General features: G+C 47.3%; 13 protein-coding genes across 19 annotated transcripts in view; 6 read left to right on the forward strand and 7 right to left on the reverse strand.

The window, feature by feature from the left end:
- Positions 1-11,268: 11,268 nt before the first annotated feature.
- eci2 (enoyl-CoA delta isomerase 2) lies at positions 11,269-15,847 on the reverse strand. Of its 2 annotated transcripts, none has more exons than XM_028432851.1 (11): positions 15,667-15,847; positions 14,648-14,724; positions 14,308-14,411; positions 14,122-14,220; positions 13,615-13,806; positions 13,483-13,552; positions 13,125-13,227; positions 12,851-12,971; positions 12,369-12,458; positions 12,137-12,280; positions 11,269-12,026 (listed from the first exon to the last, which is right to left on the reverse strand). In XM_028432851.1, exons 1-11 carry the CDS (start codon positions 15,720-15,722, stop codon positions 11,871-11,873), a joined length of 1,212 nt encoding a protein of 403 aa, XP_028288652.1. In that variant the 5' UTR covers positions 15,723-15,847; the 3' UTR covers positions 11,269-11,870. The 2 variants fall into 2 exon arrangements, with proteins under 2 accessions (XP_028288652.1, XP_028288653.1); XM_028432852.1 differs by having other exon boundaries at positions 14,648-14,721; positions 15,667-15,846.
- Positions 15,848-18,300: 2,453 nt separating this feature from the next.
- Positions 18,301-20,119, forward strand: crygn2 (crystallin, gamma N2). Its single transcript, XM_028432855.1, has 5 exons — positions 18,301-18,321; positions 18,634-18,725; positions 18,817-18,973; positions 19,203-19,348; positions 19,984-20,119. Exons 1-5 carry the CDS (start codon positions 18,301-18,303, stop codon positions 20,117-20,119), a joined length of 552 nt encoding a protein of 183 aa, XP_028288656.1.
- A 222-nt stretch (positions 20,120-20,341) lies between these two features.
- Positions 20,342-25,516, reverse strand: nub1 (negative regulator of ubiquitin-like proteins 1). Of its 3 annotated transcripts, none has more exons than XM_028432848.1 (15): positions 25,351-25,507; positions 24,686-24,806; positions 24,199-24,366; positions 24,010-24,074; positions 23,598-23,662; positions 23,124-23,291; positions 22,958-23,046; positions 22,779-22,885; positions 22,380-22,566; positions 22,177-22,284; positions 21,919-22,071; positions 21,688-21,834; positions 21,429-21,509; positions 20,818-21,022; positions 20,342-20,745 (listed from the first exon to the last, which is right to left on the reverse strand). In XM_028432848.1, the coding sequence occupies exons 2-15, from the start codon at positions 24,800-24,802 to the stop codon at positions 20,603-20,605; spliced, it is 1,803 nt and encodes a 600-aa protein (XP_028288649.1). In that variant the 5' UTR covers positions 24,803-24,806; positions 25,351-25,507; the 3' UTR covers positions 20,342-20,602. The 3 variants fall into 3 exon arrangements, with proteins under 3 accessions (XP_028288649.1, XP_028288650.1, XP_028288651.1); XM_028432849.1 differs by having other exon boundaries at positions 20,603-20,745; positions 25,366-25,516; XM_028432850.1 differs by having other exon boundaries at positions 20,603-20,745; positions 25,382-25,506.
- Positions 25,517-25,699: 183 nt separating this feature from the next.
- LOC114453149 (uncharacterized protein C9orf152-like) lies at positions 25,700-27,615 on the reverse strand. Its single transcript, XM_028432853.1, has 4 exons — positions 27,319-27,615; positions 26,812-26,970; positions 26,374-26,581; positions 25,700-26,292 (listed from the first exon to the last, which is right to left on the reverse strand). Exons 1-4 carry the CDS (start codon positions 27,377-27,379, stop codon positions 25,848-25,850), a joined length of 873 nt encoding a protein of 290 aa, XP_028288654.1. The 5' UTR covers positions 27,380-27,615; the 3' UTR covers positions 25,700-25,847.
- Positions 27,616-28,402: 787 nt separating this feature from the next.
- xylb (xylulokinase homolog (H. influenzae)) lies at positions 28,403-33,799 on the forward strand. Of its 2 annotated transcripts, none has more exons than XM_028432950.1 (19): positions 28,403-28,500; positions 29,192-29,274; positions 29,354-29,423; positions 29,554-29,634; positions 29,734-29,820; positions 29,886-30,014; positions 30,132-30,197; positions 30,267-30,339; positions 30,409-30,527; positions 30,826-30,907; positions 31,099-31,139; positions 31,215-31,330; positions 31,535-31,650; positions 31,863-31,936; positions 32,005-32,101; positions 32,169-32,227; positions 32,309-32,396; positions 33,164-33,258; positions 33,607-33,799. In XM_028432950.1, the coding sequence occupies exons 1-19, from the start codon at positions 28,444-28,446 to the stop codon at positions 33,673-33,675; spliced, it is 1,602 nt and encodes a 533-aa protein (XP_028288751.1). In that variant the 5' UTR covers positions 28,403-28,443; the 3' UTR covers positions 33,676-33,799. The 2 variants fall into 2 exon arrangements, with proteins under 2 accessions (XP_028288751.1, XP_028288752.1); XM_028432951.1 differs by having other exon boundaries at positions 32,026-32,101.
- An 8,320-nt stretch (positions 33,800-42,119) lies between these two features.
- On the forward strand, positions 42,120-56,622 carry acvr2ba (activin A receptor type 2Ba). Its single transcript, XM_028433386.1, has 12 exons — positions 42,120-42,151; positions 42,297-42,888; positions 49,465-49,672; positions 50,330-50,436; positions 50,593-50,741; positions 51,093-51,236; positions 51,306-51,449; positions 51,526-51,674; positions 52,043-52,157; positions 52,226-52,364; positions 52,472-52,602; positions 52,985-56,622. The coding sequence occupies exons 2-12, from the start codon at positions 42,837-42,839 to the stop codon at positions 53,204-53,206; spliced, it is 1,560 nt and encodes a 519-aa protein (XP_028289187.1). The 5' UTR covers positions 42,120-42,151; positions 42,297-42,836; the 3' UTR covers positions 53,207-56,622.
- Positions 56,623-57,938: 1,316 nt separating this feature from the next.
- Positions 57,939-60,763, reverse strand: LOC114453165 (guanine nucleotide-binding protein G(olf) subunit alpha-like). The gene is made up of 12 exons (XM_028432896.1): positions 60,628-60,763; positions 60,414-60,486; positions 60,251-60,305; positions 59,972-60,091; positions 59,246-59,343; positions 59,045-59,099; positions 58,896-58,969; positions 58,765-58,823; positions 58,573-58,693; positions 58,314-58,444; positions 58,174-58,241; positions 57,939-58,085 (listed from the first exon to the last, which is right to left on the reverse strand). The coding sequence occupies exons 1-12, from the start codon at positions 60,761-60,763 to the stop codon at positions 57,939-57,941; spliced, it is 1,137 nt and encodes a 378-aa protein (XP_028288697.1).
- Positions 60,764-61,824: 1,061 nt separating this feature from the next.
- Positions 61,825-68,673, reverse strand: sycp2l (synaptonemal complex protein 2-like). Its single transcript, XM_028433507.1, has 25 exons — positions 68,551-68,673; positions 67,180-67,299; positions 66,980-67,093; positions 66,748-66,852; positions 66,647-66,671; positions 66,483-66,562; positions 66,059-66,147; positions 65,887-65,921; positions 65,638-65,780; positions 65,412-65,464; positions 65,279-65,324; positions 65,101-65,193; positions 64,921-64,993; positions 64,511-64,644; positions 64,125-64,242; positions 63,952-64,001; positions 63,547-63,613; positions 63,375-63,454; positions 63,261-63,294; positions 63,052-63,144; positions 62,813-62,976; positions 62,646-62,740; positions 62,200-62,299; positions 62,069-62,127; positions 61,825-61,904 (listed from the first exon to the last, which is right to left on the reverse strand). The coding sequence occupies exons 1-25, from the start codon at positions 68,671-68,673 to the stop codon at positions 61,850-61,852; spliced, it is 2,148 nt and encodes a 715-aa protein (XP_028289308.1). The 3' UTR covers positions 61,825-61,849.
- gcm2 (glial cells missing transcription factor 2) lies at positions 68,387-74,910 on the forward strand. Its single transcript, XM_028433453.1, has 8 exons — positions 68,387-68,764; positions 70,658-70,721; positions 70,916-71,104; positions 71,176-71,288; positions 71,374-71,499; positions 71,747-72,003; positions 72,160-72,397; positions 74,107-74,910. Exons 1-8 carry the CDS (start codon positions 68,672-68,674, stop codon positions 74,419-74,421), a joined length of 1,395 nt encoding a protein of 464 aa, XP_028289254.1. The 5' UTR covers positions 68,387-68,671; the 3' UTR covers positions 74,422-74,910.
- A 9,201-nt stretch (positions 74,911-84,111) lies between these two features.
- galnt11 (UDP-N-acetyl-alpha-D-galactosamine:polypeptide N-acetylgalactosaminyltransferase 11 (GalNAc-T11)) lies at positions 84,112-88,905 on the forward strand. Its single transcript, XM_028433452.1, has 12 exons — positions 84,112-84,356; positions 85,206-85,459; positions 85,601-85,724; positions 85,794-85,960; positions 86,037-86,162; positions 86,528-86,777; positions 86,854-86,971; positions 87,270-87,422; positions 87,509-87,727; positions 87,811-87,915; positions 88,006-88,143; positions 88,224-88,905. The coding sequence occupies exons 2-12, from the start codon at positions 85,237-85,239 to the stop codon at positions 88,353-88,355; spliced, it is 1,755 nt and encodes a 584-aa protein (XP_028289253.1). The 5' UTR covers positions 84,112-84,356; positions 85,206-85,236; the 3' UTR covers positions 88,356-88,905.
- Positions 88,906-91,895: 2,990 nt separating this feature from the next.
- On the forward strand, positions 91,896-94,107 carry chodl (chondrolectin). The gene is made up of 7 exons (XM_028433485.1): positions 91,896-92,130; positions 92,831-93,006; positions 93,077-93,234; positions 93,468-93,625; positions 93,727-93,777; positions 93,858-93,941; positions 94,007-94,107. The coding sequence occupies exons 1-7, from the start codon at positions 92,061-92,063 to the stop codon at positions 94,105-94,107; spliced, it is 798 nt and encodes a 265-aa protein (XP_028289286.1). The 5' UTR covers positions 91,896-92,060.
- Positions 94,108-119,268: 25,161 nt separating this feature from the next.
- LOC114453533 (zinc finger protein 2-like) lies at positions 119,269-123,981 on the reverse strand. The gene is made up of 4 exons (XM_028433484.1): positions 123,840-123,981; positions 122,876-123,121; positions 121,678-121,986; positions 119,269-120,945 (listed from the first exon to the last, which is right to left on the reverse strand). Exons 2-4 carry the CDS (start codon positions 123,108-123,110, stop codon positions 119,516-119,518), a joined length of 1,974 nt encoding a protein of 657 aa, XP_028289285.1. The 5' UTR covers positions 123,111-123,121; positions 123,840-123,981; the 3' UTR covers positions 119,269-119,515.
- A 366-nt stretch (positions 123,982-124,347) lies between these two features.
- The window catches only part of LOC114452992 (receptor-type tyrosine-protein phosphatase mu-like), a 39,103-nt gene continuing 29,503 nt past the window's right edge, over positions 124,348-133,947 (reverse strand). For all 3 annotated transcript variants that reach the window (XM_028432583.1, XM_028432582.1, XM_028432581.1), the window contains 14 exons: positions 132,708-132,795; positions 132,013-132,089; positions 131,302-131,338; positions 130,642-130,739; positions 129,543-129,659; positions 129,225-129,379; positions 129,010-129,145; positions 128,223-128,372; positions 127,979-128,152; positions 127,285-127,416; positions 127,093-127,218; positions 126,227-126,390; positions 125,929-126,064; positions 124,348-125,838 (listed from right to left, as the gene is read on the reverse strand). In XM_028432583.1, the coding sequence (XP_028288384.1) occupies positions 125,785-125,838; positions 125,929-126,064; positions 126,227-126,390; positions 127,093-127,218; positions 127,285-127,416; positions 127,979-128,152; positions 128,223-128,372; positions 129,010-129,145; positions 129,225-129,379; positions 129,543-129,659; positions 130,642-130,739; positions 131,302-131,338; positions 132,013-132,089; positions 132,708-132,795 (1,644 nt within the window). In that variant the 3' untranslated portion in view covers positions 124,348-125,784. The remainder of the gene's footprint in view (positions 125,839-125,928; positions 126,065-126,226; positions 126,391-127,092; positions 127,219-127,284; positions 127,417-127,978; positions 128,153-128,222; positions 128,373-129,009; positions 129,146-129,224; positions 129,380-129,542; positions 129,660-130,641; positions 130,740-131,301; positions 131,339-132,012; positions 132,090-132,707; positions 132,796-133,947) is intronic.

Raw genomic sequence — 133,947 nt, forward strand, 5'->3', positions numbered from 1 at the left:
CTGTCTCCCTCTTCTTCTCCTCCTCTACCCGGCCGACTGTCAGCAGGAAGGTTCTCATTAAGAGCTGGGAGTTTTTCCTGACACTGTTGCTCTGAAGGGGGTTCAGGCTCTGGATCTCTGTGAGGAGCTTGGAGATAGTTTTGTTAAATTCTGAAATTTCAGCTGGATCAGATTTTCATTGTCACATGACCACAGATCAGTCTGAGAACCAGTCTGAGTGAATAATCAGGGCTGAGGATCAGGTCTATCCTCAGCCTGCAGCTGTAGTCTGAAGCACAAATCCAGAAGGTTCTAAACGGTTCTTGTGGTTCTGTGTGTTGACAGAGAAAACACAGCAGAGGCGCTAACAGCATCACTGATGACAATTTGATGAGCTGACAATCTGGCTTAATCCGGTTTGTTTGCGGTCCTCTAAACCACTAGGTGGCGCATTGTAATATACAGAGTCCATTCAGGCCGCGGTAGGACCGCGTGTGTGCATGCGCCGTGCGGTTTTTTGTCCCGTACCGCTCCCCGTGACCCGGAAGTACTACGTCGCACTAACCGGAAGTAGCATGTCGCTAGCTGGATTCGCTATCTGCATTTGCGTTCAGACCTGAGCCACATTTGAGCCAATCTGGCTAGATCCACCTCCATGAGGTGGATTGAAATCAAGCTGGATATAGCAGGATTCGCAGCGTTCACACTCAGAAAAAAAGGATATATCCAGATACGGCCCAAATCCCGCTCTAGCTGGATTGATTTCCCCAGTGTGAACAGGGTCTCAGAGCGTCAGTGAGTCCACCGGCCTGAAGGGGGAGCTGTTAGCTGTGGCTGCTAGCTGTAAAGACCCTCAGCAGGGGTGCTTGCTCTGTGGTCTGGCTGGTGAAGGTGAAGGTGCTTGGACAGACCATCACTCGGTGCGTCGTGGTTTCAGTGTGGATCCACCACCTTCTGCAGGCTGGAGGCAGCTGGTCTCCAGCAGCAGGCTGAACCGTGATGAACATCTTCATCAACTTTCAGTCTGCTGCCTCTGAAGGAACCTGCAGTCCTTCTCCAGCACCGCTCTTCCTGTGGGGCTGGGCCTGCACCTCCAGCTCCTTGTCCTGCTTTTCCAGCTTCTTCCCATCCCGCCTGAAAGCCCATCCTGGTGGTTTGGCAGGTCCGTCGCAGTGCTCCAGGCCCGCCGTGACTCAGCAGGATGGTGTGTACACAGCGTCGCTGCGCTCCATCATCATCGTCCTCTCACTTCTCAGAAACAGCGCTGAGGTTGAGAAAGCAGCTGACCGCAGCGCCGTTTAGGCCAAACCGCCGCATGCAATCTGTCCAAACATGGCAGGGAGGAGGGGAACTGTGTGAGACACAGGGTGGAGGAGGGAGAGACACACTGCAGTTAGGAAACCATGAGGAGAACGATGTGGTTTCACAGCTGGGCGCTCAGTGTGTGAAGACTGAAGCTGCTGCTTCCTCACAGGGAGGAGGTCTAGACCTGTTTAGACCTGTCAGCGGGCTTTAGTGCATCACTCACTGCATGGAGGCCTTAGACCCACATGGACCATGCTACACCCCCACAGAGAGGCAGCCTGACCGGTGCCACCAGGGTCTTAGGAGGACCTCCGACTGGTACAAAAACTGTCTCACGTCAAGACAGAATCCTGTTAGAGGCCCAGTCCTGGGACTCCGTGCAGCCCTGATACTGATGACATGAGCACAGCTGTCGCACACAGACGCACACAAACCCGCAGAGGACACAGCGGGGTGATCTGCCTGGAGGATCATGAGGGGCTTCGATGCCTCTGACGGCTCTTCATCCTCGGGCTTTTACTTTGAAAGGGCTTCCTCTGTCAGCTCATCAAACTTTCAGGAAGAAAGTTTTGTCTCCAGAGAACTGAAGGATGTAAAGCTGTGACGCACATCACCCCCCCCCCTCCTCCCCCTCGCCTCATCACACACAGAGCGGTGACTCACTGCAGGTACGCTCCACCTGTCTCTGTGATGTTGGCCGCCATCGATCGCCCATCTTCACCTGTCAGCTCTCTCACATCTGCTGCTCGCTCTGCTCATTTGTCCGTCCGCTGACCCCTCTCTGTCTTTGTTTCCGTCCTCTCTGTTTTCCCTTCCTGTCCCTTTGTTCCGCTTGTTCGTGTCTCCTTCTCTCTCCTCTCTTTCATTTAGCTGCTCCTCGCCTCTCTCTCTCTCCTCGTTACCTGTTTCATTCTCACGTCTGAACCAGAGCCAGCACCTCCTCAGATCTCTTTAAGTTTGAAGCCCTTCTGTCCTCTGTTTTCTTTTCTTTAACTCACTTTGTGCATCATCGCTCCCTGGGGGAAGGGGGGGGGCGTGTGTGTGTGTGAGCATGTTAAAGTTTGACTTGTCTCTGAAGAGTTCTGAATGCTTTATGTAACCTCAACACACACGGATGCACACAGCCAATGATCTGATAGCACCACACACACACACACACACACACCCGTCTCTCTGTCTGTGTGAGGACCATGATGTGACACACTGCTCTTCATTAAAGCTGTGAGGACCGGCCTCGGTGTGACACTGCAGGAAGGAAGAGACCACAAATCAATACATCACAGCCTCCAAACTGAAGCTGTGAAAAAAGTTCCAGCTAAACAACAGTTTATGAGAGAAAGTCGTCGTTAGAAACATGGAAACTGTACGTTAGAAACAAAAAACTACATTAGAAACATGAAAACTGTACGTTTGTTTTTCTGAATAACATGTAAAGAAAATACTGATACTTATTACTGCTGTTAATTCTTATTATAGAACAGCAGGCTAAGCAGTCGCACTCAGAGATGCAGGCGTTAGCTTAGCATCAACATGGAGCAGCACGTCTGAGCTTCATGGATGAACCAGTCTGTGTACACACACACACACAGCAGTGATGTCACACTATCACAAAAACTGATGACGTTACATAAAATATCATCAAAAATACATCCTGTTACACACACCTCACGTTACATCCGAAGACCAGCAGACGCACAACAAGCCGCTAAACACACAACAAGCTCCTAAACGCACAACAAGCTGCTAAACGCACAACAAGCTGCTAAACACACAACAACCTCCTAAACGCACAAGCTGCTAAACACACAACAACCTCCTAAACACACAACAAGCTGCTAAACACACAACAACCTCCTAAACACACAACAAGCTGCTAAACACACAACAAGCTGCTAAACACACAACAACCTCCTAAACACACAACAAGCTGCTAAACACACAACAACCTCCTAAACGCACAAGCTCCTAAACACACAACAACCTCCTAAACGCACAAGCTGCTAAACGCACAAAAAGCTGCTAAACGCACAAAAAGCTGCTAAACGCACAACAACCTCCTAAACACACAACAAGCTGCTAAACACACAACAACCTCCTAAACACACAACAAGCTGCTAAACACACAACAACCTCCTAAACGCACAAGCTCCTAAACACACAACAACCTCCTAAACGCACAAGCTCCTAAACACACAACAACCTCCTAAACGCACAAGCTCCTAAACACACAACAACCTCCTAAACGCACAAGCTCCTAAACACACAACAAGCTGCTAAACGCACAACAAGCCGTCAAACGCACAACAAGACAATCTGCAGAGACTCACACTGTCTGCACACACACACAAGATTACACACACAGGATCACACACACACAGCCCTGCTCCCTCTTTAAGAAGTGGAAGGTCGTCCGTCTGTTGGGTGACATCAGCCGTTTACACTGAAACACACTGACCACATCACACAGCCTCAGGCACACACACTCCATCCAGCTGTCAGCCAGCCGACACACACACACACACACACACACTGCAGCCACACCTCAAATCTTCCAGTCTAACCCTGACAACCAGCACAGGCCTTCATGTCTGATAAAGATCAATGGAAATCTTCATCACAGCGCCCCCTGGTGCCATGTCCTCAGTGAGGACAGACCCCCCCCCCATGAAAATGTCCTCCAGGTTTCCCAGCTAGCATCAGACCAAAGTATCCATATGATAAAGAATGTCCACCCTGTCCAAAATGTCCTCATGTTTCATCAGAAATGTCTTTGTCTTTGACTTTTCAGTGAACTGTCCATCCTTTTTTCTGAATGTCCACCCTGTCCATAAATGTCTTCAGTCACTAACATGTCCTCTTATTCCTTAAATGTCCTAACTCTTTCTTTGTCTTTTTGGAAAGTGTCCATACTTCATTAGGACGTCCACCCTGTCCACAAATGTCCTCACATTCTGGCAATGTCCAGAAACCTCATGTTGTAGTCTGACAGAGGACAGTGTCCATCTGAATGCAGACAGAACCACAGAGAGAGCACAGAGGGGACAGCGTGTCCCTGTGTGTGAGACTCGTGTTTATCTCCGAGTGAAGTGATTTAAGAAAGTATGCGAGTCCACCCAGAGGGCTGAGCTCAGACGATTAGGAGGATTACAGCCGAGCGCAGATGTTCGCACACACACCTGCAGTCAGCTCAGGTCAGATCGTGTCCTCACCTCGCCGCTCCGGTCCATCCATGAGTCAGGATCCAACCACCAAAGATCATTATCAGGAGGATGTCTGTCCACTTCCTGTGTGTCCCTTAGCTGGAGACAAAAGTTACATTTCGCCTCAAGAGTGTATGTTTGTGTGTGTGTGTGTGTGTGTGTGTGTGTGTGTGTGTGTGTGTCCTTACACACTTTCCTTCTTGTTTCTTTATGATTCACTCGTCTTCTTCGGCTCTCTGTGCCCAAGCTGAGTAAGAGCAACAGGTGAGGATGAAGGTAAACACACACTCACAGCTGTGTGTGCATGTGTGTGTGTGTGTGCGTGTGTGTGTCTCAGCCCTCCCTCTGACCACAACAAGGTCGGAGCTTTAATCTGGCTCTTTGATGACTTTGTAGAGATCAAACAGGACATGGTCACACTCAGAGGAAACACACTTTTACTGACACTGAGGCGTGTGTGTGTCTGTGTGTTGGTGGGGGGTTGTTTCAGGGCACACTGAAGGCAGTATGCGATATGTGGCCCATCATTTCAGACATTAAAAGAACAGCTTGTTGAATCTAATAATTGGACTGGAGAGTCTATGTGGAGGACTTCCTGTTTGTGCTGCTCCTGTCGCCTAGCAACCTGCAGCTGATGCTGACATGTTAAAGTTTGCTTGCATCCTTCAGAGGCTGCAGATGCTGAACTGAGACGCAGCTACCATAGATGCAGCACATGTTTAGCTTAGCACAAAGACTGGAAACAAAGGGAAACTGCTAGCCTCGCTCTTTCTTCACTCCTTCTAAACATCCTCTCTTAGTAAAGAGGTGAAATGACCACGGAGAGATGGAACACGACTAAACTGAGACTTAGAACAACCACAAAGAAGCAAAAGTCATGACAAAGAACATGACTGTGTGTCTCCTCACACAGAGACAACCCGTCCTCCTCAGAGCTGTGTGTTTAACAGTATTCAGGATCAGCACGTCAGCTGAACAATCGCCGTGACGACGGTCAACCAGATGCTGCTCGGATCACACACACTGTGGTTTAACACAGATGTTGACACCACACACATGAGGTCATGAGGTCACACACACCTGGATTTACATCAGTGTGCGACCACAACAAGGTGTCAGCTGCACTCACTTTCTGTACTGACTCAGCAGAGATCAAACGGTAACACACACACACAGACCTGATGTTGGCTTTGATGACTCAACACGTGTCCGACAACACACACCACAACTCAGAGGAATGACATCATGACATGACTGTCTGGCTTCTGTTGCAGCTCCTGTAATGAGAAAGAACAAAGACACACACACATCAACAGACCTGGACTGATCACATTCTGAGCACTTCCTGTCACATGATCAGTCAGTGTGCTCTGATTGGTCGGCTCCATCCTGTCCACCCTAACCCTAACCCTAACCCAGTCAGAGAGCAGTCAGAGTGTGTGTGTGTGTGTGTGCAGAATCACTCAGGTATTCAGACAGAAATCAGCTGCAGGTCAGACAGAGACTCTCTGAGTGTTGGTCATGTGACTGCTGCTCACAGTGACTCCATCATGGCTCCCTGCTGGGTGCTGAGGAGGACAGGACCTTTAGATGTTGACTCTTCATGTTTTGTGGTTCTGAGGAAGAAAGTTGGTGTTGGAGTCAGAGATGCAGACAAAGAGTCATTCTGACTGCAGGAGAGGAAGGCGTCATCGTTCAGGAGGACTTTTCCCTCTTAATGATGACCATAAAAGGAGCTCTGTCTCTGTGTGTGTGTGTGTTTTTTCCAACACCTGTAAAATCCTCTAGTAGTGGTTATTCAGCACAGAACACCCAGTGAGCTGTTATTCCTGGCAGAGTGTGTGTGTGTGTCAGCTGTGTGTGTGTGTGTGTGTGCAACATCTGTGAGACACACAAACTACACAAACTGTGACTTCCAGCTCCAACAGAGGACGAGCTGGGACACTGATTGAAAACCATCAACAGCTCAGCTTTAGTGTAGCTCCAAATCAGAGGAGAGTGTGTCATCATGTCAGCACAGTGTGTGTTTGTGTGTGTGTTGTAGTGAAGCAGCCTATCTCAGAAGTATCTGCTGAATTATCTCCTGTACAACTGCTGCACACACACACACAGCTGTGTATGCTGCCCCCCCAGGGTCCAGTCTTTAAGCCTGCAGAGGAGACTCACCTGGTTTCTAACTGAGGTCCACTCAGGGTCCCTGATGTCAGTCACATCAGGACAGCTGTCTGTGATCACTCTGGGCTCTTGGTCCTGGTCAGGTTCAGGTCCAGGTCCTCAGGGTCTGCTTGTGGACTAAAGGTGTTCCACAGGTAAGTCCGACATGGGCACTTCATCCCATGGCGTTAAAACCAGTAATCACTACAGGCAACGCAGCCGTGATGTCACCGGATTGTTTGTTTTGTTTGTTTTTAAGCTCCGGGACGCTCCGACCGCCACCAAAACTCCAAATACAGACAAAGATGGGGAGCGCGAGTGGAGCTGAGGCGGGCGATGGTGGAAGCAGGAAGCTCGCGCTGTGATATGACAACCGCCTGTCAATCAAAGCGGTAACACCCATAATTATGCTTACATTTCACAGGAATATCAGGGGACATTTGGCAGGAGGGGTAACGTGTTCATCATCTGGGCACCAGGAAAACGTCTGGACCTCTGTTACAGAAATATCAACAACAACACGTTACGTATTTAAATCTGGGGTTGAGCAAACACCTGAGGACTGACCTGAGTGTCAGCTGGATCCAGCAGCAGGTTCTCTTCAGGGACATGGGCCACAGAGTGGGTCTACATTCCACGCTCGCTTCCTGTGCTGTGTCCGTGTGTACACGGCTGCTGTGTCCTAAAATATGAAGTCACACAAACACACTGTTTCAAAGCAGTTTCATGAGGCAACAGAAGCTGTTAGCATCATGTTAGCCTGTGCTGCTATGAGGACAGGATGGAGGACAGCCTGTCTGAGGCAGACGGTCCAGCAGCTCCTCCACTAATGTATGATGTAAGTGAGGGACTGTTGGACCCACACAGCCTTCCTACGGCCTTAACCCCTGCAGCGCATTATGCAGATGAAGTGAATGTTTCTGCATGTGGATGTGACTTTTATGTGCTTTTACCTCCAGGCGGAGCGGGTCGACCTGCGGAGGGTTCCTGCAGCCGCCTGCTGGGAGTGAAAGCAGATCAATTAGCATGTCCTCCTCCACCCACTGTACTGCAGGCTGAACTCCACCTGAAGTCACACGGAGCCTGACGGAGGCAACGTGACAAAGTAACACTGTCCCACAACTTTAAGACTCATCTGTGTCCATTTGGAGACAGTAAAGACTCCTAAGTGTCCAGACAGAGACAGCTGACATTAGGTCCAGTAAAGACTCCCAGGTTTCGAGAAGGAGACAAACATCCATGTTGAGATGACTCCTAGGTGTCCAATGTCTCCCAAGGGACTAGGACTTGGGGTTCTGAGCCTTGAAAAGACAACAGTGAGCTCTCAGGTGTCCCCAGAGACACCTGCTGTCCAGATGGACTGCCTGTGGACCTTCCCTCCTGCTCTGCAGCTGCAGGATGGAGGCGATGTTGGACATTTTCTGGGGAATTCGGGTCAGCACGTCTTTGCAAAATTAAAAAGTATAATCCCAGAAAATCTGAGGAAATATTTATCCTACGTATCACATGTCTACCAAAGAGAGGACAGGCCAAGGTTCGCTTCAGTCCACGCTGTGAGCTGACATCCTTTGTGTCCTTGTCTCCTTTCCTCCTCGTTCCCTCTGCGGGCTGAATGTAGGTCAGATATCTGGTAATGTGAATGCGTCTCATGCGTAGCCGAGCGGGGACAGAATGACAAATGAAACACCTCCCGCCACAACACACACCCCGAGTGTGTCCCCGGGCCATCCTGCAGAGCCTGCAGCCACCTGCCGGGGCCATGTGACCTCGGGGATGCGGTTCACAGGATTTAATGAAGGAGCGTGGGGAGGCGGCCGGACGGGGAGGCGGGGTCTGTGCAGGTCAGTCAGGTGCGGCTGTCACAGACAGGAAGCAGCCTGCAGGGAGGCCACATCAACACAGCACACACCCAGAGGATGAAGCTCAGAGACCCCCCGACATCCCTGATCCTCAGAGGATCCGTGCTAACACGCTAACATGTTAACATGCATGTGATGCATTGAAGCATTGCGCACAGTAAGAGCTGCTGCGATGTTTAAACTGCAGAGAGGTGTGCGGCATGAACCTGCTCTCTCTCTCTCACACACACACACTCCTCTGGTGAATGTCATGTGAGGGCAGGTGTGAGATGCCCCCCCGGGCTCCCAGCTGACCTCTGAGCACATTTATGGCAGCAGCTTCCCCTGGATGTAAAATGTTGAAATGCATCGATGCGATTGGTTCAGTGGGCCAGCGACCTGATGTCTGCCTGTCCCTTGTGTGTCCCTGGGTACCCTCCGTCCTCTTGGGACAGCCTGTTCAGGTATCGGAGCGGGTCTCCTCACTTTGTCTCCTGTGTCTTTTTTGTTAGATGCAGCTCACATGTGAAGCCACCAGCTGAGTGTGTGCAGGTTGAGGTGTGTGTGAACAGAGACCTTCAGTCGGAGGCAGCGCTGTTCTGACGGGTCCTCCCGGCGGGCTTGAATGCAGCATCATGTGTGTCGGCTTTGAAATGTTCGCCCTGCAGCTTCCTGCCTCCGAGGTCTGTGGACGTCAGCACCCTCTCCCCTGTAAACTGTCCTACATATGATGAACTACACCTGAACTCCCTGCTCGTCTCCACCTGCAGCGGTCAGACAGTGGGGGGGCAGCGCTTCCTCCGCTGAGCTACACGTCACATGTCCTAACCATGTGTGGACAGAACCCCGTCTGCACCACGCAGGTTACCCAGCATCCTTCAGGACCACCACCCTCATTCATTTAGGGATCACTACACAACTATACAGTCACATTATAGATCCGCCTCCCAGTGGACAACATGGGTATTACACCGACATAAACCCACAAACGCAGCAGCGCACACTTCACAGGTTGTGTTGCATGACAGTAAGAACTGTGGGAACCAGGAGGTGAAACATCTGGGCTCGTTTTTAAAGCTGTGAGCCTCCGCTTTGAAGCAGGAAGCCATGTCTGTCTGAGTTGTGGCCCCTGCGGGCTCCCGTACTTAAATTCCATTGTTGTCAGATTTAACAATGCTGTGAGGAGGCGAGGGTCATCCTCCGCCTCTGCAGACGCCTCTTAGCTCCCGTTTATTTACGAGGACGTCACACAGCGTCTGAGCTGACTCCCTCAGCCAATAAATCTGGCAGCGAGCGTACCTGCTGCTACAACTGGGGACCAGCACAGAGCGGGTGGGGGGACAGGCTCAACAGACAGCTGTGTGTGTGGAGTCACATGAAATTGAATTTGCTGAATTTCCTGAGATAAACTTCTAATAACTCAGTGATGTGAGGCGACGTCGGCTGTAATAAAACGTGCTCACATTGATTAGGATCCTTTCAATGGATCAATGGAGCTTCATTCGTTTATCTCATTTTTAAACATTCCAAAAACACAAAGCAGGAGCAGTTATTATCTGACGGACATGATAACGTTTTTAAACGATAACGGTTTTAGCTCCGTCTTCAGGCTCCACCTCTTCCTGAAGGCCCCACCTCTTCCTGAGGGCTCAACCTCTTCCTGAGGGCTCCACCTCTTCCTGAGGGCTCCACCTCTTCCTGAAGGCTCCACCTCCTCCTGAAGGCTCCACCTCCTCGTCTGTCTTTTATTTTGAAAACAGCAGGAGGCTCAGAGGAGGCGCACAGAGCTGAGCGGTCAGCACAGGAACTGCCGGGCCGTTTAAAGTGGCCCGCTTCAGTACACATGTTCTTTATGACTTTACTGTGAGTGCAGCTGGAGTTCCTGCTGTGGAAAAACCCACGGCGGTTTCAACTGTTTGTCCTGATAGCAGCCTCCTCAGAAGTCACAAGACCCAGACGACGGCCGCTCCCTGAAGGGACCAATCATCAATCAGTCGCTATGACATCATGACTGATGAGCCGCCATCTGTCTGAGAGACACAGAGAAGTGAAGAGGTTCCTTCTTCCTCTGCTCCTTTTCACGTTTTCCTCCTGATGGTCTGACACACAGAGAGACACACTGAGGATGATGAGGGGTAGAAGAGAACTGTCCTCCATCTTCATCCACATTAGCTGCTGATGGACGGTCGTCAGGCGCGGCTGCAGCGTCCACAGGTCAAGGGTCACTGAGGTTTATAAACACTTCTGTTCTGTCTTCTCAGTGAGAGCAGTGATCCTTCATCCTCCAAAACACAAACTAAAATCAGTCTGTCCATTATTGATCCTCAGTCCTGTATGTGTGTGTCTGTTGTGTTACTGCACTCACATTCTGCAGACTCTCCATCAGGTCCCCGTGTGTCCTCCTGCCTGAGGCCCTGCTGCTCGGCCTTCAGTAAACACACCGACACTTCTCAGCTTCTGGTGGAATGTTTGTGCAGCTGCTGCGGCATACACTCTGCTCTGAGGTTTTTAATGTGTTAATCAGCTTTCTGTGAAACACTTACAGGTCAGTGCTGCCACCTGCTGGACTGACTCTGGAACTACAACCAGAGGAAACAAAAACTGTTACTGACATTTTATGTTATGTTATTTATCTTTATTATCACTCTATCCAATGACAGAACAAGAAAACAGAAACTAATCCTTTAACGTAATTTTAAGAGAACCTTAGTTAGAAAATTCAGCACCTGTTAGAATTAACAAAAATCCTTCCAGATGTTTGCTGTCACACAAACATTCACATGTGACACAACTGTGTTCTAATTTTATTCGACTGACAGAAGAGAAACACAGAGCTGAGCAGCAGAAAAGTGTTGAAGGCACAGAGGTCAGACAACTGAGTTGCTGCTGCTGATCCAATCAGATGGCTCGGACACCTCAGCAGTGACGGAGTCTAAAACCTCAGTCTGTGAGGACGTCTGTACGGATGTTAGCATGTTAGCCAGCAGTCTGAAGGCTGAGCAGTGCAACTGGGGCTGATGGGAATGTTTTGAGTCCACTGTCATAAACCAAAGCACATGAAGACATTAGCCTGAAGGTGGCGCTGCAGAGCGATCCACATCTGAAACAACCCGACGATGAAAGGAGCGGCTTGGACCAAATGTCCTCTGTGACGTTTCTCATCTCCAGCTGCATGAATGACTGAACGATAGTCCACCAGGGGGCGCTCACGCTGAGCAGAGGCACCAAAAACGTTTTGTTTTCTCTCCTGCAGTCTGATCCTGGTGAGTTTCCTGACACACGACTGATTTAAACATTAAACATCATGATTAACCCCTAACTGTTCATGTCAGAAACACACACTCCTCTCTCTCTCTCTCTCTCTCTCACACACACACACACACACACAACTCTCTCACAGCTTGGCCTTGGCCTGGAAGAAGCTCATGACAGCAGTGAAACACTCGTCTGACGTCCAACGCTCCATCAGACGCTCCACCTCAGCATCGTTCACCGTGTACAGACGCTCCTTCTCCAACGACCGGATCAGCTGTTTGGACAGAGCCAAGGACTGACGGAGACAGGCAGACAGGGAGAGAGAGAGACAGGCAGTTTAGATTTTTTTCTTAAAAGAGTAAATGTACTGTCTCTGTCTGTGTGTGTGTGTCTCTGTGTGTGTACATTGCGTGGCAGCTTGGCGTAGGCCTTCAGTCTGGTCCAGACCTCCACCTGGAAGCTGCTGTCAGGAAACACCTCGGTGACCAGCCCGAGTTCACAGGCCTGAGCCGCCGTCAGCTTCTTGTTGAACAGCAGCATCTCACTGGCCTGAAGCACAGACGGTAAATGAACAGACCAATGACGTGTCAGCAAACACATCACATGATTCCACGGAGTGCTTTAACTGTGTATTTACCTTAGCGGCGCCCATCATTTTGGGGAAGGTGTAGGAGGAGCAGCCCTCAGCACTCTGACCCAGCTGACTGAACGGAGTGTGGAAGGTGGCCTGACAGACACACACACACACAGAGACACACACACACACAGACACGCAGACACACAGAGAGACACAGACACACACACAGAAACAGACACACACACAGACACACACAGAGACACACACACACACACAGAGACACACACACAGACACACACACACAGACACGTAGACACACACAGAGACGCACACACAGACACGTAGACACACAGAGAGACACACACACACACACAGAGACAGACACACACAGAAGGATGTTTGTTTCAGATTTCAGTTCTTTTCTTAATTACATTCATTATTTTGTTATTGATTCCCAGACACCTGTGTGTCTGTGTGTGTGTCTGTCTCTGTGTGTGTCTGTCTCTGTGTGTGTGTCTTTGTGTGTGTCTGTCTGTGTGTACCCGCTCTGTAGCGTAGACCAGGTCAAACAGTCCCAGCACAGTGACTGAGACGCCCACAGCCGGCCCGTTCACCACAGCGACCAGCGGCTTGGGGAAGTCAATGTAGGCCTTCACATACTTCCTGAAAGTAGACAAAGAAACCACAGAAGAAGAGTCACTGCAGGCTGTTCCTGAGGTGTTCCTGACCTCCTGAGAGGGAACCTTCACTTCTAACAGATCAGAAAGCAGACACCCAGTGAGTGTTGGACTGATCGATCAATAACAGATCAATCACCTGAGCAAATCGCCCCCCTGTTTGGCCATCTCCTCCACTCCCCCTGCAGGGATATTGGTGAAGTTGGTGAGGTCGTTCCCGCTGCAGTAGAAATCTCCAGAACCTGCAACATTCAGAGCGTCACACACAGGAGCAGGTCCGGGGGGGGGGGGGTCCGTGTGTGTGTGTGTATGTGTCTGTGTGTCTGTCTGTCTGTCTTTGTGTGTGTGTGTGTGTGTGTGTCTCTGTGTGTATTTGTCAGTGTCTGTGTCTGTGTGTATTTGTCAGTGCCTGTGTGTGTGTGTGTCTGTGGGTGTGTGTGTCTGTCTGTCTGTGTGTGTGTGTCTGCGTGTGTGTGTGTCTGTGGGTGTGTGTGTACCAGTAAACACAGTGATGACGGACTCATCTGTGGCCGCCTGCTCCAGCGCCGTGATGATCTCGTTGTACATCTGGAACAGAGACCAATCAGAGGTGACCCTCCACAGGTGTGTGTGTACAGACGTGCACTGACCTCTGTGGTGATGGCGTTCTTCTTGGCGGGTCGGTTCAGTTTGATGGTGGTGACGCCGTCCTCCGTGGTGACCAGCAGCGTCTCGTACGTTGCCCCGCTCCCAGCAGGCTTTGCAGCCACCTGTGCAGAGCTCCCACCTTCTGCAGCCAGCAGGGAGTCGATCAGGCTGCAGTACTGCTGCCTGGCTTCATCCTGAGGGAGGAAGAGTGGCAGCGGTCAGCGGAGGTGCCCTGCAGACGCATCGCTGCGTCTCCGAGTGGACCTTTCAGCTAGGGTTTGTTTTTAAGTTCTAATTCACATGTACGTTCTGTTTGTCTGAACACAGAGCTTTAACCCTCCGCACAAAGACAAGGCGGACTTCAGTCTGACCTGCAGCTGATTTCTGCACACACACACACACACACACTGACTGCAGACAGGAGGTAGTGTGTGTGTGTGTGTGAGTGTCGAGGACCAATCAGAACACACTGAAACAGTCTGGAGCTGTGGCTCCTGTAGCAGTCGTACCTGTGAGATGGAGCCAAGAGACTTCCACGCATCCCATTTGGCCTTGTTGACAAAGTCCAGCATCCCTGGTCTGGGAGTGTTGCAGGGACCCTGAGTGGCCTGGAGGAGGAAGGTGAGGAGGAGGAGGAGGAGTTAAATTCAGGACAGTCAGATTAAGCGATAAAACGTGGCACTGGTTTCTCCGACCTGTTTGAACAGGGCGTAGATCTTCAGCTTGACGTCGTTGCCCGGGTCTTTCTTCAGAGTGGACAGTCGGCTCTTCGCCTGCTCAAAGTGCTCCACCGTCACACCTGCAACCACAACATGACATCACACACAGCAGGAGGCGGAGCACAGAGGTTATACAGGTCAGAGACACTGAGACACAGAGAGACACACTGAGACACACACTGAGGGACACAGAGACACACACTGAGAGACACAGTGAGACACGCTGAGACACGCTGAGAGACACGCTGAGACACAGACACACAGAGACACACTGTGATGTGGATGCAGCCCGTGCAGAGCTCCAGCAGACACTCACCCATCAGAGGAGCGGATGCGGTGTGGAAGGTCAGGCTGGGGACGGTCAGACTGGGGACGGTGGCTCTGAGCAGACTGCTGACACAGAAGGAAACACTCACGGTTACATCCACGCCATAATGATAATGAAACTGTGCACATCCCTGCACGTGTGAGACTGTGATGGGACAGTGTGGTTCTTCATCATGTCTGCAGGGCCTGCTGTGAACAGCTCTGGTTTTGAGGCAGTCAGTTGTATTTTTCATTAGTCATTTAAAGTTTTACAGAGCTCTGATCAGTTTGGTGTCCTAGGCGACTTTATGCCCCCCCCCCCCCCCCCCCCCCCCCCCCCCACGTGTTTATTCCCCTGCCCTGGTCCTGAAGTCTTAAAGCAGAAAGCTCTAAGTTACAACCTGAAAGTTGTTTTATGATACGTTTATGATACATATATCATTCTTATTTATTTATTACAGTATACAGTTCAGCAAAAGGCCTGAGTTATTAGATGGCATGTTTAAGAGTTAGGAGAATGAAGACAACAGAACAAAAAGCTTTTATTGACGTCACAGAGCTCTCCTCTGCTGGTCAGTGAGATTAAACCACAGCATTCAGTTCTAAAGAATACATTTAATACACCTTTAAAAAGAAAACAGCCTGACACAGGTCGTCGCCCCCAGTCCTGGTCCTCTGCTGGGAATGTGGAGCAAAGGTCGCAGCTAGCTAGAGCTTCTGCAGGTTAGCTAACATGGCTACACCCAGCTGGTTAAAAGTCCACAAGGTAGCTTCATTAGTTCAAAGACCTCCTCAGCGCTCTTTATTTTACCGTATGGCTAATGCTACTCGCTAGCTCCTGTGACGCCCTTTACTTAGCCGTAGCTGCTAACAAACACTCAGTCACAGGTTCTTCTCATTCTGTCAGAAAAGCTAACTTTAGCAGCCACACAGTCACAGACAGTTTCGACCCATCCTGACCTCCCGGGTCACTGAATGACCCGCTTTAGACAGCCTAACGTTAGCTGACACTGTCACCGTCAACGTCACCTTCTTAAGTTGACCAGCCGCCAGGGAGCGGACCACATCCGAGCGACGCCGGCCATCTAAACCCGGGTCTGGAGGTCCAAAGAGCAGGAGGACGGACAGAGGTAGTAAAGCGTTAACTAGCTTAGCCACACACGAGCTAACTACCAACTGTTTACACCGCTGGCCCCGCCCATTTTACTGTCTTCTGCCCTCCCATTGGTTAGAAGTGAAGCCTCTACACACTGATCTGTCCAATGGGCGAAGGCTGCTACAAAAGCTTTAAGCCAAACAAAATGCACCACACAGCAAAGGCCCGCCCCCCCCACCGTGAGATTGGCCAATCAGCGCTGAGTCGTCCGGGCCGCTCCGTGGAAGATGATCCAAATAAGAACATGCCGCAGCCGAAGTCCCGGAAGGTCAGTCCTGTCCCACCACCGCCCCCAAAGAACCGAGAAGCACTGCGGGCCGCCTGTCCTACCGGAACATCAGTGACACACACACGCAGCCTTCTACTTACAGACATAATGGGTTATATGCTGGGATTGGTTAGCTGACAGCCAATCAGGTGCAGCGGCATGTATGGTCCTGATGCTGCATCTGATCATCAGGTTGTGTGTGTGCTGTCAGGCTGTCTTTGCTTCATCCTGTGAACTGACTCTAATCAGGCACTGTTTGAAGGGATGGCAGCTTCTTATCTAACTCTAACTATTGTATATTTTATCATGTATTTTGTGTCTTATCTTATTTTTTGCTGTGCTGTTGCAATAATGCAATTCCACCATTGTGGGACAAATAAAGGTTTTCTTAATCTTAATCTTAATCTGCCACAGCTGGTTGTGAATTCTTTTCTTTAGGACAGTAAGTTACAGCTAGCCGGCATCCCCAGCTAATGTCATGATAGTCCGTGTGTGTGTGGACTCCTGTGACCCCACCATAGAGAACAGTAGGTCTGTCTGCTGTATTGTTCACTCTATATATCTGTCTGTTGTATTGATGCATTGATCTGTGTGTGTCATAGGACGAGTACTCCATCTTCCCTCACGGTTACACCATCGATTTTGACAGCTACATCCTCATCTATTCTGTGACATCTTACAAAAGGTAACATTTGCATCACTTCCTGTTAGCACCGGTGCTAAAATGGTTAGCATGGTGAATGCTTGTTAACCTCTGTGTTGTTGTTGTAGCTTCCAGGTTGTCAGAGTGCCTGTAACACCTGTTGTGTTGTTGTGTAGAGTGATCAGCTGTGAGAAGGGCGAAGCTCTGGCTGAGCCGTGGAGCGCCGCCTTTCTGGAGTCTTCAGCCAAAGAAAACCAGGTGAAGACGGCAGCTGCAGCCGTGACAGCGTGATGTCCACCGTCCTACTGACGCCTGTCCTCCTTAGACAGCGGTGGAGGTGTTGAGGAGGGTGATACTGAAGGTGGAGAAGATGGAGGCAGGTCAGCCTCAGGCTCGCCGCCGTGCTCCGTCATGTTGCTCAGCTGTCAGACTGTTTGGACCTGCAGCCTGTGGCGCTCAGACGCTCCTGTAGAAGGCGCAGACTCTGGAACAGTGTGTGAAGAAGCTGCTCACTGCGCGGCTGCTTCCAGCCTGTTTCTATATGTGGAGGTTCTCTCTGTGTTTATGACCGCTCTCATTAATGCTGCTGCTGCGTGTGTCTGCAGGAGGAAGAGGAGGAGGAGGATGAAGAGCCTCAGCAGTGAGGGGGCGGCGTCTGACACCTAAACCTGATTGAACCTGCTGATCCACATTTATCTATTATTGCCATAAAGAAAATCAATAGTCAATCAGCTGCTTCTGTCTGATCAGTTAGCTCTGCAGGTGTAATACCGACAGACACCAGCAGAGGGCAGCACTGCAAATTTGTTTTCACAGAATTAAGTTTAAAATGTTAATAATAATTCAAAATTTAAAAAGAAATGTTCATTTAGAAAAACATTCATGCAGCTGGAAACTAAAAGAAAACTAATACTGAAATAAAACTAATACTAAAATAAAACTAATGCTGAAATAGATCAAAAATGACAGACAGGATTGTTCACCTTTCATCATCCTGTGTGTTTCTGCATAGTTTTACTTGAAACTTGTGATTGTAAAGATATTAAGAGTCACAGCGACAGGACAACAGAGGAGAACTCTTCCATCACTGATCATTAAGTCCTCTGTGTGCTGCGTTCTGTCAGGTTTACATCATGACTGATGCCTCTGTGCTTCTCATGTGCTTAATGCTTCAGGTTTCATCATGTAATGTGTGTGTCCAGAGATCAGCTGATGACAGTAGAATATGAGCAGACTTCTTCCCTGATGGTTCCGGTCCTCCGTCATGTGACCGTCCTCCTCACAGCGGCCTTTCTGTTTGTCTCTGTAGAAACGTGGCATGTGCAATATCATTGACCTGTAAAGCTGCGGCCAAGCACTTTCTATTGAGGCCACACGCACACAGACAGACACACACAGACGCACACACACAGCAGAATCAGCAGACATGTCAGGATGAAGGGAAAGTGCGGAGGCAGCAAAACCTTCTTTTGTCCTCCAAGCCAGGACCTCGCCCCTCGCTCGCCCCCCTGCCGTATATATTGGGGGGTCCAACTTTTTCTCTTTTACACTGTGTGTGTGGTTGTGGGCCAGGTTGGACAACATCCAGTGGGCAAGATGTCACAGTACTCTGGAAAGGTGAGCATCATCTGTCAAAGCTTCGATCAGCAGCAGGTTTCTGTTTTAATGTGAAGATTATTCTCTCAAGTGTTTTAACCGATTAAAGTTCAGCTGCCAGATAAAGGACGGTATTCACATCGTGTATTTTAGAGGATATGTCTTCATTTTTAATGAATATGTAAACTGTAATGTATTTGAAACTCCTGCTTTGACTCGTTGAAGCTGCTGCTGCTTCTCGGCTGCTTTATTCAAGCAGTCACATGACCGTTAAAGAGTCGTCCACACAGCAGGGGGCGCTGTTGTCTTCATAGCATGTGCTTCTTCCTGCAGATTACCTTCTACGAGGGGAAGTGCTTCACCGGCAGGAAGCTGGAGGTCAGAGGTGACTGTGATAACTTCCAGGACCGCGGCTTCATGAACAGGTAACCCCCCCCCCGAGGCTCCTTTTCCTCCTCACACATCTGAACATCGGGTTTTGAGTTGGCGCCCAACAAACCGACTCTGGTCTTTCAGGGTGAACTCCATCCGTGTGGAGAGCGGCGCCTGGATCTGCTACGACCACCCCGACTTCAGAGGCCAGCAGTACATCCTGGAGCATGGAGAGTACCCAGAATTCCAGAGGTGGAACTCCCACAACGACCACATGGGATCCTGCAAGCCCATCCGCATGGTAACCTCAGCCTGCAGCGCCACCATCAGGGCACAAACATCTAATTCTTAACCCTCAGAGGATGAACCCTGAGCAACACAGTCACACGTTCTCTTCTGTCACTGATTAGAAACATTTTCTATGTAACTGTTAGTGAGCATGCTCCTCAGAGGAGGAACCCTCCACACTTTGCTTTGATTGCACAGCTAGCTGTCAAGCTAAAAGCTAACTTTAGCTTTCTGTCCGTCAGCACGGCGAGCACTACCGCATCGAGCTGTTCGAGGGCTGCAACTACTCCGGTCAGTGCGTGGACATCTGCGACGACTGTCCCTTCCTGCAGAGCCGCGGTTTCTCCAAGAGCTGCATCAACTCCGTCAGGGTGTACGGAGACGGAGCGTGAGTTCCACACAGCAGCACAACAACAACACAATGACAACATGCTGTAGCATCTGTCTTCACTCATTCCTCAGATCAGACAGTGTGATTCAAGCAGCATTGTTCAGGTTTTCCTGCTCCCCAGAGGAGGACCCTGCCTCTGGTGACCTTTTCTCTGGGGTCATTATCAGGACTAAATTCCTCTTAACACAAAAAATTACAAACTAAAAGTGAGACTATTGTTTTGTGAACCCTTCAGGTTAATTTAAATGTAAACATTCAGGCTCTCCTGAGGATGAACTTTGAACAATGTTAACTTAGCCCCTGTAGCTCCACCCAGAATCACCAAAGTTTGATGGTCCCCTGAGGATGACCTTTTTTGTAATACATTTAGGATCAAACCCAGAGGATGAACCCTTTTAACTTGTTCTTTAGCTCCTCCAGCAGGTTGTTTAGTGTTGAGGTAAATATTTCACTAAGTGTGGAGCAGACTGGGAGCAGATCTGTTCAGCATTCATGTTCCCGTCAGGATGAGCGGCGATCACGGTGGTGACTTTTATCTAGCGCCACCATCATTTTGTCCAGTGTTAGCTGTCTGTAGCTGGGGGACAGCCAGCAGAGACACATGTTGACCGGTCTTTGTGCTCTGTCTTCAGCTGGGTGATGTACGAGGAGCCTAACTTCCGCGGCCGCATGTACATCGTGGAGCGTGGAAACTACTGCAGCCCCAACGAGTGGCAGGCCCAGAACCCCAACATCCAGTCCATCCGCAGAATCGTCAACTACTTCTAAACCCTGACCTACGACCCGATCAGCAGCCCCACCTGTGACCCCCCCTTCGCTGTGATCATGTACAATAAATAAATCCTCTAATATAAGAAGGCAGTTTTTTAATCAAACACTTTGTGTGTGAGCGTGTTTGTTTTTTTTTTTCCATCATGAAGCAGCAGTGTGTAGAGATGCTGCCTCCTGCAGGGGGCGCTCTACTTAAACAGATCTGTTTGCACTACATCATCAGAGGAAACCTTCACTCTCTTTATTGGCTGCATGAGACACAGAACTGAACAGAAAAGCAGTTTGATCCAAAATAAGATGCGTTCTTTGGTTCAACCAAAAACCCCCATAGACAGCCCAAAACCAAAAACCATCACTCACTGATTCAAACCGATGAAACCATAAACAACTCATTATTACTGCCGTCTGTGTGGCACTCTATAAAGAAACACAACAGGACCAGGACCAGTCTCTCAGAGACAGGAAGTGCACCTGTGTGTGTCACACGGTGTGTGTGGGCTCTCTGTTCAGGTAGGACTTCATGGTGGCGATGAGCTCGCTCTCCTCCTCCAGCGTCAGGTCCAGATAGTCCTCCTCATGATGAGAGATGTCCTCCAACACCTCGTTCACCAGCTCGCTGTCCTCTGAGGACAAACAGGGACGTTAAAACAAGCACGGGGGACGCTCTACACACGCTGCGTGTCTGCATGGTGTACCTGAGTTGGAGGAGGTGCTGGGCAGCTCAGAGGATGGAGAGGAGGATGGCGATGAGGTGGAGGTGGAGGGTGGGGACACGGACAGGAGCTCTGGGGAGATGACGCCCTGGTTGTCCAGCAGCAGCTGCGTCGCTGACTGGACGTCTCCACCCGTCAGTCTGAGAGCCGCTTCAGCCGAGTCCTGCTCAAAACCTAAATACAGCAGCTGTAGACACACAAGGACAGCAGCTGGATGAGAACAGCTGGACCACAGAGAGAGGACAGCTGGACCAGAGAGAGAGGACAGTAGGACCAGAGAGAGAGAGGACAGCTGGACCAGAGAGAGAGGACAGCTGGACCAGAGAGAGAGAGGACAGCTGGACCACAGAGAGAGAGGACAGCTGGACCACAGAGAGAGGACAGCTGGACCAAAGAGAGAACAGCTGGACCAGAGAGAGAGAGGACAGCTGGACCAGAGAGAGAGAGAGAGAGAGAGGACAGCTGGACCAGAGAGAGAGAGAGAGAGAGAGGACAGCTGGACCAGAGAGAGAGAGAGAGAGAGAGAGAGCGGACATCTGGACCAGAGAGGGAACAGCTGGATCATAGAGACAGGGAACAGCTGGATGCCCCACCTGCTGGACCTTGGCCGGGCTGACTGCCCCCTCCATGTTGTTATTGGTCAGCTGAGCCGCCTGACTGGAGTCCAGGAGAATCTGAAGACACACAGGAAGATGTTCGACTGTTCAGTGTTCCGATATATGGACCCAGAAATCTGACCTGAGAGGTGAGGCCTTCAGGAGCTTTCTCTTTGGCGCCCCCTCAGGACAAACATCATATCGCTCTGTTTGTAACAATCAACTGAAACCAGGAAGCTGACAGGAAGTTACTGACAGCGTAAGCTCTGTCCACGTCCCCATTAGCATGATGCAGAGCTCTGGCGGCATCTCTGCGGGAGAATCCCAGCTCTGCCAGAGTGGAGATGGCCTCCATCCTGCTCCTCCTCTTCTGCCTCTCCCTCTGCTCCAGTTCTGCTCGCTCCTGATCCAAACACAGGGCACAGAGCTTGTCAGTGTTTCCTGCTGGGTCACAGGGAAACCCACTTCCAGCTGTTTGCTGCGTTACCTGTCTGCGGTTGCTGATATGGATGGCGGCCTCCTGCAGGTCGCCCTGGCAGGCTCGCAGGCCCAGACGAGCTTCTCTCTCGGTGAAACCCAGAATGACCAGCTGAGCCATTTTCTCTGAGTCCAGGCACAGACGGCCGTACAGAGACTCCACCTGAAAGTCACACCTGAGGCCTCAATGCAAAGGTACACACACACAAGCAGGAGAACACAAGGTTGTTTTGATGCTAGCTTAGCCGCTTAGCCACAGTGAACTCACTCTGGACAGCTGGAGTCGAGCCTGGGAGTCATTTCCTTCCAGGAAGGCCAGGAGACTCTGGAGGAGATACAGCCGCAGAAACAACACATCCTCTCTGCCTGTGTTACCCTGGCAACACACACACATCCATGTAAATGTGTGGCTTAATGACTGGATACACTGGTTTCTGCACAGATTTTGGCCTGTGTGTGTGTGTGTGTCACCTTGATCATGAGCAGTCTCTGCTGCTGCTCTCCGTAACACTGCAGGAAGAGGTCCTCGGCTTTCTGCAGGCGGCTCTTGCCGTCGTCCAGGCAGGACAGCGCCTCCAGAGCGCGGTAACACCACACAATGTCCAGCTGCAGGACGGCGTAGTTATCCACAGAGCCGAGCAGAGCCGAGCCGCACTTACTGCACACACACAGAATGATGTGGCATTTCACCGTCTTTAGACTCACTCAGTGACATGTGGCACCTATAAACTGACGGCGGGGCTCCCTGAACAGACGAGGCATCTTCCTCTGTTTTAGCAAACATTCGTGTGGCTGCTTGTTGAGCAGCAGCCGTACAGACGACTCACTGATCACTCTAAAATTCTAATGACGTTTATGAGACGTTTGTACCTGAACTGCTGGTCGGCCTGCAGCAGGTGACACAGAGCGTTGTCGTACTGCTTCCTCTTCATCAGAGAGCGACCTTTCTCATGGAAGCCCATCGCCAGGATCAGAGCCTGGACACACACACAGGGTTAAAAAGCTGCCTGGGCACAGACAGTAGCTAACAGAGAAGTCATGTTCTCTACCTTCTTCTCCTGGTGAGGGATCTTCAGCGGGTTTCCCTTCTGGTCGCCGATCTCCAGGAAAGGCGTGGTGTCTGGGTCCTCGCTGCCATCTGACCAACATCACAGAGAGATACTCAGAATGTACAGGAACCTCTGTGTGTGTGTCAGGGTGTGTGTGTGTGTGTACCTCTCTCTGACAGAATCTGAAATCCTTTCTGGGTCCTCTGGATGCTCTCGTTCTGGTTCTTCTTCTTCTCCTCCTCCTCAGTCAGCTGCTGCTTCAACTCAGCGTCACTCACCTTCAGCACCATCATCTTACTGTGGTTCTTCACGCCCTGTTCATCCAGCCGCTTGTCTGACAGGACACACACACAGCAATGACAACACACTCTAACACACAAACAGATATTTCAGAGGGTTAAAAATCCTCCAAACATAAAGAGTCCACTCCAACCAGACTCAGTAAAATCTAAAAGTCCTGTCCTCCTCAGCACCCAGCAGGAAGCCATGATGGAGTCACTGTGAGCAGCAGTCACATGACCAACACTCAGAGAGTCTCTGTCTGACCTGCAGCTTTCTGCAACTGATTTCTGTCTGTATAGTTATTCTGCACACACACACTCTGGCTGCTCTCTGACTGCAGACAGGATGGCTGACTCACCAACACTCAGAGTTTTCCCATTCAGGATCAGTTTGATGTGTTTGAGGCCGTACTCCTCCCCGATCCTGCAGCGCACACACACACACACACACACAGTCAGCATGTCGTCTGCATCAAGTGAACTATAACATCTGTGTGTGTGTGTGAGAGTGTGTGTGTGAGAGTGTATGTGTGTGAGTGCATGAGTGTGTGTGTGTGTGTGTGTGAGAGTGTGTCTGAGTGTGTGTGTCTGTGTGCGTGAGTGTGTTGTCTGTGTGTGAATGTGTCTGTGTGTGTGTGTCTGAGTGTCTGTGTCTGTGTGTGAGTGTGTCTGTGTGTGAATGTGTCTGTGTGTGTGTGTGAGAGTGTGTCTGAGTGAGTGTGTGTGTCTGTATCTGTGTGTGTGAGTGAGTGTGTGTGAGTGTGTGTGTACCTGTCCACCAACTGCTGCACCAGCATGTCCAGCCTCGTCTCCAGGCAGCTCTTCCTCTTTGGGTCCTTTAAACATTGATGGTGGTTACTCTACAGTGCAGGTCAGTGAGCAGCAGATTTTTTTCTGTCACATGACATGATGTCATTGAAAGGGTCAAAGGTCAACCCATTCTTTGTCCGTGTCTTGTACCTTCTTACTGTCTCTGGGCAGCAGCAGCTCCAGCGTGGCCACGTTGGTCTCTCTGAACATCTTGTTCCCTTTCCCTCTCTTCACCGCCTGAGCCCTGACCGACTCCAGAGCGCCCCCTACCTCCGACACTGACAGGCATACCAGAGGGGCGTAGCGCTCCGCCAGCTCCTAATGGGAAACAAGCAGACACAGTCTGTGAGCTCCAAAACGATCGCTGGTCTTAACATGGAAAAGTTTTCACCTCGTCATTTTTATTCATGTAAACACCAAATTATTTCTGAGCACTTATCTGTATGTTATACCTGTACCTGCTGCTGTATTATTGTTGTATTACATACAGTAATAAACATTGTTTCAGGTGTGTTTTCAGGCTGTGTGGTATCAACTCTTACACTCAGTGAAACTGAGGTTTTAGTGGTCAAAGGTCAGTCGAGCTGCCGTGTGTGATGTTCATTTCTTTTGTGGTGCTGTCAGGTTTCTGACCGACCTGGATGTGCTGCTGGCCCGGCTGGTTCTCTGCGTCGGTGTACGGAGGGTTCCACAGCTGGATCTTCTCCTGTTTCAGCAGGTTCTTCAGCTTGGCCTCTGTGTTCTGCTCAGCCATCGCCCTGAAAGCAGCAACACACCACAGTGAGAGGAGCAGGAGCAGGACGGGTCAGATGGGGCTTTGTTTGTTTGGACAGGAGACTGGGCCGTGGGTCTCAGACTGGACCCCTCAGCAGGTCCCAGGGTCTGTCTGAGGGTCTTTACTAACAGGACAGAGGGACACGCCTCCTGTCAGACAGCCTGGGTTTCATTCTCAGGGCTGTCAGCTCATCTTAGAGAAACCTCTATTTTGTGAGAGAAAGTCCACGTCACAGTTTCAGTTTCGGACTTGGACCTGTTTTGAACACTACTTTTGGACCAGGCTGACCCAGAGGCGTGGGGCTCTTCGAGCGTCTTATCTGACGGAAACACGCTGAAACAAACTGAGCGCTTCAACACAAACACCTGCTGTCACAGCTAGCTTGCTAACTAGCTCAGCTACATGGCTTTCGGATGGAACCTTCCCGTCAGGAAGCTCGCTGACACGGCTACGCGTCAGCCTCTCCAGTGACTCAGCGCTAAAAGCTGAACACGGAGCCCTGTCAGCGGGCTCCACGAGCGGGTCACCTGTCTGGGAGGTACCCGGCTGGTAGCGGACCCGATGAACAGCGCCTCCGCGGGGTGAAGGCTCGCTGAAGTCTCCGTGGACGCTCCGCTGCTTCGGCTCCGTGCTGTTGTTTATACCAGTCTGTCGCTCCTGTGAAGACGTGAGGACACGCAGCGAGCGCTCACTCTGAGCACGTTTCACGGTCCGCTCTACGTAACCTGCGTCCACTGACGACAGGCGACAGACCCGCGGCTGCGTCACTGCGCAGCCGGCAGGCTCATCGTCTTATTATAGACGATCTTTGACCACTACGGTGCCGTGCGAGGGTCAAACATCATACACAACAAAACAAAACAAACTCACACCGTTCTCAGACCTTTATTGATCCCATCGTGTGTTATTATTGTACTGTTTTCTTTGTTTTTACAGATTCATATACATCTTTTAAAGATAATCTCTCCACAACATATCATAGTGCGTGCCTGCTGGACCTGCTGTGTGTGATCTGGACTGTGGCTCAGAAGGAGGAGTACATGCCCAGCCTCCGGGCGGCCTCGGAGACCCTCGGCGTCTTCCTGCTGGGGAACGGGTAGTAGTCCTGGGAGGCCGGGCTGGTGCCGCCTACACTCAGCTGCCTGGTGAACCTGAGGCCCGGGGCGGTGCTGCGGTGCCCTGTGGTAGAGGAGCTGGGGGAGCAGGTGATGGAGGCAACAGGGGTGGAGCTACCGTCAGAGCTGCAGTCCCGAGGATCACCGGGGGAGCTGCAGACCGGACTCTCGGGAGGATCAGCACCTTGGCCCTGTACCTGATCCACTGCTGTAGACCTGAAGCGCTGTTCTTCTGTGGTGCTGGGCGAGCTGCAGGGTGACGTTCCTCTTAAGGCGCTGACGGAGTCCACAGACGGTGCTCTGCCTCTGGACTCCAGCTGGGTGCCGCCGGCTTCTGAGGAGGACCACGAATGCCTGTCAGGACAGAAACAGTCAAAGTGACTGTCAGGTGAGCTGCAGTGACATCACAGTGAGAGCCACAGGAAGCTGCTCCACCTGCTGCCTGTCCCTGCAGAGGAGGGCGGAGGAGGCTGGACGCTGCTGGAGCGTCGGTGGAGGTCCAGGTGAACGTGCCAGGGGTCGTAGGTGGCCAGGTCTCGCTCTGCGGTCGCGGGCAGTGGTGGGGTGCTGCTTGGTTCCAATGGCGACGGAAAAACCTGGGCGACAGGCACGATGCTGACGGCCTCTGACAGCTCCTCTGAGACTGGGACAGAGATTAAAGAGCAGAGAGCATGGCTCCATTCATCACACACACACACACACACACACACGCGGAACTGCCTCCGCCTGTCTGACATGCTTTTATTTTGAAACACGCGCACAGTGAAAGCGCTCCTGCACGGGCTGCTCCCGCCTCTCTGAGACGGGTCTGCATGGTTCCTCACTAAGCGGATATCTTCTCCTGGTTCTGCGCATGTGCGCAGGTAAACTCACCTGTCCTGAACAGCAGCACCTGCGTGTGTCTCCGCTGCGTCTCTCTGGAGTTCCTGTACTGTTCTCTGAGCACGGAGATGTCCATCTTCCTCTTGCACAGCTCCTCCTCCTCCTTCTCCTCCTCCTCCCATCCGACCAGCTGCTCCTTCTTCCGGATCTCTGCAGGAGGAGACACGCGGTGACCTTTGACCCGCAAACAGTGGCTGAAACTCAAGAACAGTTCTGCAGCTCATCATGATACGAATAAACCTGTGCTCTGCTTCATGGTTGTGTCTTCTGCTCTTCTTTATCACTTTAATATGCACCTTAGTGTTATATGTTTTATTTATACTTGCTTTATTATTTTGAATGTTTATCTTGATTATTTTCATCATAAATCTAGCTCATTAAATCTTGTTTTATTTCACTGTTCTCAGGTTTGTGATGGTGAACATACAGTCATGTGTTCATTGTGAAAGATGTGAACATGTCATTTCAAACATGGATGTAAGCGTCCTGTTGATTTACCGTCCGGCAGCTGCGGCCTCCCGCTGGCCCCCGGGCAGCAGCAGGACCAGGAGCAGGACATCCTGTTGGCAGCGGCAGTGACACGCCCGCTGCAGGTGCTGTACTCCAGCAGCTTTGTGGTGCGTTCGGAGCCCTTCTGGAAAATCCGACAAGCCAGACGCTGTTGTTGAAACCCTTCAGAGGTATCCAGGTAAACAACAAGAGAACCAGGGAGGCAGAGAGAGAACAGAGGTGGACATGTTTCACCTCGGCAGGCAGGACGCTGGACTGACACACACACACACAGCTGTGTTACTGTCGGACTGTGATTGGTGTGTAAACAGTGAAGGTGACCGTTTCTGTTTAAACGACTGAGAACAAACACACAGGAAGTCTTTATTCTTCACAGTGACACGCTCCGCTGATTCAGGCTGAGGGTCACATGGTCCTTTTTCCCCGCCCCTCTTCTGACAGTAACTCAGAACACTAACAGGTACATTTATTTCCTACCTGCTGAGGAGACTGTTGGAGTGAGAGGGTGGTGGCATCAGTCATCCTGCACCGTGTGGTCTGCTGGAACAGGAGGTCCAGCTCTCTGGACTCAGTGCAGGAGGTGGGGGACATGAGGGCCCTGACAAAACTGACATCCCTGCTGGACAATGAGTCCCACCCCCTGCAGGACACCCTGTTAGCCCTGCAGAGCAGCTTCAGGGACAGACTGCTCCACCCTGGGTGGAGGACAGATGCAGCAGGTCTGTCCTTCCTGCTGCTGTCAGACTGTATGATGAACACTCCTGATAGGTTCATACACTGTACAGTACAATGTTGATTTATTTAGATGCACTATGTACAGTTACCTGCACTGTTAATATGTGATCTTATTTTAACTCTTTCATACCGCTTATTGATAGTTTAGCTTGTGCTGTTTTCTTCATTGTGGGACACATCATTTCAGGATCATACTGTTAGCACAGCATGACCTGTTATTCACTCTGAGGACAGCTTCTATTGCTTCCTGTTACCATCACCATGGAGACGCAGGTCAGAGGGCAGAACATGTACGCTGTGTCCTGTGTCTTTAAATGTTTCACTCGCGCTCCGCCTCCTCTCAGTGTGTGTGTGTCGGTGTGTGTGTCTGTGTGTGTCATGGCCGCCGCTCCGGACTCCCCTCTGTACCTGGGCCTGGACTTCAGCACACAGCAGGTAACAGCTCACCTGCGCCTCTCCGTACCTGCGTCTGCTGACAACAGTGACGCGTTTTACGTCAAGGCTGCGCGCTCGTGGAGAGCGGAAATAAGACCTTACTGCGCATACGCGGAACAAGCAGACGCCGTGTCGTGTGTTAGTAGCAGAGTTAGCAGTTTGTTTGTCTGTTTGTTTGTTTGTTGATCTTTGTTTGTCTGTCTGAGTCGGTCTCAGTCGCGCGCAAGTTTTCAGCAGTCAGACGGACTTTGACCCGCGTGCAGTCAGAAAATGAGTGACGCTGATCGATCAGTTCATTTATCAGAAGCAGAAACAGGACGGAGCGGATGAAGAACTCATGTAATCCTTGTTGGAGGAGAGTAACTAAGTACAGATTAGAACCAGAGAAGAAGAACACCAGCTGATCAATAGGCTATTATCACACTGTGTCCAAGAACCCACAATCCTTTGCACTCATACAACAGTTCAAATACACACATGATCACATGACCTCTGAGCACAAAAGGCAGCTGAGAGGGTCTAATGATGAAGATGTCTCACAAAGTCACAAAGACCAGTGACTGACCTCACTCCTATCTGTCCTCCTCCTGGCTGTCCTAATGCTGGCTGTCCTCCTCCTGCCTGTCCTCCTCCTGCTTGTCCACCTCCTGCCTGTCCACCATTAACCTGTCTCTGCTGTATGCTCCTGCAGCTGAAGGCGGCGGCCATCGATGGAAACCTCCGCGTGGTTCACCAGGACAGCGTGCAGTTTGACTGCGAGCTGCCTGAGTTCAGGTAGCACACAGGGACAATGTGAGGACAACAACACATTTATTGTTGTTGTTGATGTGTTGTTGTCTTTGTTTGTGTGCAGGACTCAGGGAGGAGTTCACATTCAGGAGGACAAACTGACAGTCACCTCCCCTGTGCTGATGTGGGTCAAGGTGGGTCTCACACACACTCACACACACAGTGTGTGTTTTCCCTGTGTTCAGCACTTCTGTTAAAGTATAACCTGACCTTTGACCTGGGCTCTGCTGTGTGTGTCTGTGATTGGCTGTTGTCTGTCCTCAGGCTCTGGATCTTCTCTTGGACAAGATGAAGAGGGCGGGGTTTGACTTCTCCCGGGTCAGAGCGCTGTCAGGCAGTGGTCAGGTGAGGTCCTGGATCCTGACCAAAAGTATGTGGACACAGAAACCATGATGTCTTTGGCAGGACACTGTAAACTGTGTGTGTGTGTCTTTCCTCTTTTAGCAACATGGTGCTGTGTTCTGGAGGAGAGGAGCGTCTCAGACTCTGAACCAGCTCCACCCAGACCAGAGCCTGCACCAGCTGCTGCAGGTGTGTGTCTGCAGTGATTTGTTGTGTGAGTGTGTGTACCTGCTGACTCAGGTGTGTGTCCACAGGGCAGCTTCTCGGTGGCGGACAGTCCTGTGTGGATGGACTCCAGCAGCACTCAGCAGTGTCACGACTTGCAGGCAGCAGTAGGGGGCGCCCTGAAACTGGCAGAGATCACTGGGTCCAGAGCCTACGAGGTCCATCTGTCCCCCTGTCTCTCTGTCCTTCTGTCTCTCTGTTCCCCTGTCTTCATGTTACTCTGTCAGTATGTTGAAGGACATTTAAAGGATGAGTCTGTTTTTTTCTTTGTGCAGCGCTTCACAGGAAATCAGATCGCCAAGCTGTGTCAGAGCCGGACGGAGGTCTACCGGGACACCGAGGTCAGTTGTGTCTGTGTTGTGTCTGCACACAGCTGTTGCTGTGCTCATGTGTGTGTGTGTGTGTTTCAGAGGATCTCGTTGATCAGCAGCTTCGCCGCCTCTCTGTTCCTTGGTGGTTATGCTGCCATCGACTTCAGTGACGGTACAGTCTGTGTTTCATGATGTCAAACAAACACTGATCAGCTGATTGATTCATTGATCGGGTCTTCAGGTTCTGGGATGAATCTGTTGGACATCAGGACCAGAAGCTGGTCTAAAGTCTGCCTAGAAGCTACCGCTCCACATCTCGACTGCCTGCTGGGATCTCCACTCCCGTCCTCATCTGTACAGGTCTGTACTGAACTGTTCTGCTCTGTTCTGGTCTGTTGTGACCTGTTGTGACCTGTTCTAGTCTGTTGTGACCTGTTCTGGTCTGTTGTGACCTGTTGTGACCTTTTCTGACCTGTTCTTGTCTGTTGTGACCTGTTCTGGTCTGTTGTGACCTGTTCTGGTCTGTTCTGACCTGGCCTGGTCGGTTCTGGTCTGTTAGGACCTGTTCTGGTCTGTTCTGGTCTGTTCTGGTCTGTTGGGACCTGTTCTGGTCTGTTCTGACCTGGTCTGGTCTGTGCTGACTGCCCTCTGCTCACAGGGTCCTGTCTCCTCCTACTTTGTGCGTCGTCATGGTTTCTCTGAGAGCTGTGCGGTGCTGTCGTTCACTGGAGACAATCCAGGTAAGAAACATAAAACTGTTACTGAGTCCAAAAGTCTTTCCACATAAACTCTGAGACGAGGTGGGACAGTCCTGCTGTACAACACCAGGTGGTGCTGTTTCACTGAGCTGTGTGTGTGTGTCTGTGTGTGTGGCTCTGTGTGTCTGTGTGTCTGTGTGTCTCTGTGTGTGTGTGTCTTCTTTGTCTCTCAGCGTCCCTGGCAGGAATGAGGCTCCAGCAGGGAGACATCGCTGTAAGTGCAGACACAGACGTGTTATCATTGTGTTTTACTGTGTGTGTGTTTTACTGTGTGTGTGTGTGTTTGCAGGTGAGCCTGGGCACCAGTGACACGGTGTTCCTGTGGATCCAGCAGCCTCGTCCAGCTCTGGAGGGCCACATCTTCTGTAACCCTGTGGACAGGCAGGCCTACATGGCTCTACTGTGGTAAGACACGCACGCACGCACACACGGAGGTGAAGAGTTAAAGTCCCACAGAGGCTCACTGAGGATCCGCCGTGGTCACTCCCTCTGTGTCTTCCTCCAGTCATAATACCTACGTCCTCTGGAGGGCGCTGTGACTTGAACGTGATCGCTGAAGTGTGCAGTGTTTATTGGCTGATGATGTGTGGAACGACTTCTCGTCCGCAGCTTCAAGAACGGGTCTTTGACGAGGGAACGCATCAGGAACGAGTGTGCAGGAGGATCATGGGAAACCTTCTCTGCCGCTTTAAGAGACACGCCCCTTGGAAACAATGGAAACGTTGGTGAGGCTCTGCCAGGGATGTCCCGATCAGGTTTTTTTGCCCTCGAGTCCGAGTCTGAGTCATTTGATTTTGAGTATCTGCCGATACCGCAGTATCGGGCCCGATTTCCGATCACGTGATCGGATCGGGACATCCCTAGGCTCTGCCTCTTCGGCCTCTCACTCCATGTCATGCTTCCCTTCTTCCATCTGATTGGTCGTGTTGTGTTCCAGGCTTTTATTTTGACACCGTGGAGATCACCCCCTCTGCGGTCGGTGTTTATCGCTTTGACTCTGAGGACAGCGAGGTTGGTAAAGAGACACTCGCAGAGAGAGAGAATATTCAGTGACTGCAACATCAGTGTCTCACCTGCAGGTGTCCTCACTGAGTCCTCAGGTGGAGGTTCGGGCCCTGGTGGAGGGGCAGTTCCTGTCGAGGAGGCTCCATGCTGAAAGACTGGGGTACTCCATCAGTGAGTCATCCATTCATCCATATTCCAGGCCCAGGCAGACAGAGACGTTTCAGTTCTTGTCCTTTAGTTCCAGGAACCAGAGTGTTGGCGACCGGAGGAGCTTCGTCCAACAAAGAGATCCTGCAGGTCTGTTTAATCGCTTTATTTAGATTTAAAGAGACAAGGAGGAGGAGGAGGAACGTTCACCTTCATCTGTCTCATCCACAGGTTCTGTCTGATGTCTTCAATGCTCCTGTCTACACCATCGACCTGTCCAACTCCACCTGCCTGGGCTCAGCCTACAGAGCTCTGCATGGTAACTCGGAGGCTTTTATTTTGAAGTCTGTGTCTGTGTAGCCGGGTTTGAATGATGGTGAACAGAAAGGATCACATGTAGAGTGTGCGCTGCTCATCGTCAGCGTGGCCCTGCAGCAGATTATTGATCTTTCCTCGGTGACTTGTTGGAGTGTTTCAGCTGCTCTTAGCGCCGCTGTCAGCCGCTGTGAAAGCAGATGAAAGAGGCCGTGTGCAGCCGCAGAGCCGCTCGCCGCAGCCTCTGAAGTCACTGCGTGGGCTTGAAAGGACATAATGCAGATCTCCTGATGCTGATAATCAATGCTGACGGATGGATGCAGAGAAACCTCCTCATCTGTTCAGCTGGAGCATTAGAGCATTAGAGCTGCGGTCCTTTCATACACCACAGAAGAAGAGAGTCCACACAGGGACTGCAGCTTCCTCTGGTCAAAATAACAGCAGTGTCCCAGCCTGACGGGTGCAGCAGTGAGGCCTCGCGGGGGCGCTACTGAGCAGACAGACTCGGCGTCAATGAGCCTGTAACTGATCAACAAATAACAACAGTTATCCAACAACCTAATTTACAGTGGCTGCTTGCAGTACATGAAATGATTGATTGATTGATTGATTGATTGATTGATTGATTGACAGACAGGCAGACAGAAGCGGCCGGTTGGTAACTCTGTCACATGCTGATTGGAAAACATTTTCATTGGTTAATACTGGTTTCTGCTCAGTGACATGTTGAAGTGAACCTGATAACCAGACTCTCTGATTGGTTGTCGTCAGGCCTGGCAGCAGAATCCGGAGCGTCCTTTTTCGACGTGGTGAAGAACGCACCGGAACCACAGCTGGTCGCCACGCCACACCCTGCAGCTCAGCAGGTATGATGGTGATCCCCACACACACACAGATGTTATAAATGTTGAGTGTGTGTGTGTGACACATCCGTGTGAGGATGAACCTTTTCACACCTGCAGAGGGTTTGGATCAGCTGATAATGAGAGAGACAGAAATGATTTTCATTGTCAGACCTGTAGAACGCGGCGAGCAGTGAGGTGACGGAGGAGGCGAAGGAGCAGTGATGAGACTTTTGATCTGTCAATCACACCTCAGCATGGGGAGGCGTCATTTCAACCCGTTTCAAACTCATTTAGTGATGCTGATTGTAGCACATGATTATATTCCTTCACCAAGTATTGATGAGGTGTGTGTGACATCTTCATGTCCAGGTGTATGACCACATGCTGGAGCGCTACGCCCGACTGGAGGACTCAGTTCTGAGGAAGAGCTGCACCTGAGCCACAGCGCCCAATCAGCTGCAAGGAAAGTGACCACGTTAGATTAATTAATGAGTAATTCTGTTTGTGAGTCCTGTTTTTATAATGAACAATGTTCACACTGATTAAACAGAGGTCCTCTGCAGCTCGTGTGTCTTTGATCTGATTGGTTGAAGCTCCTGATAGACAGTGACTGATAAACTCTACAGCGCCCCCTGGACTGACGTTACAGACTGAAGCTTCAGGTGTGTGTGTGTGTTTGTGAGTCTGTGTGTGTGAGTCTGTGTGTGTGGTAGATCATGTGACTGATGCCTCAGTCCTGAGAGATGGAGTTCGATTGAGACAGGCTTTAGTGAGAAGAATGGGTTCAAATGAGGAGACAGGCTCTGCAGAGACTGGGCCATGTGTGTGTGAGTCTGTGTGTGTGTGTGTGTGTGTATGTGTGTTGAGCCACAGGGTGGGAGGGGCTCTAAGCTGTCCTCAGATGACAGGAGAGCTGCTGGTGTGTGTGAGCAGGTGGAACTGTCCTCATGTACCGTGACTATAGGACGAAGCTGTTCATGGTCCTCTGACCAAACTGTCTCTGTGTCTCTGAGGGACAGAGGACATGGCTGCTGTCCCTCATCATTTCCTCCACCTTAACACTGTCAGTCTGTCAACATCACCTCTGCTGAGCTTTTACAAAGAATTCAGGTTCTAATGAAACATCACGTGCGGCTCGGTGCTTCATGTTGACCTCAGCGTCTGTAAACACAGGAAGTCATGAAACGGCAAAAGCTACGGCTGCTTCGAGTCGCCCGGCAACCACCGCCGGCGTCTGAGAGCGTGACATCAGAGGAGGACGGCCGTGCAGGTGGAGGACGCCATCGCCTCCCTCTCAGATGTCTTTTGACTGACAGCAGTTGTTCAGACACAGGAATGTACACCGAGAGACAAACCATACAGTTACCATGGTAACCCAGACCCTAACCACGGTCCTTCCCCCAAACTAACCTCAGAGTGACTGAAAACGAGATCAGTGGAGGCTCCAGCTGCAGGCCTGAATCCACTTAAGGCCCGGTTAATCCAAATACGGACAAAGAGGCGGGTCACAGGGGGGTTAGCTTCCTGTCCCACCAGCGCCGCCTGTCATCAGCACCCATGATGCAACCTGTGATGCTGACGCTGATGATGTCACCACAGGATGAAGGTGGAGTCCTGTGGTACCCCACAGAGGACACTGCATCAGTCCTGGTCTGTCCTGTTTTATTGTCTGACATGTTTGTCCCCACACAGCGCGATTAGCTTGATTATTGAACAACACATAGATGTCCTGCATGTCCGCTGTCCTCACTGCGACAGTCTGTCTTTCAGTCGGCGGCGGTTTGTTCCTACAGAGTCCATTAGACCTCCGCTCAGGAAATTACAGCCTAAATGAGAGACACTGAACAAGAGAGGAGGGTTCTGGGTGCCTAGCAACAACCACTTGCTGCTTTCTCCCCCTGAGTCTGACACACACACAGGCACACGCACACAGACACACACACACACCAGTGCGGTCGCCTGCCTGCAGCTTTTAGAGTCAGATGGTAATTTGGTCAATTAGGACACTGTTAATTTTGTCAATTAAACTCTGTGTTCATTTGTCTAATTAGGCGTGCTGCTAATTGATCATGTGAGGGGGGGGGGTTCTAATTGGACGGATGTCATCTGCCAAACATTAACAGCCGGGTGTTTCCGAACAGGATCAGGTTAGGGGGGCTCGTTAAGGGTTTCCTGACAGTTGTGTTTCTGTGTGTGTCATTGTGTGTTTTATGTGTGTGTTGACTCTTTGTTCCCTGTTGACAGCCTGGTCATTGATCGCTCTGACCCTTGAAGGTGGAGCTGTCTTTCAGAGCTGTCCTCATCTTGACATCCTCATATTGGTGGTGAGTGTCGGGGACATGAGGCTCCTCCTCTGGACTCCACAGACCTCTGATGGGGAGCTGGTTCTGGTTCATGGTTTCTCCTTCCTTGGACTACTCCTGATGGTCCTGACCCCTGCAGACCACATGTGGACTGAGGACAGGACATCTGTCCCTGTTCGAGGAGATCGAATGTGTAGATGAACATCATAGAGGTGACACATCAGCTGATCCTGAACCAGCCGTCACACCTGTCTCACACTGGACCTCCTGCTGGCGGCCTTCTGCTGAGGTGTCTTCAGCTGGCAGAAGGATGAAGGGACACTTCAGGTGCTGTCCCTCAGTCAAAGACATCTCACTGTGTTTCTGGCTCCTCCTCCTCCGGCCCCACTGCCACAGAAACTTTAATTAACCATGATAACAGCCATTATTAAAAGACCATTCACTCTGCCCTTTAATCTGCCACTCACTGACACACACGCAGGCACACACAGACAGACACACACAGGCAGACACACACACACAGACACACCTCATCGCCATGTTACTGCGTGAACATCAGCTCCCAGCCGCCTCATTCAGCTCCACATCAAGTGCTGCTAAATATGAAGTGAATATTATAATGCAATCAGCCGAAGCACGGCTGCTCAGTGTGTGTGTGTGTGTCTGTGTCTGTGTCTGTGTGTGCGTGTGTCTGTCTGTGTGTCCTGACCTGCACACACACAGTGAGGATGCTTGTGTTCTGTGTGCAGCCTCTGGTCTTGGCTCCGTCTGGGATCTTCTGCTGGTCTTCAGCTGTGTTTGGTCTCCACCCGTCCCTCAGACAATGTCTGCACGTTCTGGCTGCTGGTGTCTGACTGTGGGCTCTGCAGTCCAACCACAGGGGGCGCCACCTGATGAGGAAACATGTGTGCGCGCGTACACATGTTTTAATGTTTGTATGAGATGACAGTTTGTCATGCTTTCATCAGAAATAGATGTGTCTATCTGATATGTTAAACTCGTACATACGTCACGCCTCTCTCAGCCGCCTCAGGGAGCAGTGACGGTGTGGGGCTGATGTTTATGATAATGTTCTGATTCTGGCCTTCATTGGTTCATTTGGTGCTGCAGGTGTCGGTCAGTGTTCGAGGCAGGTTGTGTTGCCTGTTGTGTTGCATCTGCTTCTTCCTCCCTCTGTCTCACGGCCAGCCGCTCGCCATATAGACGCTTACATAAAGCTCTTATATAAGCAGCGGACAGACTGGAGGGCAGCCCGGCTATAGTATGAATGAGGAGAGAGAGGGAGAGGGGGAGAGAGACAGAGAGGAGAGAGAGAGAGGAGAGAGAGAGGGACAGAAAAAGGAGAGAGGGGGGAGAGAGACTGAGAGGAGAGAGGGACAGAGATAGACGGAGAGAGAGAGAGAGAGCAGCATGATGATTGTTTGACACATCTCAAGTCTCTGTGTATTTAAATGAAGCCTTTCTCCATCTGACCTGTGGGTGGCAGTGTTCTCCAATAGTTGGTATCTGCTGCCTGCTGAGGCTGTGTGTTGTTCAGGGTGAGACATGTTGCCATGGTATCAACTCAGTGGTGGAGAAGCTTGTTGAGGTGAAACAACTTTGTGTCCTAAAGTGTGCTGAATGTTGTGGAGGAGGGCGGAGGCTGTGTGTGTCTGTGTCTGGGTGTGTCTATGTCTGTCTGTTTGTGTGTGTGTGTGTCTGTGTGTGTCTCTTTCAGTGTGTCTGTGTGTGTGTCTGGGTGTGTAGGTGGAGGAAGATGTACACTTTCTACATCCCAGGGCAAACTTAGTGAGAGAGACGGAAAAGAAACTGAATCTTACCTCCCCGGGCAAGTTAAATCTGACTCTGTGTGTGTGTATGTGTATCCGTGTGTGTGTGTATGTGTATCCGTGTGTGTGTGTATGTGTATCCGTGTGTGTGTGTGTATATATCCATGTTTGTGTGTGTGTGTATCTGTGTGTGTCTGTGGATAGCTGTGTGTGTGTATGTGTATCCGTGTGTGTGTGTGTGTGTGTGTGTGTGTATATCCATGTTTGTGTGTGTGTGTGTGTCTGTGTATATCTGTGTGTGTGTGTGTATCCATGTGTGTATCTGTGTGTGTATATCCATGTGTGTGTGTATCCGTGTGTGTGTGTGTGTGTGTGTATCCATGTGTGTGTGTGTGTATCCGTGTGTGTGTATCCATGTGTGTGTGTGTGTGTATCCGTGTGTGTGTGTGTGTGTGTGTGTGTGTGTGTGTATCCATGTGTGTGTGTGTGTGTATCCGTGTGTGTGTGTGCCTCCATCAGCAGTGCTTTGAGTAGAATTCATGCATTAGTTATCATCTCAGCAGTGATTCCCCTCTTTCTGCTCACAGCTCTGACTGATGTAACATTGCTAATGCAGCACACACTGCTCACTGAGCCTGTGTGTGTGTCAGAGAGAGAGAGTTGCCTGGATGGTTTAATATCTTGCATTGCTTAATTAATAATTTTAAAACTTTTCAAAATATGTGCAGCTTTTGTGTGACTTTGCAGCAGCTGGCTCTGCAGCTGCAGTTCCTCCAGTGTCCACTGGAGGCTGCACAGACCTCCATGTAAACAGTGCAGTGTGCAGAGAGTGAAGCTTCAGGTTCACCTCACTGTTCAGCTCAACAAACATTCACAAAGATCCTCAACATGACCAGAGCCTGATGGGAACCAGACAGAGTCGACACAGGACGACTGTCTGTCACACACACAGACACACACACTGACACACAGAGACACAGACACACACACTGACACACAGAGACACACACACTGACACAGACACACACGCTGACAGACAGAGACTCAAACAGACACACGCACTGACACAGAGACACACACAGACACACACACACTGACACACAGAGACACAAACAGACACACACTGACACACACACTGACACAGACACACACACTGACACAGACACACACACTGACACACACACACACACTGACACACAGAGACACAAACAGACACACACTGACACACACAGACACACACACAGACAGACAGAGACACACACACACACACACACACACACACACACACACGTGTGTGTGTGGTTGCTGTGAGTACCTGCAGGGTGCTGTGTCTGACAATGTGTCAGACTGAGTTCTAATTAGTTTCAGTAAAAGGTTGGTTTCAACTCAATGTTACGTTTTCAGAAAGACACACACAGACACACACACAGAGTATGTCTTCATGTGTTTACAGTCAACAGTGTGTGTGCAGCAGCAGGTGTCCTCCCTCCTCACAGAGCAGCTCAGACAAACACTGAGTAAATCGTCTGTAAGCCTGTTTGTTTGTCGATAAAGTTTGACAGCTAGCTCTTTGTTAGCCAGCACTGCTAATTATGGAGGAGGAGCGATGCTCCGGGTTGAGGAGTCTAAACTAGACTGTGACCTGTGTGGAGGAAGTGAAGCCTCCTCTTTGAATGACATCATCATCTGCTCATGTCTTCTAAAAAATGGACTGTCTGTCCTGATGTCCGACCAAGTGTCCGCACTAGGATGGACAGTTATTCCTATAGTAACATCGTCAGCTGACCTCCACCGGCGACTCTGCGCTGCTCTCTGAGCACGCTCAGTGCAGACAGACATGTGTGGGTGCTGATCAGTGATGCAACTGCAGAACTCTCCGAGGACATGAAGAGCATCCAGCAGTCCTGACACACATGCTGGGTCTGTGAGTGAGTGTGTGTGTGTCTGTCTGTGTGTCTGTGAGTGTGTGTCTGTCTGTGTGTGTGTGTCTGTGAGTGTGTGTCTGTCTGTGTGTGTGTGTCTGCGTGTCTGTCTGTCTGTCTGTCTGTGTCTGTGAGTGAGTGTGTGTGTGTGTGTGTGTGTGTCTGTGTCTGTGTGTCTATGCGTGTTTGTCTGTGTGTGTGTGTGTCTGTGTGTCTGTCTGTGTGTGTGTGTGTGTGTCTGTCTGTGTGAGTGTGTGTCTGTCTGTGTCTGTCTGTCTGTGTCTGTGAGTGAGTGTGTGTGTGTGTCTGTGTGTATCTGTCTGTGTGTGTGTCTGTGTGTGTCTCTCTGTGTGTCTGTGTGTCTGTTTGTGTGTCTGTGTGTGTGTCTGTGTCTCTCTGTGTGTCTGTGTGTCTATGTGTGTGTGTATGTCTGTGTCTCTGTGTGTCTGTGTGTGTGTCTCTGTGTGTGTATGTCTGTTTCTCTGTGTCTCTGTGTGTCTGTGTGTGTGTGTCTGTGTGTCTATGCATGTGTCTCTGTGTGTCTGTGTGTGTCTCTCTGTGTGTCTGTGTGTCTGTTTGTGTGTCTGTGTGTCTATGCATGTGTCTCTGTGTGTCTGTGTGTGTCTCTCTGTGTGTCTGTGTGTCTGTTTGTGTGTCTGTGTGTGTGTCTGTGTGTCTATGTGTGTGTGTATGTCTGTGTCTCTGTGTGTCTGTGTGTGTGTCTCTGTGTGTGTATGTCTGTTTCTCTGTTTCTCTGTGTCTCTGTGTGTCTGTGTGTGTGTCTGTTTCTCTGTGTGTCTGTGTGTCTGTGTGTGTGTCTCTGTGTGTGTATGTCTGTTTCTCTGTATCTCTGTGTCTCCGTGTGTCTGTTTCTCTGTGTGTCTCTGTGTCTCTCTGTGTCTCTGTGTGTCTCTGTGTGTCTCTGTGTGTACATGTCAGTGTGGCAGTGTGTTCCGGGTGTGTTTGAAGCAGACCCGGGAATAACACAGCTGTCTGCTTCATGTCTGTCTGGAGTCTGAACTTATGTAACAGGAACAGTCTGAGGCTCCTCAGCCATCACCTGACAGGTACACACCACATGAAGGAAGACAGGTGATTGGCTGACATCTTCTCAAATCAATAAGAACCCTGTTCTGATTGGACACATCAGCCAGCAGCAGCAGCAGAGCCCCTATAGAGATATATATGTGAGGACTCATGTAGGGAGGAGCTCCTGTCCCCATCAGTCCTAATCGGAACTGACCAATCAGCAGCCGTTAGCAGCATGCTAGTGTTTGATGGTTAATTTAGCTTCAGCTGTCAGAAAGACCAGAGGACATCAGTCTGTCTTTTAGCTCCATGCTCATGTGATCCAACCTTTCATGTCATGAACTGTGTCCTGTCCTCTTTTGTCTCTGTGTCTTTCTGCAGGTCTCCCAGCCTTCAGATCAGCATGCTGGGCTGCAGTCCGGCCCTCTGACCTCTGACCTCTGACCTCTGACCAGTGCTTACTGTCACCATCTGCTGATGTAGTTCATCTTTGTAGTGGTAACATAATTATCTTAACAATGTCAGCAATCAGCTGTACTTTAACAAAAAGCCTTATAACAACAGCCATGTTTGTTCCTCTGTCTCCTTCATCCTCTCTGTCCTGTCTCCCTCTTCTCCTCCTCCACCAGCAGGACTGTCCCTCTTATGAACCAGGTCCTGCTCCAGGTTCCTTCCTGTTAAAGGGACATTTCTGCCTTCATGTGCTTGCTCGGGGGTCAGGCTCTGGGTCTCTGTAAACCAGACAGAGGATTGTAGGATTGTATTCAGGCCTGTCTGCAGAGTGCCCTCTATAGGTTCTGCAGACAGCTTTGAAACAGGAAGTGGACAGAGTGTTCCCCAGACATCTGAAGGTTCGTCTTTTTTATTTAGAGTCTATGCCTGAAAACAACTCTTTGTTAAGCTAAGCTAAGCTAAGCTAAGCAGAAGCTGCTGTAACAGGAGTGTTTTTAAAATGTTGCACTTGTCCTTTAATGTCTTCTTTGACATTTCATCGCTATTGACACACACACACACACACAGGTTTTACATGTACTGACCCATTTTGATCAATGGTGTCCCGGCAGCTCATAATGTTTATTACCCATCATGCCTCTGTGCTGTTGACCATCACATGCATTCAGTGTTCCTCTGTCATTACATTCCTGCCTTTGTATTTAAACATCCGGGCTCTCCCCCTCTCTCTCTCTCCCCCCCTCTCTCTCTTCCTCTCCCCCTCTCTCTCCCCCCCCTCCCCCCCCCCCCCCCCCCCCCCTCTCCTTCTCCCTCTCCCCCCTCTCTCTCTTTAGGAGCCATTTTGGACTCGGTTCAGCTTGGCTTTTCTAAACACTGTTAAGGTTCTAAAAACTGAGACACCACGTCCGGTCATGTTTATCAAAATAAAAGCATGTAACGTCATCTCTGTGAAATAAAACCAGGATGTGTGCTGAAGCCCACAGAGCACCGTGTCCAGGTGTTAGATCCAGGAAGGAGCAGTCTGTCCCTGCCTCCGGGTCTGGTCCCTGCCTCTGGTCCCTGCCTCCGGGTCTGGTCCCTGCCTCTGGTCCCTGCCTCTGGTCCCTGCCTCTGGGTCTGGTCCCTGCCTCTGGTCCCTGCCTCTGGTCCCTGCCTCTGGTCCCTGCCTCTGGGTCTGGTCCCTGCCTCTGGTCCCTGCCTCTGGTCCCTGCCTCCGGGTCTGGCCCCTGCCTCTGGTCCCTGCCTCCGGGTCTGGTCCCTGCCTCTGGTCCCTGCCTCTGGTCCCTGCCTCTGGGTCTGGTCCCTGCCTCTGGTCCCTGCCTCCGGGTCTGGTCCCTGCCTCTGGTCCCTGCCTCCGGGTCTGGTCCCTGCCTCCGGCTCTGGTCCCTGCCTCCGGGTCTGCTGCAGGCCCTCCAGGCTGAACCAGGCTCCAGCAGAGGTCAGCTCAGGTTTATTTAACTTCTTCATTTATACAGTCACATGAAACAACTGAGCCCAGAACAGGAGGGTCCGTGTGACCCTGAACATGCTCGCCGGCTCTGTGTTCAGTGTGTGTGCTTGTTTGTCTCCATGTGTGTCGTCAGGTGCTATGATGACTGGCGGACCTGTCCGGCCGCTCTGCAGCTTCACGCAGTCTGACTGTGCTTTTATTTTGAAAGCGGATGTGGGTTGTGTGGGGGCGTTCGGTGCGACTTGACGGACCCTCTGCCTGCTTGTCCCCAGCAGCCCCGACCAGAGAGGGGGAGAGAGGACAAGGCGGCGGACAGAGAGCGAGGGACGGACAGAGGAGAGCTGGTCTGCGGGCTGTTTGCACCGCTGCCTTCTTCCGGGGACTTTCCGCGGGCCGGGACAGAGAGGGACCACCGCGCCGAGCCGCCGCTGCTCCGGGACCTTCCCCGTGGAGCTGCGCGGGTCTGAGGCAGTAGCAGGAGCGAGAAGGGGAGGAGGAGGCTGCTGGATTGTTACACACGCTGCACAGCACTCCGCACAGACAGGTCCGGCGGACCGGCCGCCCCTCGCGGTTCTACGCAGCGTCGTTCTGCGCCTCTGGGACTTTTAAATGTTGGAGGAGGACGCGGAGGACAGCGGGAGCAGAGCTGGCGGCGCCTCCGTCTGACGGGAATATGTGGCCGTGCTGGCTGAGCTGGGCGCTGCTGCTGGGAACTTTGTGTGCAGGTAAGGGGCCAGCGGGGCTGCCTGTGGCCCGGCAGGGACCGGGGGCTCCGCAGAGATGCTGTGTGTGTGTGCGCGCGCGCGCCCCGTGTCTCGGGTTCACATGGGTCTGATAGTCGTGCGGACGTCTCATGGCTGTGTGTCCTCAGTGTGTGTGTGTGTGTCTTTGTGTTGTCAGGAGTCACCTCAGTCCAGCCCGGTGTCGGTGTTTGGCTGCAGCCGTGCCTGCGTGCATGCGCGTGCACAGGATGCTGCTCCATTGTCTGCTCAGGCATGCGGGCGGATCGATAATCGATCAGCAGAGCGGCAGCACGGAGCGCGAGCCCCAAAACACGCGTGTTAAAACATGGATATTAACCCGTTTTCTTTCTCGCACGTCCCTCCGCGCGCGCGCCTCGGCGCCGTCCACGCGCGTTTTACTACGACACACGGCGGGTGGATGAATGGAGCAGCTCCGTCATGTGGCCTCGTAGTAGCGGAGAGGAGGCGCGTGCGCGCTGGAAAAATACTACACGGATACTCAGAGGAAGTGGGCAGCACGTGCGTGATGCTCACGAGCCCGCTGCGGAGGGCAGCGACCTGCGATGGTTGTGTGTGTGTAGTGTCATGTAGTGTGTGTGTGTGTTAATGTATTGTGTGTGTGTAGTGTCATGTAGTGTGTGTGTGTGTTAATGTATTGTGTGTGTGTGTGTGTGTGTGTGGTGTCATGTAGTGTGTGTGTGTAGTGTGTGTGTGTAGTGTCATGTAAGGTGTGTGTGTGTTAATGTATTGTGTGTGTGTGTGGTGTCATGTAGTGTGTGTGTGTGTGTGTGTAGTGTCATGTAAGGTGTGTGTGTGTTAATGTATTGTGTGTGTGTGTGTGGTGTCATGTAGTGTGTGTGTGTGTGTGTGTAGTGTCATGTAGTGTGTGTGTGTGTAGCGCCTTGTTGTGTGTGTGTGTGCAGTTTCATGTAGTGTGTATGTGTAATATGACGGAGCACAGACACAACATTTTAAGGTGACCTCGTAGGTCACATGACGTGGGGCTTCCCCCCTCTTGATGATGACGGCTGTTCTCTTCTTCTTCTTCTCCGCTGCAACGTTGATTAGCTCATTACGTTATCGAGTTAACTTTAATTCAGTGACATCGCCTGAGTGAATCTGAATTCCCTGTTACTCCAAATATGGGCAAAGAGGCGGAGCCTGACTGGATGAGGTGTGACAGCACCCGCCTGTCAGTCACAGCGGTCTAGCTATCAGTGAGATGGAGAGACTCCTCAACCCAAACTCCTGAGTCTGCTCAGGGAAGCATGATGGACATCTGTGGGGATGCACTCATGTGGACGCTGGAGGAACTGCAGGTGTCTCAGCCCTCAGGCTGCAGCTTACCTCCATGTCTCATCAGGTGCTTCTCTGCAGAGCATTATGACCTCACAGTGAAGGTGAACTTTGACCCCGTGGTCTGTGCCCTCTGCAGTGTAAACAGGCCTGAGTGTGTGGAGCTGCACACAGAGCAAACAGAGGGTACGCTCCTTTTGCTTCACAGAGTGGAGATGGCGAGCTGTGCGGGAGGAGATTAGCGTGCCCGCTGACACCTTCCACGGTGCCGTCCATTTGCCTGTGAACAGGTGGAGGCTGTCTGCAGTGTTACTGCTGCTGGTGGTGGTGTGGTTGTTGTTGTTGTTGTTTTTGTTGTTGGAGGGAGGCCCGAGTGTCCGTATCAGCGCCCTGCAGGGCCTTCAACACCAGCAGAGGGGATGAGGAGGGTGAGGAAGGGGTGCATGGTGGGGGATGGGCTGCTCTTAGCTATGGGCTGGATTTAAAGGACCAGCGCCTGTTTTTCTCCTCACTGCCCCCCCCTAAGATTAATGTGGTGGGGTCAAGAGGAGTAGAGGGGGATGAGGTGGAGGAGAAGGGAGGGGGCTGTTTGGGTGAGGAGGAGGGAGACCCACAGCTCTGAGCGGCAGTGCAGCTGGAGGAGTGCAGCCACACACTCGGCAGCAAGGTTTGACCTCTGAACCATCCTCAAACAGGAAGTGATGTCACACAAACGTGAGGAGGTGAAGTTAGCCACATTTAGCAGGGCACACATCACTGTCCTAGAGCCGTCCAATCAGGTAGTGATGTCACGTGGTCATGTGACTTTGTTTTGCTGTCTGAAATGTGTGTGGACACTCACACAGTCGTTCATGGTGCAGCGCTCTGAGCCGGAATCACCTGACACACAGGCGCCCCTGTGATTGGTCACTGCTGACATGTCCTTTAAGGACTGATCCTGGTCTCAGTCTGAGCTGACTGCAGAAACCTGAAGGCTGGTCACCTAGAGGAGAGCTAGCATGTAGCAGCCGGTGTCTGTTATTAAAGCAGGGAAGGCTTTATGAACTGTGGGAGTCTGTGATGCCCCCCAGGTCCAGCTGCCTCACAGGGTGGACCTCACCTTGAACTGGTGAGATGACGACTTGGAGGATTGTAAACATGAGCACTGTTGGAAAACTCTGTTCTCTGTTGGACTCTCAAAGCGGGCTGTGCTGTGTGTGTGTGTGAGCGTTTCACTACACTCAGCGCTCCGTGTGATGAATGGCTCCAGCTCCAGTGACCTGCTTTCTAAATGATCCACACACACACACACACACACTCACACAATCACACACACACACATGCACACTGAACATAAATGAGGTAAACACTGTCCCTGCTGCAGTCATGTGACCTGAGACTGCATGCTCATTGGCTCATGTTGAACACCTGAAGAGTCTCCATGTCTCTGAGGGTTCTTTCCACATGTTGTCCTGTCAGCCGCCGTGTCCCTCTGTAGTAGGGTTGGGCGGTATCCAAATTTTGATACCGTCAAACGGCCTCCTAAAGCGCAGCAGTGTTCTGGGACCAGGGACTCTCTCTCTCTCTCTCTCTCTCTCTCTCTCTCTCTCTGTCTCACGTCATGTTCATAAACTTTATTAAACGTCTCCAAAAGTAAAATACATTATACTACTGAAGTAAAACTGAAGATTCAACCACACAAGGCATCAAATAAAATATGTTTAATATTTGATCCTTATTTTTTAGTGGATTACATTTTTTTTTATTGACGGTATTAAAAATGATACCGTCGCTACCTGTGTGCCCCACCGGTATACCTTAATACCGCCCAACCCTACTCTCTAGACAAGTTTACGTTTAGTTACAGAGGAGTGTGTGTACAGAGTATAATCTAGCTTCTGCTGTTTGTGTCTAAGGCACACAGGCCAACAATGGAGTCCAGAAGACTTTATTTACACACACACACACATACACACAGCAGTGATGTGTCCTGGTCAATCTGTCCAATCAGAGGCCAGCACGCTGACGGTGCAGAGTGACAGCAGTAAATGGCAGAGTGTTGGTCTGCATTGTGTCTGGGTGGCTGTAAAGTTTGGAGCCCTGCTGTGACAGATGGGGGGGGGGGTCTCGTTCATTGATGGCCCCCAGGGGCCCAGGCTGACCCCCCCTCTCTCTTCAGTCATTTGTTCCTCTCTCTCCCTCAAGGACCAGAGGAATGAAGATCCTGTGTGTGTGTCTGCTCTCAGACATGATGGCAGATGTTGTCTGGATGACGACGACACACACACACACTCTCCTGTGTTCTGTTTGATTGGATTGCTTCAGAGGTCCGTCAGCTGACATGCAGCTCAGTCTCATGTCCACACGGTTTCATGATCTGCTGCAGGAGCTCCGTGTTGTGGCTCTTTACAGGATCAGGTGGTCTCCTGTGTGCAGTGTCGGCACCGCAGTCACCCACCGCTCACTTCAGCCATCAAGCCAGGTGCAGGCAGGTGAAGCTGAACACCATCCACCTGAACATGCAGGGCCTTCATGTGAAGGGGCTGGTGTGTCACATCAGATGTTTTCAGTGTTCGATGTTTCTGAGATGAGATGAACAGCTGATCCACCACGGTGCAGACCGCTCACAGCATCACTGAAGAAGAGCTGACAGCCGAGTGGCTTCTACAGGACGGAGCAGGTTGATTTTTATCACAGATTTTCTGCAGGTTATTTTCAAATCAGAAACACAGCTGTCGGGTGGTCGAGCAGAAAGGAAGAGGAGTGAGCTTCTTCCTTGTTCTCTGCAGCGATGAGGCCCCAAGTCTCAGAGGTCAGCTCTATTGTCTGCAGAGCTCTGAGCTGTCAGTGCCGACCAGGCGGTGATTGATGGCACTGGCACTGCTGTGTGTGTGTGAGAGAGAGTGTGTGTGTGAGAGAGAGTGAGAGAGAGAGTGTGTGTGTGTGTGAGAGAAAGAGAGAGAGAGAGCGTGTAAGACATTTGGTTAAGGACAAGCTCCTGCTCTCCTTCGCTTCCCCTCCTCATCCTCCTCTTATCGTTTTCACAGAGAGCGTTCAGGCTGACTTGTAAATGGCTATAAATAGAGGATGTGTGTGAGAGAGAGAGAGTGAGAGGGAGAGAGTTTGGGGGGCTGAGTGTGTGTGGAGAGCTGCATGTTTTCCCTTCATGGTTAACTTTAAGAAACGTGAACATAAAGAGAAAAGTCCACTCCAACCAGACTTGGTAAAAACATAAAGTCCGGTCCTCCTCAGCACCCAGCAGGAAGCCATGATGGAGCCACATGTGAGCAGCAGTCACATGACCAACACTCAGAGAGTCTCTGTCTGACCTGCAGCTGATGTCTGTCTGAATACCTGAGTGATTCTGCACACACACACACACACACTGACTGCACTCTGCCTGCAGACAGGATGGAGCTGACCAATCAGAGCACACTGACTGATCATGTGACAGAACCGCTCAGAGGGTTAAATCAGGTTTCATTTGGGAATTTCTGTCCGTCTGAGACGAGTAGAGTTAGAGCTGCAGCAGATTCACAGAAAAGCACAACCTGCACGTCCTGATCACTACTATCAGCCCTGTGTGTGTGAGTGTGTGTGTGTCAGTGTGTGTGTCAGTGTCGGTGTGTGTCGGTGTGTGAATGTCTGAATGGCTCCCATGGCTTTGCATCTTATATGTTGCGCTGTGATCTCACTAACATATGCACACTCACAAAATCAGCCTGCCAGATGCCTGTGTGGGTTCATGTGTGTGTGTGTGTGACCTGTGACCTTATGTCTGGAGTGCACAAAGGCTGTTAATAATTAGTATGTGGTCATTTTGCATTATAAAGTGGAGCACACACACACGTTGGGCCGTTTGCATTTCACACACGTCTGTGTGCGTGTCATCAGGAAGCAGCAGAGGTCAGAGGTCACACACTTTCACACATGAGCAGCATAGACATGTTAATGTGAGATGTGTGTGTGAGCTGCAGCTGCAGAGTCTTTCTCACAGCTCAGCTGTCAGTCTGAGCCCACCCCACCCCACCAGTGTCTGAGGCCCAGAGAGCACGCCACTGCAACACACCACACACACACCCCCATCGCTGACCCCACCATCTGACACACAACCAACACACACAAACAACACACGGCAACACACACATATACACACCACACACACCCATCACTGACCCCACCATCTGACACAACCAACACACAGACACACACATATACACACCACACACACACCCCCATCGATGACCCCACCATCTGACACACAAGCAACACACACACACACATATATATACACACACACAGACACACAACACAGGGCAACACAGACACAAACACATATACACCCACACACAAACAACACAGACACACACACGTCTCAGTTTAACTTCAGAGCTGCTGAGATGTTTCACCATGAAAACATCAAGCTAATGTGTGTGTGTGTCTGTGTTGTTTGTGTGTGTGTGAGTGTGTGAGCTGACATTTACTTATTTTTCATCAAGGCTTGAGCAGCAGTCACAGAAAGTTCATGAAGACAAACACACACACTCTCAGTGGCAGCAGCTCAGAGGTCTCCATGGTGACTGAGGTCGACCTCCCGAATACTGATGAGGCTCAGGCACAGTTTTACTGCTCCTCTGTGTTCATGCTGCCTCAGAGTCAACACTGCACAGGGAAGCTCATCTCCCATCATGCAACAGGCGGCGGGGCAGTTTACTGGTGGAGAGAGAGAGGGGGAAACGTGGAGAGCGCTTTAGTGGTTTTGTTGTTGTCTCACTGCTTCTTTCTGTTAAGTTGTTGCTTTGTTTTGACATTGTGTTGTTGTCTTTTGTTTGGTCCTGCTGCCTTCATGTTTGTATGGAGTCAGGAAGAGAACATCACTACCCGGCATGCACGGCAACGTAAACAGTGATGGTGAAGCTTCCACAGACATCTGACACTCTGCCGCATTCATCTGAACATGTCTGACCACTGTCATCATGGTGACACCACACCTCAAACACGTTCCTCCTCCACCGCTCTGCTGCTCCGCCAGCTGCTGACGGCACCGTCAGCTCCTCCACGATGTTCAAATATGAACGTATTAAATGTTCATCTGAGCACAGATCAGTGAGATAAAAACCATCAAAGTACTGAATGTGTTAAGTTAGTCCGTGTCCCATCCACTAACATGTAGGGGGCGGGGCTTATGAGCTATACTGCAGCCAGCAGGGGGCGCTCCAGTTGTGTGTGTTGTGTGCGCCCCTGGAGGAGGTTTGGTACTAACGGCTTCTCCTCTGTCTGCAGGCCTGAGCCATGGCGACGTAGACACCATGGAGTGTTTGTACTACAACGTCAACTATGAGATCGAGAAGACCAATCAGAGCGGAGTGGAGCGCTGCGAGGGCGAGAAGGACAAGCGCTCGCACTGCTACGCCTCCTGGAGGAACAGCTCCGGCTCCATTGAGCTGGTGAAGAAGGGGTGCTGGCTGGACGACTTCAACTGCTATGACAGGTACACACACACTCGAGAAGCCCCACCTGTGAGCCGGGGCTCAGTGCTGATTGGCTCTCTTCTGGGTGACCTCAGAGGTAAACAGCTGCTGGTCCTCTGTGGCTCTGACAGGACGGAGCTGTGTGCTGCTGTCCACTGATGGACACATTTCCCATCACTCTTAGCGTCTGCAGCCTCGATTGACAGGTGTGGCAGCGCCGGCTGATGATGCAGTGGGCGGAGACGACTGCAGCTCTCTGATCAAACTGTTCCAGATGTTTTTCTGTGAGGAACCTTTTCAGGTTCAGGTGGCCCTGCTCAGGTGGAGCTCACAGATATTCTTCCAGGCGTCTGAGAGAAGTATTTAGGTCAAGTCCCAGCGATGCTCAGCGTGTGAGTGACAGGTGTGCCGTTAGCCTCTCTGGCAAACTGAGCATCACTCACACGCATCACTCGCAGATCTGTGCAGACACACACAGAGCTTCATCACAGAGCCAGCAGCAGCTCCACCCTTGGTCTGCTTTGTGTTTTTAAACTTCATTCAGTTTTCAGTTTTACGAAGATCCTCGAGGATCAAAGACAGAAGGACCCTTTATCATGGCGGCTGTGTGGACACAGTTTCTGACCTTACACAAAGTCACAGTGAACACATACTGAGTGAGTCTGTGTGTGTCTCAGACAGGAGTGTGTGGCGACAGAGGACAGTCCTCAGGTCTTCTTCTGCTGCTGCGAAGGAAACTTCTGCAACGAGAGGTTCACACACCTGCCGGACGTCACCGGACCATGTGAGTCTGTGTGTGTACGTGTGTGAGTCTGTGTGTGTGTGTGTACATGTGTGTTTGCTCACAAAATCTGAAAAAAATAAATAAGAAGAATGAATTCAGTCATTCACTGCTGATTGTAGAAAGCATGACGACTGTTTGTGTTTGTGTGTGTGTCAGTGATCAAAGCCCCGCCCCACAGCGTTGGCGTGTTAAAGGTGCTGATTTACTGCCTGCTGCCCGTCACCATGCTGTCTGTGGCTCTGCTCACTGCCGTCTGGATGTACCGACACCGCAAACCTCCGTACGGACACGTGGACATCACCGAGGTGCGCACACACACACACAGTGGAAACATGGTGTCAGAGCGCCATCTGCAGCTCGTCCCTCAGACCTCAGCATGGAGAGTTCTCTCATGTTGTCAGCAGCAGCTCCCTCTGCTGGCATTGAGCAGAGTTACACAAACACTGCTGGTGTCCTGAACATGAGTGTGTGTTCTGCAGCTCCCCCTGCTGGCAGTGTGATGCTGTCTCTCTGCAGCGTCACACACTTTCCTCCTGCTGCTCCTCTGTCAGGACACGTGTAGTCTGCTGCTTTATTCTGTTAACTTTGTGACTTTATACGTCATCAGATCCTTCAGTGATTTTCACCACCTGCTCCTCTCTCTGCCTCTCCTCCAGGATCCTGTTCCTCCTCCTGCCTCCCCCCTGGTGGGACTCAAGCCCCTTCAGCTGCTGGAGGTGAAGGCTAGGGGGCGCTTCGGCTGCGTCTGGAAGGGCCAGATGATGAATGATTTTGTGGCTGTGAAGATCTTCCCCATCCAGGTACGCACCGTCAGCTGTTCCCCCACCGTGCGCCGGCCTCGCTGACCCCTGTTGTGTTCTCTGTCACAGAATAAGGAGTCATGGCAGAACGAGCGGGACGTGTTCTCCACGCCGGGCATGAGGCATGAAAATATCCTGAGGTACATCGGCGCTGAGAAACGAGGGAGCCACCTGGAGGCCGAGCTGTGGCTCATCACTGAGTTCCACGAGAGGGTGAGGGACAGGGGACACGTCTCAGAGGTCACTCCTGACGTGGGGACTGGCAAAAACCGCTGTGCTGTCTTTGCAGGGCTCCCTGACGGACTTCCTGAAGGGAAACGTGGTCAGCTGGTCTGAGCTGTGTCACATCGCCGAGACGACGGCCTGCGGCCTGGCTCACCTGCATGAAGACATCCCCCGCCTGAAAGGAGAGGGACACAAACCTGCCATCGCTCACAGGTCAGCTCGCACACACACAGACCCACAACCCTCAGCTGAGAGGGCACACCAAGCAGTAAGAGCGTTCTGCCACCTGGTGGAGCCAGTGAGTCAGATCCATCCTCAGTGAAGAACTGCTCTCAGTCTCACCAGGCCCACTGGGTCTCACTCTGGGTCTGGGTCTGGGTCTCACTCTGTGTCTTACTCTGGGTCTGGGTCTCTCCGCGTTTTACTCTGTGTCTGGGTCTCATTCTGGGTCTCACTCTGGGTCTCACTCTTTGTCTTACTCTGGGTCTGGCTCTCACTCTGGCTCTCACTCTGGGTCTCACTCTGGGTCTCACTGGGTCTTACTCTGGGTCTGGGTCTCACTCTGGGTGTTGTCCTCTCAGGGATATGAAGAGTAAAAACATCATGTTGCGTTCTGACCTCACGGCGGTGATCGGAGACTTCGGCCTCGCCGTATGCTTCGAGCCGGGACAACCGCCTGGAGAGACACATGGACAGGTGAGCTGCTTGGACTGCAGCTAGAGGAGGAGTTGGTTCCCTCTGAGTCTTTATGTGTGTGTGTGCAGGTGGGGACCAGGCGTTACATGGCTCCAGAGGTCTTAGAAGGAGCCATCAACTTCCAGAGAGACTCCTTCCTGCGGATCGACATGTACGCCATGGGCCTGGTGCTGTGGGAGCTGGTGTCCCGCTGCAAGGCTGCAGACGGTAACACACACACACACAGCTTCTGTACTTCACCTGTGTTCAGGCTGACAGTAGCAGAAAGGTGTGTGTGAGTGTGTGTTGAGGAGCCCTGTCTTTGCTGTCTGCAGGTCCGGTGGATGAGTACATGCTGCCATTTGAGGAGGAAGTGGGTCAGCACCCGTCACTGGAGGACCTGCAGGAGGTCGTCGTCCACAAGAAGCTGAGACCGGCCTTCAAGGAGCTTTGGCTCAAACACAGTGTGAGTGTTAGTCTGTCTGCACACAGACACACACGTACGCACGCACGCACACAGACACACAGACACATGCTCGCACACAGACACACACGCAGGGTGGTGGCATCCCAAACACCAGCTCCCAGAATGCACTGGGCTGACTGCTGGTCAGTGTCCTGACAGACACACACACACAGACACACACACCTGGAAATCTCATCAGACCACAAACATGTATGTAAGGGAAACATATTTCTATCCGTCTGACAAAAACCTGACACATTTATGAGAGAAACTCCATTTATGTAAATCAAGAGCAGAGGTAGTATTTGGAGGGTGGGGGCTGCATGGAGGGCGGGGCCTGCTGCTTCTGTCGTGCTAACATCGGCCGTCCTGCCGCCCGCAGGGTCTGGCTCAGATCTGTGAGACGGTGGAGGAGTGCTGGGACCACGACGCGGAGGCTCGCCTGTCAGCCGGCTGCGTAGAAGAGAGGATCTCCCAGGTCCGCCGGCTGACCGCCACCATCACACCGCCTACCTCCGACCACAACGCCCTGCTGGTCTCTACCATCACTCCCGTTTCCATGGTAACTAATGTGGACCCACAGTCCAAAGAGTCCAGTATATGAGGAGAAACACACAGCAGAACTCTTTCCTGATGTTTCTCCTGTTCAGTTCAACTTTCTCTAAACACACACACACACTCTCTCACACACACACACACACACACACACACACACACACACACACACACCATCTTTCTCAGTGGATTTATAGAGCCGGCGTGAGAGCAGCTGCTATTTTCTCTCTTTGCGTTTTTTGACTCTGGACAGAAACTACCAGCACACGTCCTCGTTTTTCCTACGTTTCCAGTAATTGTGTCTTTTTTTACTCCGAGTGTGTGTTATGTGAAAACAAAGTGAACACACACGGGAACCGCCCACACTGAAACGCATTCAGGTCCCGACTCAGTGAATGCTCTTCTATCTCCAGGTACCTCAGTGACTCCTTTTTTTACCCTTCTCCTTGTGCGTTTGTCTTCGGCTCATTGTCTTTGTGTACATTTTACCGCGTCACCTAGCAACCACCGACCATCGGGCAACCAATGGGACTTTTACTACGATGCTGCAAAACACCCAGACTGTTACGCAGGAAACAGAAACCGACGTGTTCATGCGACAAACCTTCGGATCCAACGGGTCTCATCCAAACAGGAAGTGAGGTCAGAGGAACAGCACGACTGGACGGAGTTTGATTTCAGCTCCTCTCACTCGAGGCTGAATACTGAAGGGGAGAGCTGTGGCAGGATTGGTTGTCAGGAACCAGGAAGTGAACGTCTTGCATGCAGAGATTTGATTGGCTGACTGCGCTCAACCACAGCATTTTGGTTGGCTCGGAAATCAAACTTCTCAGGTAACCAGGTGCACAGGGGTCGGGTGGGGTGAGGGGGCAGGATCAGGCTGACGGAAGCCTTTGGTGGGCGGGGCTTATCGGTGTGTGCTCTATGCCTGTTGGCTGTCCTGATCGTGTCAAGGTGCCCAAACAAGGGGAACAGGTGTTACCCTGAAAAAGGTGCAAGGCCTCCCAGTGCATAGAATGTTTATGCATTCAGGTCAGTGTGTGCGTGTGTGTGAGAGAGAGTGTGCGTGAGAGAGAGTGTATGTGTGAGAGTGTGTGTGAGGTCACATGATGTGATTTCTTCATGATGATTTTATACTGCTGATCCTTGCCTGTGTTACAGGGAGGTCGGAGAGAGGCCGTGACCTTTGACCTCCTCACTCCTGCTAACACTCGTCCTCCTGCTACAGGTGGCAGACAGGCAGCTCCATCACTTTTATCCAATAATCAGACCTCACTGACACTTCCTGTGTCCCTGAACGTCCCTCCGTCATGTCCTGACGCTGCTGCAGCTTCTTATGGACAGACACAGCTGTTTGACACTCAGACAGTAGTCCCTGAAGCAGCCTGTGCTGGCTTTCCTCCTGTGGTGTGATGAGCAGAGGTCAAAGGTCGGCAGCCACCTCCACTCCTCTCACTTTATTTTTCCTACAACTGGGACCAAAACTGAGGCGACCTCACTTCGTCCTTTGTGTGTTTGTTTCCTCTGTGATGCCATACATGTAACGTGAATGTGTACGATGCTGCTGACCGTGATGATGATGATGATGCTGATGCTTCAGACTCAAAGATGATATATTTCTGTAGATTCCTCGTTATCATTAGTTTTCCTTTGAACACATGCAACAGTCGGTGAAGCACAGATCACCTCAATACAGCAGAAATACCTCACAAGACTTTTCTATGTTTTCTGGTTCTAGATTGATTACTTGCTATGACGGCTTATTGTAGTTACTTAATATTTGATTGTGAATTTTTTATTGTGCTTTTATTTTGAAAAGTTTCAGTGCTGGAAATGATCCGATGTTTATGTTGAACAGCTGATATTAGAAGAACACCTGGACAGGGCGGGACTTCCTGTGTCCTCTTCCTCTTCTCTGTTATGCCTCCTTGTGTCCTTTCCTTCTCATCTTCCATCACCTCCTTCGTTCCATCTCGTGTTATGTCTCCTTAAGTGTCTTGTTTGACCTGATCTCTGTAGCGCCCCCAGCTGGTGCTCCTTTGATTGATACTTCCTCATGTGAACCTCCACCTGAGCATAATCATTGGACACTGTAATCCTCCCTGCATGACCCTCTTAGGCTGATGACACGCTCACTCAGATCCAGGTGTTTCCATGAATGTATTACCTCATAAAGCCTCACGCTGTGCTCGGCGGCGGCAGTCTGTGGTCGTGGGGAGATTCGGGCTTTAGGGAAGAAGGTTCAGTTTCACAAAAAAAGGACTCACTGAGCTGGAGCGTGCCACACTGTGTGCCGCACGCCCAGCTTTTACATACTGTTAGCATTGTTAGCATCCTACAGTGACACCACAAACCAAGAAATAGGGACCAATCTGTCAGATGCTAACAACGCTAAAGCAGCATTTACATATCACAGCGACCCCTCTGAAGAGGAGCAGATGCCACGGTGACCGCTGGCTACACGTGGTCTCCTGAGTCCCTGTCCTCACTGTGTCCAACAGACCCACCCAAGTCCAGACAGGAGTCCAGGATTGAAGTCATTGGTGAACTGGGTCATGAAATCTCAGCTTTAAAGAACAAAACACATTTTCTGATACTACAGTTTCTAAAGTATTGATCGAAGTTGTACTCTGGCAGCTCAGCGTTATCATGCAGTAAGCTAAAGGCCGGTGCTGCCGCAGGACTCGGATGCGTTTCCTGGTTGTGCAGGTGATTTTCCCCTTTTGGTGGCCAGTCAGGTGGCTGCAGGGAGAAACCAGGATGTGCAGAATTAACTGAAAACAGTGGTTTAAGTCCTCTGACCCCCGCCTCAGTGAAGCCTCCTCCTCCTCAGACACTTTCACTGGTCACAGCAGCTGGCAGGGATGAAATGAGTCACATGACTCCTCCCTCACGGTAAAGATGGCTGCCTCCTGTGTGATGGCTCGGCTGGACTGAAGTGAAACACGGAGCCTCAGCGAATGCAGGCGTCTGTTAGAGCGACTTCCTGTCTGTCGTTTGCTGCTGACCTGACACCAACAGACAGCTTCTTAGCTCAGATCAAACTGAGGTGGCCCTCGTTCCCAACCAGCTGATGATGATGATGATGAAGAGGCAGTGTGACCTCAGCTGTAGACAAACTACTGATGAAGAAAGAACCTGTGACTCATTACTGTAAAAACCTGCAGTTCATGTTTTATTATATGAGTGTATACTGTACGTGTTACACAGCAGGCAGGAAGGAGGAACACCTAACAAAATAAAAGCCCCTCCCCAGGCCCGTCATCCTGCTGTGAAGCCGCTTGAAGGTTCCAGTCTTTTATTTTGGTACTTTCTGAAAGCATTGATCACTGTAACATACTCTGATACTGTGGTGGTTTGTAGAGGAACACTCCAGACTGGAGCTAGATCTGTGTGAGTGTGTCTGTGTGTGTCTGTGAGTCTGTGAGTCTGTGTGTGTCTCTGTGTGGGTGTCTGTGTGTGTGTGTCTGTTTGCCTGTGCGTGTGTGCGTCTGTGCGAGTGTGTGTGTGTGTCTCTGTGCGAGTGTGTGTCTGTGCGGGTGTGTGTGTTTGTGTCTCTGTGCGTGTGTGGTCTCTCTCTATTTTCATAAGCCTGTTGTGTATCTGTCTTTCTCTCTTCCTCTCTCCACCCAGTGCCAGGATCATTATTGTATGAATGAATGTAGTCGTAGTTCTCAGTGCCACACACACACACATACACACACACACATACACATATACACACACAGGAGCTGTTAGTGACAAATGAAATTACTGTAGAAGGTTGTTTGATCTTTTTGTATATGGAAATAAATAATAAATGCTGTCAGATCCTTTTACTTCTGGTTTCAGTGTGTTGTTGCTCAGTCAGTGTGTCCAGGGTCACGAGGTCATGGTGACATCATCAGAGAGGCTGGAGGACTCACTCGTTCTAATATTCGGACTTAATCAGATGCATAATTATGGGCGTTACTGCTTTGAGTGACAGGCAGTTGTCGTATCAGCCTCAGCGCCGCTCGCACTCCCCCTTTGTCATATTTTGAAGTTTTGGTGGACGTTCCAAAGAACGGTCCAAACGCCGTGCTGTGTTGGTGTTCCTCAAGGTTCAGTCCTGGGCCCTGATGACATCCAGCTCTGTGTCCCTACCAACGGAGACGCCTGGTCCCTTTACTCGAAGACCAGGCGTCTCCGTTTGAAGGGAAAGTCAAACTGTCTGTCTCTCTGTCTCTCGCTCTCTCTCTCTGTGTCTGTCTTTCTCTCTCTCTCTGTCTCTGTCTCTGTCTCTGTCTGTCTCTCTGTCTTTTTCTCAATCATTGATTTTTACTCAACATCAGCGTAAAAAAAACATCAAAACTCACCTAAAAGTCTTTAATGTGTTTTCAGGAGAAAAGAAGCTTTCTATTTTTGGATCAGTTTAAATATCTTCTGACAGCTAACAGTGTAAATGAGTCTACAGTCTGACTCTAATCAAGCAGCCAATCAGGGGAGAGGTAAGAACTCCACAACATAACAAGTTCAGAAACATGTACAAAATATATTAACGTTCAACGGTCCCCTCCCTCTGGACAGGCGGTTGCCACAGCAACATCAGGAGACAATCTGTTCTCCCCCTAAACTACACTACCACCAACTGCCTGCAGGGGGTTGTGGGTAGTGTGAGTTGAGAAGCAGAAAAAACACAATTTATATATATATATATATATATATAAATTGTGTTTTTTGAAGTTCTATCAGCATTGATTAGTAGGCTGCAAGGTTAGATTCTTCAGGTCACGTGTCTCAGTCTTAAGGTGGAGGGCCAATCAGAGCAGCTCGTACTGCCGCAGGTGCATGCGCTGGATGATGTCACGACAGTCGTTGAAGACACGGCGGATGTTCTCCGTGTCGACGGCACAGGTGAAGTGGGGGTAACAGTGATGTTTGCTGTCGCCGCTCGCCATGCTGATGTTCTGAAACAGCAGAGTAATGCGTTAGATTCTAAACGCCACTTCCTGCACAATGAAGACAGACCGCCGTCCTCATCACCATTGAGCTTACCAGGAACTGGTCTCTGATGAAGAACTTGGCTCTGGCCACTTTAGGGTCTTCATCAGCATCCGGAGCAGCTGGAAACACAGACATGATGATCAGAGGTGTGTCGGCGTGTCACATGAGTGTCTGCACATGCTCATGTTTACCATCGGCTGGGACCTGGTAGTTGTTGTATTCTGGAAAATAATCCTCCAGCTTAGACTTTCCAGCAAGAATCTTGTCAGCCAGCACGTCCTGCTTGTTCAGGAACAGGATCACAGAGATGGTCTTCAGGAACCTGCAGCCAATCAGAAAGCAGAAAGGCTTACAGCAGCCAATCAGAGCGAAGAGAGGCTTACAGCAGCCAATCAGAGCGAAGAGAGGCTTACAGCAGCCAATCAGAAAACAGAGAGTTAAATATTGAACCTGTTTGTCCAGATGGATTTGAAGAGGTCCAGAGATTCTCGCAGCCGATTGGTGGAGTTGTCCTCTCTGATCACCATGTTGTAGCTGCTGCTGGCAGCCACAAAGATGATGGCCGTCACATCTGGACAGATGGACAGAGAGTCAACTTTTCTGTTCTCTGAGGGTCTGAGGGTAAATCAGTGTTTTCCTCACCGTTGAAGCACTGAATCCACTTCCTGCGCTCGTCCCTCTGTCCCCCTACATCAAACATACTAACACACACACACAGTCAGCACAGCTCCATCACTGGACTTCATGTCTCCCACAGAGTCCAAAACACTCACTGGAAGTTGACTTTGTCCACCTGAAACCTGGTTTCAAAGATCCCTGAAGTCAGAACTCGGCATCGTAGCAAATCCTGGAAGAGGGCAAGTGTCAGCCAATAAAAAAAGAGTGATCCTGGATGCTGCCGCCTGATTGGCTGGTTTGTTACCTGGTCAGTGGGTGTGTAGTCAGTCCTTCTGACGAACTCCAACCTCTCCAGGAAGCTGGAAGAAGGTAACATCTGGATCAGGTTTAAGGATTGTGTGTGTGTCTGTCTTTGTGTGTGTGTGTGTCTGTCTGTCTTTGTTTGTATCTGTGTACCTCTGTCTGTGTCTGTGTGTGTGTCTGTGTGTGCCTCTCTGTGTCTTACTACTGAGCACAGTCGATCAGCTGGTACTCGTTGGAGCGTTCGAAGCACGCCTTCACGCCGTCGTCCTCCCACAGCTTCTGCGTGTGCTCAAAGAACTCCTGAGACAAAGTGCAGAGCGGTTACTGTTGCTGCCCCTGCAGGCAGCAGCAATTATTACTGAGGAAACAAGACAGGTCCATGAACACAGCAGCTTTGGTTGCAGATCACACAGATCCTCCCTGATACGCTCTGCCATGTGACTTGTTGATTTGACAAAATTTTTGTGTGTTTTGACGCAGACATGCAGAATAAATCTGACCGATCATCGTGCAGCGCTGTGCAGGAAGAGTTTTGTGGCCGTGCAGGAAGACGGTTGTTTTGTGTCTCTGTTGTCCTCAGAGATGGCACTGTTTGGATAATGAGGCCTCAGGTGACACACAGTCAGGTATGTGTGCGCTCCGGTGTGGCCCCAGTCTCCGGTGAACTCGTTACATCATGTCATTAACATCATTAAAACAAACAAGCTCTAACCCGGGTCTCCAGGCGCCACTTTAAAGGAGCAGCCCGCCTCTTTAACAGGTAACACATCAGCACATCAGACATGTTACCTGTGTGTGTGTGTCTGTGTGTGTGTGCAGGCACCATGACACAGAGCTAACTGATGCTACTCAAAGACTGAAACAGAGACCTGTCTACACCTGAGTGAGTCAGAGTGTGTGTGTGTGTGTCTGTGTGCGAGTGTGTTACCTCTGTGTATTCAAAGTCAGACAGTGGTGCGATGCTCCGGATGTAGTCGGCTCGGAACTGGTTGCTGGGGTCAGCCAGCTGGATGGGTGGTGACAGCATGGTCATAGCCGACACGATGGTCTGAGACACACACACACACACACACAGATTGGCTGCGCCTGTTTGAACATGGCAGTTGTTGTGTGCAGCAGTTGTGTGCTGGGCCACAATGACTTGCGTGTGTGTGTGTGTGTGTGTGTTTGGATCAGATGTTCCTGTTCTGTTAGTCATGTGACCTACCACGATGGCGTCCTTCACGTTCTTCCTGATGTCCTGAGCCTTCTCCTGCTTCTCTCTGCAAAATAAAGCCAGCGTTACTGTGATGACAACATGTTCACACACACACACACAGCTCTGTGTGGGTGTGGATTCCAGGACTAAACTGTAAAGACATGAGACTCACTCATCGTTAAAGCCGTCAACATGAAGAATCCTCATCTGCTTCACTATGGTGCTTTTACCTGATTCTCCAGCACCTGCACAGACAGACAGGTAGACAGATAGACAGACAGGCAGGTAGATGGGTAAACAGACAGACAGACAGATTGGTAGACAGGTAAACAGACAGACAGACAGGTAAACAGACAGACGGGTAAACAGACAGACAGGCGTCTCACCCAGCAGCAGCAGTCTGTGTGTAGCTTTGTACGCCTGTCTCTCCTTCTGCAGCTGTTTCTCGATCTTTTTGTTCGCTTCTCTTTTTGCTTTTTCATCCAGTCGTTCTTCCTCCGTCTGCCCTCCCAGACAGCCCATCTCCACTGGAACCACATGAACCAGCAAGAACCCAGTAAACACACCAGAACCAGTAATGAACAGTGGCTCACCTGACAGCTTCTCCACTGCTGAATGTTAAAAGTGGTTTAGTCCTCATTCAGTTCACACATATATGAACAACACTGAGCGGGTTAATGGTGGACATCAGAAAGGATCATCTCATGATGTTGTGGATGAAAGCAAGAACAAGTAAAAGTGTCTGAGACAGAGTCCGTCTCTGTGTCTGAGACAGAGTCCGCCTCTGTGTCTGTAAAAACTTTACAGACACAACCCGCTGTGAGCTTTGTGTGTCACCGAGTGTCGTACACCAGTGCTCTCAGTGTGGTGTGGCAGCGCACCAACCTGCAGCTGTTGGTGATCACCGACTCGTCGAGGCTCAGCAGGTCCAGATCAGCTCGTCCCTCAGTCCATCCATCAAAATCCACGATGTTCCTCAGCCAATCAGCATCCCCCTCTGTGCTACAGGCGATCCAGTCAGGTCCAGTTCATTCAGTGCTAGAGAACCAGGACTGCTGCTGCCGTTCCCTCGCTGAGCAGTGACACACCTGAGCAGCTCTCTCTCTCTCTCTCTCCCCACCTGTCCTCCCCTCCTCCCCCCTCCTTAGTCTCTAATAGCGTCTCATTAGTCGTCTCCTGCTCTGTTTTCTTTGGGGATTTGCTGTTTTTCCTCTCGTGTCAGTTTGCTGCCTGACGACCGGCAGCCTGATTCACAAACACACACTGCTCGTCCTGGTTTCAGTCTGAATCCTGACGGGAGCCGAGTCTGGACCAGCGGCTCAGGGGTCGCCCAGTGTTACTTTTTACAGACTCTGTTTATTTCAACATATTTTCTCAGCTCATCTTTAATCTGTGCACTTTGTGGTAAACTGGCAAACATCACCATGGTAACCAGATGATGCTGCAGTCACCACCAACAAAACGACAAACAGAACCGAAGTCTGTCCCTGTGTTTATTTCAGAACATGTCTCATGCTGTAAAGAAAAGAAAAGAAAAAACAAACAGCACTTCTTCACGCAGACTCTCTGTCGCTCTTTCTGATTGGATATCTGTTCCCTTCTCCTCCTTCATTGGTTCGATGGATGCCCCGCCTCCAACTCTCCCTCTTCCAATGACTTCAACCTGACATGAAAAAGCTACATTGTGAAGGTCCAAACCAGAGTTTACACTTGAGCCAGAGTTTAAACTGGTTTAACACTGTGGCAGTCTGAACTGATCCAGATTCTGTGACTGGGTGGGTTCACACTTCATTTGTAAGCAGAGTCTAGGGTTTTAGAATGACTGACCTCTGCTGGTGTTCTTCACAGAAGGAGCTGAGCCGCTGCATCTCAGACTGAAAGAAATGCTGCACCAACATAGACACAGTCAGTCCTGATCACTGTAAACAGCCTGTAGACCTGATAAGACAATGATGTACCCGGATCTGAGTGTTGATGGAGTTCAGCTGGGCTGAGCTCTCTTCCAGCTGACTCAGTTGGTCAGTGATGCCGCTCTCAAACCTCTGCAGCAACACTAACCTGCACACACACAAGACACACACGGATAGATACACACACAGACACAGACTCACACACACACAGATAGATACACACACACAGACACACAGATAGATACACACACACAGACACACACACAGATACACACAGATAGAATCACACACAGAGACACACACACGCACAGACACACAGACACACACGCACAGACACACACACACGCACAGATAGATACACACAGGTGAGGTCTGTTTTTTCATATTTACTTCCTACACTAACAACAGTGCACAGGTGTGTGGCAGTGGGTGGGGCCTGTGTTGATTGACAGGTGTGTGCCAGTGGGTGGGGCCTATGTGGCAGTGGGCGGTACCTGTGTTGATGGATGGCTGTGAGCAGGGAGCAGACGTGTTGCTGACAGTCTTTCAGAGACAGGAGAATTTCAGCCTCAAATTTCTGCCAGTGGTCCTGGAAACAGGCAGGGAGTTATTGATCAGCCAATAATTAATCAAACTTGGTCCACAGGTGTCAGGTACTGACAGTGAAATGTTGATGCAGGTGGGCTTTGAAGGTTTTCATGGCAGACATGATGTCAGATTTCAGTGTGGATTCAGGCTCCGCCTCCAGATCAGACACAGCTTCCTCCCTCTCAACCGTTGACCACACCTCCTCGACAGATAGCCCCGCCCCCTCAGGTGAACACTCTGAGAAAAAGAACCGATAATGCAGCAGAGGCTGAAACTGATCGGATACAAACTTGAATGAGCGTACTGACGAACCTTTCAGTACCGAGTTTGACTCCTCCCCCTCTGAACGAGTCTCGACCCTCCTCCTCTGGACTGATGTGCCCTCAGCTGGGTCTGACAAGTAGCCTGAACACAGATTGAATGCAGACTGTCAGTGGTTGTTGGATGCAGCAGTGTGTGTCTACATCATGTTTGTTTGTAATGATGGATTAACAGGTCAGAATTTGATCCAGCTGGTGAACCTGACTCTGGAGCTTCTCTCTTCCTGAACGCTCCCTGAAAAACAAACGGAGAACATGACACAGGAGGAACACTTCGTCTGTTCAGTCAGACAGAAATCTAATGAGACATAAGACCTGTTTTGAAGGAGAGCTGCTTCCTCCAAACTCCTCTGTCTGCTCCTCAGAGAGCTGAAACCCTGCCCCCTCAGGAACACCTGACAGGTGAAAGGAGGTCAAATCCAGCTGAATACCTGCAGCAGTGCTGGCTGCCCTCTGGTGGAGCCTCGTTGTAACTGTGAGGACTCACGCTGCTGTTTGGGAGTGGACTGTATGACCTGATCGAACAGGATCTCCGCTTTGCTCCGGAGTGCAGGCTGAAAAACACAACAGGAGGTCAGCCTCCAAGAGGTCAGCCTCCAAGAGGTCAGCCTTCAGGAGGTCAGCCTCCAGGAGGTCAACCTTCAGAAGGTCAGCCTTCAGGAGGTCAGCCTCCAGGAGGTCAGCCTCCAGGAGGTCAACCTTCAGAAGGTCAGCCTTCAGGAGGTCAGCCTCCAGGAGGTCAACCTTCAGAAGGTCGGCCTTCAGGAGGTCAGCCTCCAGGAGGTCAACCCTCAGGAGGTCGGCCTTCAGGAGGTCAGCCTCCAGGAGGTCAGATTTCAGGAGGTCAGCCTTCACCAACAGCTGCTCTGTGGTTGTGGGGAGCTATGGTCACCTTGGATACAGAAGACTCCTCCTCACTGCTTGGAGACGACAGCGGTAGAACTACAGACAGACAGCATGTTCAGAATGAAGTTAGACTGAGGCCCATCAGCACGGGGCTCTGCAGTGATGCACTGAGTCCAGCAGGCGGCGCTGTCTCACAGCACTGCAGGGATGGTGACTCACTCTTCAGTTGACTCTTGTGTGGTTTCTTGCGGCTGTAGGATCGAGTGCTGTGTGTGTTTGCAGAGGGGGAAGCCTGGGTTGTACCACCCTCGTCTGCAAGACAGGGGGAACTCTGCTCCTTCTGTTTACAGACGGACAGGGACATATTACTGCAGGAGACACCCTGTCCAACACAAACATGTCCTTCAAGTTTCAAACATCACAATGTACTGTCCTCTAAACTGTCCTCTCTCTGTTAGCTGATGTTCCAAACTCAGCTTCTGATGACACCAAATAGTTTGGAAATGTAAGCTCAGGCCTTCCCTCAGTGCAGAGGAGGCAGGGCCAGAGGAGGCGGGGCTTATGACCTGTACTGCAACCAGGCCCTCAACTAAAACAAGTCAGACAGTTACCATGAAGACTCTCCTAGCAGCCTCCTCCAGCTGTCTGTGCAGGTCACGCTGGAAGATCAGCTCCACCATCTGACCTCTGCTGTTATGGTGCATGATGGGAGTGTTCAGCCAGACCTTTAGGACTGTCTCTACCCCGGAGCATCATGGGAAAACACACAGAAGCAGGCAGAAACACAAACCACCCTACACTGTTAAAAGCAAGATGTCTGCTCTGCAGCCAAGCTGCTGAATCATGTTACTATGACGACCAGACAGACAGACAGGCAGGCAGACTGACTGACTGACTGACTGACTGACTGACTGACTGACTGACAGGCAGACCCTGTTCAGTCAGGTCCATGCAGCAGACCTCTGCCTGCTGACAGACAGGCGAGTCAGGCACAGAGGGGTTAAATCTTTCTAACCATCATGTTTGACCCGAAGAGTGTAATGCTCCACCTCCTCCTTCAGCAGGTGGATGGACCCCCACAGGAAGCCCTGCAGCAGACAGAAATACAAACATTTGACACGTCAAACCGCCAGTCATTAACCCTCTGTGTTCAGCAGTGGACACAGACAGAAATCTGCACCATGAAGCCGTCTACCTGAGGCTCGTTGATAAAGAAGCTCACGCAGCCCGAGCCCATGTTGAAATCAATCCAGAACTCGTCCAGCTTGTCGTCTTTGGGTCGAAACAGCTGCCAGGAATAAAAAGACGAGTGTGTCCACAGTTTAAACTGAATGTTGTCCTCCGGTCGTTCTGCAGGTCCAGCACAGGCTCACCTGAGTGCAGTCCAGAAAGGCTCGCAGGCAGCGGAAGGTGTAGACTCTGTCAGACAGCACACAGGGACAATCAACCCATAGGAAGGCTCAGGCTTCTGTTCTGTTTCATTTCTGCTTAAATGAAGTTTATCACCTCTGCTGGTCTCCATGGTAACTGTTGACAAAGTTCAAGAAACACCTGCAGTCCTGCAGGGAGAGAGAGAGGTCAGAAGTCAGACAGACTGACTGACTGACTGACAGGCAGACAGACAGGCAGACAGATAGACAAACAGGCAGGCAGGCAGGCAGGCAGGCAGGCAGACAGACAGACAGACAGGCAGACAACCAGACAGACAACCAGACAGGCAGGGATCACTCACCACCTCAAAGTCTGCATCTCTGATGTCACAAAAGGTGCTGCTGAGGTCACGGCTCGAGAACCACTGATTGGCTCTCTGCTCCCTCAGTCTTCGTGGAGTCAGGCGACACAAAGCCTCCGACAGGCTGACCTGCAGCTCGTAGTCTGGAACAGCAGGAGTTAAACCATGGACGCCTGTCAGCTGGTCTACTCAAACCATTCAGAATGACCCCACAACCCCAAGTCAACAATCAGATAAGAAACGCCTGACCTCCAACTGTGAGGACGGAGGCTGCAACCTGGGATCTGTCAGACAGGTGAACAGACAGACAGGCAGACAGACAGGTGAATAGACAGGCAGACAGGCAGGTAAACAGACAGTCGATTTTTGATTTTTTAAATATATTCATAAAATGTTTGTTGTGTGTTTTGTCTCAGTTTACAGTATTTGGATCTGGTTCTGGTCGTTCTGGATCAGTCTCCTCTGCTCTCGGCTCAGACCCTCCAGGATGCTGTTGAAGGTCCTGATGGCCTTAAACAAGACAACCAAACAACTTTCAAACTGGATGCCCTTAACCGACCATGAGAGTCCAATACAGACCATTAGAGTCCAGTACAGACCATCAGAGTCCAGTACAGACCAGTACAGACCAGTACAGACCATCAGAGTCCAGTACAGACCATCAGAGTCCAGTACAGATCATCAGTGTCCAGTACAGATGAGTACAGACTATCAGAGTCCAATACAGACCAGTACAGACCATCAGAGTCCAGTACAGACCAATGAAAGTCTAATGGAAGTCCAATGAAAATACCAGTCAACCAAAACCTGATGTGAATTGTGCTTGTTGTCGTTTCCATGGTTACCTCTAGTCTCAGAGGGAAGTGGATTTGTGTTTCCAGAGTGAACTGAGCCAGCTGAAGTAGAACCACAGACAACTGACTGACTGCGTGGCAGACGGACAGACAGGCAGGTTAGTCTGGAGACATGCTGGACATGCTGAATAACCTCTGAGGGAAAACAAGCGGACCTGGAAGAGACGCCTGACCCAGCAGCTGTTAGAAAGAGAAACCTATGATCCACCTCACATCCAGTTATTGATCATCTGTTCAAACAAAAACAGCTGCTCACCAGGAAGTAGTCAAAGAACTCCTCTGTGAGGCTCGCCGAGGGGGTGGAGCTTCTTTGGAGCTCAGAGGCCAGAAGGTTACGAAGTGTTTCGAACCACAGCAAGACCTCAACAACAAAAAACACAATGCAGAGTGTAACAGATTACAGATCATAGACTACTAACAGATGGCAGATGAATCCACAGATTATTCTGTTAGGATACAGACTACAGATTACTCAGATGACAGATTACTTTAGCTGTCAGTCCTTGGCTAATGAGGGCCTGCAGGTCGTTCCTGTTCTGTGACAGAATCCCCAAAGACTTCAACACAACAAGAACTCTGCTGAAAGCAGATCCACACAAGTCCTGAAACAAACCAACAGATCCACACAGGACATGAAACAACAGCAGCCTATGGACCGTGCTGCCATGGCTGCACTCCGGCCTGTTACCTTGGTGACCAGCTGGTCCAGCCGGGTGAGGGTGCTGTTGGTCAGTCCTTCATCCTGGACCAGAGAAACCAGCCGAGGCGAGTCTCCATGAAGCAGACAGTCCTCCACCTTCAGCTCAAACTGACAGCCATGTTAGAAGAGGAAGGTCAGAGAGTGGACAAGACACAGAGACACACACACAGAGACAGAGACACAGAGAGAGAGAGAGACACAGACACACGGAGAGAGAGACACACACAGAGAGACAGACACAGAAAGACAGACACACAGAGAGACAGACAGAGAGAGAGAGAGACACAGAGACACACACACAGAGACACACAGACACACACACATATATACACACATATATACACATACACACAGAGACAGGCACACAAACACTCACACACACAGACACACAGAGACACACACACAGACACATGCCTGCCAGCAGCAGTAAAGTTTGATTCTTCTAGTCTGGATTTGGGACCAGCAGATTTTATTTTGGCCACTTCCTGCAGACAGACAGCAGGGGGCGCTGCGGGCTGACAGACAGGAGCAGAAACTCCGGCAGTTTAACACTTTAAATGACTCCGTTTGTTTTTGATGACAGAGCCAGCAGGCCGGCACCAGATTCAGAATGAATCGATAACAAACAGCAGACTCTTTACTCACCATCCTGTCTCTTCCTCTTGTAGCGTCTGACGGGAGCGCGCCCAGCTGCCGTCAATTAACTCATCAGGTCTCAAGGCCGCGCAGCAGCAGAGACAGAAACTAATTCCGACAGAGGCGGAGGGATATCAGCCGAAAATCAAACTGCTGCTACAACAACAACGACAACAACACATTTCTGGCCAATCGATCACGCGGATCTATGATTTATTGACCCTGTTTGGTCACAAAGAGTCAGATTAACTCTTTAAAGTCACAGAAGCAGCATGGCGGCCTCTGCCAGATTAACATCAGCACGTCACAGAGCAGGTGGAGCTCTGACAGCAGCTCTAATTGATGACTAATGAGTCTGTTTGTTTTGGGAGAAACATGAAGTATTTACACAACACACACACACACATGGTAACGGATCATTGCGTTTGAATGAATAAAACTTCTGCAGTTTTCGGAGGATTTTAGTCACGTGGTGTTCTCTCCTCTCCTTCTTTCCTTCCTTCTTTCCTTTGTTCACTCCCTCCTCCTCTTCCTCCTCCTTCTCCCCCTGCAGGCTCGTGACCGCCTCACCTGCTTTCTCACTTCTACCTGACTCGGCTGCACGCGGTGTGTGGAGGAGCCGCGCGAGCAGATGTTTCATGTTCTTTAATGAGACTTAAAGCGCGAAAAGTTTCAGAATCAAACTTTGGTTCCGTTTGAACCTGTTTCCCGTCTGAGCCGAACCTGGAGGTCAGACGGAGCGCGGCTGACCCGAGGAACCCGGATCAGAGCCATCAGCGGGACTGAGGAGGACCCGAAGCACTGAGGAGGAGCAGGAGGAGCAGGAGGAGCAGGAGTCAGGAGCATGTCCCGGGCGGAGGAGCGCGACGAGGCGGACTGTGTGTGCTCAGTGGGGATGAAGCTAACGTGGGACATCAACGACCCCAAACTGCCGCAGGTAACGTCAGACTGACCGATAACTGATCAATGACTGATCAATGATCAATGACCGGTCCACAGCAGAATGTTTCACTTCCCTCAGACAGTTGGAGCCGCTGATCGATCCTGATCATAATTCACACTTTTAAAGCGGGAAAAACAAAGCGAAAGGCTCCGAGAGGCCTGAGCGGAGGCTGAGCAGCTCCAGAGGATCGATACAGAGAGATGATCACACCACCAGCTTCATCATTTATCAGCTTCAACCAGACAAACGGAAAATATGAATCATAATGATAATAATTCAGCTCCAAGCAGACTCAGACCTGCGCGACATTCAGTGCAAATAAAACGAGCTTCAATGAGAAACACGGAAAAATCTGACGTTTGTTCTGAGGCGATGTCATAAAATATGAATAATATAAATTATTGATTATATAAATTATTATTTAAATTATTATAGGCCTATAAATCTGTGCGTCACTCAGTGCAGATCAAATAAAATAGGATCTTATGTTACAGTTTAATAACAGGAGGGCTTTGAATCACAGGCTGCTTTATTTCTATATTTATTATTTGTTTACATGTTTTTATAAATGTAAACTGAAACAGAGGAAGCAGCGCGCGTTGTGAACACTTCGGATGTTTTTATTTTAATAACAGAACGCGACCGAAAATTAAACTTCACCTTTAACACTTTGTTTCATCGATGCAAACATTTTATCCGCTGAAAGGAAGATGATTATAATTATTTATAATTATTATTAGCCTGTTATTATAATTATTTGTCATTATTATTAGCATGTTATTATAATAATTTATCATTATTATTAGCCTGTTGTTATAATTATTTGTCATTATTATTAGCATGTTATTATACTTATTTATAATTATTATAAGCCTGTTATAATTATTTCTTTTTACTTATTTTAAATATCAGTTTTAATTCCGTCAAAGCAGAAGCGCTCATCTTTGATTATCGATCTGCTATCAGTTCTGTTTTATATCTGAAATGATGAATGTTTTAAAATGTTTATATTGTGTGAATAAAATCAGTTTAATTTAACTCTTTAAATGCTGAAACCTCCTGAAGGTTTCATGTTGACAGCCGATGTTAAACATTCATTAATTTTATTATTTATAAACATGGTTTCAGAAACAGGTTTTATTTACACTGAAAACAATAACCACATAAATATATATATTGATAATATAAATATGAAGCGGCCGCTCTGGAGGTGACCTGTGTGACTTCATCATTAACCCACACACTGCGCGCTGCTCCTCGCGCGCTCAGCTCCTCTTTAACCCTTTATTTTTATTCATCGTATAATTATGCTGAACTTTCCCCACAGTCAGTAAACCTTTATGTGACGTGTTGATCAGATCTGGATTTTTTTTTATTAACCTATCAGACGTTCGGCCGTCCGGTGCGTGCAGGCAGCAGCGGGGTGTGTGAAGGTTGTGTGAAGGTTGTGTGAAGGTTGTGTGAGCTGCTGACTCGACTTCACTCTGTTGTTGCTCAAACAGAAAAAACAGGTTTTAATATTTTTGTTTTTACTGAAACCAAAACAGCAAACACGCCGCCTGTGCTGATCAGGATCTGCTCCCACACTGATCAATAACTGGATTTAGCTGTGTTTTAATTTAAACTCTGAGCAGAGCGTGAATCCTGAAGGTGAGCCGTGGGTTAAAACCCACAAACACTGTCTGAAGGAGCAGGACAGGCCTGACTCTGATCACAGCCTCCCCAATCAATCAGTGGTTATAACACAAGTTATTAATATTCATGTGTACACACATTACAAACAGAGAGTATGGAAGGGTTAAAAGCAGATGTCTGCTACTTCTCTGGGATCTCAGGTTGTGGGCTTCATATGAACAGCGTTTGATTTCTTTGTCCGTCTGTCTGCAGGACATGAAGCAGTTTGACCCGTTTCAGGAGTGGACAGACGGTTACGTCCGCTACATCTACAGCGGTGAGAAAGTTTCTAAACCCCTGAAAACATCATGTGACCAGCTTCTTGTGTCACAACATGTCTGTGACATCATCCTGTCGAAGCACAGAGGCGGTCACCATGGTGACGGTGCAGACATGCACGATCCCCTGCACGGTGCCCCTGTGTGCTTGATGCTGGTCCTTCCTGCTGACTGCTGGGTTTTTGTCTTGCAGCTGAAGATAAGAACGCTCAGAGACACCTGTCCGGCTGGGCCATGAGGAACACCAACAACCACAACTGTCAGATCCTGAAGAAGTCCTGTTTGGGCGTGGTGGTGTGTTCCCGAGGCTGCACGCTACCCGACGGCTCCAGACTGCAGCTCCGCCCCGCCATCTGTGACAAGGCCCGGCAGAAACAGCAGAGTGAGTGAAACCAGGACTGTTCAGGTCCCCCCACCAAAGACACAAAGCTGACAGCACTCTGTGTGTTTCAGAGAAGCTCTGTCCAAGCTGCAACGCTGCTCTGGATCTGCTGCCGTGCCGTGGTCACAGCGGTTACCCCGTCACCAACTTCTGGAGAGTCGATGGAAAGGCCATCTTCTTCCAGGTAGTCCCGAAGTTTAATCCATCTAGTCCAGGTGGTTTTCACTGGCCAAAAGTCTAATCCTGTTGTTGTTGTGGTGGTCCTCCAGGCTAAAGGGGTCCACGACCATCCCAGGCCAGAATCCAAATCTGAGACTGAGGCCAGAAGAAGTTCAGTGAAGAGACGAGTCAGCTCGCCTCCGTTCCCAGCAAAGAGACGCCTCATTGAAGCCCAGGTTGAAAACAACAAAAACCATACGACTTGTAGAGTCCTCCTGAAGGCGCTCCGTGGCTCCTCCAAGCAGCTTCATCAGTTCCAACAGATCGGTGGCGAAGCTGCTTGGAGGAGCCGAGAAACTTCCTCAAGAGAACTCTACAAGTCCAGATGACTGAGAGACTTCCTCAGCAAACACCAAAGCAGTCTTTTTGTCGGTGCCGTCCTGTTTCCTGCTGTTTATGGTGTTCCTGCTCTTTACTCTCCAGGCTCTAGGACCCCCCCTCCTCTCCTGTGTTGAACCAGCAGACAGAATCCCCTTCATCGAGCCAAATTTCCCCCAGCATTACCCAGCATTCCAGGGCCCGGACCCCTACTACAACCCCCACAATCCACTGGGAGAGGCTCCGCCCACACTTCAGAAACCAGCCAATCCCAGGCTTTACATGGGCCGGCCTAGCTACGACTTCCAAGGATATCTGACCTCGCCTTCATATCCTGTGACCTCTGACCTCTGTGACCCCAGGTCAGCCTCAAACACAGTCCAGATCAAAGGGGTGTAAATGGGTCTAATCTGGATCCTGATTGTATGAACAGACTTATGTGTGTGTAGGAGGTATGTGCACCTCGTTCAGACTGTACCGTCTGCACGGGTCTAAACTGGATCATGATTTGTGTGCAGGGTGGCCCCGGTCCTGGGTTCCTCTCCATCCTCCTCTTCATCATCAGCCCCTCTCTCCTCCTCCTCAACCTTTGACACGCAGACGAAGCCTCCTCCAGGCTGGAAGGAGCTGCTGAAGAGCTCCACCCCCTACAGCGACAACCACCACTACTACAGCACTGAGTACCCCTGCCGTTACCCTGGCAACACCCCTGGGTCCCCTGCAGCTCTGCAGACCATCATCACCACGACAACCAAGGTGAGCTATGACCAGTGATGGAGAGTAACAGATTGCATGTACCACAGTTATGTAATCAGAATACAAAATCTGAGTAATTGTATCCCGCTACAGTTACAGTCTAAAGAGGTGGTAATCAGATTACAGTTCCACTGTTGAAGTCAGAGGATTACATGGCGTACTCTAACGTGTCTGTTCTCTGCTGGAGGAAACATAAACATCACTTCTTCTACAGCAAAGATCTTGTTCACAGCAGATGTCTGACTCTGGCCGCTCGGCTCAGTGTGTGCTTATCCTTGACAGTAAAAACTATGGACAGAGCTTCCGTGACGTCACCCGTTTGTTTCTGAAGAGCCGTTTTGAGGCTCAGTGGGAGGTTCAAGGGACGTGATGACCGCCGGCATGTTGGCAGCGTCACGTCCACCAAAACTCCAAATATGGACAAAGAGGGAGAGCACGAGCGGGGTTTAGGGGGGCGGGCGATCGTGGAAGCAGGAAACTCACGTTGTGATACGTCAACTGTCTGTCACTCAAGCGGCAACGCCCATAATTATGCGTAATTTTAAGTCCGAATACAATTGAAATGAGTGAGTTGTAAAATAATTCAACCCCCGTACAATCGACACTAGAAGAGAACCTATCATCTGAGACCAGAGTGGTTTTTTGTACCAGGCTGTAAACATGTTCTTTTCTGCTGTGAAATCGGCCATTTTAACATGGGAGTCTATGGGAAATTACTCGCTTTTGGAGCCAACCCCCAGCTGTTGCGGCGTGAATTACAAGTTTTGACACTTCCGCATGGGCTTCCACTTTGAGTCCCGAAGGTTGCTGCTTGGTGCTTATGTTCATGTGTGTGACGGTGAATAGTGGATGGAGTAAGCGCTCTTACCGTCAATACAGCATCTTTGATCACAGCTAAAGCTTTTGGTTCATGTCAGCAAAGTGGACAGAAAGGAGACAGAGAAGACAGAGAGGACAGAGAGGAGACAGGGAGGAGACAGAGAGGGGGCAGAGAGGACAGAGAGGGGACAGAGAGGACAGAGAGGACAGAAAGGAGACAGAGAGGACAGAGCAGTCTGACTGATGGGGTCAGAAGATGAGGATGAGATGAGGATGAGGATGACGATGATTGATGCTCCTCAGCCATGATGCCGGTACACTGTTCGCCTCACTTGAATTAGTGAACTAGTTAGCTGTTGGCTGCTAGCTAACTCCGTCCAGAGCTGAGGCTAGTTTTATACACGGTAAGAAGAAGAAGCTCTGTTTATGTGTTCAGACATGGTCTCTGTGTGTAACATGACTTTTGGTTTAAACGTCCCTCTGACATCATCACGTCCTGCTCCTCTAACAGAACACTGATGTGACACAGTCAGCCGGAGCAGTCTGGACATGTTTCATGCTTCATGTCGCCCTCTGCAGTCAGCAGGGCTGATCACTGCATGCAGTAACTTCAAATGTAGTTCAATGTGTGAGTAATCCAAGTATTCAGAGTACTCAGACTGTGACTCAGTAATGTAACGGAGTACATTACAGATGTTTAGGACATGTAATCTGTAACTGAATACTTTTGAAAGTCTCCTTCCTGACCCTGGTGAGGTGTCAGGATGGACGGTCTCTTCGTCTTCAGCCATGTTAACAGTAAATCTGCTGCTGCTATCACTGTAAACTCAGCATGTGCCGCTCAGCATCAGGGGGGCGGGGCTTAACCTTAAACCTCATCTGCTCCTCAGGTCTCCTATCAGCCCTGTCCGAAGCCGCCACCGGCGCTCCCTCCCTACCAGTCGTGCCCCAAACCTCCAGCTGGCCTCCCGTCCTACCAGCCCTGCGCTCCCACCAAACCTCCGGGCCTCCCGGGCTGCTCCTCCCTGCTGGATGACGCCACCTCCTCCTCATACTCCACCGAGGTGAAGGTGACAGAGGAGTCAGGTGGAGTCATCAAGTCTCTGTCGTTTCAGCCGGAACCTCTGCAGACCAAAACAGAGCGGGCCGACGGCTACGACTACCGCTACGCCTACCCCAACACATACCGCTACGAGGACTACTGACACAGCTCCAGCTCCATGACTACCGCTCCCACTGCAGCACTGCTGCTGTCAGACAGGAACCTCCACCCTCAGCCTGCTTCCTTCTGAATGGTCCATGAGACCACAGGACGAACCTCAGCTCTCCTCATGCTGTGTCTCATCAGGGGACGAAGACGCTCCAGAAACTAGACACAAAACCAAGAATCACATGACGCCATGGAAACCTCCAAACTCTAAGTGAGGCAGCAACAAACTGAGCCCAGACATGTCATGTGACCCAAAATGGAGGCACAAATTCTAGTGATGTCCTGAGGACGGCGGTGAGACCAAATGAGACAGAACTTTGTCCCCTTCCGGATGAACTGTGTGTGCTGAACCTTGTTGTTTCATATCTGAACACGTTCATTCATTCTGATGAATATTTAATGTGTCACTGCTTCAGAAGTGGTTTGAGTTATTTATTGAGTGAGTCCGTGTGCAAATGTCCCACATTAAACCTGCTGATGTCCACGCTCGTGTATTCATTCTGAGTCTGCAACAGACTGAAGAAAGTCACGTCCTGTCCCTTTAACGAGGCCGCAGCGGGTTACAGAGGCACTGCTGAGGATCAAAGACACGCTGATTAAATGATATTTACACTGCTCATGTCAAACAGGAGAAAACTCAAATGTTATTAATGAATTTAAATGGTTAATAAAGAGGCGTAGCGGTGATGTAACAGACGCATTCAGATGTAACGATGCCGATGAATTTAAATATTAATTATCATCATAAAAAAGAATTCCGTGTTTTTTCAATTACACGCTGTGAAGTCTGAGGCCGTGAATCAGAGCGCGGCGTCCCAGGCGGGGCCGGGAGCCACAGGGTGAGAAGCCGAATCAGATCAAAGGGCTGCTGCTTGGATGTTGGCTGGTTTCAGTCTGTGAGTAATAAATGTTGTTTTGACAAGAGCGCGTCGGGACAGGAATCACTGTCCTCACTGTGAACCTTTAAACCCCCACCCCCTCTTTCACTACCTTCCATTTAAATCACTCATTCCTCTTCTGTCACCTCACTCAGTTTACACCAACATCCATCAGTACATAATTATGTTCAGACGAACCACCCAGTCTGATCCTCACAGGGACATGATGCCGCATCACATTCACAGGGATGAAGATGAAGCATGTTTCCTGCATTGATCAGTACCCTCATCATCCTCATCAGAGAGAAGATTGTTCATGTTTGTCTGTCTGTCTGAACCCAGGACCAGCTCAGAAACACACAGGGCTCCCAGAATGCACTGGGTTGGTCGCTGGTCAGAGGCGTTAAAGCGTCCTGACAGATGTGGAAATCTGTCCTGCTGCACGTCAGAACACAGACAGACTGAGCCCTGCATAAACTCCTGTCAAATGTCTGTGGACGCTGCGGACAGAGTCCAGCAGCTGTCCCAGCCCAGCAGCTCCGCCCGCACCTAGAGCGGTTTAATCGACACTACACAAATAAAGTGCAGTGACTCCTCGGACCTGCCGGCTGCTCCCAGCAGCCATGACGGCCTGCAGGAGGAGGTGTGTGTTCTTACACATTAAAATCATCAGCGGTCTGATCCTTCTGTCAGCGCCTGGTTCTTCTGTGTTGTCTTTGTGCTGATCAGGGACTCGTCTGTTTCACACAGCATGAGGACAGTGGCTGGGATGAATTCCTGCGGATGAGATGCTCTGCTCTGATTGGCTGAGGTTTGACTTGTGAGTAGAAGATGTTTTGAAGCTGCAGCCCGTCAGCCAACGCCTCACCTGTCTCTCACCTGTAACGCGGGCGAGCTGAGTGCAGATAATCCTGAGCTGGGTAATTCTATCCTTTCACCAACACTCACCTCATCCTGTCTGCTTATCTTCTTATCTCCCTCTTCTTCTTTCTCTCCTTCATCCCTGCTGATCTTCATCACTCCTCTTTCACACGCAAATCATTTCATCCCTCGCCTCCTCTTCTTCTCTGCTAAATAAATCATCCCTTCTGCTGACATGAGATACTTTTCCAAACACCGGCACATCTGCCCTCGACCCCTCCATCCATCCGTCCTCTGCGCTCTGATGTGGCTCTGCACTAATGGATGTTTTCCATTTGATGCTACATGGTTGTGATTTACAACAGAGAGGCGGGCAGATGGAGGCAGAGGCAGGAGGAAGCAGAGTTACAGAAGAGTCCCAGCAGCACAAGCTGTGGGATCAATCCGATCAATAACAGCTGATAGGCTACAGAGCTGATGCTCTTCACTCAGACATCAGGATGGTTCAAAGAGGCGGGAGGTGAAGCTGCTGTCAGGGTGTCGACTGACCCGGCTGCCCTCCGAATAAAACCAGGCCGAAAGCTTGAATGATACCAAAGCTGCTGACCGAGCGACTGTGAACACGCTCAAAGGACGTGAACTCAGCTCAAATGTTCCTGTTGAAACCAGGGCTATTCATATTTAAGTCATATTTAAGTCATATTAAATCATATTAAATTCATATTTAAGTCATATTTAAGTCATATTTAAGTCATATTAAATCATATTAAATGCATATTTAAGTCATATTAAATTCACATTTAATTCATATTATATTAATATTTAATTTGTATTTAAGTCATATTTAAGTTATGTTTAATTAATATTTAAGTCATATTAAATTCACATTTAAGTCATATTTAATATTTAAGTCATTAAATTCACATTTAAGTCATATTAAATTCATATTTAATTTGTATTTATGTCATATTTAATTCGTATTTAAGTCATATTTAATTCGTATTTAAGTCATGTTAAATTCATATTTAAGTCGTTGTTTTGAGTGTTTTCTGTTGGCTGGAGGAGCCGAGCTCTGCTCACAGTGACAGACCGAGACGTGGATCTGGATCCTGGGTCAGAGTGGGTCTGACCCAAGGCTGGAAGGCAGCAGGAGGAGGATGAAGGTGGCTGATGATGGATGATGGAGGGGGGCCCCTATAAACAAATAGCTGCAGCAGAAAGAAGTGAAAATCACATCAGCTTCAAAGCCAAAGAAGCAAAACTCTGGAAAGAGAGACGAAAGATTAAAGCGATCAAACCGAGCTAACACACGGCGGTATTAGGAGTCCAGCACCGAGCCATCTGCGTGCTCGCTGTGTGCCTGCAGTGCGTTTGTCCTGCTTGTTGTTGGTTCCGTGAGAAGTCTTATCAGAGCAGGGCGACTCATAGAAATGTACTGTCTTCTTAAAGAGGCATGACAGTGCCGGCCTGATCGCTATCTGCTCAGCTCTGATAGCATCTGTGAGCCGGATGATGTTTGTGGGAGAAGTTTGGCAGCTCACTGGAAAATCAGGATATTTTTGTGAGTCAGAGGCTGATAAGGACTCTGGGATGGTCCCTGATGTGATGTGTCTCCTCACAGCCAGATGAAACGCTGCTGAGCAGCAGATGATTAATCTCTGAAGGTTTTAGGAAGAGGCTGTGTTCCTGATGCAGGCTAGCCCCCTGCGCAGCAGTGAGACACCACCGCCGTTAATTTGAGTCACAAGGAAACATCAAAGTCCAGTGTGATCGCTGTATGATGTTCGTACGATGATGTTCAATCTGCATTTAATACAAAAATAATCCAGATTTACTAACTCCAACTCAGACCAAGTGATCAACGCACAGTCAGAAGCTAACATGCTGTTGGTCCTCTGCTCAGCCAATCAGCTGTCAGCTTCATGAGACCACATCTAATCGGCAGCATGGCTCTGGGGTGCCTTCGACCCGCTGCATTCTGGGAACCGTCACCTGACCTCTGGTTGTTTATTTGAAACCAGTCGTACCTGTTGCCTTTTAATCTCTGCGCGTCCTCTATCAGTTCTCTGCATCTGTCCATCCTCAGCGTCTGCCTTTATCTCTTCATCGCCTCGCTGTCAGGACTCGCAGAAACATCACGTACACATGAAGACCGTCATGGCCGCCCGCCAGCAGCAACAGCAGCAACAGCAACAGCAACATGCTGGTAGCTTTGAAGTCGCTTCAAAACAAACTGCTGCTGTGGAACAAATGGATGAGATGTGCTGCGACGCTGCAGACGCTAACATAAACTAGACAGAGACCAGAGGGCGGCGACGGGAGCAACAGAGCAACAGGAGCAGCAGTCCAGATTAAAACAGAGCAGCAACAAATACCTGCAACAGTGACAGCAACAAACAACACACGAGAAACAGCAGCGAAAATACAAAGCTCAGCAGCAACAACACAAAGAGCAACACAACAAAGTTCAACTGCAACAGAACAACTGCTACAGTCGAACTCAGCTCACATTAAAACACTGTCTGTTTGATAGAAGTAACCATGGTAACACAAGTAACCCAGGTAACCATGGTAACACAGGTAACTCAGGTAACCATGGTAACACAGGTAACCCAGTTGGCAGGGTTCAGTCAGAGGACAGACTGTGGACAGTAGGATGAGTCAGCTGTAACGACACAGGTCCAGGTGTTAGAGGTGCAGGATCAGCTCTGAGTCCACATCACATGGAGGTCTGACTGAACAACTGCAAGACTTTCTGAAAGTTCTGTACTTAGTCAAGGTCTGGGATGAGCTGAAAACCAGGACCAGGACCAGGACCAGCACTTGAGTCAGGACCAGGACCAGTACCAGTACCAGTACCAGGACCAGGACCAGGACCTGAGTCAGGACCAGGACCTGAGTCGGGACCAGGACCTGAGTCGGGACCAGGACCTGAGTCGGGACCAGGACCTGAGTCGGGACCAGGACCTGAGTGGAGTGTGCCCTGAGTGCAGGAAGCTGCAGCTGCTCCTGCTGCTGATGTTTTTACAGAACAGGAAGTGTTTCTGGTTGAGTGATGAAGAATGAAGTCGGTTTACGTTGAAGTTTATCTTTGAAGAGACAAAAACCAGACTGACAGAACGAGTCTGGACCTGAGGGAGACACTCACTGCACACTTTAAAGAGAGAGAGCCGATCAGATCATCTGGAAGTTACAGCCATGAACCAAAACTGTTCCTCGGTCCGTCACACACACAGCCGGGGTTATGAAAGGGTTAAACAGAGACTCACTTTAAATTGAACCATCTCATGAGGCCTGCCTGTGCTTCTTCTTCTTCTTCTTCTTCTGTGGTGTGTGGACATGAGGCAGTTTGGTCCTCCAGCAGCAGCCTTGGTTTCAGTAACAAACAGATTAACAGATTTAATCCAGATTGAGTAAACAGAGATGGAAACATTTGGGAGATTAGACGCAGCAGGACATGAGGGATGAGACAGACACACCTGATCAGATCTCACAGGCGAGCCTGTAAATTACAAACACCATCATTAGCTGGATTATTATGAGTCTGTTGAGGTTGACCTGCAGGCACTTAGCCTTTATGCTAAGCTAATGGCTGCTGCTTTGATTCTACCTAGCTGTGTAAACAGAAGGCTGGAGGAGGAAGTGGTCACATGACTGACAGCATGGCATTTTTGAGGGCGGGTTCGTTCACAGAAACATAAACTGTTCAGATCTCACCTGAGATCTCTGACTCACCTGTTTATAATGAGGAGCCTGATACAAGTCCAGATACGTCCCTGTCAGTCTGTGTCTCACCTGTCTCACCTGTCTCTCCCCTCTCTAATGGTTTTCTGTCTGGCATTAATGTTAAAATAACGAGCTGTGAAATCAAAGTGTCCCCGCAGGTGAGCCGGCCGGAGGAGCTGCTGGTCCGGGTGTCAGGTAGCTGCGAGCGGCTTCAGGTGTGCTACCTGCCGTCACATGATGGATGCTGTTTCTTTGTCCTCGCCACTGATCCGCAGCAGGAATGTCAGCTACGCTTGCTACGCTAGCAGCGCAGCGCCTCTGTGGCATGCTGTTAGCACACACGGCTGAGGTCACATGACCTGATTCTCATCAGTGTGTTCAAACTTGCAGGAAGTTCTGCTGAGATTTTATCAAGTCACCAAACCTGCGGGACAGAAGACAGGCTCTTATTTTGTAGTGTTGAGGATGCGAGCCTTTACTGTGGAGTCAGGTTTTGTTGCTTTCTAGTCCACATCAAAAGCAAGAAAGCCCCTTTTGAGACAAATGGTGGTCCACCAAAGGGGGCGTGGCTTGGGCTGTGTTCATGTAAACAGGTCAGGGGCACGCACTCGGGTTGCTGGTAGTGTCCTGACAGGGTCCAGCAGCCTGCTGGACTCCATCTGATCCAGCGTTTCAGTCAGCCTGATGGCTGCTGCTCTTCTTCTTCTTCTCTTCCTCACGTTCCTGTACAGAGCACCACCTGATGCTGTTATCTGGTGATGTCATCACTGATGCTGCAGCTTCTGTCAGGACGTTTGAAGACGTCCTTTTGAAGGTTTGATCAGATAATCAGCTCGCTGTTTGTAAACATGGAGGATGGATGGGGGCACGACGGTAACATGGGGGCAACCCTCTGCTGAAACCACAGAAGAAGACCAGGGACACGGAGCAGGCCTGTCCTCTGACGTCCCGTCCTCAGGCGGGTTGTCAGAGATCAGCTGTGCCTCTCTGGCCTGACCTGCAGCCTGCAGAGGTCGTACCTGGTGCGGTGTGTACAGGTGGAGCCATGGTTGAAGCAGCAGCATGTTGTCATTCGTTCGAATGAGACGTCTTTCTTTTGCCCTCGGGCCTCCTGTGTCCTGACCTCCGGTCCTCCGTCCACACGTCGGGTTTGGGACGCGCAGGCCGTGGTGTTGTTGGAGTTAATGGAGCGAGAAAAACAGACAACAAGCAGAGTGTGTGATCCAAACAGCACAGGTAACCTGAGAGCGGGGGACACACCTGGACGTCCACCTGTCCTCGTCTGTTGGCTGTAAACACAGAGCGTGTGAAGCTGTCACTTTCTCCTGCAGCCTGAGCCCGGATGACGTCACAGCAGCCCTGTGTTTGTCTGTGTTTCTGCAGCTTCAACATGGATCCTCAATCTGTCAGATTATGTCCAGATTATTTCAGGTTGCTGTGGACCTTTGAATGGTTCGTCTCTGTTTGTTGTGTCTCTGTTGTGTTTCTGTTCACAGGTTCTGTGTGCATCCATCACTCTGATGATGTCAGAGATTTCACACAATAATCTAAGCCACGCTGAGGATGCTGGATTATTGACCATCACACCACGAGAGAACACAACATGACAGTTTGTGACTGTGAGATTAAACTCAGCTAACGGTTTAAAGTCAGTCAGTGGAACGTGTGCTGCTGGATATGAAAGGAGGAGGAGGAGGAGGAGCAGATGAAAAGGTGAAGAGGAGGTGAGCAGGTGGCCTTTAAGCACTGAGACAAAACAAGAGGGCATTAGGAGGACGGGGAGAGAGCTGGAGGAGCTGAAAGATGAAAGCAGAGCGGGGAGGAAACACAAGAGGAGCACCTGATGGATCTGAGCTCTGCAGAGCGACCCGCAGGCCCGCGGGAGCCTGTTAGCATGCTAACAGGCTAGCATGCTAGCAGCCTGTGTTCTGCCTGTGAAAACAAGCTGTTGCTGTGAGGGCGAGTCCTTCAGTGTGTGATGAGCTGTTTTCATAATCAGGTTTATAATGTGTCATGTAGCTGTCCGCTACAAGGGGGCCTCCCCCTGCGGTGGGACAGGCAGGACCTGGCCTGGTCTGCAGAACCACCAAGTCCAGAGACCGAGTGCATCCTCCTCCGGTGCCTGTCCTCCTCCGGTACCTGTCCTCCTCCGGTGCCTGTCCTCCTCCGGTACCTGTCGTCCTCCAGTCTGTCTCACTGCTTTTAGGTTAGTAAAAGTTCAAACACACACACACAGATCCATGACGTGCTGTGAGGAGCTGCTGTGTGTGTAGCTGGTCATTGTTTTATGTGTTTGTGTTATGTTGACCTTTGAACTTAGAACACTGCCACACTGTGCCCAGTGACACCGACCCCACAGATCCCCTGTAGTCTTCATGCTGCCTGATGACCCGGCGTTTCCTGAGTCTTGTTGTGTCTGTGGTCTGCAGAGGTCTGCCGGATGGAGAGGCATCATTGTTTTCACTGCCTCACTTAGATGGGGGGTATTCATGGCAGCATGACAGGCAGAGTTCAGAGAGAGCCGACCCAGTCCGGACTGCAGACCAGCAGTGATGAAACATGAGGCCGTACTGGCTGATTCTCTGCGGACAGGTCCACAGAGATTGAACCATCCACGCTGTTTTGTATGAACTCTGGGCTGAGATGGCAGGACGTGGGTTAGTGGTCTTTGTTAGTAACGTCTGCTTCATGCCTCATCATTGCAGTTTATTCCTCATCGTTTGCTTTATAGAATATTTATATTGCACAAAGCCCCTGAGGATGGACCCCCACCCACCGCTGGGGTTAAGATGAAAGGAGCAGTGATGGAGGGGAGAGCAGCTGCTGCCCTGATAGGTCCAAGCACTCAGACCCTGAAACCTGCAGCACACACAGACACAGAGACACACACAGAGACACACACAGACATACAGAGACACACACACAGACACACAAAGACACACAGACATGTACAGACACACACAGACGCACACGTGTACATACACACACAGACGCACACGTGTACATACACCCACACATGTACACACACACACGGACACACACACACAGACACATACACACATGTACACACAGACACACACAGACACACACACACACACACATACATGTACACACACACACTCTGCAGCGATGTGCTGTCATTACGTCGATTGATTGCAGCAGCAAGAACACAATAGAATAGAATTACTCAAAGTAGACTAAGTAAGAGTTAACTCCTCCTGGCAGGTTTCAGCAATATATTAGAGAGTTAAAAAGATAACAGATGAAAATATACTATACAAGAAAACAACATGTGTACATTGGGGAGATCTGAGCAGGTATATCTACAGTATACTGTGCAGCCTGCAGCGCCCCCTGCTGTCTGTGTACAGGAAGATATTTAAACTCAACATTTCTGCTGTCACATGTTGGCATGCTCTCACATCCACTGTTAGCTGTCTCTCTCTCTCACACAAACACACACACACCTGTCAGGTGTTGGCCAGTAAGAGGGGCGGAGCTCGGCAGTGAAACAGGAAGTGTTCAGAGAGGTCAGACTCCATTTTGGAGCTGAGGGTGCAGCAGGAGGATAATGAAGGTAAGAGTCCATCAGACATGTCTGTGAGGACCATTCATTCAGGAGAGTGTGTTGTACTTCCTGTTTCTGCTTCTGCTCAGGCTGAAGATGAGTGTTTGTGTGGAGGAAGAGTCTGGATCCATCTGTGAGTCTCTGAGGAGGGACCGGTCCAGAAGGTCACAGCAGAGCAGCTCGCTGTCTGTAAACCTTTGTTCATCTTTGGTGGCCTGGATGAAAGCAGACTTTCTCTGGACTTCAGCAGAAGTCATCGGTCCACGTGCTGCTCACAAACCTCATCCAGGGGAACCTGCTTCCCTCGGCATAAGTCCAGGACCTTCTGTGTAATAAAGCTGAATCAGCTGGAGCTGGACTCAGTCTGGACTCAGTGGACAGTGTCAGTGAATCTTTAACAAACTGTTCACATGCTTTTATTTTGAAGGGTTTGTAATAATTCCTTTTAACAGAACAATAAACCACATCAAAGGTAATAAATAATTGTTATTGTGTTTTACTGGAAACAGTAGAGTAAGTTATGATCTTATAAATATCAACAAGACAGCTGAGACATCTGCTCTGCGAAATACAGGTCACTGCCTGCAAACCGGTCCACAAGGTGGCGGTAGTGAGCCAGCCCCCTTAGGAAGATGACGAAGAAGAAGGAGTCGTCACGTCACGTGGTGTTGCTTCCTGTGTTGTTGTGTGTGTGTATGTGTGTCCGCGCTGAGGACACACAGACGGATTCTGAAGACACACATGAACTCACAGCGAGTCCTCGTCCAGAACTCCGCCGCAGATTCTGCCAGTTTAGCCCCAGCGGCTAACGGACCCGCAGCCTGAGGCGTCCGGCCGGCTGCCCCGACTGCCGCTGAGCAAGTAGCTCCGAGCAGATGGACCCGGACTTCGGCTCAGGTGTGTGTCTGTCGTGTCGGAGACTTTATAAAAGCTCTTCGCTCGGGTTGTGGTAGCGGTCAGGTCCGATAACACCACCTCCTACCAATGTAGCAATAAGGCGTAAGCTAGCGAGTTCAATTATCGGACACGTTCATTTAAACCCCAAACACGGATGAGGTTCAGAGCAGATTATTTAATCCTGGTGTTGTTTCACTTGGATTCTAACTGTTGAGTTATGGTGCTGTATGGACATACATCTGTATAAACTGACTTTAACCCTTAGAGTGTGTTCAGCTGTGGCCTTAAAGTGGAGGATTCCTGCGTGGAGCTCTGAACAGCTGCTGTGATCTGATGAATTATTCACAGCGCACCTGACACCTGCCTCAGCACTGAGCCACACCAGCTGCTCAGTTACTGATTGATTAGAGATTGATGAGGAGCATGTGATGTTTCTATAAAACAGCAATAATCCAGCTTATTATTAACCTTCAGGCAGTGACCTCTGACCCTTCAGTCCATCCTCAGTGTTAGCACATCAGTCATTGTCCTGCTGGTCTTCACACCTGAGCTTAGACCTCAAGCAGGAGGGTTCTCCCTGTGAGCCGGCTCCTGTTGGACCTGTCTGCCTGTCTAGGCTCTGGGTTCTCAGAGTTCTCTGAGTCCGGGCTCTGGGTTCTCAGAGTTCTCTGAGTCCGGGCTCTGGGTTCTGAGAGTTCTCTGGATCCAGGCTCTGGGTCTTTGGGTTCAGGCTCTGGGTTTCTGTACCTATAGACAGTGTTGGTTGTGAAGGTGCTGTATGAATAAACCCAGAGCAGCAGGATTGTGATCCTCACAACTCTTTCTCTCTCTCGCTCTCTCTCTCTGCAGTGTAATGTAAGGCGATGCTCGCTCGGCCACCATGGCCAGTGTCACGCTGCGGTACTTCTGCTATGGCTGCCTCGTCACCTCGGCCACCTGGTCCGTCCTCCTCTTCCTCTACTTCTCTCTGGGGGCCGATCCTGGCCGTGGCAGGACCCCCCTGCAGCACCGCGGCCAGTCAATCACCAAAAGCCTGGCCGACCGCAGGGCCGGCCGCCGACTCCTGCCGGCCAATAAGGGAGCAGAGCTGCCACCGGAGATGGGTGAGTGGTCACGGTGTGTTCATGTGCTGCAGGGAGTGTTGGTACACAGGATGCCTGCAGTGCTGTAGTTTGAAGGTGCACAGGTCTGCAGCTGGTCTCAGTCTGAAGGTTTCAACCCACATGTTTCGTGTCCTTCTGCAGGGATGATCTTCAACGAGGCGGATCAGGAGATACGGGACACGGGCTACCACCGACACGCCTTCAATGTCCTCATCTCCACTCGACTGGGCTACCACAGAGATCTGCCCGACACCAGAGACGCCCAGTAAGAGCAGCACAGCTTTCAGCCAGCTGCAGTGTCATGTCCTCCTCACAGCACCGTGCTCTCTTCCAGGTGTCGGGATAGATCCTATCCTTCGACTCTTCCTTCTGCTAGCGTAGTGATCTGTTTTTTCAACGAGGCATTCTCGGCCCTGCTGAGAACTGTGCACAGCGTCCTGGACCGAACACCAGCCTACCTGCTGCACGAGATCATCCTGGTGGATGACCGCAGCGAGCTCGGTAACAGCCGACCACCACCCGGTATCTGAAAGGAACAGAAGTTTGAGTTTGGTGTGATGTGTGTGTGTGTTCTCAGAGGAGCTGAAGGACGACCTGGATCGGTACATCAGGGACGAGCTGCAGGGGAAGGTCCGACTGGTGAGGAACCAGCGGAGGGAGGGACTCATCAGAGGACGAATGATTGGAGCCTCACATGCCACAGGTACATACAGACACACACAGACACAGACACACACACACAGAAACACACAGGCACACACACTCACACACAGACACACACAGACACACCCACACACTCACACACAGACACACACAGACACACACACACTCACACACACACTCACACACACACTCACACACAGACATACACAAACTCACACACACAGACACACACACTCACACTCAACCACACACACTCACACACACACTCACATACACACACACACACTCACACACAGACAAACTCACACACACACACACTCACACTCAACCACACACACACTCAGCCACACACTTCCTCATCCCATCACCTGTGTGGCTCGCGGTGGCACTGTGTCCTGTGTCCAGGGGACGTGCTGGTCTTCCTGGACAGTCACTGTGAGGTGAACCAGGCCTGGCTGCAGCCTCTGCTGGCCCCCATCCACAAGAACCACCACACCGTCGTCTGCCCCGTCATCGACATCATCTCCGCCGACACGCTGGCCTACTCGCCTTCCCCCATTGTGAGGGGCGGCTTCAACTGGGGGCTGCACTTCAAGTGGGACCCCGTCCCCCCCTCCGAGCTCCATGGGCCAGAAGGAGCTGCTGGGCCAATCAGGTAACAGTGGGTCAGTGTGGTCGATGATGTCACCGTAAGGGTTCTCTGAAGTCTCCCCCTTCCTCCCCCTCCTCAGATCACCCACCATGGCAGGCGGGCTGTTCGCCATGGACAGGAAGTATTTTAATGAGCTCGGCCAGTACGACGCTGGCATGGACATCTGGGGTGGAGAGAACCTGGAAATCTCCTTCAGGGTGAGAGGCCTGTTCTCCCAACTGTCAGTGAAGGCACCAGCTTAAAGGAGAAGTGTGTTTTCCTCTAGTAGCAGCAATTGCACAAGCACAAACATTGTATAGAGACATGAAGCAACTGCGACACACTGACACACACACACAGAGACACACACAGGTCTTTAACATACTCGCTGCAGGACGGTGTCTCTGTGACCTGTTTAACTGTTCAAACCTTAACTCCTTCCTTCTTTCCGCCACTGTGTGTGTGTCTGTGTGGTGTGTCTCTGTGTATGTGTATGTGTGTGTGTCTCTGGCTTAGATCTGGATGTGTGGTGGTCAGCTGCTCATCATTCCATGCTCCAGAGTCGGCCATATCTTCAGGAAGCGGAGACCCTACGGCTCGCCAGGAGGGCAGGACACCATGGCTCACAACTCGCTGCGGCTGGCACACGTGTGGATGGATGAGTACAAGGTACACACACACACACACACACACACACACATCTTTGAGCTGCCGTGGCTCTGACCTTACTTGCTGTCTCTCTGTGGTCCAATCAGGAGCAGTATCTGTCTCTGCGTCCAGAGCTGCGTGACCGCAACTATGGTGACATCAGCGAGCGTGTGGCGTTGAGGAAGCGCCTGCAGTGCCACTCGTTTCGCTGGTACTTAGACACGGTCTACCCCGAGATGCAGACTGTTGCCAATGGCAACAAGCCGCAGCAGCCGCTGTTCATCAACAAGGGCCTGAGACGCCCCAAAGTCCTGCAGCGAGGACGGGTACCTGAACGCAGCATCAAGCTTCTGTGTTCATTGTCATCCCATCCAGCTTCCTTCATGCTTCTCTGTCTGCCATCTTACAGCTTCGTAATCTAGCAACCGGCCGCTGCCTGGTGGCCCAGGGGCGAGCCAGTCAGAAGGGTGGAGCTGTTGTCCTGCGACCCTGTGACCCCCGAGACCCCGAACAGGTAAACTGACCACATGATCTGATCTAAAGTGGAGGTCACCATGACCTTTGACCTTTGACCTGCGTTGTGTGTTGTATGACCTGTGTGCAGGACTGGGCCTATGATGAGGAGGGTCAGCTGATCCTGGCAGGTCTGCTGTGTCTGGATGTGTCAGAGGTCAGAACCTTTGATCCCCCGAGACTAATGAAGTGTCACGGCTCAGGGGGGTCCCAGCAGTGGAGCCTGGGGGTAAGACAGACAGACACACACACACACACACACAGAACCGGGCTCCTACAGATGTCTCTGTGGCTTTCTGTCTCCTGTAGAAGTCCAATCGTCTCTACCAGGTCTCCGTTGGTCAGTGTCTTGCCGTGGCACAACCCATCGGGCCTAAAGGTTACGTCTCCGTGGCGATCTGTGATGGCTCCGAGGCGCAGCAGTGGCAGGTGGAGGGCTGAGGAGGGCCGACGTGTTTTAAAGACAATCAAACGCTTTTTAATGTTTCAGGTTGGTTTTATTGTTTGGATGACAAGGTTGGACACTCACTGCCGCTCATCCTGCAACATGAAGGGCATCGAAGGACTGGACCCCAGCCTCCAGCAGGCGGAGCTTTTAATGTGTGGCTCAGTAAGAGAAGGAGAAGCCTGGAAGCACCATCGTGATGTCATCTCATATCTGCTGCCTGCTGACCTTTGACCCTTGTCAGCAGTTTTTAGTCTGTGTGGTGTTTCATTTTCAATAAATGGTCAGCACGTGAATTCCCACGCCGAGGTGTGCACGCCATTCTTTCTACAAACAGAAACTCAGAAAGACCCCCGCAGCCCTGCAGGCCTCAGGGGCGCGCTCAGGCCTCAGTGTACAGAAAGAAGCCACAGCAACAGAATGAACTGATGGTCCATGAAGGCATCATCTTCAGTATTTAATCTCAGTATTTATCCGGTGATTTTTAACTCGTGTGAAATGTGAAATAGAGTAAAACTAACAAGACCAAGACTCAGTAAAAACAAACGTGTCTGACTTCTCCCTGCTTGTAGACACCATTTTGTGTGTGTGTGTGTGTGTGTGTGTGTGTGTGTGTGTGCTCTGTATTGTCTACAGAAGCTTCTGAAGCTGATGTAGTTCCCTCTGGTGACCAGCAAGTGGCAGTGTCGCTGCATGTTTCTGCTCAGTCTGCCCTGGAGCAGCTGCTTACAGTGGTGCCATGCAGTGTTCCGTGAGTGTGGACGTTTCTGGTGGGCTTCCTGTGTGTTTCAGGGCGACTGAGGTTTGGTCTTCTTTATTGGCCCTCCAGGTCTGCGGCTAGCTACACTGGTTCAGATGACCCTCTTCATACAGATGTCTACAGAGTAAATCTTTTCTTAATATCAGTTCTTAATGAAAATGTCTGAAGCTCGTTAGCATATCAAATATGTTTCACATGGGTAACATAAAGCCGCAGTACAGTCCAGGTGTTGAATGTTAAAGGGATCCTGAACGTGTCCTCTGAGGTCTGAACCTCCAGACTGTTTTACAATAGAACTCTAAATACTTTCTGTTTCCAGATAACTGATTAAACGCCGCTGATCACACAAATCAATACTGTGTGTGTGTGTTTGCATGAGAGCAATAAAACTCACATTGATGCTTCCAGCATTTCAGCCCCCAAATAATGAGCTTTCTCTTCTGGTCAATACTCTGCAGGCCGTCTCACACACACAGGCCCGGGGGTTAATGTGTCATCAGGCAGTCTGAGCAGCTGCCGGCTGATTGGACGGTTGGATGGAAGCGCCTCATAAATCCACATTTAGAAATTTAGAAGAACTTTATTGATCTGCAGCTCTTTGAACAGTGTGTGATTGACGGATCACTGCTGTGTGTGTGTGTGTGTTTCATTATAATGAGCTCCAGCTTTACACTGTAACATTCTAAAATGGTTCCTTCTGCATATCAAGCACTCTGATGTATAATCTGATTCTCTTTCTGCTTCATGGAGGTGAAGCAGACACATGGACCTTCTACCTCAATCTGAGCCGAGTCTCAATCCTGGTTATTGGACACTGGAGGAACCTAGGAGGAAGACAGCAAACACAGTTTATGACATCACTAGTATGTACCAGACTAATGAGAGTAGAGGTCAGGGGTCAGAGGGAGATTTGAGGGAAACTGCTCAGTGGATCATGTTTGTGGTCTTAAAGGTGGAGGTGGTGTTTGCCTCAGAAACTGAAGCTGCTTCCACAGCTGAGCTGCCTGACAGCTAAAGGCTCGTCCTCCCATTCTACTGTGATGAATCCTAGGAACTACAAGTAAAGATCTAAGATCTGACTGTTCTGTTAGGAACATACGGTTCTATCAGGTCCTGCAGAGATCATGGAGCTAGTCCATGTAGAGCCTTGTAGGTGAGGAGAAGGATCTTGAAGGTTATTCTTGAGTCCACTGGGAGCCAGTGAAGAGAAGCTAGAACAGCAGAGATATGATCCCTTTGGCTGCTTCCTGTCAGAACTCTAGCTGCTGCTTCTGGATCAGCTGCAGCTGTTCATGGAGTGGTCTGATATCTGCAGCTGCTGTCTCTCAGATCAGAGTAATCTATTACTCTGAGTAATCTATTACTCAGGGCTGAGTCAGCATTAATGCATCCCACTGTTGTTAAAGCTCCTCTTTGTGTGTGTGCGTGTGTGTGTGTAATCAGTGGTAAGTGGAGTGTGTTTTTAGACGGAGACGATCAGCCGCCTGCAGCCAATCAATACAGTGATCAATACAGGGAATGACTGCAGAGATCCAACAGGTCATTATGTGTGTGTGTGTGTGTTCATTATTTAAAGCACTTGTTGAGTTGAATGTGTGTGTGTGTGTGTGTGACTGCCAGGTGAACTCAGTACTTCCTGTCAGATGGTTTCAAAGATGACGAAGTTCTGGGTTCAACATTTGGTCAGAGCACACACAGACACACTTACTCACACACACACACATAGGCTTGTCTCCTTCACAGCTCCACACACACACACACACACTGACCATTAAACTTAATAATGTTCCACATCAGGTTGAGTTTCAGTCTAAGTGTGTCAGTAAATCTGATATCTCAGATTCTGGAACACTTTAACACTACTTCCTGCCTCTCTCTCTCTCTCACACACACACACACACACACACTGATTGAAGTATGTTCAACCACTTCACACCTACACAGTCATCCCCCACCCCACCCTGTCCTTCACAGCAGCCCAGGTGAGAACAGAGCAGCTGGACCAGATGCCATCAGCTCCAGGCTCCTTCAGTCTGTGCAGATGAACTGTGTGGAGTTATGGAGCGTGTCTTCAGTCTGAGCCTCAGGCTGGGGGTGGGACCACAGCTCTGGAAGACCTCCTGTGTGGTACCAGTGCCTAAAACACACCGCAGCCCCAAGACCTCAGCAGCTACAGACCGGTGACATCCCACCAGATGAAGACACTGAAGATACTGGTCCTGAGACAGCTCCGCTCCACAGGGGGCTCCTCCATGGACCTGCTGCAGCTTGCCTACAGGCCTCATGTTTGGATGGAGGATGCTGTCACCTTCCTGCTACACCGAGCTCCTCCTCACCTGGAGAGGCAGCACTGCAGCTGTCACATCACTGAACACAGAAAAACTTAGCTTAGCACAAAAACTGATAGCAGAGGAAGGTTGTGAAAGTTGTGTCACCAGCTGAGACACACGAGCATAAAGTTTTGGCCACGCCCCCATGCTCACTGTGTGTGTGAGGGATCGATGAGGAGGAAGTGTTGCTCATAAGTGCAGATATCAGAGCGAGGCTTCCATCTATTGATCAGCTGCTCTGCAGGAGCCAATCAGCTGCTGGCCCAAGTAAGTGAATTAAACTCTGCTCTGCGTGTGTGTGGCCCCCCAGGGCTTAATGAACGAGGAGGATACAGCTGGGGCTCTGTGGGCGATCAATCAGAAGGTGGGGGCAGGGACTCACTCTGCCTCACATCACGGAGAGATTCAGAGGAAGCATGGAAGAAACAGCCTGAGCAGCAGCAGCCCGAGCAGCAGCAGCCCGAGCAGCAGTCCTAAGGAGCAGCCTGAGCAGCAGTCTGAGCAGCAGCAGTCTGAGCAGCAGCAGCCCGAGCAGGAGTCTGAGCAGCAGCGGGCTGGTATCCTGAATCAAACCTGCACTTTTTGTTTTATTTTTGTTAACTAACACAGCAATGCTGCTGATCCTCGAGGTTGTCATGGCGACGGTGGTTTTCCGGGTGAATGCGGTGCGCGTGGTGAGCGGTGAGTTAATGGTTGTAGTGTGTGTGTGAGGTTTTCATGTTGCAGATGTCAGTCAGTGATGTGAGTGCAGGGCACCTCATGCTGGACACACGGTTTAACTCTTTTATAGTTTGAATTAAATACCATAAACATGTGATATCCTTTTATATTTCATATTTAAACTTACCTTCAGGATGAATTCACTCCCACCTGGAGAACGAGCAGCTCTTGTTGTTACCCAGATTTTAACCCTCGCATTGTCATGTTTATACATAAGAATACTAGTTGTTGCTGTTTGTACATGAAGGTGTGTTTGTGTGGTTGCTGGTTGTGTTGCTGTGGTTGTTTTTCATCACATTTTCTTACTGACAAAAGACTTTCATTCATCAAACCATCAGCTGTTTGCACACACACACACAGACACACACAGAGACACACACACACACACTCTCTCTCACACACACAGAGCTGGGAGCAGGCGGATAAATGGAGCTCTCGCTGCTTTAACAGTAAAGTGATGATGGTGCAGAAGAGAATCCAGCTAATCACTTAAAGTAGTTCTGAGTGTGTTTTAACCAGACTGTGTATTAATCACTGCTGCAGCTGCACACACCCCCGCCTCCACACTGACTACACAGTGATGGTACTAGTACAGTGTCATCAGTATATGCTTGGGTGTCAGCTGTCAGTCACGTGGCTGTGGGCGGGGCTCTGTGTGCAGGTCAGACAGTGTGTTCGGGCGGCCCTGAGCGGCCCTGCTATAAGATTGCGTATTTCCACGACGTGTCGAGCCGCGTCGCCTTCAGGGAGGCGCGCCAGGCCTGTGAGATGGATGAAGGCTCGCTGCTCAGCATCGACAGCGCGGCGGAGCAGAGGGACATTGAAAACCTGCTGCAGGTGAGACGCACACCTGGACCCCCGCCTCCTCCTCTTTGCCGCTCAAACTTCTCCTTCTCTCCACCTGCAGGAACTGCGCTCAGGTGCTGGTGGCATAGCAGATGGTGACTTCTGGATCGGTCTGACCCGGGCGGACAGCGTTGATCAGGTCCATCCTGAACTCAGCAACACCTTCACGTCCTGTCCACAGCTCTACCAGTGGACCGACGGCAGCGTGGCCTCCTTCAGGTGAGCGTGATGACACTTCCAATCAATGTTAGTGTCGCCCGGACGTTTCATACTTCACGAGAAACGCGTGCAGAACTCCTCCCACTGCAGCTCTTCTTGGAGCGCTGAGAGCCAGAAGAAAGTTCTCTGTTCTCCTGCAGTATGGAACAACCTTAGCGAGTTAGCTCACATCCAGGGCTAGTGAACTTGTTACTATGGTAGTAATGTGGCTGATGATGATGATGATGATCCAGGAACTGGTATTTTGATGAGCCATCTTGTGGAGGCGAAGCCTGCGTTGTGATGTACCATCAGCCAACTGCACTTCCTGGACTGGGCGGGGCTTATCTCTATCAATGGAATGATGACCGCTGCAACATGAAGCACAACTTCATCTGCAAGTATGAACCAGGTACAGTCGGCCAACCAGCCTCAGGCACAGGTAACCAATCCAGGTACAGTCGGCCAATTTAGATTCAGGCCAACAAACCCTTTTCTTTCTGCTTGTGTCAGAGAGCCATCTTGTGAAGGAACACGGTGACACACCTGGAGGGCGGGAGACGGGTGAGTGACGGAGACGTCAGACTGTCTGATGGTTCATTAAAACATGGCTGTCAGGTCAAACTGTGTCAATGTGTCCTCAGCGGTGCCAGCAGGTGGAGCTGTGGTCACACAGGCTGCAGGCGGTGAGGAAGTTCCCCCTCAGGTCACCGTGGCAGGAGCTTCAGGTACAACAGTTGACCTTTGACCTGGACTGTCCTCTGCATCAGGGGCTAATTGTGTGTCTTTGCAGGCATGCTGCTGCTCTATGTGGTCATTCCCACCATCCCCCTGCTGCTGCTCATCCTGGTGGCTTCTGGGACATGTTGCTTTCAGATGCTCAGCAGAAGGTAGGCCAGCTCACTTTCTGCCTCTGTCCCACCTCATACCAACCAAGGTGGAGCCTGTGATGTATGCAGATATTTCAGTGGATTATTGATAAAGAAGGTCTCTATCTCCACAGTGAATTTCATCAAAATCTAGTGCAGGATTATGGAGAAATGTGAACTTAAAGTTGCACTAAAATCCAATTGACTGTAATTGAAAATCCCATTGACTCTAATTGAAAACAGTGTTTTTTTTAAAAAACAAACTCGCTATAAATAATCCTCCAAAGGTGTAGCAGAAATTTCACTGGATTATTAATAAAGAAGTTATTCTCAATCTCCACATGAATATCTACTGCAGGATTATGGAGTCATGTGAGGTCAAAGTTGTCCTAAAATCCCATTGACTCATTGAAAACAGTGGTTTTTTTAAATCACTATAACTAATCCTTCAAAGTTGCAGCAGATATTTCACTGGATTATTGATAAAGAAGGTCTGATCTATCTCCACAGTGAGTTTCATGAAAATCTACTGCAGGATTATGGAGAAATGTGAGGTCAAAGTTGACCTAAAATCCCTTTGACTCTCATTGAAAACAGTGTTTTTTTAAAATCACTATAAATAATCCTTGCCGCAGCAGAAATTTCACTGGATTATTGATAAAGAAGGTCTGCTCTATCTCCACAGTGGGTTTCATGAAAACCTACTGCAGGATTATGGAGAAATGTGAAGTTAAATTTGTCCTAAAACCCCATTGACTCTCATTGAAAACTGTTTTTTAAGACTGACTATAAATAATCCTTCAAAGCTGCAGCAGAAATTTCACTGGATTATTGTTAAAGAAGGTCTGCTCTATCTCCACAGTGGGTTTCATGAAAATCTACTGCAGGATTATGGAGAAATGTGAAGTTAAATTTGTACTAAAATCCCATTGACTCTCATTGAAAACAGTACTTTTTTTAAAACCCGCTATAAATAATCCTCCAAAGTTGTAGCAGATATTTCACTGGATTATTGATAAAGAAGGTCTGCTCTATCTCCACAGTGAGTTTCATGAAAATCTACTGCAGGATTATGGAGAAATGTGAAGTTAAAATTGTCCTAAAATCCCATTGACTCTAATTGAAAACAGTATTTTTTTTAAACTCGCTATAAATAATCCTCCAAAGTTGTAGCAGATATTTCACTGGATTATTGATAAAGAAGGTCTGCTCTATCTCCACAGTGGGTTTCATGAAAATCTACTGCAGGATTATGGAGAAATGTGAAGTTAAATTTGTCCTAAAATCCCATTGACTCTCATTGAAAACTGTTTTTTAAGACTGACTATAAAGCTGCAGCAGAAATTTCACTGGATTATTAATAAAGAAGTTCTTCTCTATCTCCACATGAATATCTACTGCAGGATTATGGAGTCATGTGAGGTCAAAGTTGTCCTAAAATCCCATTGACTCATTGAAAACAGTGTTTTTTTTAAATCACTATAACTAATCCTCCAAATTTGTAGCAGAAATTTCACTGGATTATTGATAAAGAAGGTCTGCTCTATCTCCACAGTGAGTTTCATGAAAATCTACTGCAGGATTATGGAGAAATGTGAAGTTAAATTTGTCTTAAAACCCCACTGACCCTCATTGAAAACAGTGTTTTTTTAAGACTTACTATAACCAATCCTTCAAAGCTGCAGCAAAAATTTCACTGGATTATTGATAAAGAAGGTCTGCTCTATCTCCACAGTGAGTTTCATGAAAATCTACTGCAGGATTATGGAGAAATGTGAAGTTAAAATTGTCCTAAAACCCCACTGACCCTCATTGAAAATAGTGTTTTTTAAGACTTACTATAACCAATCCTTCACAGCTGCAGCAAAAATTTCACTGGATTATTGATAAAGAAGGTCTGCTCTATCTCCACAGTGAGTTTCATGAAAATCCACTGCAGGATTATGGAGAAATGTGAAGTTAAGTTTGACCTAAAATCCCATTGACTCTAATTGAAAACAGTGTTTTTTTAAGACTTACTATAACCAATCCTTCAAAGCTGCAGCAAAAATTTCACTGGATTATTGATAAAGAAGGTCTGCTCTATCTCCACAGTGAGTTTCATGAAAATCTACTGCAGGATTATGGAGAAATGTGAAGTTAAAATTGTCCTAAAATCCCATTGACTCTCATTGAAAACAGTGTTTTTTTTTAAACTCACTATTAATAGTCCTTCAAAGCTGCAGCAGAAATTTCACTGGATTATTAATAAAGAAGTTCTTCTCTATCTCCACATGAATATCTACTGCAGGATTATGGAGTCATGTGAGGTCAAAGTTGTCCTAAAATCCCATTGACTCATTGAAAACAGTATTTTTTTTTTAAAACTCGCTATAAATAATCCTCCAAAGTTGTAGCAGATATTTCACTGGATTATTGATAAAGAAGGTCTGCTCTATATCCACAGTGAGTTTCATAAAAATCTACTGCAGGATTATGGAGAAATGTGAAGTTAAATTTGTCCTAAAACCCATTAACTCTCATTGAAAACTGTTTTTTAAGACTGACTATAAATAATCCTTCAAAGCTGCAGCAGAAATTTTACTGGATTATTGATAAAGAAGGTCTGCTCTATCTCCACAGTGAGTTTCATGAAAATCTACTGCAGGATTATGGAGAAATGTGAAGTTAAATTTGTCCTAAAACCCCACTGACCCTCATTGAAAACAGTGTTTTTTAAGACTTACTATAACCAATCCTTCAAAGCTGCAGCAAAAATTTCACTGGATTATTGATAAAGAAGGTCTGCTCTATCTCCACAGTGGGTTTCATGAAAATCTACTGCAGGATTATGGAGAAATGTGAAGTTAAATTTGTCCTAAAACCCCACTGACCCTCATTGAAAATAGTGTTTTTTAAGACTTACTATAACCAATCCTTCACAGCTGCAGCAAAAATTTCACTGGATTATTGATAAAGAAGGTCTGCTCTATCTCCACAGTGAGTTTCATGAAAATCCACTGCAGGATTATGGAGAAATGTGAAGTTAAGTTTGACCTAAAATCCCATTGACTCTAATTGAAAACAGTATTTTTTTTAAAACTCGCTATAAATAATCCTCCAAAATTGTAGCAGATATTTCACTGGATTATTGATAAAGAAGGTCTGCTCTATCTCAACAGTGAGTTTCATGAAAATCTACTGCAGGATTTTGGAGAAATGTGAAGTTAAATTTGTCCTAAACTCCCACTGACTCTAATTGAAAACAATATTTTTTTTAAAACTCGCTATAAAAAATCCTCCAAAGTTGTAGCAGATATTTCACTGGATTATTGATAAAGAAGTTCTTCTCTATCTCCACATGAATATCTACTGCAGGATTATGGAGTCATGTGAGGTCAAAGTTGTCCTAAAATCCCATTGACTCATTGAAAACAGTGTTTTTTTTTAAATCACTATAACTAATCCTTCAAAGTTGTAGCAGAAATTTCACTGGATTATTGATAAAGAAGGTCTGCTCTATCTCCACGGTGAGTTTCATGAAAATCTACTGCAGGATTATGGAGAAATGTGAAGTTAAATTTGTCCTAAAATCCCATTGACTCTCATTGAAAACTGTTTTTTAAGACTGACTATAAATAATCCTTCAAAGCTGCAGTAGAAATTTTACTGGATTATTGATAAAGAAGGTCTGCTCTATCTCCACAGTGAGTTTCATGAAAATCTACCGCAGGATTATGGAGAAATGTGAAGTTAAATTTGTCCTAAAACCCATTAACTCTCATTGAAAACTGTTCTTTAAGACTGACTATAAATAATCCTTCAAAGCTGCAGCAGAAATTTTACTGGATTATTGATAAAGAAGGTCTGCTCTATCTCCACAGTGAGTTTCATGAAAATCTACTGCAGGATTATGGAGAAATGTGAAGTTAAGTTTGACCTAAAATCCCATTGACTCTAATTGAAAACAGTATTTTTTTTAAAACTCGCTATAAATAATCCTCCAAAATTGTAGCAGATATTTCACTGGATTATTGATAAAGAAGGTCTGCTCTATCTCAACAGTGAGTTTCATGAAAATCTACTGCAGGATTTTGGAGAAATGTGAAGTTAAATTTGTCCTAAACTCCCATTGACTCTAATTGAAAACAATATTTTTTTTAAAACTCGCTATAAAAAATCCTCCAAAGTTGTAGCAGATATTTCACTGGATTATTGATAAAGAAGGTCTGCTCTATCTCCACAGTGAGTTTCATGAAAATCTACTGCAGGATTATGGAGAAATGTGAAGTTAAATTTGTCCTAAAACCCCACTGACCCTCATTGAAAACAGTGTTTTTTAAGACTTACTATAACCAATCCTTCAAAGCTGCAGCAAAAATTTCACTGGATTATTGATAAAGAAGGTCTGCTCTATCTCCACAGTGGGTTTCATGAAAATCTACTGCAGGATTATGGAGAAATGTGAAGTTAAAATTGTCCTAAAATCCCATTGACTCTCATTGAAAACAGTGTTTTTTTTTTAAACTCACTATTAATAGTCCTTCAAAGCTGCAGCAGAAATTTCACTGGATTATTAATAAAGAAGTTCTTCTCTATCTCCACATGAATATCTACTGCAGGATTATGGAGTCATGTGAGGTCAAAGTTGTCCTAAAATCCCATTGACTCATTGAAAACAGTGTTTTTTTTAAATCACTATAACTAATCCTCCAAATTTGTAGCAGAAATTTCACTGGATTATTGATAAAGAAGGTCTGCTCTATCTCCACAGTGAGTTTCATGAAAATCTACTGCAGGATTATGGAGAAATGTGAAGTTAAATTTGTCTTAAAACCCCACTGACCCTCATTGAAAACAGTGTTTTTTTAAGACTTACTATAACCAATCCTTCAAAGCTGCAGCAAAAATTTCACTGGATTATTGATAAAGAAGGTCTGCTCTATCTCCACAGTGGGTTTCAAGAAAATCTACTGCAGGATTATGGAGAAATGTGAAGTTAAATTTGTCCTAAAACCCCATTGACTCTAATTGAAAACAGTATTTTTTTTTTAAAACTCGCTATAAATAATCCTCCAAAGTTGTAGCAGATATTTCACTGGATTATTGATAAAGAAGGTCTGCTCTATATCCACAGTGAGTTTCATGAAAATCTACTGCAGGATTATGGAGAAATGTGAAGTTAAATTTGTCCTAAAATCCCATTGACTCTCATTGAAAACTGTTTTTTAAGACTGACTATAAATAATCCTTCAAAGCTGCAGCGGAAATTTCACTGGATTATTGATAAAGAAGGTCTGCTCTATCTCCACAGTGTGTTTCATGAAAATCTACTGCAGGATTATGGAGAAATGTGAAGTTAAATTTGTCCTAAAATCCCACTGACCCTCATTGAAAACAGTGTTTTTTAAGACTTACTATAACCAATCCTTCAAAGCTGCAGCAAAAATTTCACTGGATTATTGATAAAGAAGGTCTGCTCTATCTCCACAGTATGTTTCATGAAAATCTACTGCAGGATTATGGAGAAATGTGAAGTTAAATTTGTCCTAAAACCCCACTGACCCTCATTGAAAACAGTGTTTTTTAAGACTTACTATAACCAATCCTTCAAAGCTGCAGCAAAAATTTCACTGGATTATTGATAAAGAAGGTCTGCTCTATCTCCACAGTGAGTTTCATGAAAATCTACTGCAGGATTATGGAGAAATGTGAAGTTAAATTTGTCCTAAAACCCCATTGACTCTAACTGAAAACAGTACTTTTTTTAAAACCCGCTATAAATAATTCCCCAAAGTTGTAGCAGATATTTCACTGGATTATTGATAAAGAAGGTCTGCTCTATATCCACAGTGAGTTTCAAGAAAATCTACCGCAGGATTATGGAGAAATGTGAAGTTAAATTTGTCCTAAAACCCATTAACTCTCATTGAAAACTGTTTTTTAAGACTGACTATAAATAATCCTCCAAAATTGTAGCAGATATTTCACTGGATTATTGATAAAGAAGGTCTGCTCTATCTCCACAGTGAGTTTCATGAAAATCTACTGCAGGATTATGGAGAAATGTGAAGTTAAAATTGTCCTAAAATCCCATTGACTCTCATTGAAAACAGTGTTTTTTTTTAAACTCACTATTAATAGTCCTTCAAAGCTGCAGCAGAAATTTCACTGGATTATTAATAAAGAAGTTCTTCTCTATCTCCACATGAATATCTACTGCAGGATTATGGAGTCATGTGAGGTCAAAGTTGTCCTAAAATCCCATTGACTCATTGAAAACAGTGTTTTTTTTAAATCACTATAACTAATCCTCCAAATTTGTAGCAGAAATTTCACTGGATTATTGATAAAGGAGGTCTGCTCTATATCCACAGTGAGTTTCATGAAAATCTACTGCAGGATTATGGAGAAATGTGAAGTTAAATTTGTCCTAAAACCCATTAACTCTCATTGAAAACTGTTTTTTAAGACTGACTATAAATAATCCTCCAAAATTGTAGCAGATATTTCACTGGATTATTGATAAAGAAGGTCTGCTCTATCTCCACAGTGAGTTTCATGAAAATCTACTGCAGGATTATGGAGAAATGTGAAGTTAAAATTGTCCTAAAATCCCATTGACTCTCATTGAAAACAGTGTTTTTTTTAAACTCACTATTAATAGTCCTTCAAAGCTGCAGCAGAAATTTCACTGGATTATTAATAAAGAAGTTCTTCTCTATCTCCACATGAATATCTACTGCAGGATTATGGAGTCATGTGAGGTCAAAGTTGTCCTAAAATCCCATTGACTCTAACTGAAAACAGTACTTTTTTTAAAACCCGCTATAAATAATTCCCCAAACTTGTAGCAGATATTTCACTGGATTATTGATAAAGAAGGTCTGCTCTATCTCCACAGTGGGTTTCATGGATATCTACTGCAGGATTATGGAGTAATGTGAAGTTAAATTTGCACTAAAACCCCATTGACTCTCATTGAAAACAGTATTTTTTTTAAAACTTGCTATAAATAATCCTCCAAAGTTGTAGCAGATATTTCACTGGATTATTGATAAAGAAGGTCTGCTCTATATCCACAGTGAGTTTCAAGAAAATCTACCGCAGGATTATGGAGAAATGTGAAGTTAAATTTGTCCTAAAACCCATTAACTCTCATTGAAAACTGTTTTTTAAGACTGACTATAAATAATCCTTCAAAGCTGCAGCAGAAATTTTACTGGATTATTGATAAAGAAGGTCTGCTCTATCTCCACAGTGAGTTTCATGAAAATCTACTGCAGGATTATGGAGAAATGTGAAGTTAAAATTGTCCTAAAATCCCATTGACTCTCATTGAAAACAGTGTTTTTTTTAAACTCACTATTAATAGTCCTTCAAAGCTGCAGCAGAAATTTCACTGGATTATTAATAAAGAAGTTCTTCTCTATCTCCACATGAATATCTACTGCAGGATTATGGAGTCATGTGAGGTCAAAGTTGTCCTAAAATCCCATTGACTCATTGAAAACAGTATTTTTTTTTAAAACTCGCTATAAATAATCCTCCAAAGTTGTAGCAGATATTTCACTGGATTATTGATAAAGAAGGTCTGCTCTATATCCACAGTGAGTTTCATGAAAATCTACCGCAGGATTATGGAGAAATGTGAAGTTAAATTTGTCCTAAACTCCCATTGACTCTAATTGAAAACAATATTTTTTGAAAACTCGCTATAAAAAATCCTCCAAAGTTGTAGCAGATATTTCACTGGATTATTGATAAAGAAGGTCTGCTCTATCTCCACAGTGAGTTTCATGAAAATCTACTGCAGGATTATGGAGAAATGTGAAGTTAAATTTGTCCTAAAACCCATTAACTCTCATTGAAAACTGTTTTTTAAGACTGACTATAAATAATCCTTCAAAGCTGCAGCAGAAATTTTACTGGATTATTGATAAAGAAGGTCTGCTCTATCTCCACAGTGAGTTTCATGAAAATCTACTGCAGGATTATGGAGAAATGTGAAGTTAAATTTGTCCTAAAACCCCATTGACTCTAATTGAAAACATATTTTTTTTAAGACTCGCTATAAAAATCCTTCAAAGTTGTAGCAGAATATTTCACTGGATTATTGATAAAGAAGGTCTGCTCTATCTCCACAGTGGTTTCATGAAAATCTACTGCAGGATTATGGAGAAATGTGAAGTTAAATTTGTCCTAAAACCCCACTGACCCTCATTGAAAACAGTGTTTTTTAAGACTTACTATAACCAATCCTTCAAAGCTGCAGCAAAAATTTCACTGGATTATTGATAAAGAAGGTCTGCTCTATCTCCACAGTGGGTTTCATGAAAATCTACTGCAGGATTATGGAGAAATGTGAAGTTAAATTTGTCCTAAAACCCCACTGACCCTCATTGAAAATAGTGTTTTTTAAGACTTACTATAACCAATCCTTCAAAGCTGCAGCAAAATTTCACTGGATTATTGATAAAGAAGGTCTGCTCTATCTCCACAGTGGGTTTCATGAAAATCTACTGCAGGATTATGGAGAAATGTGAAGTTAAATTTGTCCTAAAACCCCACTGACCCTCATTGAAACAGTGTTTTTAAGACTTACTATAACCAATCCTTCAAAGCTGCAGCAAAAATTTCACTGGATTATTGATAAAGAAGGTCTGCTCTATATCCACAGTGAGTTTCATGAAAATCTACTGCAGGATTATGGAGAAATGTGAAGTTAAATTTGTCCTAAAACCCATTAACTCTCATTGAAAACTGTTTTTTAAGACTGAGTATAAATAATCCTTCAAAGCTGCAGCAGAAATTTTACTGGATTATTGATAAAGAAGGTCTGCTCTATCTCCACAGTGTGTTTCATGAAAATCTACTGCAGGATTATGGAGAAATGTGAAGTTAAATTTGTCCTAAAACCCCACTGACCCTCATTGAAAACAGTGTTTTTTAAGACTTACTATAACCAATCCTTCAAAGCTGCAGCAAAAATTTCACTGGATTATTGATAAAGAAGGTCTGCTCTATCTCCACAGTGGGTTTCATGAAAATCTACTGCAGGATTATGGAGAAATGTGAAGTTAAATTTGTCCTAAAACCCCACTGACCCTCATTGAAAATAGTGTTTTTTAAGACTTACTATAACCAATCCTTCAAAACTGCAGCAAAAATTTCACTGGATTATTGATAAAGAAGGTCTGCTCTATCTCCACAGTGAGTTTCATGAAAATCCACTGCAGGATTATGGAGAAATGTGAAGTTAAGTTTGACCTAAAATCCCATTGACTCTAATTGAAAACAGTATTTTTTTAAAACTAGCTATAAATAATCCTCAAAATTGTAGCAGATATTTCACTGGATTATTGATAAAGAAGGTCTGCTCTATCTCAACAGTGAGTTTCATGAAAATCTACTGCAGGATTTTGGAGAAATGTGAAGTTAAATTTGTCCTAAACTCCCATTGACTCTAATTGAAAACAATATTTTTTGAAAACTCGCTATAAAAAATCCTCCAAAGTTGTAGCAGATATTTCACTGGATTATTGATAAAGAAGGTCTGCTCTATCTCCACAGTGAGTTTCATGAAAATCTACTGCAGGATTATGGAGAAATGTGAAGTTAAATTTGTCCTAAAACCCCACTGACCCTCATTGAAAACAGTGTTTTTTAAGACTTACTATAACCAATCCTTCAAAGCTGCAGCAAAAACTTCACTGGATTATTGATAAAGAAGGTCTGCTCTATCTCCACAGTGAGTTTCATGAAAATCTACTGCAGCATTATGGAGAAATGTGAAGTTAAAATTGTCCTAAAATCCCATTGACTCTCATTGAAAACAGTGTTTTTTTTAAACTCACTATTAATAGTCCTTCAAAGCTGCAGCAGAAATTTCACTTGATTATTAATAAAGAAGTTCTTCTCTATCTCCACATGAATATCTACTGCAGGATTATGGAGTCATGTGAGGTCAAAGTTGTCCTAAAATCCCATTGACTCATTGAAAACAGTGTTTTTTTTTAAATCACTATAACTAATCCTTCAAAGTTGTAGCAGAAATTTCACTGGATTATTGATAAAGAAGGTCTGCTCTATCTCAACAGTGAGTTTCATGAAAATCTACTGCAGGATTATGGAGAAATGTGAAGTTAAATTTGTCCTAAAACCCATTAACTCTCATTGAAAACTGTTTTTTAAGACTGACTATAAATAATCCTTCAAAGCTGCAGCAGAAATTTTACTGGATTATTGATAAAGAAGGTCTGCTCTATCTCCACAGTGTGTTTCATGAAAATCTACTGCAGGATTATGGAGAAATGTGAAGTTAAATTTGTCCTAAAACCCCACTGACCCTCATTGAAAACAGTGTTTTTTAAGACTTACTATAACCAATCCTTCAAAGCTGCAGCAAAACTTTCACTGGATTATTGATAAAGAAGGTCTGCTCTATCTCCACAGTGGGTTTCATGAAAATCTACTGCAGGATTATGGAGAAATGTGAAGTTAAATTTGTCCTAAAACCCCACTGACCCTCATTGAAAATAGTGTTTTTTAAGACTTACTATAACCAATCCTTCAAAGCTGCAGCAAAAATTTCACTGGATTATTGATAAAGAAGGTCTGCTCTATCTCCACAGTGGGTTTCATGAAAATCTACTGCAGGATTATGGAGAAATGTGAAGTTAAATTTGTCCTAAAACCCCACTGACCCTCATTGAAAACAGTGTTTTTTAAGACTTACTATAACCAATCCTTCAAAGCTGCAGCAAAAATTTCACTGGATTATTGATAAAGAAGGTCTGCTCTATATCCACAGTGAGTTTCATGAAAATCTACTGCAGGATTATGGAGAAATGTGAAGTTAAATTTGTCCTAAAACCCATTAACTCTCATTGAAAACTGTTTTTTAAGACTGAGTATAAATAATCCTTCAAAGCTGCAGCAGAAATTTTACTGGATTATTGATAAAGAAGGTCTGCTCTATCTCCACAGTGTGTTTCATGAAAATCTACTGCAGGATTATGGAGAAATGTGAAGTTAAATTTGTCCTAAAACCCACTGACCCTCATTGAAAACAGTGTTTTTTAAGACTTACTATAACCAATCCTTCAAAGCTGCAGCAAAACTTTCACTGGATTATTGATAAAGAAGGTCTGCTCTATCTCCACAGTGGGTTTCATGAAAATCTACTGCAGGATTATGGAGAAATGTGAAGTTAAATTTGTCCTAAAACCCCACTGACCCTCATTGAAAATAGTGTTTTTTAAGACTTACTATAACCAATCCTTCAAAGCTGCAGCAAAAATTTCACTGGATTATTGATAAAGAAGGTCTGCTCTATCTCCACAGTGGGTTTCATGAAAATCTACTGCAGGATTATGGAGAAATGTGAAGTTAAATTTGTCCTAAAACCCCACTGACCCTCATTGAAAACAGTGTTTTTTAAGACTTACTATAACCAATCCTTCAAAGCTGCAGCAAAAATTTCACTGGATTATTGATAAAGAAGGTCTGCTCTATCTCCACAGTGGGTTTCATGAAAATCTACTGCAGGATTATGGAGAAATGTGAAGTTAAATTTGTCCTAAAACCCCACTGACCCTCATTGAAAATAGTGTTTTTTAAGACTTACTATAACCAATCCTTCAAAACTGCAGCAAAAATTTCACTGGATTATTGATAAAGAAGGTCTGCTCTATCTCCACAGTGAGTTTCATGAAAATCCACTGCAGGATTATGGAGAAATGTGAAGTTAAGTTTGACCTAAAATCCCATTGACTCTAATTGAAAACAGTATTTTTTTTAAAACTCGCTATAAATAATCCTCCAAAATTGTAGCAGATATTTCACTGGATTATTGATAAAGAAGGTCTGCTCTATCTCAACAGTGAGTTTCATGAAAATCTACTGCAGGATTTTGGAGAAATGTGAAGTTAAATTTGTCCTAAACTCCCATTGACTCTAATTGAAAACAATATTTTTTGAAAACTCGCTATAAAAAATCCTCCAAAGTTGTAGCAGATATTTCACTGGATTATTGATAAAGAAGGTCTGCTCTATCTCCACAGTGAGTTTCATGAAAATCTACTGCAGGATTATGGAGAAATGTGAAGTTAAATTTGTCCTAAAACCCCACTGACCCTCATTGAAAACAGTGTTTTTTAAGACTTACTATAACCAATCCTTCAAAGCTGCAGCAAAAACCTCACTGGATTATTGATAAAGAAGGTCTGCTCTATCTCCACAGTGAGTTTCATGAAAATCTACTGCAGCATTATGGAGAAATGTGAAGTTAAAATTGTCCTAAAATCCCATTGACTCTCATTGAAAACAGTGTTTTTTTTAAACTCACTATTAATAGTCCTTCAAAGCTGCAGCAGAAATTTCACTTGATTATTAATAAAGAAGTTCTTCTCTATCTCCACATGAATATCTACTGCAGGATTATGGAGTCATGTGAGGTCAAAGTTGTCCTAAAATCCCATTGACTCATTGAAAACAGTGTTTTTTTTTAAATCACTATAACTAATCCTTCAAAGTTGTAGCAGAAATTTCACTGGATTATTGATAAAGAAGGTCTGCTCTATCTCAACAGTGAGTTTCATGAAAATCTACTGCAGGATTATGGAGAAATGTGAAGTTAAATTTGTCCTAAAACCCACTGACCCTCATTGAAAACAGTGTTTTTTAAGACTTACTATAACCAATCCTTCAAAGCTGCAGCAAAAATTTCACTGGATTATTGATAAAGAAGGTCTGCTCTATCTCCACAGTGGGTTTCATGAAAATCTACTGCAGGATTATGGAGAAATGTGAAGTTAAATTTGTACTAAAATCCCATTGACTCTAACTGAAAACAGTACTTTTTTTAAAACCCGCTATAAATAATTCCCCAAAGTTGTAGCAGATATTTCACTGGATTATTGATAAAGAAGGTCTGCTCTATCTCCACAGTGAGTTTTATGAAAATCTACTGCAGGATTATGGAGAAATGTGAAGTTAAATTTGCACTAAAACCCCATTGACTCTCATTGAAAACAGTATTTTTTTTAAAACTCGCTATAAATAATCCTCCAAAGTTGTAGCAGATATTTCACTGGATTATTGATAAAGAAGGTCTGCTCTATATCCACAGTGAGTTTCATGAAAATCTACCGCAGGATTATGGAGAAATGTGAAGTTAAATTTGTCCTAAAACCCATTAACTCTCATTGAAAACTGTTTTTTAAGACTGACTATAAATAATCCTTCAAAGCTGCAGCAGAAATTTTACTGGATTATTGATAAAGAAGGTCTGCTCTATCTCAACAGTGAGTTTCATGAAAATCTAATGCAGGATTTTGGAGAAATGTGAAGTTAAATTTGTCCTAAACTCCCATTGACTCTAATTGAAAACAATATTTTTTTAAAACTCGCTATAAAAAATCCTCCAAAGTTGTAGCAGATATTTCACTGGATTATTGATAAAGAAGGTCTGCTCTATCTCCACAGTGAGTTTCATGAAAATCTACTGCAGGATTATGGAGAAATGTGAAGTTAAATTTGTCCTAAAACCCCACTGACCCTCATTGAAAACAGTGTTTTTTAAGACTTACTATAACCAATCCTTCAAAGCTGCAGCAAAAATTTCACTGGATTATTGATAAAGAAGGTCTGCTCTATCTCCACAGTGAGTTTCATGAAAATCTACTGCAGGATTATGGAGAAATGTGAAGTTAAAATTGTCCTAAAATCCCATTGACTCTCATTGAAAACAGTGTTTTTTTAAACTCACTATTAATAGTCCTTCAAAGCTGCAGCAGAAATTTCACTGGATTATTAATAAAGAAGTTCTTCTCTATCTCCACATGAATATCTACTGCAGGATTATGGAGTCATGTGAGGTCAAAGTTGTCCTAAAATCCCATTGACTCATTGAAAACAGTGTTTTTTTTTAAATCACTATAATTAATCCTTCAAAGTTGTAGCAGAAATTTCACTGGATTATTGATAAAGAAGGTCTGCTCTATCTCAACAGTGAGTTTCATGAAAATCTACTGCAGGATTATGGAGAAATGTGAAGTTAAATTTGTCCTAAAACCCCACTGACCCTCATTGAAAACAGTGTTTTTTAAGACTTACTATAACCAATCCTTCAAAGCTGCAGCAAAAATTTCACTGGATTATTGATAAAGAAGGTCTGCTCTATCTCCACAGTGGGTTTCATGAAAATCTACTGCAGGATTTTGGAGAAATGTGAAGTTAAATTTGTCCTAAACTCCCATTGACTCTAATTGAAAACAATAGTTTTTGAAAACTCGCTATAAAAAATCCTCCAAAGTTGTAGCAGATATTTCACTGGATTATTGATAAAGAAGGTCTGCTCTATCTCCACAGTGAGTTTCATGAAAATCTACTGCAGGATTATGGAGAAATGTGAAGTTAAATTTGTCCTAAAACCCCACTGACCCTCATTGAAAACAGTGTTTTTTAAGACTTACTATAACCAATCCTTCAAAGCTGCAGCAAAAACCTCACTGGATTATTGATAAAGAAGGTCTGCTCTATCTCCACAGTGAGTTTCATGAAAATCTACTGCAGCATTATGGAGAAATGTGAAGTTAAAATTGTCCTAAAATCCCATTGACTCTCATTGAAAACAGTGTTTTTTTTAAACTCACTATTAATAGTCCTTCAAAGCTGCAGCAGAAATTTCACTTGATTATTAATAAAGAAGTTCTTCTCTATCTCCACATGAATATCTACTGCAGGATTATGGAGTCATGTGAGGTCAAAGTTGTCCTAAAATCCCATTGACTCATTGAAAACAGTGTTTTTTTTTTAAATCACTATAACTAATCCTTCAAAGTTGTAGCAGAAATTTCACTGGATTATTGATAAAGAAGGTCTGCTCTATCTCAACAGTGAGTTTCATGAAAATCTACTGCAGGATTATGGAGAAATGTGAAGTTAAATTTGTCCTAAAACCCCACTGACCCTCATTGAAAACAGTGTTTTTTAAGACTTACTATAACCAATCCTTCAAAGCTGCAGCAAAAATTTCACTGGATTATTGATAAAGAAGGTCTGCTCTATCTCCACAGTGGGTTTCATGAAAATCTACTGCAGGATTATGGAGAAATGTGAAGTTAAATTTGTACTAAAATCCCATTGACTCTAACTGAAAACAGTACTTTTTTTAAAACCCGCTATAAATAATTCCCCAAAGTTGTAGCAGATATTTCACTGGATTATTGATAAAGAAGGTCTGCTCTATCTCCACAGTGAGTTTTATGAAAATCTACTGCAGGATTATGGAGAAATGTGAAGTTAAATTTGCACTAAAACCCCATTGACTCTCATTGAAAACAGTATTTTTTTTAAAACTCGCTATAAATAATCCTCCAAAGTTGTAGCAGATATTTCACTGGATTATTGATAAAGAAGGTCTGCTCTATATCCACAGTGAGTTTCATGAAAATCTACCGCAGGATTATGGAGAAATGTGAAGTTAAATTTGTCCTAAAACCCATTGACTCTAATTGAAAACAATATTTTTTTTAAAACTCGCTATAAAAAATCCTCCAAAGTTGTAGCAGATATTTCACTGGATTATTGATAAAGAAGGTCTGCTCTATCTCCACAGTGAGTTTCATGAAAATCTACTGCAGGATTATGGAGAAATGTGAAGTTAAATTTGTCCTAAAACCCCACTGACCCTCATTGAAAACAGTGTTTTTTAAGACTTACTATAACCAATCCTTCAAAGCTGCAGCAAAAATTTCACTGGATTATTGATAAAGAAGGTCTGCTCTATCTCCACAGTGAGTTTCATGAAAATCTACTGCAGGATTATGGAGAAATGTGAAGTTAAAATTGTCCTAAAATCCCATTGACTCTCATTGAAAACAGTGTTTTTTTAAACTCACTATTAATAGTCCTTCAAAGCTGCAGCAGAAATTTCACTGGATTATTAATAAAGAAGTTCTTCTCTATCTCCACATGAATATCTACTGCAGGATTATGGAGTCATGTGAGGTCAAAGTTGTCCTAAAATCCCATTGACTCATTGAAAACAGTGTTTTTTTTTAAATCACTATAACTAATCCTTCAAAGTTGTAGCAGACATTTCACTGGATTATTGATAAAGAAGGTCTGCTCTATCTCCACCGTGGGTTTCATGAAAATCTACTGCAGGATTATGGAGAAATGTGAAGTTAAATTTGTCCTAAAACCCCACTGACCCTCATTGAAAACAGTGTTTTTTAAGACTTACTATAACCAATCCTTCAAAGCTGCAGCAAAAATTTCACTGGATTATTGATAAAGAAGGTCTGCTCTATCTCCACAGTGGGTTTCATGAAAATCTACTGCAGGATTATGGAGAAATGTGAAGTTAAATTTGTCCTAAAACCCCACTGACCCTCATTGAAAATAGTGTTTTTTAAGACTTACTATAACCAATCCTTCAAAGCTGCAGCAAAAATTTCACTGGATTATTGATAAAGACGGTCTGCTCTATCTCCACAGTGAGTTTCATGAAAATCTACTGCAGGATTATGGAGAAATGTGAAGTTAAAATTGTCCTAAAATCCCATTGACTCTCATTGAAAACAGTGTTTTTTTTTAAACTCACTATTAATAGTCCTTCAAAGCTGCAGCAGAAATTTCACTGGATTATTAATAAAGAAGTTCTTCTCTATCTCCACATGAATATCTACTGCAGGATTATGGAGTCATGTGAGGTCAAAGTTGTCCTAAAATCCCATTGACTCATTGAAAACAGTGTTTTTTTTTAAATCACTATAACTAATCCTCCAAATTTGTAGCAGAAATTTCACTGGATTATTGATAAAGAAGGTCTGCTCTATATCCACAGTGAGTTTCATGAAAATCTACTGCAGGATTATGGAGAAATGTGAAGTTAAATTTGTCCTAAAACCCCACTGACCCTCATTGAAAATAGTATTTTTTAAGACTTACTATAACCAATCCTTCAAAGCTGCAGCAAAAATTTCACTGGATTATTGATAAAGAAGGTCTGCTCTATCTCCACAGTGGGTTTCAAGAAAATCTACTGCAGGATTATGGAGAAATGTGAAGTTAAATTTGTCCTAAAACCCATTAACTCTCATTGAAAACTGTTTTTTAAGACTGACTATAAATAATCCTTCAAAGCTGCAGCAGAAATTTTACTGGATTATTGATAAAGAAGGTCTGCTCTATCTCCACAGTGAGTTTCATGAAAATCTACTGCAGGATTATGGAGAAATGTGAAGTTAAGTTTGACCTAAAATCCCATTGACTCTAATTGAAAACAGTATTTGTTTTAAAACTCGCTATAAATAATCCTCCAAAATTGTAGCAGATATTTCACTGGATTATTGATAAAGAAGGTCTGCTCTATCTCAACAGTGAGTTTCATGAAAATCTACTGCAGGATTTTGGAGAAATGTGAAGTTAAATTTGTCCTAAACTCCCATTGACTCTAATTGAAAACAATATTTTTTTTAAAACTCGCTATAAAAAATCCTCCAAAGTTGTAGCAGATATTTCACTGGATTATTGATAAAGAAGGTCTGCTCTATCTCCACAGTGAGTTTCATGAAAATCTCCTGCAGGATTATGGAGAAATGTGAAGTTAAATTTGTCCTAAAACCCCACTGACCCTCATTGAAAACAGTGTTTTTTAAGACTTACTATAACCAATCCTTCAAAGCTGCAGCAAAAATTTCACTGGATTATTAATAAAGAAGTTCTTCTCTATCTCCACATGAATATCTACTGCAGGATTATGGAGTCATGTGAGGTCAAAGTTGTCCTAAAATCCCATTGACTCATTGAAAACAGTGTTTTTTTTTAAATCACTATAACTAATCCTTCAAAGTTGTAGCAGACATTTCACTGGATTATTGATAAAGAAGGTCTGCTCTATCTCCACAGTGAGTTTCATGAAAATCTACTGCAGGATTATGGAGAAATGTGAAGTTAAATTTGTACTAAAATCCCATTGACTCTAATTGAAAACAGTACTTTTTTTAAAACCCGCTATAAATAATTCTCCAAAGTTGTAGCAGATATTTCACTGGATTATTGATAAAGAAGGTCTGCTCTATCTCCACCGTGGGTTTCATGAAAATCTACTGCAGGATTATGGAGAAATGTGAAGTTAAATTTGTCCTAAAACCCCACTGACCCTCATTGAAAACAGTGTTTTTTAAGACTTACTATAACCAATCCTTCAAAGCTGCAGCAAAAATTTCACTGGATTATTGATAAAGAAGGTCTGCTCTATCTCCACAGTGGGTTTCATGAAAATCTACTGCAGGATTATGGAGAAATGTGAAGTTAAATTTGTCCTAAAACCCCACTGACCCTCATTGAAAATAGTGTTTTTTAAGACTTACTATAACCAATCCTTCAAAGCTGCAGCAAAAATTTCACTGGATTATTGATAAAGAAGGTCTGCTCTATCTCCACAGTGAGTTTCATGAAAATCTACTGCAGGATTATGGAGAAATGTGAAGTTAAAATTGTCCTAAAATCCCATTGACTCTCATTGAAAACAGTGTTTTTTTTTAAACTCACTATTAATAGTCCTTCAAAGCTGCAGCAGAAATTTCACTGGATTATTAATAAAGAAGTTCTTCTCTATCTCCACGTGAATATCTACTGCAGGATTATGGAGTCATGTGAGGTCAAAGTTGTCCTAAAATCCCATTGACTCATTGAAAACAGTGTTTTTTTTTAAATCACTATAACTAATCCTCCAAATTTGTAGCAGAAATTTCACTGGATTATTGATAAAGAAGGTCTGCTCTATATCCACAGTGAGTTTCATGAAAATCTACTGCAGGATTATGGAGAAATGTGAAGTTAAATTTGTCCTAAAACCCCACTGACCCTCATTGAAAATAGTGTTTTTAAGACTTACTATAACCAATCCTTCAAAGCTGCAGCAAAAATTTCACTGGATTATTGATAAAGAAGGTCTGCTCTATCTCCACAGTGGGTTTCAAGAAAATCTACTGCAGGATTATGGAGAAATGTGAAGTTAAATTTGTCCTAAAACCCCATTGACTCTAATTGAAAACAGTATTTTTTTTTAAAACTCGTTATAAATAATCCTCCAAAGTTGTAGCAGATATTTCACTGGATTATTGATAAAGAAGGTCTGCTCTATATCCACAGTGAGTTTCATGAAAATCTACTGCAGGATTATGGAGAAATGTGAAGTTAAATTTGTCCTAAAACCCATTAACTCTCATTGAAAACTGTTTTTTAAGACTGACTATAAATAATCCTTCAAAGCTGCAGCAGAAATTTTACTGGATTATTGATAAAGAAGGTCTGCTCTATATCCACAGTGAGTTTCATGAAAATCTACTGCAGGATTATGGAGAAATGTGAAGTTAAATTTGTCCTAAAACCCATTAACTCTCATTGAAAACTGTTTTTTAAGACTGACTATAAATAATCCTTCAAAGCTGCAGCAGAAATTTTACTGGATTATTGATAAAGAAGGTCTGCTCTATCTCAACAGTGAGTTTCATGAAAATCTACTGCAGGATTTTGGAGAAATGTGAAGTTAAATTTGTCCTAAACTCCCATTGACTCTAATTGAAAACAATATTTTTTTTAAAACTCGCTATAAAAAATCCTCCAAAGTTGTAGCAGATATTTCACTGGATTATTGATAAAGAAGGTCTGCTCTATCTCCACAGTGAGTTTCATGAAAATCTACTGCAGGATTATGGAGAAATGTGAAGTTAAATTTGTCCTAAAACCCCACTGACCCTCATTGAAAACAGTGTTTTTTAAGACTTACTATAACCAATCCTTCAAAGCTGCAGCAAAAATTTCACTGGATTATTGATAAAGAAGGTCTGCTCTATCTCCACAGTGAGTTTCATGAAAATCTACTGCAGGATTATGGAGAAATGTGAAGTTAAAATTGTCCTAAAATCCCATTGACTCTCATTGAAAACAGTGTTTTTTTAAACTCACTATTAATAGTCCTTCAAAGCTGCAGCAGAAATTTCACTGGATTATTAATAAAGAAGTTCTTCTCTATCTCCACATGAATATCTACTGCAGGATTATGGAGTCATGTGAGGTCAAAGTTGTCCTAAAATCCCATTGACTCATTGAAAACAGTGTTTTTTTTTAAATCACTATAACTAATCCTTCAAAGTTGTAGCAGACATTTCACTGGATTATTGATAAAGAAGGTCTGCTCTATCTCCACAGTGAGTTTCATGAAAATCTACTGCAGGATTATGGAGAAATGTGAAGTTAAATTTGTACTAAAATCCCATTGACTCTAATTGAAAACAGTACTTTTTTTAAAACCCGCTATAAATAATTCTCCAAAGTTGTAGCAGATATTTCACTGGATTATTGATAAAGAAGGTCTGCTCTATCTCCACCGTGGGTTTCATGAAAATCTACTGCAGGATTATGGAGAAATGTGAAGTTAAATTTGTCCTAAAACCCCACTGACCCTCATTGAAAACAGTGTTTTTTAAGACTTACTATAACCAATCCTTCAAAGCTGCAGCAAAAATTTCACTGGATTATTGATAAAGAAGGTCTGCTCTATCTCCACAGTGGGTTTCATGAAAATCTACTGCAGGATTATGGAGAAATGTGAAGTTAAATTTGTCCTAAAACCCCACTGACCCTCATTGAAAATAGTGTTTTTTAAGACTTACTATAACCAATCCTTCAAAGCTGCAGCAAAAATTTCACTGGATTATTGATAAAGAAGGTCTGCTCTATCTCCACAGTGAGTTTCATGAAAATCTACTGCAGGATTATGGAGAAATGTGAAGTTAAAATTGTCCTAAAATCCCATTGACTCTCATTGAAAACAGTGTTTTTTTTTAAACTCACTATTAATAGTCCTTCAAAGCTGCAGCAGAAATTTCACTGGATTATTAATAAAGAAGTTCTTCTCTATCTCCACGTGAATATCTACTGCAGGATTATGGAGTCATGTGAGGTCAAAGTTGTCCTAAAATCCCATTGACTCATTGAAAACAGTGTTTTTTTTTTAAATCACTATAACTAATCCTCCAAATTTGTAGCAGAAATTTCACTGGATTATTGATAAAGAAGGTCTGCTCTATATCCACAGTGAGTTTCATGAAAATCTACTGCAGGATTATGGAGAAATGTGAAGTTAAATTTGTCCTAAAACCCCACTGACCCTCATTGAAAATAGTGTTTTTTAAGACTTACTATAACCAATCCTTCAAAGCTGCAGCAAAAATTTCACTGGATTATTGATAAAGAAGGTCTGCTCTATCTCCACAGTGGGTTTCAAGAAAATCTACTGCAGGATTATGGAGAAATGTGAAGTTAAATTTGTCCTAAAACCCCATTGACTCTAATTGAAAACAGTATTTTTTTTTTAAAACTCGTTATAAATAATCCTCCAAAGTTGTAGCAGATATTTCACTGGATTATTGATAAAGAAGGTCTGCTCTATATCCACAGTGAGTTTCATGAAAATCTACTGCAGGATTATGGAGAAATGTGAAGTTAAATTTGTCCTAAAACCCATTAACTCTCATTGAAAACTGTTTTTTAAGACTGACTATAAATAATCCTTCAAAGCTGCAGCAGAAATTTTACTGGATTATTGATAAAGAAGGTCTGCTCTATATCCACAGTGAGTTTCATGAAAATCTACTGCAGGATTATGGAGAAATGTGAAGTTAAATTTGTCCTAAAACCCATTAACTCTCATTGAAAACTGTTTTTTAAGACTGACTATAAATAATCCTTCAAAGCTGCAGCAGAAATTTTACTGGATTATTGATAAAGAAGGTCTGCTCTATCTCAACAGTGAGTTTCATGAAAATCTACTGCAGGATTTTGGAGAAATGTGAAGTTAAATTTGTCCTAAACTCCCATTGACTCTAATTGAAAACAATATTTTTTTTAAAACTCGCTATAAAAAATCCTCCAAAGTTGTAGCAGATATTTCACTGGATTATTGATAAAGAAGGTCTGCTCTATCTCCACAGTGAGTTTCATGAAAATCTACTGCAGGATTATGGAGAAATGTGAAGTTAAATTTGTCCTAAAACCCCACTGACCCTCATTGAAAACAGTGTTTTTTAAGACTTACTATAACCAATCCTTCAAAGCTGCAGCAAAAATTTCACTGGATTATTGATAAAGAAGGTCTGCTCTATCTCCACAGTGAGTTTCATGAAAATCTACTGCAGGATTATGGAGAAATGTGAAGTTAAAATTGTCCTAAAATCCCATTGACTCTCATTGAAAACAGTGTTTTTTTAAACTCACTATTAATAGTCCTTCAAAGCTGCAGCAGAAATTTCACTGGATTATTAATAAAGAAGTTCTTCTCTATCTCCACATGAATATCTACTGCAGGATTATGGAGTCATGTGAGGTCAAAGTTGTCCTAAAATCCCATTGACTCATTGAAAACAGTGTTTTTTTTTAAATCACTATAACTAATCCTTCAAAGTTGTAGCAGACATTTCACTGGATTATTGATAAAGAAGGTCTGCTCTATCTCCACAGTGAGTTTCATGAAAATCTACTGCAGGATTATGGAGAAATGTGAAGTTAAATTTGTACTAAAATCCCATTGACTCTCATTGAAAACAGTACTTTTTTTAAAACCCGCTATAAATAATTCTCCAAAGTTGTAGCAGATATTTCACTGGATTATTGATAAAGAAGGTCTGCTCTATCTCCACAGTGAGTTTCATGAAAATCTACTGCAGGATTATGGAGAAATGTGAAGTTAAATTTGTACTAAAATCCCATTGACTCTCATTGAAAACAGTACTTTTTTTAAAACCCGCTATAAATAATTCTCCAAAGTTGTAGCAGATATTTCACTGGATTATTGATAAAGAAGGTCTGCTCTATCTCCACAGTGAGTTTCATGAAAATCTACTGCAGGATTATGGAGAAATGTGAAGTTAAATTTTTACTAAAATCCCATTGACTCTAATTGAAAACCGTGTTTTTTAAACTCACTATTAATAATCCTTCAAAGGTGCAGCAGATATTTCACTTTATTATTGATAAAGAAGGTTTGCTCTGCAGGATTATGGAGAAATGTGAGGTCAAAGTTGTCCTAAAATCCCATTGACTCTCATTGACAACAGTGTTTTTTAATAACTATTAAAAATACTTCAAAGCTGCGCCTAAATACCATGTCTTTAAGCTGTCACTGTAAACTCAGATCTTTACTGAATACTTAAAAAAAAGTTATTTTTTTAAACCCGAGAGCTTCAATGGAGTCCTCTGCAGTCCAGTAGACCTGACGGAGCCACTCAGAGTTGACGCTAAACGTCTTCAAAGACAGTTTTTACGGCCTCCATTGCTGAGTTGCCTCAATTTAAACTCTTGGACATGACTATGACCTGGATGACTGAACGCATCCAGTCTGCATATGATGATGTCATCACTTCTCTGTCCCTGCAGTAACCCTCGCACCAAGACGGCGGCTGGCCAATCAAACCTGTGGATCTCCAGGACGCCCAAACCAGACAGCATGGCGGTCTGATGATGTCCCCCAGAAGCTTCTTGTGCTTCCTGTCTTTTCTTTTTGTTGTTGTTTCTGAGCAGTTTTAATTTAGTGCTGTTAAGGGAGGCGTGTCTGAGGGGGGTGGAGACCCTGAACGGGGGCTTCATGTCAGGAGGAGGGGGGTAGCAGTATTTACTAAATCTGATCATTTCAAAGAGGGAAGATGAGAGGAACTCCCCGTCCACACGGAGACGAACGCGCCCGTGTCTGAAAAGGTTTTGAATCGTTTCAGGGACGTAAACAGCCCGGGGCTATGTCTGAGATCACATCTGATCTCTGCATATGGTCCTATATAGAGGCTCCGCCATCTTGTAGTGCTGTCTGAGTTCTCAGAGAAAATACAGACCTCGTAGAGGGCCCTCAGTGTATCCCAGCATGCATCATGAAAAGGATATATTTTAATGCTTTATTAACAAAACAATGACAAACTTATATTACATTTTAAAATAAAATCACACCTCCTATTAAAATCCAAATTAAGAATCGTTACGTCTTACTGCATCATGACGAGTGGTGTTTCTCACATGATTACTACAAAAAGTGAAAGGAACGGAAGTTGAGGACGGAGGTATGCTGCCCGACGCTGACCTCCATGAGGAGGAGGAGGAAGTGAGCTCGGACACAGCCCGGGTCAAACCGATCCGTTTAAAAACGCTTTCCGTGTTTCCGCCCAAAGCGCTCCTTCTTTGAAACGACAACATCACAGCCCCCCCCCCCACCCCCGCATGCGCGCTCTCTGACTAAAACTAACTACTGAACTTGTTGAAGCTGTTGTTCAAACTGATCACTGATCAATCTGCTGACCCATTTCTTGATTGACTGATCAGTTTAAATATTTATTAGGCCACAAAAACAGTCACAGTGGACGTCTTTCGATTGATTGATTAGCTGTAAAGTGGCACCCCCCCCAACACGCACACTGTGCAGCCATCTTTATGACACAATGACATGATGCATTCCCTCCCTCTAACCAACCCTTAAGAAGCCTTGTGTAAGGGTCTAGAACTGTTGAACTGCTCCTTTAATGTCATTTTACTGTCACCTTGTTTGTGTGGTAACATTTAACCCCTCTCACTGAAGCTGTACCTGACGGCCTGTTGCTATGGAAACAAAGACAGCTGTAGTCATGTGATGTGAACTGTCTAGGAGTTGAAGTCTTGTCTCCATGTAGTGTGCGAGTCTGTTTAAGCTGCACTGCATCTTTTCCCAGGTGACCTGAACACAGCATAGCAAACCACAGTCAGGTCAGCCATGTTGGACTTTTTAACCGATAGGTTCCGCTTGTTAACATTCTATGAGCACTGCAGAAAAGCATGACAACATATTTTCTGTATCTGTGACAGTAACTAAGAAAACTACTGGGTTACACCAAGCAGTGCGAGGCTAGGACAGCGGCCCCGTGTGTGTCACGTGACAGCAGAATCCCTCTGAGCCGTTCCACATATTTTCTACACCCAATAATTGGGTCATGTTTCCACAGAAACCTAAACTGTCCCTTTAAGATGTGTTTTCTAATTAAAGCTTCAAAGTTTAGCTTTAATTATGAAGTTTATCTCTGATGTGTTTTCCTCCCCACAGACTGAGAATTAAACCTCTCATCATAATCCACACAGCTCCTTCACTTAACCTTAATGGGATTCAGAGAAGCTCCTGTCACCATGGAAACGCCTGTTTATTAGTATGTGATCAATCAATGGAGCAGCCAGCACACTGCGCACACACAAACACTTCAGTCCACTTGTAAAAAAGTTTGTCTGTCATGAATAAAAGCACTTCCTGTAATGTGCGTCCAGGCAATCAGCTGTCTCTGAGTGATCATGTGACATAGGTGACAACGGTTTTAAGGTGTATATTGATCTGTCACAGCAGGGCGCTCTGAGCGTGCTCAGTTCTCTTCCTGTCAGGTGGCATCAAGCTGCTGAACAGCATCTGCATCATCACTCATCACAGCCTCAAACTGTTCAGCTGCGGCGTCCACAGCCACCACCGTCTCTTCCTGTTTGTACGTCAGCGCAGTTGCCATGTCATCGTCAAAGAGGATGGGCGGGGCGTCCTCATCTAGCGGCTTCCCGATGCCGTGCATGCGCTTCCTGTGTTGCTGCAAGTTGCCGTGGCGGTTAAAGCGGGCGGGGCAGAGGTCGCAGGTGAATGGCCGCTCACCGGTGTGGATGATGACATGCCTGGCCAGCTGCGAGCGGCACTTTTTGTCTTTGCCACAGATATGGCAGATGAAGCTCTGTGGTAGTCGCGCTCCGTTAGAGTGGACGACCTCGCGGTGCCTTTTCAGGTGGCTGAGGCGGCGAAAGCTGCGGCTGCAAAAGTCGCAGGCGAATGGTCGGGTCTCACTGTGGATCATCGAGTGACTCGCCAGCAGAGACCTGAATTTGAAAACCTTGCTGCAGACGGAACACGGGAAGACCTTCTCTGCAGAGCTCCTCCTCCGTTTGCCGGCGTGCACGTCGTTGGATTTGATGTTCAGGTGAACCCGGATGTGGTGCTGCTTCAAGCAGGTGGCGCGCTGGAAGCTGCGCAGACAGATGCTGCAGCGGTGAGGTTTGTCCCCCGTGTGGATGCGGGAGTGAGCGGCAAGCAGCGCCTCAGACTTTAGCCGCTTCCCACAGACGCTGCAGGCGAATGGCGTATCGGAGGGCGGGTTCTCCTCGCCATTCACTCGGTTGGCGTGGACCAGGATCTTGTGGCGCTTTAGCTGGTACTGGCGGCTGAACTTGCGCCCACAAATGTCACAGAGGTGTGGCCGCTCGCCGGTGTGGGTCTGGAAGTGGATGGTGAGCTGTGACCGACATTTGAACTCTTTGCCACAGAAGTCACAGAGCAGTGAGCTCGGCTGCTGCGGCTCTGCGGCACCATCGATGTGGACGATCTTTTTGTGGTGCTCCAGATCATTGGTCCTCATGTAGGCTTTAGGACAGAGGTCGCAGCGATGGGGTTTGACCCCAGAGTGGATGACCTCATGCGTCTTCAGCCTGGATCTGCAGCTAAAGGTTTTCCCACAGACGGCGCAGAGCCAGGCCTGCACCTGTCGCTGCTTCTCCAGCTTGGCGACACCGTTGGGGTGTAGTCGGTTAAGGTGGTGCTGCAGGTTGTCACGGCGGTTGAAGCGCAGCTCACACAGGTGGCAGGCAAATGGCTTCTTCCCCGTGTGGATGAAGGAGTGCCGGGCCAAGCTCGACTTGTTCTTCATCACTTTACCACAAACATCGCACATAATGCTCTCAGGCTCCAACTTCACCGCATGGACAGGTGCATGCTGGGAGTCCAGGTCCAGCTGCATGTCCCTGAGAGCCACGGGAGACGAGGGAGACTCGACATCTAAGGACACACAGAAATCAGAGTCAATAAAGTATCAAATGTAAATTAAAGTTTTCTGATAAACTAAACATTTCGGAAAATTACTAATAATAATGAAAGCTGCAGGCAGCGACGAACGGGCCCTCGCACGCCGCGCGACCCTGCTCTGTCTGTGATCCTCATTTGGCTGTGACGGGGCTGGATTGAACAGCGTGAGAGAAGTGCATGTTAGTGTGGAACATGGCACTTCCTGTCTCCACCACAAGGGAGCGTTGTGAGCGACACAGAGCATGATCACAGAGACGTCTGGATAAAGTATGCGGGTTTAAGCTGTCACATGAATCGTAGACAGACTTTGGCGAGCCTCAAAGGCCACGCCCTTTAAGTTAGAGAAAAGCTTTTGATAACTTTTGATCAGCAGGTCCTTTAGGTGACCTCCAGTAAATATCAAGTCAATCGGGACAAGTCCCTAGGAGGAGTTCGTCCACATACCAAAGGTGGAAATCTCCAAAATCGCCAACTTCCAGACGTTTTGGTGCGTCTTGGTATGATAAACATGTGTACTGATTTTCCTGCACCTACTCCAAACTAAGCCAAATGCGAGGGGGTTTTTAAAAATTCCAAGGGGTTAGCTCGGTGAGTTTTCTTATTTTGGAGGAGAAATAATAAAAACAAAGAAAACACATTACGATTACAACAGGGCCCTAATAAAAAATATGTTTCCTTTTACTTCCTGGATCTGCCGTCTCTCACCTCCTTCAGCTGGAGTCCAGGTGGGGTCAGCACTGTCCTCCTCCAACATCACCACCTCTCTTTGCTCCTCCTCCTCCTGCTGCACGTCAGCATCAGGCGGTTTTTGGCGGCGGCGGCGTTGTGATAAACTTCTTTTGTTTGCAAGCTGTTTCCTCTGGGGTCTGGACTGCGTGGGCTTTGTGGAGGGTCTGACTGCAGGTCGGATGGTTCTGGTTCTGGTACGGCTGGTGGTGCAGTGCTGCATCAGAGCGCCCCCGTCTGGTCCATCGGGCCTGACAGTAAAGCACTGCAGCAGCATGGAGGACGAGCCTGCGAACACATGACAGCTCAGCAGCCCGAAAGACACACACAGCAGACCTGTGGTGGTCTGCTGCCTCCTGCTGGCAGAAACACATCACTGCACATCGCTGAGGCTGAACTGCTCCTTCAAACTCCAATCCCCCTCTGACCTCTATTCTCATTAGTCTGGTTCATACTAAAGATGTCATAAACTGTGTTGGCTGTCTTCCTCGTAGTTTTGTGCCGCTCTCCCTGTGTCTGTCTCTCTCTCGCTCTCCCTGTGTCTGTCTGTCTCTCGCTCCCCCTCTCTCTTTGCAGGTCTCAAGACCTGCATGCTGACCTGCAGTCCGGACCCTGATCATTCCTATACTTATTGACTACACCAGTCTCTGCTGCTCATCTTTGTTTTAATGACTATTAATTGAATTTAATTCAACGTTCAGACCTAAACATGACTCTTCTTCATTCATTCAACCAGTCACAGATGTTTCTTCCGTGTGTTCTGCATCTCTGATCTGAGAATTCCGTCAGACCTACAGATAAACGGATGATGCTGGTGAAAAAATCCTGTCTGCATGACAGCCTGGTGCCTGTGGATCTACATCTAACAGATAACTAATTGCGAAATATTTCCTTTTATGAATATAGAGAAAACATTCAGAAGGTCTCATAGGGGTTAGACATCGGACACAGCCAGACCAACACAGGTCAGTAGGGAGACATTTAGAGCTGATGGAGGAGCAGAGGAACATCTTCAAGAGATGCTCCAACATTCTGAATGAAGAAGACCTGGGTGGCTGAGAACCTTCATCACATACAGAACCTCTAGAAACCCTCTGGGATTAATAAAGTTTTATCTTATGGCCAACATTCGGAGAGTCAGATCTGTCTGATCTGCAGCCAGGGGGCCACGTCTCACCTGAGTGTCTCCAGCTCAGCTGCTGAGTCAGCAGGTCCACCTGCACACCAGCATCTCTCCGCTCTGCTGAGTCACTCTGACAGCCCACCTCCCTGCACTCCTCCTCAGGACGCTCCCACTGGCAGGCCACCTCCCTCCTCCTCACTCCATCCTCATCTTTGTCTCCTCCGTCTCTCAGCAGGAAGACGCAGAGCTGCTCTCCTCCTGCAGGAGGCTCCAGGAGTCCAGATGACATCTTCACAACATCTGAGCACCGACAGTGACACAAAACAGGTTCAGGTTCACAGATGTTAGGACCTTCTGAAGCACACCTATGCTAACACCGTAATCATGAAAGCTACAAACCTGCTGAGCTGATCAAATGCATTCATTTTAAGATTTATGTAGCTTTACTGTATGAAACACACATGCCACAGCTGCAGCAGCTCAGAACCTATGTTTTTATTTTACAGAAGAGGCCATGTCTGCTAAATGCTAACTGGTTTAGCTTCACTGGAGATGATGCAGCTCTCATTCATAGGATTTCAGACTGAGGTGCATCTGTGTGCAGCAGAATTCACCCATTAGCTTTAAATGAGCAGGTTCTGACTGAAACAACAGCTGAAGCTACACAGCTCATGGAAATTAATCCTGATCAGAAGAATATAGACGATTCAAAACAGTTAAATAAATATGTTTAAATGACCAAACTCAAAGGGGCATTCTGTTGTTCATGTCCTGTAAATAATCAAATACAAATAGAACCAAAATGGGGTCAGGTCCATATCAGCTGAAGGTTCAGACTTCACACTGCGAGCTAAACAGAATGGTAAACTGGAACAAGTGCAGACCGGCCGGGCCAGCACAGCACAGCCCCCCGCGGGAAAACTCAGTGAGCCGCCGGACTTCCACAAGCTAATCCTAGCTCCATGCTAACACCAACTGCCGAGACAGCGTGCGTCCGGCAGACAGAGCGTTGGTTTACCTGAGAGCGGCGCAGTCCGCACGGAGGCTCCCTGGAGGATTTACCGCAAAATAAACGAGTTCACAGGCAGGACAGAATCCACTTCAGGCAGGAAACTACCCAAACACCGCCACCACACCAGGCCGCACCGGAAACACTTCTTCCTTCTTCTTTGTCTGTTCCGTGGGCAACGGGCACATGCGCCCTCTAGTGGCCAAAACACAAACTGCATCTCCGATTGTTTGCTATTAAAAGTATTTATCTATGATAAAAACAATGGACTTTGTTGAAAATACTGGATAATAATGTGTTTTAAAAACGACAAACACAAAAACAACAAAAAATGAGCTGTATGAATAAAACTGAATTAAATATCAATAACCAGAGCAGCCAGTGAGTGCTGGGGCCGCTGTAGCTCCACCGTTCTCCTCCTGCTGCTGTGCCACCATGTAGAATATGTACAGTGATCTGATTGGCCATCTGGAAGTGACCAGGAAATCAGTGAGGCGACAGACATGAGCTGCAGTGTGTATAGAGATTTTTAATTGTAATATTTTTCAGTCATACAACATAAATAAAAGCTTCCATTACAATAATTATGTCATCAGCACCAGAGCCACACATGAAGCGGGTTCGGACACAACCACAGATGACCAGAGCCAGACCCACGTCAGCCACGTCTAACCCTCAGAGCCAGATGTCAGCAGGTCAGATGTGCTGCTGGTCTGACTCTGGCTCTGCTGCTGGAACATTTACATCATGATTGTCTCTCTCCATGTGCTTCAGAATAACAACAACAACACCGAGAACAACCGAGGGAATAAATATTCTTGCTGCTTCCTCCTGTACATTATTAACAGATCAGCCTGCCTGCAGTCAGAAGCGTCCAGCTTCATCCAGCTGCTGAGCAAAACACAAAGAACCACAATGTAAAGGGGGCCAGGGTCCAAAGTGAGGGCGGTGTGGCCCCTGGTTTCCAGGCCAGTCAGTGTTACATCTGCAGCAGTGATCAAAAAACACCACTGAAGAAGACAGACAGTGATGCCTGTATGTCCAAAACACATACGCACATCTAAACACAACAACACACACAAAACACTCCACTTTCCGAGCTTTGTCCACATCACACAGTCCTCAGCGGATGATCAGAGAACCCGTTCAGAGGAGCGCCACCCTGATCTGCTGAGGACTTTGTGCGGTGGCTGAAAGCACAGGGTGGTAAGTGAGCGGAGCCGGATTCTTCTGAGCTGAACAGAGTCGACCAGACTTCAGTTTTAATGACTGGCTCCTTATGAGTGGAGTCCCACAAGGCTCGAGTCCGGGTTTGGCCACATAGTCCTTCAGAGATCTGTGCATGCTGGGGTTTGGGTCAGTTTCTGAGGTCCATGTGTGGAATCTGACACTCCAACACCTCAGCAGTCTGCTCGTCACTGGAGCAGCTGGAAACATTTTGGCATTTTAATTTCAAACTGTAAATAAAAAAGTTTTTGGCAACTCACGTTGTAACTAATCAATAAGCATAAATCATCTTGGCTGTGATGTCACAGACAGCTGCTGCTAGTAAATACTGACGATGTTTACTTGATAAAATCATAAAGTTCATCTTCATCCTGTCCGCTGTAGACCAGCTTCATCTTCACGTCTTCATCTTTTCAGCCATACATGCTGTCTGCCAGGAGGGGGCGGGGCCTGTCTGAACGTATGCAGGCTGCATCTGGGAGCTGATTGGTGCAGCTGCTGATCAACCACATGATTGGCTCTGATGGGGTTTGGTTTACGTTCAGCTCAACAAAAAACAACAAACAACACGACAAAGTGACATGAGGTGAGAAACAGTGTGTCAGTGTGTGTCCATGCTCGCAGACAAGCCAGTGCAAAGATGTCCTCCTCCTCCTCCTCCTCCTCCTCTTCAGTCAGTAGTCTTCCGCCTCTTCTCCGCAGGAGGAGCAGGAGGTGATGAAGGAGTCTACGCAGAGTTCAGATACTCCAGAGCGACTTCATAGCAGAACTTATACTGCTCCTGTGGGGGCAGAGGTCAGAGGTCAGAGGTCAACAACATTTAAACATGTTCAAACTGAACTCTGTGACGTCTCTGATAAGATGTGTTTACCAGCAGGTCCACCATGTTTGGTTTGTTATTTCTCAGCGTTTTAACGGCGTGAAAGACGTCAACACATCGCTGCTGTCGCAACATCTCACACACGATGCTGATGCTGCAGAACACGCCGCTGCGACCTCCCCCATTCCTGAGGGGGTGAGAATACAATCAGTTACACATTCTTACCACGAGATGGAGACAAAACATCACATGAAGACTGTATCAGCAGCAGCAGAGCAGAGGAGCTGTCAGGAGAACTCCGGCGCTCTGCTGCAGCAGTGAAGCTGTGTGTTACTGTGTGTGTGCTCACAGGCAGTGGACCACGGTGCGTCCCTCCCCACCGTCGTACTCCTCCTGCCATTTGTCCACCTGGTGAACAAGCTTGAGGAAGGAGCGCTTGGACACGGGTGTGTCGCGGTACATCGGCCAGCCCAGGAACTGGAACTGCTGCACCATGCGGTACCCATCCTGTGGCTGGAGGACACAGGGAGGACAGGGGGGTCAAAAAGAGGCACCTGATCTCCAGAACTACACCCCAGGATGAGCCGGGAGGGGGGGGGTTAAATCATTAAATCACACACACCCCCACAAGTCAACACTCACAGGATGGAAGAAAAAAAAAGTTTAGGAGGAGACAAAGAAAGGAGGACAGACAGGAGAGCAGAAGAAGAAGGAGCAAAGTGGAACAGGAGGAGGAGGGAGAGCGGGGAAGAGAGGCTGGAAGAAAAGGCAACATAAATGTAAGCAGACAGGGAGGAGAAAGGCTTCATATCAAACGCACTAAGAGCTAAATCCGACCTGCCATACAAGGCGGGTAGAGACCAAAGTCTGGATTAAAAACAGCTGATATTTGGTGAGGCGGCGGGAAGAAATGAGGTGCAGGAAAACTTAAACGCAGCCTGACAGGGAGGTGAGCGGGTTTAAATCCAACACACTCTGATCTAAATCTGGTGCGGCAAGACGGAAAGTGGAAGTTTCTATCAAACGTTAGCGCAGCAGAAATTCACAACAAGCCCACACTGAGGGGGGGTTACAGATGTTAGCTAGCAGGCTATTTACAGATTAGCGTAGAGTGTTCCTGGCTGAGCGCAGACACAGGAACACACTCCATCCTGACTCACAGCAGCAGCAACTTCCTTAACAACAAATCTGTGAGGGCGGATAAAAGAAGCGCACCCTGGCTGTGTTGTAGATCCTGAAGATGCGGCTGATGACGTCCTCCTCCAGATCTGCAGAGACAAACTCCACCTGCAGCGAGCCGAGGCGATGGAGGCCGTTCTCCGGCCAGTACTGAGGACACAGCTGACAGACAGAGGCAGGTTATTGATCCGCTCACCATCAATAATCTGTGTGTGTGTGTGTGCTCACCTGTGCAGGGTCCACATCATTCAGCATGACGATGGAGGTACAATGGTAGTCGAGGACTAGACGCCAAAAGTCCTTGACTGTGTTGGGCAAAGGATGCTGGGTAACAATGAACGCTGACGGCTGCTTGTAGCTCTGCATCAGTGACACACACACATATGACAGTTACACAACAGGCAATGATGTCACACAGGTGAAGAGGTGAACTGATGCTTTACAATCAGTACTGTGTAGAGAAGGTTGAAGCAAGGCGTCACATGGTCTGAAAGAGGAGTCAAGGAAGAATCTACGTTAAGCTGAAGAACCTTCCCTCAACAGAGGTGGAGGCCTCAGACATCATCTTTCTACCACATACAATGCAGCTTCCATCCATTCCAGGAAGTTTCACTCCAAGTCACATGTTCACAGCAAGAACAAAGGGCTGTCCACCAGTCCCCCTCCGGCAGTCTCATAGTTGTTAGCCACTCGTTAGACACACCTGGCCCAGGCAGCCAGATCATCACAGGTAATTATTTTGAACTGATGAAGCTGCTTGGATGAGCAGCGAAACGTCTTCAAGAAAACTCCACAAGTCCAGACGCCTTGCTTCAATCTTCTCTACGTATGATGACCTGGATGACTGAGAATCTTCATCAACAATCAGTACTGTGTAATACAGATCATGTGACCAGATCCCCTAAGTGTGTGCAGTACGTACGTCCATGAGTGCGGCGTTGATGTAGTTGGAGCTCTCTCCGTCGATGGTGATGAGGAACGGCAGGCAGCGGTCAGGAGGCAGCACGTCCATGCAGCGGTTCTTCTCGTGGTTTCTAGGCAACAATGCGATGCTGCAGTCTTCTACTCGCAGGGTGGGCGTCACCATGTTTAGCGTCTAAGCACAGAAGCACAGCCATCAGTATGTCACAGTAACACATGCACGGAGAGGCGTGTGTTCTCATTACCCTGAACTCCTCTTTGATCTGACTGGAGTTGGTCTGAGGGTCCAGTCGGTTCATCTCGTAATAAACCGACCGCAGCTGATTGGCTGGGATTGCCGTGTCACCACAGAGACACGCCTCCAAGATGGCGTCATGGATGAAGACATACTGCTCCTGGCAGACATGTGGGGGAGGGGGAGAGACGTTTTATTAACAATATTCCTCCACCAGGTTTGATTGACAGGAGGAATGTTGGTGAAATGTCACTTCATAAAAGATTTATGTCAACGGGGGGGGGGGGGGGGGGCAGATGAGTGACATTAAAAGTTAGAGAAGGTCACTGTTCGTCCATTTCTGTCGCATCCTCTCAGTGAGACATGCTGCAGTCTGAAGGGAGGAAGAGCTATTTTACCTTTAGTCACTGAAAACCTGCCGTGCCGCAGATCTGACTGTTCTGTTAGGAACATATGGTCCTAGCAGGTCCTGCAGAGATCACAGAGCTAGTCCAGGTACGGGGAAGGGAGGACTTACAACCACTCTTTCAAGTATCTTAGAAGTAAAGGTTAGGGTTAGGGTTAGGGAGTGTCTGGGTCTAGTGGAGGTTTTTTAAGCATAGGTCTGATCACGGCAGAGTTAAAGCCTGGTCCATATCCTGCTGCAGCTTGATCTGTCCTAACATGGAGTCTCCGATCACAGGAGTAACATCCTCAAGGAGCCGCGATGGGAAGAGGCATGTTGGGAGGCCGATGGCCAGTAACCATTAAAGGACCACCGTACCTTTCCAACCTGTGTGTATTGTGCATTCGAGTACCTCAGTCTGGACCATGTTGACCCTTCGTGCTCGCAGCTCTCGGACGCAGTTGTAGATGTCGACCACACCCTCTCTCTCTGCCATGTCCAGCATGATGTCGATCACTATGAAACACCCTGTGCGTCCCGCTCCCGCACTGACACACACACACACACACACACGTTAATACTACACCCATATATATATATATATTCAAAAGATGATTAAAGACCAACCTGCAGTGGACCGCTGTGGGGCCAGCAGTGGGCGGAGTTTTAGCTTTGACACGGCGGATGAAGCCCAGCAGTCCGGTGGCGTGGAGCGGGACACCGTGATCGGGCCAACCGGTGAAATGAAACTGCCGGATCTCCCTGATCTCTGCCACGCCCCTCTAAACACACCACAAGAGCTCAGCTTAGACACTCAACATGTACCACTGTCATGGTGACAAAGTATAGGTTATGACTATATGTATATGTATGGGGCCGGTGATCACATGGCAGGTCACATGGCAGGTCACATATGACCTGTGCTGCTCAGTGGTCTGTGCTTACCTTTTCCACAGCGAAGGTCCGGATGACGTACTCAGACAGCAGCTGAGTCTCGATCAGCGTCACCTTCATGTCACCGTAGATCTCGGTATCATCAGGCCAGTACTTACAACACTTCACCTGCACACACACACACACACACACTGAGGACTGTTGTTTATTCACAATAAATAAATGGACTCATTAATTAAACAGAACAATACCAGCCGTTATTAAAACCTTATTCGAAGCTCCGCCCCCTCCTGTCCTCATTAACAACTAATTACTGCTAATCTAATCACACTGTCACCGTGGCAACCAATGAGAAGAACAGGTTGGGGAAGGGTAGTAAAAAATCAGGCTAACATGACTGTGCATGTGTGTGTGAGTGTGTGTATGACCGAGAAAGACAGAGGGAGATAATCAGCCAGATCTATCCCACAATCCCCCTGTGCGGCTCTCCTGGAGTGGGGGAACAGATCCCCAGTGTCTTCTGGGTAATGAGAGCTGGGATGGTGAGCCCGCCTGCAGGTGTGTGTGTTTGATCTCAGGTTAAATCCTTCAATTTCAGGAGGAAAAGAGTGGCATTTTATCCTACGCCTGAGCATCTCACACACACACACAGTTTAAACCCTGAATGAGTGTTTTCAGGTCACAGAGCTGCAGCACACTGCTACCAGACTGAAATACAGGTTGGATCTCTGACTCTGAAATCTAATAAAAGGCTTTAAGGTGCACAGACACACGTCTAACTTCACAGACGGCTTCTCATTTGGATGGAAAGTTGTGATGAACACAGTGCTGCAGTCTAAACCTGCAGATATATGCATGACTGACACAGGGATACACACACACACTCACACAGGTGAATGTGTTGCATGTGTGTATCGCCTTCTTTGCACCTTCTTTGATTATAAATGAAGGCTGAGCCATCGACCAGACAAACAAATCAACCACATGAAAGTCAGGGGAGAGTCCCACGTGAAACCAGCAAGAAGGAGGGGAAGTGACAGGTGCACTGTGGGAAATGGAGTCCCAAACTTCATCAGAGAGGCACAAACAACCAGATGGCCACAACAATCAGTCTGTGTGTGTGTGTGTGTGTGTGTGCGTGTGGACTTACCCGCCCCACCTCCACCAGGTTGGTTACCATGACGATGGCAGCAGTGTTCTCCTGCCAAATCATCCGCCAGAAATCATACACCGTCTCCTGCATGGGACCTGACAAACACACACAGACACACAAACTTCATATTAGACAGCAAATCAGCAGGCGGCACCAGAGCTGTACATGAATTATAATGACTCTTTTAATTAATTCAGATGACACACACACACACACACAAACACACACAGAAAATGTTTTTAATCACTGTTGACAGTCTGTGTTTTGACGAGCTAATTAGTTCATGCTAATCCATTCCTGTCCTCAAGTGTTTTACAGCAATGAACACACACACACACTCTCGCTCCATATTCATGCTCACACACTGAACACTGGGATTTGCTCAGGATTATTACCTGCAGTTTGGTTGTCAAACACAAAGTTTAGAATCCTTCTGGTGACACCTGTGGTCAGCTGAGATAACTGCAGTTGACTGCAGCCTACGTCTATTTACTTTATATAGATAATATACAGAGGTAGTTTAACACCACAGAAGAAGAATCCCTCCAGTGAAGGTGTGTTTATGTCATGACAAACAGTGGAGCCTGCAGGCGCCCTGCCTGCTCCTGAGGAGTGAAGCAGAGGATGCTAAGCTATGCTAGGCAGGGGGATGCTTACCTTGGGTAGCAACGTAGTGATTGGGTCTGTGGTAGCCCTGAGAGGAGAGAGAAGGACAGAAGTATTACTCTCAGACCTGATGGGCACTCTGCCTGTGGACAGTCATCAGGTGTAGTCGGCACTAAAATCTGATCACTGGGTCTCAGTCATTCAGGCATGTTGAATCTCTCTGATGTGATCTGATCAAAGACCCCACTGCAAACACGTGTTGCCAACAGCCAATGAAAAGAGAGGGCGGGACAAAGGTGACAGCGTCAGAAGACGACAGGAAGCAGCGGGAATACAAAACCTGCTGAAGTCAGTCTGTTAGTGAGTCCTCCTAGTCTTTAAAAACCTGTCCCCAGACTTAGCTGCATTATCAACATGATCAACAGTTTATAAGTATGAGTGTAAATATTTAAGTATAACAGCAAGTTTACATGTTATGGCTACTAGTGTCATTGCTGAACATCCCCCTGGGATTAATGAAGCCTGTCTGATTCTGAATAAGCTGCTCACACAGATCACATGTGAACAGGAGTATTCCTGCAGCTGCAGCTCCACCTCCTGCACCACAGCTCCTCACAGGAACACTGACGTTTCCTCTGAGTTTGTTTACACAGTCAACACCAACCAAGCTGACTGAGGACCGCCGTCACCATGGAAACAGAGATGACCAGGACGTTTCAGACTGACCTTTAAAGGAAAGTAAACTCCTGTGTGTGTACTCACATCGATGTAGTTGGCGTTGATGTAGTCGGAGCCGCCCTCTCCGTCCTGAGGCTGCAGACGCACACGAGAATGATCGTCTAACACACACACACAGAAGCACACAGTTGTTAATTAGTTTGGGTGTCGTCATGGTGATGCTCAACACAACTAATTAGCTTCTAAATAAACTAATAACACATTAATGAGCACTTAATTACATTCATTCAGCTGAATGATACAAACACAGAGGGCTGTGTGTGTGTAATTCAAATCCAAACAGTCACATTAAATATCAGTTCAATTACATTAAACGATAAAAGCTGACACTAAACATTCTAACAGCATGTAGCATGTAGCATGTCCTCTTCTGCCTTTAAAGTTCTGAATCAACTACTGGCAGCTTGTATCTCCTGAAACATTAAAAACAAGCAATGAAGCTCCGCCCCACAGCTCTGACCCCACCTCCATCACATCTCTTCACACGGGGCAGTGTGTTGGCTTCATCACAGCTACAAATAAGAGAAGCTCCAAAAAGTTCTGTTCTACATCAACCAGAACACACGAACATCTGGAAAGTCTCAAACATCTAGAACCCTAAAGAGAACTCCAGAACATCCTGACACACTGTGCTGACACACACACACTGTCAGTGTGTTGATGCTTCCACAGTGCCTCTGAGCCTCGGCTGTAACACACTGGAGGTTGTGAGTACATACAGGCAATGATGTTGCCGTAGCGATTCTTCATGCGGTTCTCGTCCTTTTTGGCAGAATCCCACGGAGCAGACTGTCCTTCGAAAAAACTCTGAAAAGACACAGAGAGTGTGTGTGAGGAGGATCCGGAGTGATGAAATGCTCTGAATGACTTCATGCATAATGCAGAGGATGCGTTTGATTTTCTGTTTTCTCCCTGAACCCACACAGCCCAGAGTTTCTGGTCAGAGCAGATGATTAAGTCCAATTATGAGGAAGGAGGCTCAGAGAGAAGCCGGGGGCGTCTAAACACACACTGATGGCTGCTCAGAGGGGGAAACAGGCCCAGCTTTAAACCACAGAGAACACACTGGATCACATGACACATCCTGACAGAGAGAGGGATGCCATCATATATATAAACTGTATATATATATAAATCAGCCGCAATAACACCACTGACATCTGTCTGTCTGTGTGTATGTTTGTGTGTATCTCTGTGAATATGTGTGTGTGTGTATCTCTGTGAATATGTGTGTGTGTGTGTGTGTGTGTGTATGTTTGTGTGTGTATCTGTGTACCTCTGTGAATATGTGTGTGTGTGTGCGCACACAGTTCACACACACTTTGATCCACGGCAGCTTCCTAGGTTGCTCGTTAAAATGCCTGCAGACAGATGTGAGTGAGTGTGTGTGTGTGAGACAGCACTCTTAACAGCTTCAGACATCCATCAAACTGAGAGGTGAAGGATGTCACACACACACACACACACACACACTGAGGAACAAAGAGGAAACAAAAAAAGAAAAGAATAAAAGGACAGAATGAACTAATGCCTGCTGGCATCCACTACTGTGTGTGTGTGTGTGTTTTCTCTTCAGTTTCAGGTGCTAATGCTAAATGCTAGCTGTCCTCCTGTCACTAAGGAGGTCAAAGGTCAGAGATCATGACTTTAGTGAGAGTTACACAGTAGGGGACACACTGTGTCATCACACAGGTTTGATTGGCGGATCACTTCCCTCTGTGCGTGTGTTTGTTTGGACAAACTGGAGAACAATCTGACGTTTGTGTTGATAAAAACAGATAAATATGTTCACTGTGTGTGTCTACCAGCACCTAGCTGTCTGTGCTGTCAGTGCTGTCTGTACTGTCTGTGCTGCCAGTTCTGTCTATGCAGTCTGTGCTGTCAGTTGTGTTTGTGCTGTCTGTGCTGTCAGTGCTGTCAATATGGTCTGTGCTGTCAGTGCTGTCAATGCGGTCTGTG

This window comes from Parambassis ranga, chromosome 20, assembly GCF_900634625.1.
Source record: "Parambassis ranga chromosome 20, fParRan2.1, whole genome shotgun sequence".
Taxonomy (NCBI): Eukaryota; Metazoa; Chordata; class Actinopteri; family Ambassidae; genus Parambassis; species Parambassis ranga.

What these genes read in the sequence shown, in the direction of transcription:
- xylb (XM_028432950.1), top strand. Translation starts at nt 28,444, where the DNA reads ATGGCCGCCGCTCCGGACTCCCCTCTGTACCTGGGCCTGGACTTCAGC. An exon ending in GCCTGCACCAGCTGCTGCAG is followed by an intron (nt 29,821 to 29,885) that starts GTGTGTGTCTGC and finishes GTGTGTCCACAG; the next exon opens with GGCAGCTTCTCGGTGGCGGA. An exon ending in TTGACTCTGAGGACAGCGAG is followed by an intron (nt 31,937 to 32,004) that starts GTTGGTAAAGAG and finishes TCTCACCTGCAG; the next exon opens with GTGTCCTCACTGAGTCCTCA.
- crygn2 (XM_028432855.1), top strand. Translation starts at nt 18,301, where the DNA reads ATGTCACAGTACTCTGGAAAG. An exon ending in GACCGCGGCTTCATGAACAG is followed by an intron (nt 18,726 to 18,816) that starts GTAACCCCCCCC and finishes CTGGTCTTTCAG; the next exon opens with GGTGAACTCCATCCGTGTGG. An exon ending in CCTGCAAGCCCATCCGCATG is followed by an intron (nt 18,974 to 19,202) that starts GTAACCTCAGCC and finishes TCTGTCCGTCAG; the next exon opens with CACGGCGAGCACTACCGCAT.
- LOC114453149 (XM_028432853.1), bottom strand. Translation starts at nt 27,379, where the DNA reads ATGTCCTGCTCCTGGTCCTGCTGCTGCCCGGGGGCCAGCGGGAGGCCG. An exon ending in GAGGCCGCAGCTGCCGGACG is followed by an intron (nt 26,971 to 27,318) that starts GTAAATCAACAG and finishes CTCCTCCTGCAG; the next exon opens with AGATCCGGAAGAAGGAGCAG. An exon ending in GGTGCTGCTGTTCAGGACAG is followed by an intron (nt 26,582 to 26,811) that starts GTGAGTTTACCT and finishes TCTCTGTCCCAG; the next exon opens with TCTCAGAGGAGCTGTCAGAG.
- nub1 (XM_028432848.1), bottom strand. Translation starts at nt 24,802, where the DNA reads ATGGCTGAGCAGAACACAGAGGCCAAGCTGAAGAACCTGCTGAAACAG. An exon ending in TGCCCAGAGACAGTAAGAAG is followed by an intron (nt 24,075 to 24,198) that starts GTACAAGACACG and finishes CAATGTTTAAAG; the next exon opens with GACCCAAAGAGGAAGAGCTG. An exon ending in CAGCACCTCCTCCAACTCAG is followed by an intron (nt 20,746 to 20,817) that starts GTACACCATGCA and finishes GTTTGTCCTCAG; the next exon opens with AGGACAGCGAGCTGGTGAAC.
- gcm2 (XM_028433453.1), top strand. Translation starts at nt 68,672, where the DNA reads ATGTCCCGGGCGGAGGAGCGCGACGAGGCGGACTGTGTGTGCTCAGTG. An exon ending in ACGACCCCAAACTGCCGCAG is followed by an intron (nt 68,765 to 70,657) that starts GTAACGTCAGAC and finishes GTCTGTCTGCAG; the next exon opens with GACATGAAGCAGTTTGACCC. An exon ending in TCATCACCACGACAACCAAG is followed by an intron (nt 72,398 to 74,106) that starts GTGAGCTATGAC and finishes TCTGCTCCTCAG; the next exon opens with GTCTCCTATCAGCCCTGTCC.
- sycp2l (XM_028433507.1), bottom strand. Translation starts at nt 68,673, where the DNA reads ATGCTCCTGACTCCTGCTCCTCCTGCTCCTCCTGCTCCTCCTCAGTGC. An exon ending in CAGAACCAGATCCAAATACT is followed by an intron (nt 65,922 to 66,058) that starts GTAAACTGAGAC and finishes CCTGTCTGACAG; the next exon opens with ATCCCAGGTTGCAGCCTCCG. An exon ending in CCTTTCTGGACTGCACTCAG is followed by an intron (nt 65,194 to 65,278) that starts GTGAGCCTGTGC and finishes TATTCCTGGCAG; the next exon opens with CTGTTTCGACCCAAAGACGA.
- LOC114453165 (XM_028432896.1), bottom strand. Translation starts at nt 60,763, where the DNA reads ATGGGCTGTCTGGGAGGGCAGACGGAGGAAGAACGACTGGATGAAAAA. An exon ending in CTGATCGACTGTGCTCAGTA is followed by an intron (nt 59,100 to 59,245) that starts GTAAGACACAGA and finishes ACCTTCTTCCAG; the next exon opens with CTTCCTGGAGAGGTTGGAGT. An exon ending in GTGGACAAAGTCAACTTCCA is followed by an intron (nt 58,824 to 58,895) that starts GTGAGTGTTTTG and finishes TGTGTGTGTTAG; the next exon opens with TATGTTTGATGTAGGGGGAC.
- galnt11 (XM_028433452.1), top strand. Translation starts at nt 85,237, where the DNA reads ATGGCCAGTGTCACGCTGCGGTACTTCTGCTATGGCTGCCTCGTCACC. An exon ending in AGAGCTGCCACCGGAGATGG is followed by an intron (nt 85,460 to 85,600) that starts GTGAGTGGTCAC and finishes GTCCTTCTGCAG; the next exon opens with GGATGATCTTCAACGAGGCG. An exon ending in TGGAGCCTCACATGCCACAG is followed by an intron (nt 86,163 to 86,527) that starts GTACATACAGAC and finishes TCCTGTGTCCAG; the next exon opens with GGGACGTGCTGGTCTTCCTG.
- acvr2ba (XM_028433386.1), top strand. Translation starts at nt 42,837, where the DNA reads ATGTGGCCGTGCTGGCTGAGCTGGGCGCTGCTGCTGGGAACTTTGTGT. An exon ending in TGAAGATCTTCCCCATCCAG is followed by an intron (nt 51,237 to 51,305) that starts GTACGCACCGTC and finishes TCTCTGTCACAG; the next exon opens with AATAAGGAGTCATGGCAGAA. An exon ending in AGCTTTGGCTCAAACACAGT is followed by an intron (nt 52,603 to 52,984) that starts GTGAGTGTTAGT and finishes TGCCGCCCGCAG; the next exon opens with GGTCTGGCTCAGATCTGTGA.
- chodl (XM_028433485.1), top strand. Translation starts at nt 92,061, where the DNA reads ATGCTGCTGATCCTCGAGGTTGTCATGGCGACGGTGGTTTTCCGGGTG. An exon ending in TGCGGTGCGCGTGGTGAGCG is followed by an intron (nt 92,131 to 92,830) that starts GTGAGTTAATGG and finishes CTCTGTGTGCAG; the next exon opens with GTCAGACAGTGTGTTCGGGC. An exon ending in ACATTGAAAACCTGCTGCAG is followed by an intron (nt 93,007 to 93,076) that starts GTGAGACGCACA and finishes CTCCACCTGCAG; the next exon opens with GAACTGCGCTCAGGTGCTGG.
- eci2 (XM_028432851.1), bottom strand. Translation starts at nt 15,722, where the DNA reads ATGGCCGGCGTCGCTCGGATGTGGTCCGCTCCCTGGCGGCTGGTCAAC. An exon ending in CAGGGGGGCGATTTGCTCAG is followed by an intron (nt 12,972 to 13,124) that starts GTGATTGATCTG and finishes GTCTACTTTCAG; the next exon opens with GAAGTATGTGAAGGCCTACA. An exon ending in TGGTCTACGCTACAGAGCGG is followed by an intron (nt 12,459 to 12,850) that starts GTACACACAGAC and finishes TGTGTCTGTCAG; the next exon opens with GCCACCTTCCACACTCCGTT.
- LOC114453533 (XM_028433484.1), bottom strand. Translation starts at nt 123,110, where the DNA reads ATGTCATCTGGACTCCTGGAGCCTCCTGCAGGAGGAGAGCAGCTCTGC. An exon ending in GCTGAGCTGGAGACACTCAG is followed by an intron (nt 121,987 to 122,875) that starts GTGAGACGTGGC and finishes ATGTGTTCGCAG; the next exon opens with GCTCGTCCTCCATGCTGCTG. An exon ending in CTGGACTCCAGCTGAAGGAG is followed by an intron (nt 120,946 to 121,677) that starts GTGAGAGACGGC and finishes GTGTGTCCTTAG; the next exon opens with ATGTCGAGTCTCCCTCGTCT.